The sequence below is a fragment of the Salmo salar genome, chromosome ssa05, assembly GCF_905237065.1.
Source record: "Salmo salar chromosome ssa05, Ssal_v3.1, whole genome shotgun sequence".
NCBI classification, from domain to species: Eukaryota; Metazoa; Chordata; class Actinopteri; order Salmoniformes; family Salmonidae; genus Salmo; species Salmo salar.
Genome location: NC_059446.1, coordinates 31,706,873 through 31,851,051, shown reverse-complemented (window position 1 = coordinate 31,851,051; position 144,179 = coordinate 31,706,873). Strand labels below are relative to the sequence as shown.

Genomic DNA, 144,179 nt, shown 5'->3' with positions numbered 1-144,179 from the left:
TTCCCCGGGAGGAAGAGCAGCTCCGTCTTGCCGAGGTTCAGTTTCAGGTGGTGATCCGTCATCCACACTGATATGTCTGCCAGACATGCAGAGATGCGATTCGCCACCTGGTTATCAGAAGGGGGAAAGGAGAAGATTAATTGTGTGTCGTCTGCATAGCAATGATAGGAGAGACCATGTGAGGATATGACAGAGCCAAGTGACTTGGTGTATAGCGAGAATAGGAGAGGGCCTAGAACTGAGCCCTGGGGGACACCAGTGGTGAGAGCACGTGGTGCGGAGACAGATTCTCGCCACGCCACCTGGTAGGAGCGACCTGTCAGGTAGGACGCAATCCAAGCGTGGGCCGCGCCGGAGATGCCCAACTCGGAGAGGGTGGAGAGGAGGATCTGATGGTTGACCGTATCAAAGGCAGCAGATAGGTCTAGGAGGATGAGAGCAGAGGAGAGAGAGTTAGCTTTAGCAGTGCGGAGAGCCTCCGTGACACAGAGAAGAGCAGTCTCAGTTGAATGACCAGTCTTGAAACCTGACTGATTTGGATCAAGAAAGTCATTCTGAGAGAGATAGCAGGAGAGCTGGCCAAGGACGGCACGTTCAAGAGTTTTGGAGAGAAAAGAAAGAAGGGATACTGGTCTGTAGTTGTTGACTTCGGAGGGATCGAGTGTAGGTTTTTTCAGAAGGGGTGCAACTCTCGCTCTCTTGAAGACGGAAGGGACGTAGCCAGCGGTCAAGGATGAGTTGATGAGCGAGGTTTGGTAAGGGAGAAGGTCTCCGGAAATGGTCTGGAGAAGAGAGGAGGGGATAGGGTCAAGCGGGCAGGTTGTTGGGCGGCCGGCCGTCACAAGACGCGAGATTTCATCTGGAGAGAGAGGGGAGAAAGAGGTCAAAGCACAGGGTAGGGCAGTGTGAGCAGGACCAGCGGTGTCGTTTGACTTAGCAAACGAGGATCGGATGTCGTCAACCTTCTTTTCAAAATGGTTGACGAAGTCATCCGCAGAGACGGAGGAGGGGGGGGGGAGGGGGAGGAGGATTCAGGAGGGAGGAGAAGGTGGCAAAGAGCTTCCTAGGGTTAGAGGCAGATGCTTGGAATTTAGAGTGGTAGAAAGTGGCTTTAGCAGCAGAGACAGAAGAGGAAAAGATAGAGAGGAGGGAGTGAAAGGACGCCAGGTCCGCAGGGAGGCGAGTTTTCCTCCATTTCCGCTCGGCTGCCCGGAGCCCTGTTCTGTGAGCTCGCAGTGAGTCGTCGAGCCACGAAGCAGGAGTGGGAGGACCGAGCCGGCCTGGAGGATAGGGGACATAGAGAATCAAAGGATGCAGAAAGGGAGGAGAGGAGGGTTTAGGAGGCAGAATCAGGGGATAGGTTGGAGAAGGTTTGAGCAGAGGGAAGAGATGATAGGATGGAAGAGGAGAGAGTAGCGGGAGAGAGAGAGCGAAGGTTGGGACGGCGCAATACCATCCGAGTAGGGGCAGAGACGAGAAGTGTTGGATGAGAGCGAGAGGGAAAAGGATACAAGGTAGTGGTCGGAGACTTGGAGGGGAGTTGCAATGAGATTAGTGGACGAACAGCATCTAGTAAAGATGAGGTCAAGCGTATTGCCTGCCTTATGAGTAGGGGGGGAAGGTGAGAGGGTGAGGTCAAAAGAGGAGAGGAGTGGAAAGAAGGAGGCAGAGAGGAATGAGTCAAAGGTAGACGTGGGGAGGTTAAAGTCACCCAGAACTGTGAGAGGTGAGCCATCCTCAGGAAAGGAACTTATCAAGACGTCAAGGCAGCTGGGACCATAGTCACCAAGAAAACAGTTGGTAACACACTACGCCGTGAAGGACTGAAATCCTGTAGCGCCCGCAAGGTCCACCTGCTCAAGAATACATATACATGCCCGTCTGAAGTTTGCCAATGAACATCTGAATGATTCAGAGGACAACTGGTGAAAGTGTTGTGGTCAAATGAGACCAGAATGGAGCTCTTTGGCATCAACTCAACTCACCGTGTTTGGAGGAGGAATGCTGCCTATGACCCCAAGAACACCATCTCCACCGTCAAACGGTGTTTTTCTGCTAAGGGGACAGGACAACTTCACCGCATCATTTGACGGGGCCATGTACTGTCAAATCTTGGGTGAGAACCTCATTCCCTCAACCAGGGCATTGAAAATGGGTCGTGGATGGGTATTCCAGCATGACAATGACCCCAAACACATGACCAAGGCAACAAAGGAGTGACTCAAGAAGAAGCACATTAAGGTCCTGGAGTGGCCTAGCCAGTCTCCAGACCTTAATCCCATAGAAAATCTGTGGAGGGAGCTGAAGGTTCGAGTTGCCAAACGTCAGCCTCGAAACCTTAATGACTTGGAGAAGATCTGCAAAGAGGAGTGGGACAAAATCCCTCCTGAGATGTGTGCAAACCTGGTGGCCAACTACAAGAAACGTCTGACCTCTGTGATTGCCAACAAGGGTTTTGCCACCAAGTACTAAGTCATGTTTTGCAGAGGGGTAAAATACTTATTTCCCCCATTTTAAAATGCAAATCATTTTATAACATTTTTGACATGCGTTTTTCTGGATTTTTTTGTTGTTATTCTGTCTCTCACTGTTCATATAAACCTACCATTAAAATTATAGACTGATCAATTCTTTGTAAGTGGGCAAACGTACAAAATCAGCAGGGGATCAAATACTTTTTTCCCCCACTGTATATATATATATATATATATATATATATATATATATATATATATATATATATATTTCACTTCCACTTTGTAAAGCAACAAAATGGGGTGAATAATTATGATACCCACTGTACACAGACCAATTTAGTCCTTCGAGTTAAAAATAGTTGGGGGGAAATGCCATATAACGAAATCTGGTGTATTTGAATAATGTCTTACAGTACTTAACACAATACTGCTTGTTATCATCAAAAATGACCTGGACCAACATGGGTTGAGTGTTCTTGTATAAAGCTCACAATAGTATGCCACAAACACACTGTGGCATCAACAGCAACAACAGTGTGTTTTGACACACTGAAGCCTGGCAGGAAAACGAAGAGGAATCACAGAGCGGATGTGGCATTCTCAGGGAGTCCAGGTGAAGAGACAGCATGACGGATAGGTCGGTTACAGTTATGAATTCACTGAGGAGTCAACAACAATGGCACGAGGGGAAAAAAGGCAGGATGTAGACGGAGAAGAAGAGCAATGGGACAAATGGAAGTTGATGAGACAAAATGGGCGGGGCCTAAGAATTGTGATGGATGGCGAGGTGTCTTCGCTGTAGGTCATTGCTGTAGGTCATTGCTGTAGCTTACTGAAAAAGTAATCTTGATTGTCAAAAAGTTAAAGATACAGGATTCACACGAGGGTATACATTACTACTAGGACAATAGGACACTCAAACAAGTATACATGAGTGCTAAACTTCTAAAAGGTTGCAGTTTGGCTTTGGTTTTTAAAGCTTGACAAATAATAACCAAAAAAGTAAAACTGCAACAAAACAGAATGCAAAGGAGAAACATGTAGACCGATTACAGAAACATTTGATCAACTACAAGATATTTTGAGTGCACCATACAGCAATGCAGCATTCAACCTCACCATTGTCCATACAGTGCAAAAATATATAGTTCATTTTTTGTTATTTGGAGTTATTAAATACTTTGTGATTTATCTCTTCTTTTATTTTAATATACTAAAATGCTATATACAGCATCCTATGATCATAAGTGGACATTATAAAGGGCCATATCTTTTCAAATAAAACAATGGCCAGTCTGACGTGTGAATTTGTTGTGTTTCTTCAATATGGCCCGTGCGCTGAGTTTGACACCCCTGCTCTATAGTTGACCATGCTTACCCCTTCAAAGTAGGAGGATATGTATGCAAATAAAACATGACTGGTCATTGTTCAGAATAATCAGATCAAATTGTGATGTCGTGATCTGGGCCAAAAACGTCATCCCACCTTAACAGGCTCTTGCACAAAAAGGTAATTATCATAATGATAAATGAAAGCCCTCATCTCTGTGCACTATTTGCATCAGCTGGTATCAAAACCTGGGGGAGTACAGAAATGTTTCTCTGTGTGTTAATGTTAATAAAAAAACGGGGAAATCACGTTTTTGACTGTACTGCCCCTTTATGAGTCCTGATTCAAGATAAACTACCACAATTAAGAGCTCAAACTTGATAATGATCTGGAATTATGTGTTTATTTAAACCAATATTTACTTTTCTTAGAAGTGGACTATATGAAGTGTGGGCACAGACTTTCTTTGGAGCTTTTGAATTTGATTGAGCTTGGGTTTTTGACTATCCCCTTGACAGGGGACTAGACTTGAGAGCATTCATGTGCCATAGCTGTCAACTTTCACACCGTGGCTTTTCGCTTTCACTCTCTGAGATGCTAGGCGACCCAATCAAAGCTACTGTCTGTCTGCGAGTTTGCAAAATCACCATCAAGGTCAGGGAACATAACATAAGAGGCATCCAAGAGAACTGGATGGTATTGTAGTGACATATTAAAATCACTGACTCCTAGATCAACTTTTAGGCTAGAATCTCTGAATTCCGAATCTCTTGGTGGGTTGAAGAGCTTTGGGAATGATGCAACACAGTGTATAATACCACATCATGCTTGTACACAGGACCGTAACTACAAGGACACCGAGGTTCGGACCTTGGTAATGTTTTCTAATTTGAAAATAATAATAAGAATTACAATCAGATATACATTGAGTATACCAAACATTTGGAACACCTTCCTAATATTGAGTTTATCCTTCCCTTTTGCTCTCAGAACAGCATCAATTCGTCAGACCATGATGACTCCAATGCTTACCACAGTTTTGTCAAGTTGGCTGAATCTCCATTGGGTGGTGGACTATTCTTGATACACACGGGAAACTGTTGAGCGTGACAAACCCAGCAGCGTTGTAGTTCTTGGCACAAACCGGTGTGCCTGGCACCTACTACCATACCCAGTTCAAAGGCACTTCAATATTTTGTCTTGTCCATTTACCCTCTGAATGGCACACATACACAATACATGTCTTAATTGTCTCAAGGCTTAAAAATCATTCTTAAACCTGTCTCCTCCCTTTCATCTACACTGATTAAAGTGGATTTAAGAAGTGACATCAATAAGGGATCACAGCTTTCACCAAGATTCACCTGGTCAGTCTATGTCATGGAAAGAGCAGGTGTTCTTAATGTTTTGTTTACTCAGTGTATGTTCTACCTCTGTGCTTATAGGCCTAAATGCAGTATTGTTAACTAATAGGCAAACAAAGGAGAGCTTTGGGATAAAATGCTAGCTTGGCTGATTTCCCGGTTGCTTGGAATCTACAGTACCAGTCAAAAGTTTGGACACACCTACTTATTCAAGGGTATATAGTGAATAACAGCGAAGATATCAAAACTATGAAATAACCCATATGGAATCATGTAGTAACCAAAAAAGTGTTAAACAAAACAAAATATATTTTATATTTGAGATTCTTCAAAGTAGCCACCCTTTGCCTTGATGACAGCTTTGCACACTCTTGGCATTCTCACAACCAGCTTCATGAGGTAGTCACCTGGAATGCATTTCAATTAACAGGTGTGCCTTCTTAAAAGTTAATTTGTGGAATTTCATTCCTTCTTAATGCGTTTGAGCCAATCAGTTGTGTTGTGACAAGGTAGGGGTGGCACACAGAAGATAGCCCTATATGGTAAAAGACCAAGCCCATATTATGGCAAGAACAGCTCAAATAAGCAAAGAGAAACGACAGTCCATCATTACTTTAAAACATGAAGGTCATTCAAAAGTTTCTTCAAGTGCAGTCACAAAAACCAACAAGTGCTATGATGAAACTGTCTCTCATGAGGACTGCCACAGGAAAGGAAGACCCAGAGTTACATCTGCTGCAGAGGATAAGTTCACAAGAGTTAACTCCACCTCAGATTGCAGCCCAAATAAATGCTTCACAGAGTTCAAGTAACTGACACATCTCAACATCAACTGTTCAGAGGAGACTGTGTGAATCAGGCCTCCATGGTCGTAATTGCTGCAAAGAAACCACTACTAAAGGACACCAATAAGAAGAAGAGACTTGCTTGGGCCAAGAAACATAAGCAATGGACATTAGACCTTGGTCTGATGAGTCCAAATTTGAGATTTTTGTGGTTCCCACCATGAAGCATGGAGGAGGTGGTGTGATTGTGTGGAGTGACACTGTCTGTGATTTATTTAGAATTCAAGGCACACTTAACCAGCATGGCTACCACAGCATTCTGCAGCGATACGCCATCCTATTTGCTTTGCGCTTAGCGAGACTATCATTTGTTTTTCAACAGGACTATGACCCAACACACCTCCAGGCTGTATAAGGGCTATTTGACCAAGAAGGAGAGTGATGTAGTGCTGCATCAGATGACCTGGCCTCCACAATCACCGACCTCAACCCAATTGAGATGGTTTGGGATGAGTTGGACCGCAGAGTGAAGGAAAAGCAGCCAACAAGTACTCAGCATATGTGGGAACTCCTACAAGACTGTTTGAAAAGCATTCCAGGTGAAGCTGATTGAGAGAATGCCAAGAGTGTGCAAAGCTGTCATCAAGGTAAAGGGTGGCTACTTTAGAGAATGTAAAATATAAAATATATTATTATTTGTTTAACACTTTTTTGGTTACTACACGATTCCATATGTGTTATTTCTTAGTGTTGATGTCTTCACTATTATTCTACAATGTAGAAAATAGTTAAAATAAAGGAAAGCCCTTGAATGAGTAAGAGTGTCCAAACTTTTGACTGGTACTGTATAAGCAGAGAGTCACTATTTCAACTTGATCTATGGCTCTATTATGTTGTCCTTCCTCATTGCACGGCCCATATTTCTTCATATTGTCTCATTGAGACCCCTTGAGTAATGTGACACCTTGAGACACACACACAACTCTTCCGAACATTAGCTATCGATAATTCACTAAAGTATCTATGAGGGGCAGGAAATGATCTGTTGTGAAAATGGAAGTGTAACCCTCAAGCTTAGCAAATAACGTTATGAAACAAATAGGGAATACTGTATGTCTGTTAATATTCAGCAGTATTCTATTGAGAGCTATTTACACAAAGGTGTCCTCTCATGACTTGGCGCAATCCTCTTCAGAGCCCACTGTTCTGTTCTCTCAGAAAAGCATGACAACCACACCTGAATGGCTTCCTGGAAATATGTGCTTGGATCGTATGCTCACATTCAACCTGCAAAGAATAGTGAATAGAAGTTGAATGGCTTGCATAAGTTTGTTATTCATCAGTGGGATTCATACGAGCACTCAGACCCATTGAAATGTCTTGCATCTGAAAACTGCAAAACATTTACTTATCCCTAATAGAAGTGCTGAACAATGCCAGTCCTCAGTCAAGACCAGACTGGTTGCAAAAGCACTTAGCTAAGCTGGGATTCTTATTATTGTTCCTGCAATAGTAACAAAAGCCAACAACACTGTAGATATTTTCATACTGTACATAGATGCTGTTTACATTTTACTTCTCACATGAAATAAGTGAAATAGATGGTATTCTCGTCACACGTTTTTTTTAAGTTCCAATGCACCGTTTTTTTCACAATATCAAATCATTTCTGGGTAACAATTCAGTACTTACTGTGATTGTTTTCAATTAAAATAGTCAACAAAAAATAAACAAAAATAGCTTCTTAGCAAAGGGCAATTTCTCAAGCATGCATTTTGCTAGGAGTGGTCCGAGTGGGGAGGGGAACTGGAAAGTAGCTGTTATTGGCAGAGAGGTTTGGAATTCTCTTTCTTATTGGTCTATTAACTAATTTACCGCATGGTGATGTCACCATGGAAAGCCAAGGTAGTCTTTTCAAACAGTTCTTACGCTAAAACGGCATTATCATAATTTTCACAATTTCACAGTATTATTCCAACCTCATGGTGTGGAAATATATATAAAACATTTATGGTAAAGCCCTAAGTTCAAAAACAAGGTAAGAAGTTTGCATTTGCTTTATGAGTCACATAGACATGCAACACTTTTATGGAAATATAGTCTTTGTTTTCCTGCAGGACACGAGCCATGACAAAATACAATGAGTGGCATTTCTGCTTTGTCCATGATATTTACTAAGAGCCAGATAAACACTGTGGCATAACCTATCAGACCCCGTTTCAAATAAAAAACAGTTTCAATTGAATTACCACAGAGGGAATAGTGCCATGCTAAAACTCATTTAATTGTGCTCTTTATTTGTTTTCGCTTGCTCACTCGCTTGCCACATTTTCAATGGCTTTGGCAGTTTCACATGGACCGGCTCATGAGAACGACAGGCATGAAATAATGGAAATACCGCAGAACGTTCAAACAGCTGCAGAGCTGCACCTGGGTGTCTCTTGTTATTGGAAATCTTAATTTGAGGTAGAAACCCATGGGTGGAAATACGTCTGGAATACCCTGATCTGGAACATGACTCCTGTCTCTTTTTGCTAGTACAGTTTGTTTTACCCATACATTTTGACGAATCACTGCCTGCAGTAAGCCTTGGCAGTTGTTTGTTTCAGACAAAGACAGATTATTAAGGTCTTGGTAATAATGGCTTTATAAGTCTTAGTTGGTATGTGTGGAAGTCAGAACAACCATGGACGTAGATGTACTGAATCATCAAATGAGAAAGCGGCCATTTTAACTGTTGATATTCAAAGGCAGGAGGATAGGCTAATGGTTAACAGCCCAACTATTTCTCCTCATCAATTTCCTATCCCATGCTACCCGTGGAGATTATAACACATTAAATTGATTTGTTTCTCAGGGCTCTGAAATTGGTTTGAATAACAATGAGGAGAAGACCGTTCAGAAGCACTTGAATTTGACCTTTGTTGATAGATTCATCTTGTCAATACTAAGAGCAGTTTTAAATTCTTCAGGATGGTTGGCCTCAAATTTTCCAAAATGTTTGAAGACTGAGGGAAGTTAAGATTCACAGCATACTGCTCTTATTCACTTTTGGTCAAAGTTTACTCTGTGTGACAAAAATATGTTTATTGGGATGTTCTGGTCTGTAGGAGACTGGAACATGAAAGAGAGCAGGTAATTTGAGGCAACAGCTACATCTGGACTGGAAAGAAACAGTTTCCTCAGGGAAATGTGATGAGTAAATCATTAGGACTGGTGCTGATAAACATCAATAATTCATACTCGTTATGGGTACTGAAACTCTTCACAAGTGGGATCTACATTTCACAAATTTACCCAACAAAATGGTCTTAAATCATTAGTAAACAGATGTATTAATATAAGATGGATAGTTAAACAAGAAACTAAGATTGTGGTTCAGTATTTTCAGAGATTCTAGGCAACTTGTCGATTCAGGGTCAAGGGCTTGAGTATTGTGACACAATAGTGCAAGTCACTTAGAATATGTTACTGAACAAGAACAAGCTAGCAACTTACAATTGTGTTATGAAGTGTAATTGGGTTATTTGTATTTGTATTTGTATATTTATTATGGATCCCAAGGCAGCAGCTACTCTTCCTGGGGTCCAGCAAAATTAAGGCAGTTATACAATTTTAAAAACATTACAATACATTAATTACAGATTTCACAACACACTAAGTGTGTGCCCTCAGGCCACTACTACACTCCCAGATATCTAAAACACAAAATCCCTGTGTATATGTGTGTATAGTGTGTATGTTATCATGTGTGTGTATGCATGTGTCTGTGCCCATTTTTTTTGTTGCTTCACAGTCCCTGCTGTTCCATAAGGTGTATTTTTATCAGTTTTTTTCATCTGATTTACAGCTTGCATCAGTTACCTGATGTGGAATAGAATTCCATGTAGTCATGGGCTCTATATAAACCTGTGTGCCTCCCATAGTCTGTTCTGGACTTGCGGAGTGTGAAGAGACCTCTGGTGGCATGTCTTGTGGGGTGTGCATGGGTGTCTGAGCTGTGTGCTAGTCCTTTAAACAGACAGCACGGTGCTTTCAACATGTCAATACTTCTCACAAATACAAGTAGTGATGAAGTCAATCTCTCCTCCACTTTGAGCCAGGAGAGATTGACATGCATTTTATTAATGTTTGCTCTCTGTGTACATCCTAGGGCCAGCCATGCTGCCCTGTTCTGTGCTAATTGCAATTTTCCTAAGTCCCTCTTTGTGGCACCTGATCACACAACTGAACAGTAGTCCAGGTGCGACAAAACTAGAGCCTGTAGGACCTGCCTTATTGATAGGGCTGTTGAGAAGGTAGAGCATTATTATGGACAGACTTCTCCCCATCTTAGCTACTGTTGTATCAATATGTTTTGACCATAACAGTTTAGTCACCTCAAATTGCTCAATTTACACATTATTTATTACAAGATTTAGTTGAAGTTTTGGTTTAGTGAATGATTTGTCCCAAATACAATGCTTTTAGTTTTGAAATATTAAGGACTAACTTACTCCTTGCCACCCATTCTGAAACTAACTGCAGCTTTTTGTTAAGTATTGCAGTCATTTCAGTCGCTTTAGTAGCTGACGTGTATAGTGTTGAGTCATCTGCATACATAGACACACCGGCTTTACTCAAAGCCAGTGGCATGTCATTAGTAAAGATTGATAAAAGTAAGAGCCCTAGACAGCTGCCCTGGGGAATTCCTGATTCTAGCTGTATTATGTTGGAGAGGCTTCCATTAAAGAACACCCTCTGTGTTCTATTAGACAGGTAAATCTTTATCCACAATATAGGAGTGGATGTAATCCCATAACACATACCTTTTTCCAGCAGCAGACTATAATCGATAATGTCAAAAGCTGCACTGAAGTCTAACAAAACAGCCCCCACAATATTTTGATCATCAATTTTCTCAGCCAATCGTCAGTCATTTGTGTAACTGCTGTGCTTGTTGAATGTCCATCCCTATAAGCGTTCTGAAAGTCTGTTGTCAATTTGTTTACCATAAAATAGCATTGTATCTGGTCAAACACTATTTTTTTTTAAACTTTACTAAGGGTTGGTAACGGGCTGATTGGTCAGCTATTTGAGCCAGTAAAGGGGGCTTTACTATTCTTAGGTAGCGGAATGACTTTTGCTTCTCTCCAGGCCTGAGGGTACACACTTTGTAGTAGGCTTAAATGGAAGATATGGCAAATAGGAGTGGCAATATCATCCTCCATTATGCCTAGTAATTTTCCATCCACATTGTCAGAACCCAGTGGCTTGTACAGTATTTGTTGATAGACAACAATAGTTTCACCTCTTCCACACTCACTTTACGGAAATCTTTTCTTTCATAATTTGTTAAGATATAATTGGATATGTAGTGTCAGCATGTGTTTCTGGCATGTCATACCTAAGTGGCATGTCATACCTAAATACCTAAAAACATTAAAGTAGTTGGCAATATCAGTCAATTTTGTGATGAATGAGCCATCTGATTCAATGAATGATGGAGCTGAGTTTGCCGTTTTCCCAAAAATGTAATTGAAGGTGCTCCAAGCTTTTTACTATCATTATGTAATTAATCTTTGTTTCATAGTATAGTTTCTTCTTCTTTTTATTCAGTTTAGTTACATGATTTCTGAATTTGCAGTAGGTGCAGTCAGACTTATTTGCCATTCCTTTTTCCTCATCCCTCTCAACCATACCATTTTTCAATATCTCATCAATCCACAGGGATTTAACAGTTTTTACTGTCATTGTATTAGTGGGTGCCTACTTATTAGTAACTGGGATAAGCAATTTCATAAATGAGTCAAGTGCAACATCTGTCTTCTGCTTATTACATTTACGTTATTACACACCATGGACTAACAAAAATTATTTACATCAACAACATAGGAATCACTACAAAACGTATTGTATGACCTCTTATACACTAACTTTCTCCATTTATAGACAATTTGTCTTACCGTGGACTGATGAACATCAAGGCTTTTAGAGATACTTTTGTAACCCTTTCCAGCTTTATGCAAGTCAACAATTCTGAGATCTCTTCTGTTCGAGGAATGGTTCACATCATGGAATGCTTCTTGTGAATAGCAAACTCAAATTTTGTGAGTGTTTTTTATAGGGCAGGGCAGCTCTAACCAACTTCTCCAATCTTGTCTCATTGATTGGACTCCAGGTTAGCTGACTCCTGACTCCAATTAGCTTTAGGAAAAGTCATTAAACTAGGGGTTCACATACTTTTTCCAACCTACACTGTGAATGTTTAAATTATGTATGTAGACAAGAAAAATACAATAATTTGTGCGTTATTAGTTTAAGCACACTGTGTTTGTCTATTGTTGTGGCTAAGATTAAGATCAGATTAAATGTTATGACTAATCTATGCAGAAATCAAGGTAATTCCAAGGGTTCACATACTTTTTCTTGCCACTGTATCTGATGTTGTCTGGACAGACATAATCAGATACATGGGCTACATATAGTAAGACAGAGGGGCGCTGTTTTGCTCGCTAGTTTCAGCAGAGAGGAAGAGGCGAAGAAGAGGGCTCACTCTCATCAAAATCTGTTCTGATTCCTCAATAAACCCAATGCGTTTCATTGGCTAGCTAGCTAACAGTACGCTTTAACTTGAAATGAAAATCACTTTCTGACAAAATTAGAAACGTCTAATATCTGAAAATGTGGCAAGCTAGACTATCTTACCCGTATACATGGATGGACGCTTCTCCCTATCTGTCACGGATGCCATGGTTGCCCTTAGTTTGAAGACGTAATCCGGAGACAGGCGTTTTATACAACAGCCTTCTGTGTGTTTTCTTTTCGACTCCCTCTGGATATTTGCAATCAAACGCCAGAATTTTCACCATCTCCTTAGCTATCACATTCTAATTCCACCGGGCATTCCACTGATTTCAAAACTCGGTCCTCCAGAAAGTGAGAGCAACACTTTTGCAATTCTACTATGTGATATCTTTTTTTTAAGCAGCGTTAGAAAGGATTACCTACACCTACTGACCAGCTCATGTTATAGACAGAAGAGTGCTACATGGCAGACCAATCCGAACTCATCTTTCATTATGTCCATGGCTGGCGGGAAGGTTCCTGTCTTTTTTTGAGGCTAAAGTCACTAGGCTAGTAATTTAACAATTGTACTCGTATTTACAGATAGCATACTCTAACGTTCGTCGTGAGGAATGGACCAAGGCGCAGCGGGTTGAGTGCTCATAATGAACTTTTAATGTGAACACTTATTAACAAACAAAAACAACAAAACAATGAACGACAAAAAAAACTGTCTTGAAGGCAACATACAGCAAAACAAGAACAACCTCCCACAAAAACCCCCATGAAAACAAACTCCTAATTATAGGACCTTCAATCAAAAGCAACGATTACCAGCTGCTTCCAATTGAAGGTCCAACCCCAATAAACTAAACATAGAACTACAATAGACTAGACAGAACATAGAACTATACTAACATAGAACAATACAAAAAACCCCGGAATACATTAACCAAACACCCCTCTACATACACATACAACCCGAACCATATAAAACAAATATCCCCTGCCACGTCCTGACCAAACTAGAATAACAAAATAACCCCTATACTGGTCAGGACGTGACACATACAAGTTTGTTATTAAGCCACATGAAAGTTTACATGTTACAGAAGGCATTTCTGCCTGAAAAAAACGCATTTTGATTAAACAAAAGTTTATGTTCAAATGGCTCTCCTGTGAAGTAGTGACCGACGACATATGCCTAGTTTCCACATACAGATCTCTGGTTTCCACATACAGATCTCTGGTTTCCACATACAGATCTCTGGTTTCGGTGGGATGCAAAGCTGACATATGTAATTGTTTTAAGATGGTCATACTATGGATCATTTAGCTATTTGATTTGGAATTTTCCACATACAGATCTCTAGTTTCCACATACAGATCTCTGGTTTTGGTGGGATGCGAAGCTGACATATGTAATTGTTTTATGATGGTCATTTAGCTATTTGATTTAGAATTTTAGGACTGCTTTAGGAATCCAAATCCATATAAAAAAATATTTGATAAAATATTGATTATGGCCTTTACTACTAAAGCCCATAGAAAAGCATTCAATAATTCATTAATAAATGGAAAAAAGGACCGTAAAAAAATGTATAGTAAGAAATAAGGTTTTGAAGTGCATGTCCTAAATCTAGGAGATAATTTGTAGGTCAAACCGTTCGGACTCTACAGACATTTACATCAGAAGACCGATTTTTGTGATGTTTCATGGTATGAAAAACACAGCTCTAGCTCTGCCACCTTTCACTGCAGATGCGGAAGTGCGACACTAGTTTAAACTGATGAATTTTGATGGGGATTTTTTGTTATGTAATTTAGATTCGACTCAAGGGGGTTAATGCATGTGCTACTATCATTTGCCATTCTCATTCTCTGAGTGGAAATGTTGTTTGCAGAGTTCACAACAAGCTTTGGTTTATTTCATGACCACAATTTCGGAGTTTTGTAATTTAGTTAATTGTCTTTTGTTTGGAGTGCTCCATGTGAGCAATGAGCATGTGTGTGGTTTCTCTGTCCTGATAATGTTGAGGTAGCGCGTGCGCCTGAGCACGCCAACCTGCTGAGTTAATACGGTGTTGCACTAGCGATAGCTAGTCAAGACAGACAGAAAAGGAGGCAGACAGGCGGAGTAGAGAAATGAATGTGATTGAAAGAACCTGAATTTTCATCAGGATATGTTCTACTGTTTTTATGTGTCGGCTTTAGGCCTATGTATTTTACTTAGTTGACGATGAAAGTTATTGCTTATTGCTGGATTGGCCTATAGGCTATCTCTGAGTTCCATGAGCTAATTGACTTGGCCGCCAATGGATCATGGCATTAGTTGAATTTAATGCTTTTTGATTTTTTTTATCATTTTAATTGAGATTTTTATGATTAGCCACATGACAATAATTTTGAGAAAGGAAAACCTTTATTATTGAAATGGTGCTCTTCCACGAAAATGTGCATACTGTATATATAAAAAATAATCATAACTGGCACGCAGATCAGAAGAAACGGGAGGATAAAATGTAAGCTTCCCCAAACTTGAAACTCATAAGCTGCCTATAGTCTTTATTATAACACCCATTAACAAAATTCATGGACGGGGGGTTCTGTGAAAAAAATGACCCGCCTGTAGAATGCCAGTCCAACTGATTCGTTCTGACGCCCTGCTACAGGTGAGTCAACGTCTTTCAATGTTTCTATATAAAGCAGCCAGTGAGTGAGCTCTTTAAGAAACCCATCTAGCCAGGAGGTGGTTAAAAAGCCTGCTGAGACCCTTGGTGCACATGTTTGCCATGTGTGTGTGTGCGTGCATGTGTGTGTGTGCGTGCATTCTCTGGATACCCGGGCACTTCATTTCGGCAGGCTGCATGCCATTTCAATCAGACGTGTTAAACCCCACTTTCATCTCCCCACTCTGTGTTGCTACACTTCAATCCGAATAGGCCTCTTTTGTTCTAACTTCAATGTTATACTTGCTCTCTGTGAATGCTGGCTCACTTGTGTGACCTGAGAAAGAATATCCTGTTTGATATTTTAGGAGGGACTCCTCTGACAGCACGGAGGCAGCATACAAATCATCTTTGGGAAAATGGTGGCAATGAATTCTGACTGTCTCAAAGTTTTCCATGTAAGTTCAAAGGTATTTTCTATCCAATCAAATATCCTAACATCATAAAGAATGCACATGCTTGTTATTGTGACACCGATGTGCAAGTAAAAATACCCCACTGGGCACATACTGGTTGAATCAACGTTGTTTCCATGTCAGTTCACCGAAATTATGCTGAACCAACGTTGAATAGACGTTGTACCCAGTGGGACTTCCCAAACTATTGTCTTATGCTGCATCTTTATATTGCATATTTCTACTGCATATTCGTCTGCTATTTGGAGCATTGGTCTGACCACGTTCCCTATATATTTGACACCGTGGTGGATTGGAAGTGAAAGGGCATTTGTTTAGCTTGCAAGATCCTGTCACTGCATGCATAAAGAACATCTCTAATGTGCATGGTTAACTTGACCTTTCCCTGGCTTGACTGATGTGAACAGTGGGTCTGAAATGTGCAGTCCAGCACTACAAACGAGAGCCAGACCAGAATAAAGCGATTCCGTTCTGTCTGTTGCTCAGTCGTCTGGAAAAAAATATGCTAACACAACCGGGAGAGAAAGAGAGGAGCGTCTGAGCATGACAAAGGATTCACAATATTCAGCTCAGCGAGATCTGTTCAATGATATCATCCATTCCAGGGATATAGTGAGAAGGTAATGCTCAACAAAGCAGACAATGGGACATTGTTCATCATTGTATTGTTCAGTCACAGTATGGTATTGAGTCAATGCAAATCAATACTGTAGTGTCATTGTGTTCTTTTTATGAGGGATTTTGGACTTACAGACACATCTTGCTATTTCTATTGCACATCTTGATATTGTTATTCCAATCACTTTTTTACAGATATATTAGAGTTTTTTTTTTTTTACAGTAAACTCATACATAATAATGTATCGACAAACATACACCGTTTAATGCGCCTTTTACATGCATCAGCTCATTGACAGTCCTTTTACATGCATCAGCTCATTGACAGTCCTTTTACATGCATCAGCTCATTGACAGTCCTTTTACATGCATCAGCTCATTGACAGTCCTTTTACATGCATCAGCTCATTGACAGTCCTTTTACATGCATCAGCTCATTGACAGTCCTTTTACATGCATCAGCTCATTGACAGTCCCTTTGTCGTCTTTGGCTTTGTTGGTGTGGTGTTACAGAGGCCATAACAGAGGCGTGACTGAGCACTAAGCGAGGGTCCAATTAACAGACTAGAACAAATCATCTGACCACAGTCCAATGGATCATTACGCCTCTTAGGCCATACCCTACAAAGCTGTTGATAGCAAGAGAGCAGGCATAAATCCCGCTTCACCCACGGTATTCCATGGAAGGGGTTAGCGTGTCAGCATTAGAACACCTATTCTGGCACACTCACCTAATACCAGCAGGCTTTTATCCGCCTGCATCAAGCTGAAGTTGTGTGTGGGCGGAGCTGGATCCTGTATAGAAATATGGCCGGAGGGGCTTTGAGGCACTACTGTAGATCACCTCCAGGATCACCTCCAGGAACACCCATCTCTGCAGGATTTCATCTCTTCCTGGAGAACAGGTATTATCAGTCTCACTGTCTACCTTCCAGTTCCAGGCTAATGTTTGGCCACACGTTACATTCATCCCATTACAATCCCATGATACAACCGTTAAGGTTTAGCGTGTTGAATGGTGACTGGTGAACGGCAATACCACATTGACATGCTATAGCTGCCCTGCGTCTATTTTCTGCTTCCATTATCGAGCTTCACTTCTATACGAGATGATTCATGGACTAGCATATTAACTAACGCTGCAGCCTGACAGGATGCTGTGTCATGTTTTGATGCACAGTCCCGGGGTTCACAGTGTGCTGTCTAGATCGGCAGCACAAAACCAGGGACATCTATCACCTATCATCATCTATGCTGTAGTCTTGACCCCTGCACCTTGTCCTCTCTGCCAAAAGCTTCACTGACAGCCTGTTATTAGCACAGTTGTACCCTCCTTGTGGTGTGCATGGTAATGAATGACCCTAATTGACATTCACAATGTAATATAAATGTAAGACTGCACATTATGCTTTAGGCGTAGGCATCAGGATATTGTTTTGATTTGGCTGGACTTTATAGGGTCTGTTTACAGAGAATACCAGTGGTGTATCCTTAATACCAGCCAGAAAGATATCCTCTTCATTAATGAAACAAAAATACCTTTATGGACAACTGTGTGCACTAATACTCTCTGTGTGCACTAATTGTTCACATTATTTTTTTTATCAATGAATACATTCTGAATGGATCTTGCTTCAAAATAAGAGTTCAATTGGTTGAACTGAATGATTCGTGAAATTGCACCATGTTGCAGGAGCTTAGTACTCAAGGACGGCTCATTTTCTTCCCTTGTTGCCTCTATTGTGCTGTTGAGAGCTTCTATACTCTTCACTGCATTCTGTCTTTGCGAGCAAGGATGCAGTGAAGAACCTTGTCTGATCGCTGGGTCTCCTTCCAACTTGTTTAGTGGGTGCGTGTATCAATTTGCCATACTTTAAACAGTGACTTGTTGAGTGTTGGATTCTTTTTTGATTTAATCATCAAACAATGTTTGTCATAATACTGACAATGAGTCATTTTTGTATTTTTAAATAGGATTTAGATGCAATTCAATTGGTTTAAATCTACACATAGTTTTATCCGGTTTACTCATGTACTGTAATACAATTATCTTACATTCTAAAGGTTCTCTTACATTCTAATGGTTCTCTATCATTCTAAAGGTTCTCTATCATTCTAAAGGTTCTCTATCATTCTAATGGTTCTCTATCATTCTAATGGTTCTCTATCATTCTAAAGGTTCTCTATCATTCTAATGGTTCTCTATCATTCTAATGGTTCTCTATCATTCTAAAGGTTCTCTATCATTCTAATGGTTCTCTCTCATTCTAATGGTTCTCTATCATTCTAATGGTTCTCTGTCATTCTAAAGGTTCTCTATCATTCTAATGGTTCTCTATCATTCTAATGGTTCTCTATCATTCTAGAGGTTCTCTATCATTCTAAAGGTTCTCTATCAATCTAAAGGTTCTCTATCATTCTAATGAATCACATAATTTGGGCTGATGTCAGAATGAAAACTACTGCACTGTAGTTTACTTTCTCATCTTGTCACGTCCTGACCAGTAAAATGGGTTATTTGTTATTGTAGTTTGGTCAGGGCGTGGCAGGGGGTGTTTGTTTTGTGTGTTTCGAGGTTTTTGGTTTATGTTCTAGGTTATCTATTTCTATGTGTTTATCTAGCTTTTCTATTTCTATGTTAGTTTTGTCAATGACCTCCAATTAGAGGCAGCTGGTTGTTGTTGTCTCTAATTGGAGGCCATATTTAGTTGTGTTTGTTTTCACTTGTGTTTGTGGGTGGTTGTTCCTAATATAGTCTGTGCACCTTACGGGACTGTTTTCGTTGTTTGTTTTGTTTAAGTGTCTTCTCTTTAATAAAGTAAAGAAGATGATCAATATACCCACTGCATTTTGGTCCACTCCTTACGACGCCCATGACACATCTAGGCATTTGAATTGGGGGTAGGCCTTGTGGAGTGTCCAGCCTTCATGATATTATCCAGCTTTCATATGTGTAGAAAATTCCAAAAAATTCTTTGTATTACTCTCTCCCTACCCTTTCAGAATGGACCAGGCTCAATCTATGAATTACATCATCCTTTTCTCAAACAACATCTCTTATCTGCTGATGCCTGTAGTGAAAATAATCTCGACTGCAAGCATATTCCTGTTGATGTGGACAGCATCTTATCTGACATGTTATCTGGCATGGGAAGTGATTCATTTCCCTTTCATCTGGGTAGCTTCCATCACATAACCTATCTACTACATGTTACTATAAGCACAACAGGACATTTCCATTTGTTTTTTTCTCCCTCCATTGCTGTATCAGTGCCTCTTAACCATGTCCTCTGTGATTGATCAGCCACTGGGTTGGTATCGATGTGAGAAGATATACACTATATATACAGAAGTATGTGGACACCCCTACAAATTAGTGGATTCAGCTATATCAGTCACACCCGTTGCTGACAGGTGTATAAAATTGAGCACACAACCATGCAATCTCCATAGACAAACACTGGCAGTAGAATGGCCTTACTGACGAGCTCAGTGACGTGGCACCGTCATAGGATGCCACCTTTCTAACAAGTCAGTTCGTCAAATGTATGCCCTGTTAGAGCTGCCCCGGTCAATTGTAAGTGCTGTTATTGTGAAGTGGAAAAGTCTAGGAGCAACAGCTCAGTCACGAAGTGGTAGGCCAACACTCACTACTGAGTTCCAAACTGCCTCTGGAAGCAACATCAGCACAAGAACTGTTCATCGGGAGCTTCATGAAGTGGGTTTCCATGGCCGAGCAGCCGTACGCAAGCCTAAGATCACCATGCACAATACCAAGCGTTGGTTGAAGGGTGCAAAGCCCACCGCCATTGGACTCTGGAGCAGTGGAAACGTGTCCTCTGGATTGATGAATCACGCTTCACCATCTGGCAGTCAGATGGACACATCTGGTTTGGCAGATACCAGGAGAACGCTACCTGCACCAATGCATAATGCCAACTGTAAAGTTTGATGTATGAGGAATAATGGGCTGGGGCTGTTTTTCATGGTTTGGGCTAGATCCCTTCGTTCTAGTGAAGGAAAATCTTAACGCTGCAGCATACAATGACATTCTAGATGATTCTTTGCACTAATTGTTCATCTGTTTATTTTTTGAATTAATGAATCAATTCTGAATGGTTCTTGCTTCAAAATAAGAATTGGCTGAACTTATGCACCATGTTGCAGGAGCTTAGTACTCAAGGACGGCAAATTTTCTTCCCTTGTTGCCTCTATTGTGCTGTTGAGATTTGCTATACTCTTCACTGCATTCTGTATTTGCGAGCAAGGATGCAGTGAAGAACCTTGTCTGATCACTGGGTCTCCTTCCAACTTGTTTAGTGGGTGCGTGTATCAATTTGCCATAATTAAAACAGTGACTTGTTGGGTGTTGGATTATTTTGTGATATAATCATCAAACAATGTATTTCATAATAGTGATGTGCTTCCAACTTTGTGGCAAAAGTTTGGGGAAGGCCCTTTCCTGTTTCAGCATGACAATACCCCGTTAACAAAGCGAGGTCCATATAGAAATGGTTTGTTCGAGATTGGTGTGGAAAAACTTGACTGGCCTGCACAAAGCCCTGACCTCAACCCCATCGAACACCTTTGGGATTAATTGGAACGCAGACTGCGAGCCAAGGCTAATTGCCCAACATCAGTGTCCGACCTCACTAATGCTCTTGTGGCTGAATGGAAGCAAGTCCCCGCAGAAATGTTCCAACATCTAGTGGAAAGCCTTCCCAGAAGAGTGGAGGCTGTTATAGCAGCAAAGTGGGGACCAACACCATATTAATGCCCATGATTTTGGAAGGAGATGTTTGACAAATAGGTGTCCACATACTTTTGGTCATGTAATGTATCGTTTGCAGTTAGCTAGCTGGCTGTCAGGACAGCTGCACGTTCACTACTTGGCAGGACTGCAGAGAAGATATTACGGCCTTGGAATTTGTGAACATTGGGAAAAAATACACCAGTTGTTTTTTTTAGGCGATGACGGACACTTTAAAGACCTTGCTAGCCAACTTGGTTGATGTATGATGTGTCACGCCCTGATCTGTTTCACCTGTCCTTGTGATTGTCTCCACCCCCTCCAGGTGTCGCTAATTTTCCCTAGTGTATTTATCCCTGTGTTTCCTGTCTCTCTGTGCCAGTTCATCTTGTATGTTTCCAAGTCAACTAGCGGTTTTCCCATTCTCCTGCTTTTTGGATTTCTTCTTGTTCTAGATCTCCCGGTTTTTGACCCTTGCCTGTTTCTGGACTTTGTACCTGCCTGCCTGACCATTCTGCCTGCCTGCCACTCTGTACCTGCTGGACTCTGATCTGGTTTTGACCTTTTGCCTGTCCACGGCCATTCTCTTGCCTACTCCTTTGGATTAATAAACATTATAAGACTCCAACCATCTGCCTCCTGTGTCTGCATCTGGGTCTCGCCTTGTGTCATGATATGATGCCATTGCTGCATGTGTAAATACCTTTATACATACAGTGGAGGAAAAAAGTATTTGATCCCCTGCTGATTTTATACGTTTGCCCACTGATAAAGAAAGGATCAGTTTATAATTTTAATGGTAGGTTTATTTGAACAGTGAGACATAATAACGACAAAAATATCCAGAAAAACGCATGTCAAAAATGTTATAAATTGATTTGCATTTTAATGAGGGAAATAAGTATTTGACCCCCTCTCAATCAGAAAGATTTCTGGCTCCCAGGTGTCTTTTCTACAGGTAACGAGCTGAGATTAGGAGCACACTCTTAAAGGGAGTGCGCCTAACCACAGCTTGTTACCTGTAAAAAAGACACATGCCCACAGAAGCAATCAATCAATCAGATTCCAAACTCTCCACCATGGCCAAGACCAAAGAGCTCTCCAAGGATGTCAGGGACAAGATTGTAGACCTACACAAGGCTGGAATGGGCTACAAGACCATCGCCAAGCAGCTTGGTGAGAAAGTGACAACATTTGGTGCGATTATTCGCAAATGGAAGAAACACAAGAGAACTGTCAATATCCCTCGGCCTGGGGCTCCATGCAAGATCTCACCTCGTGGGGTTGCAATGATCATGAGAACGGTGAGGAATCAGCCCAGAACTACACGGGAGGATCTTGTCAATGATCTCAAGGCAGCTGGGACCATTGTCACCAAGAAAACAATTGGTAACACACTACGCCGTGAAGGACTGAAATCCTGCAGCGCCCGCAAGTTCCCCCTGCTCAAGAATACATATACATGCCCGTCTGAAGTTTGCCAATGAACATCTGAATGATTCAGAGGACAACTGGTGAAAGTGTTGTGGTTAGATGAGACCAAAATGGAGCTCTTTGGCATCAACTCAACTCGCCGTGTTTGGAGGAGGAGGAGGAATGCTGCCTATGACCCCAAGAACACCATCTCCACCGTCAAACATGGAGGTGGAAACATTATGCTTTGGGTGTGTTTTTCTGCTAAGGGGACAGGACAACTTCACCGCATCATTTGACGGGGCCATGTACTGTCAAATCTTGGGTGAGAACCTCATTCCCTCAGCTAGGGCATTGAAAATGGGTCGTGGATGGGTATTCCAGCATGACAGTGACCCAAAACACACGGCCAAGGCAACAAAGGAGTAGCTCAAGATGAAGCACATTAAGGTCCTGGAGTGGCCTAGCCAGTCTCCAGACCTTAATCCCATAGAAAATCTGTGGAGGGTGCTGAAGGTTCGAGTTGCCAAACGTCAGCCTCGAAACCTTAATGACTTGGAGAAGATCTGCAAAGAGGAGTGGGACAAAATCCCTCCTGAGATGTGTGCAAACCTGGTGGCCAACTACAAGAAACATCTGACCTCTGTGATTGCCAACAAGGGTTTTGCCACCAAGTACTAAGTCATGTTTTGCAGAGGGGTCAAATACTTATTTCCCTCATTAAAATGCAAATCATTTTATAACATTTTCGACATGCGTTTTTCTGGATTTTTTGTTGTTGTTATTCTGTCTCTCACTGTTCATATAAACCTACCATTAAAATTATAGACTGATCATTTCTTTGTAAGTGGGCAAACGTACAAAATCAGCAGGGGATCAAATACTTTTTTCCCCCACTGTACATATTACATATGTTGATACATACAGCATGACAGTTACATTTATATTATACACATTTACAATATACAGTATGACATCAAGTTTTATAAATACATAAATTGCACATGTACTGATGTAACGTGCTAGCACTGGGTGAACAAATAGTATCGTTTAGTAAATGTTGCTGGATTGCAACAAGTTAAGTAACCAACTGCGATAATTCCTGGTGAAGAAAACAACACAATAAAAGTATGTGCCCATTATTTTACCGTGTTAACAAGACTGACAATTAAACAGCGATGATGGTAAGTGACCTTTCACATCCCACGTGGAGGCCAAGTAATCATAATGATCTCTGGGATGTCCTGTGGTGGACCAATTAACCAAACAGGGAGGTGGAGCTCTCTCAAAATGAAGGTAAACATGTCAGAAAGGGGTTGGGAGCTCTGTGGGACATTGAATGTTGGCTGCTGATTACTTTCTTTTTCCGCACTCAAATCAAAATGTCAGCCAGCATGAAAACAGTGGTCCTGCTATGTTATGTGATAACTACAGTATTTTCCATTCTGATGTGGCTACAAAGGAAAACAAAGCCGAAACCTGTTTTAAAAAAGTTTGACCGAGAGCTTTAAAAGAACAGGTCAAATGATTGTGCTTTAAGGCTTTGGAAGATACTGAATGTTGACAAGCTTTTATTTTTTGGTCCATTAAAAGGAGACTATCTTCTTGACCATGTGTATCTTATCATTTCTTGTCAAGCCAAACATTGTCATCACTTGTTCCCGCTTGCAGAAATGGTTCATTCAAAGAAAAAGGTCGTCCGGCTGTCTCACAGCTGCATGTCAGTTCCAAATGTATTTGATATTGCAAAAAGATATTCCAAGAAGAATATATCCCACCATGCTCTGTGTACATTTGCCCTCACGGCAGCCAAACTCACAACCCAGTCAAACACGGTTTTTAACAGTCATAGGGTAGTGATCTCAACACCTGCAGTTCTCTATGCTATCCATAACGACACTGCATGGAGGAGCCTGTGTAAAGACCAATGCACTCTGCACGGGCAGAGTCAATGGATAGGACACACAACCATAATGGTAGTTAACTCAACAGGAGGCAGAAGTAGGTCAGAGGCATAATTTTCTAGCACAGCATGGATGGAGAGATGAAGCACAGCCATGAATTCTAAAGCAGCCAAAGTTTTCCTCAACCTCAGGAATCCTTGAATATGTTTTACCTTTCTACCAGACTGATGAAGATGGATCTGTTGTTTTAAAGGTGCACTATGCAGAAATCACTCCTCTCATTTCCTTGTTGCTAAAATTGGAATAGTTCGCCTAATTTCAGTTTGTGGCAAAACGAGCAAGTATAGTGTAGAGAATCATTATACCATCTAAACTGCTGTTAAATATATTTTCCATAACCAACAATATTGTATTTTCAGCTGTTTCAAGCCAGTGTACAAAGACGAAAGTAAAAGACTCAAAAATGAAACTTAAGAATGGGAAGCATAGAAATAGCACACATAGAACAGATCTACCGCTTCAAAGACTTGCTTTCAATGAAAATGACAGATCCATAACTCACATTTCTATGTGAATTAAGTCGGTTAGCACAAAAAGTTCCATATTGCAGCTTTAACTAGGTTAGGGAAAATACTTTCCTTCCTGGTTTAATCTTTGTGGTATACTTAGTAAAAGATGCACACATGCATTATTGTGGTTACACTGTAACATTACTGGAGGCTGATGCTCAACAAGTTGTAAAACAAGTCCCACCTGAGTAAAGCGTTAGATTTGGGAGGTTTACCACGGGGGACCAGTACGAAAATGAATGCACTCACTACTGTAAGTCGCTCTGGATAAGAGCATCTGCTAAATGAGTAACATGTAAATGTAAAATGTACATGGTCTCATGGGAACCATGGTGCTTTCTAAACACTGCTGGTTTGTCTACTCTTTCTTTTTTGTAATGAGCTTCCATTACTCGTCCTTGCAGTTGCAGAGGGAAACTTGTTTTTCGACGGACCATTTCCCTTTCGGTGGTGGTGAGTCAAATGGCTCTGATGATTATCACAGAACACAAAGCCTCATTTATCAAATATGTGTTGGGAAAGTTTGGGTGTTATCTGAATGAAAACACTGAGGTAATTCAGAGCACACAATTGCACACAATCTAATTTCCCCAGCCTAAAATAAGCATTATAAACCGATTTTGATTGGCTGAAAGCTGTGGTATATGAGACAATATACCATGGGTATGACGCAAAACTACTTGTTTAGTGTTCTAATTATGTTGTTAACCAGTTTACAATAGCAATAAGGCACCTCGGGGGTTAGTGGTATATAGCTTTATCCAGGCTGTACTCTGCTTTGCGTCGTGCCTAAGAACAGCCCATAGCCGTGGTATATTTGCCATATATCACACCCCATTTGGCCTTGATGAAAGATTGGACAATTTTGGAGAAAAAAATTATATAATGTGTGCTTTTGGCAGTTACTGTACATCACATGCACTTGGCCACACTCATGTGGCAACATAATGATTTCTCATTGGCCAACAGTGTCCACTTTAAGGTTTGAAGCAAAAAAAGAATAATAACATTCTTAAACATGCCACCAGTAGAACCAAATTCATCCTAACGAGAAGCTATACCCAGAAAAAAAAGAAACATCCTCTCACTGTGAACTGTGTTTTTTTTTAAATCAAACTTAACATGTGTAAATATTTGTATGAACATAAGATTCAACAACTGAGACATAAACTGAACAAGTTCCACAGACATGTGACTAACAGAAATGGAATAATGTGTCCCTGAACAAAGGGGGGGTCAAAATCAAAAGTAACAGTCAGTATCTGGTGTGGCCTCCAGCTGCATTAAGTACTGCAGTGCATCTCCTCCTCATGGACTGCACCACATTTGCCAGTTCTTGCTGTGAGATGTTACCCCACTCTTCCACCAAGGCACCTGCAAGTTCCCGGACATTTCTGGGGGGAATGGCCCTAGCCCTCACCCGCTGATCCAACAGGTCCCAGACGTGCTCAATGGGATTGACACCCGGGCTCTTCACTGGCCATGGCAGAACACTGACATTCCTGTCTTGCAGGAAATCACGTACAGAACGAACAGTATGGCTGGTGGCATTGTCATGCTGGAGGGTCATGTCAGGATGAGCCTGCAGGAAGGGTACCACATGAGGGAGGAGGATGTCTTCCCTGTAACGCACAGCGTTGAGATTGCCTGCAATGATAACAAGCTCAGTCCGATGATGCTGTGACACACCGTCCCAGACCATGACGGACCCTCCACCTCCAAATCGATCCCGCTCCAGAGTACAGGCCTCGGTGTAACGCTCATTCCTTTGACAATAAACGCAAATCTGACCATCACCCCTGGTGAGACAAAACTGTGACTCGTCAGTGAAGAGCACTTTTTGCCAGTCCTGCCTGGTCCAGCGACGGTGGGTTTATGCCCATAGGTGACGTTGTTGCCGGGGATGTCTGGTGAGGACCTGCCTTTTAACAGGCCTACAAGCCCTCAGTCCAGCCTCTCTCAGCCTATTGCGGACAGTGTTTTCACTGATGGAGGGATTGTGCGTTCCTGGTGTCTGTCCCGCAGGTGTGATGTTCGGATGTACCGATCCTGTGCAGGTGTTGTTACATGTGGTCTGCAACTGCGAGGACGATCAGCTGTCCGTCCTGTCTCCCTGTAGCACTGTCTTAGGCGTCTCAATTTACTGCCCTGGCCACATCTGCAGTCCTCATGCCTCCTTGCAGCATGCCTAAGGCACGTTCACGCAGATGAGCAGGGACCCTGAGCATCTGACTGTAAGCTGTTAGTGTCTTAACAACCGTTCCACAGGTGGATGTTCATTCATTGTTTATGGTTCATTGAACAAGCATGGGAAACAGTGTTGAAACCCTTTACAATGAAGATCTGTGATGTTATTTGGATTTTTACGAATTATCTTTGAAAAATGGACGTTTCTTTTTTTGCTGAGTTTATTAACATGTGTCACACCCATTATCATTAGGCTTCTTGTCTCTAATTATGTTCTGCCCGGCGACACTACTGGGAAATGCTTCCCCTCTTTTTTCAACACACTCTTCTTTCACAGCCCTTTAATTATTCAGAAAATTTGGTCCGATATGAGACGGAGCGTGTCCATATCATTAGACTAAGGATAAACCTCAACAAGATGGATGAGGTGGAATATAATAGGAACTAGATGATGTTTATGGTAATTACATACCTGCCGATCTCCCTCTGTTTAATCTTTTACCTGTGGGTTCTTGAGAAGAATCATAAGATTTAGCACCATAGTTGGTTCAGAATGTGTACCTTTTCCCCCTTGGTGGCATCATCACCCCAAGTTAGAACTACTGTCAACAGACGATTGATTACATTGCAACAAAATATACAAACCGACTTCTGGACAGATTATTAGATGTCTGCAAAGAAAACATAACCACACTACCGGTCAAAAGTTTTAGAACACCTACTCATTCAAGGGTTTTTCCTTATTTTACTATTTTTCTACATTGTAGAATAATAGTGAAGGCATCAAAACTATGAAATAACACATGGAATCATGTAGTAACCCAAAAAGTGTTAAACAAATCAAGATATATTTTATATTTGAGATTCTTCAAATAGCCACCCTTTGCCTGGATGACAGCTTTGCACACTCTTGACATTTTCTCAACCAGCTTCATGAGGTAGTCACCTGAAATGCATTTCAATTAACAGGTGTGCCTTCTTAAAAGTTAATTTGCGGAATTTCTTTCCTTCTTAATGAATTTGAGCCATTCAGTTGTGTTATGACAAGGTAGGGGGTATACAGAAGATAGCCCTATTTGGTAAAAGACCAAGTCCATATTATGGAAAGAACAGCTCAAATAAGCAAAGAGAAACAACAGTCCATCATTACTTTAAGACATGAAGGTCAGTCAATACGGAAAATTTCAAGAACTTTAAAAGTTTCTTCAAATGCAGTCGCAAAAACCATCAAGCGCTATGGGGAAACTGGCTCTCGTGTGGACCGCCACAGGAAAGGAAGACCCAGAGTTACCTCTGCTGCAGAAGATATGTTCATTAGAGTTACCATCCTCAGAAATTGCAGCCCAAATAAATGCTTCACGGAGTTCAAGTAACAGACATATCTCAACATCAACTGTTCAGATGAGACTGTATGAATCAGGCCTTCTTGGTCAAATTGCTGCAAAGAAACCACTACTAAAGGACACCAATAAGAAGAAGAGACTTGTTTGGGATAAGAAACACAAGCAATGGACGTTAGACCGGTGGAAATTTGTCCTTTGGTCTGGAGTCCAAATTGGAGATTTTTGGTTCCAACCTCCGTGTCTTTGTGAGACGCGGTGTGGGTGAACGGATGATCTCCGCATGTGTGGTTCCCACTGTAAAGCATGGAGGAGAAGGTGTTATGGTGTGGGGGTGCTTTGCTGGTGACACTGTCTGTGATTAATTGAGAATTCAAGGCACACTTAACCAGCAAGGCTACGGCAGCATTCAGCGATACGCCATCCCATCTGGTTTTGCCTTAGTGGGACTATCATTTGTTTTTCAACAGGACACTGACCCAACACACCTCCAGGCTGTGTAAGGGATATTTTACCAAGAAGGAGAGTGATGGAGTGCTGCATCAGATGACCTTGCCTCTACAATCCCCGACCTCAACCAAATTGAGATGGTTTGGGATGAGTCGGACCGCAGAGTTAAGGAAAAGAAGCTAACAAGTGCTCAGCATCTGTGGGAATTCCTTCAAGACTGTTGGAAAAGCATTCCAGGTGAAGCTGGTTGAGAGAATGCCAAGAGTGTGCAAAGCTGTAATCAAGGCAAAGGGTGGCTATTTTAAGAATCTCAAATATAAAACACTTTTTAGCTTACTACATGATTCCATGTGTGTTATTTCATAGTGTTGATGTCTTCACTATTATTCTACAATGTAGAAAATAGTAAAAATGAAGAAAAACCCTTAAATGAGTAGGTGTTCTAAAATCTTTGAACGGTAGTGTACATACCATCCCGCTGAATTTGAATAGCATGCTATCCAAATTAAAGGTGAGTGTAGTTAAGAAGCCAGTGCGCTGCAGGCCAGAGCTGCAGTGAGTCATTTAATTGTGTTAGGTAAAGCTGATCACAGGCACACGGCCGCTGTTCGCCTGACCTCTGCTGACTTACTCCTCATGGGGCGACCCTCTGTGTCACGTAGAGGAAGACTTGGCTAAAGCAGACCTGCAGAAAATAGAAAACAGCAGTACCCAATGGATATTTAATTTAAATGGCCATGGATGTCAGATGCCACAAACCCAAGAGGAATGGGTTATTTTTGTGACTCAAAGAGAGCTCTGAAACTGTCCCTCAGTGTATCATATCACATCCTCACCAGAGAAACAGAAACACCCCTCAACACTAGCAGGCATGCCATCTGGTCCTCTGGACAGTTCCTGCTCTATTTTGAAGGCAACTGTACTGTATCCTGAATATTCTGTTTCCATCCTCTCCCCCCCAAACAATTTGGACGTGAAACCGATTTTTCTCCGCATTATTTTGATGAAGTTTGAGTCTATTTAGCAAGTATTTATTGGTTTTCCGGTGTAAACTCACCGCTTATATGAGAACTGGAACTCTGGGAGCCAAGTCCCGCCGACGCATTGCTCCAAATAGCGCGTTGGATTACCATCGCTCAACCTACCATCTGTAACCCAACACCCACCAACAGCAGTAGCACGCTCACCGGTGGGGGAGGGGGGTTAACTAATGAAGCCCCACACATGGAAATAATGAGCATATGCATTAATCATCTCTTCTTTATTTAATAGTAGCAACACTTCCCCAAAGCCTGGGCGTTATGCAACTCGACAACTATTTTTTTCCCTCTCTTCATCATACTCGTCTCAAGAGAAGTAAACACTGAATAGTCTGATTATCTCTGTGTCCTAATCAAGCAATACAAATGCATACACACGCATACACACAGTTCTGGTTCACCGATTGCAATATGAAGAAGTACAGTACATTAACATTGCCTAGAGAAAACGCAAACATGATATTGATATTGTTAGTACATTATATGTTACCGTGATTTATACAAGTTGGAACCATACACTACTTAATCTTACACTGTATAACCTTGGCAAACATACTGTATATCAATTACAATGTGTGGCACACAGTGGAGGCTGCTGTGGGGAGGACGGCTCATAGAAATGCCTGGAACGGAGTCAATGGAATGGTATCAACCATATGGAAACCACGTTTGATAGCATTCCATTGACTCCATTCCAGCCATTATTATGAGCCGTCCTCCCCTCAGCAGCCTTGGCTGGTGGCACAGTCATGAAGTACTTGTCAATTGGGCTATATGCTTTAAGTCTGAAACAACTTTCACAATAGTGACAGAACTGCAAAAAGAGAGAAAAAAATGCTGCCTCCTCCTAACATCTGCTAGACCAGAAGCCTGGAAGGCCTCCTGCCTCCTAACATCTGCTAGACCAGAAGCCAGGAAGGCCTCCTGCCTCTTGCCTCCTCCTAACATCTGCTAGACCAGAAGCCTGGAAGGCCTCCTGCCCTGTGTAAAGTAGAGAGGGATAAAAGAACAAAAACAGGATCCTACATGTATATGTTATGTAACATTTTCTTATGTCCAGACCTGGTTAAAATACTATTTGAAATCATTCCAAATACTTAATCTGTGCTTGAATGAGCCTGCATGGTATAATGGACCAATACAATTGTCCCAAAACTGCAAACACTGCCCATCCAGCACTTCAGACAGGCTAAATAAAACACTCAAAGTATTTGGAAGATTTCAGATAGTATGTTTGAGCCCAGGTCTGCTAATGACAGTCAGCACAGAGGATAGGAAAGCTTCAATGAAAGACACATTACAGCATGTACGGCCTTACTGTCTACATAGTTATGGAAAGTTACAAGACAGTATAGCAGAAAAGTTAACAATTATGCTAATTAAATCTGACAAACAATTGCTGTGCTTTTCCCTCAGGCTGTGTCCGAAATGGCACTGTAATATCCATTTCAAAATATATACCCTGGTCAACATCATGGTAATCAATATTATCAACTCTCCCGTTGCTGTTCATGATCTTCTCGCACTCCGGAGGATGGCTCCTCGGTTCCAGATGATGGTGGTTCCAGGGTCCTGTCACCTGAGAAGGACGGCTCCTCGGTTCCAGATAATGGTGGTTCCAGGGTCCTGTCACCTGAGAAGGACGGCTCCTCGGTTCCAGATGATGGTGGTTCCAGGGTCCTGTCACCTGAGAAGGACGGCTCCTCGGTTCCAGATGATGGTGGTTCCAGGGTCCTGTCACCTGAGAAGGACGGCTCCTCGGTTCCAGATGATGGTGGTTCCAGGGTCCTGTCACCTGAGAAGGACGGCTCCTCGGTTCCAGATGATGGTGGTTCCAGGGTCCTGTCACCTGAGAAGGACGGCTCCTCGGTTCCAGATGATGGTGGTTCCAGGGTCCTGTCACCTGAGAAGGACGGCTCCTCGGTTCCAGATGATGGTGGTTCCAGGGTCCTGTCACCTGAGAAGGACGGCTCCTCGGTTCCAGATGATGGTGGTTCCAGGGTCCTGTCACCTGAGAAGGACGGCTCCTCGGTTCCAGATGATGGTGGTTCCAGGGTCCTGTCACCTGAGAAGGACGGCTCCTCGGTTCCAGATGATGGTGGTTCCAGGGTCCTGTCACCTGAGAAGGACGGCTCCTCGGTTCCAGATGATGGTGGTTCCAGGGTCCTGTCACCTGAGAAGGACGGCTCCTCGGTTCCAGATGATGGTGGTTCCAGGGTCCTGTCACCTGAGAAGGACGGCTCCTCGGTTCCAGATGATGGTGGTTCCAGGGTCCTGTCACCTGAGAAGGACGGCTCCTCGGTTCTAGATGATGGTGGTTCCAGGGTCCTGTTACCTGAGAAGGACAGGTCTAGAGACACATTCTGGTAATAAGTGTGAGCTAAAGAGTGACTGTTGCAATGTATCATTCTGAGTGTTCTTATTCAACATGTCAATGTTTTTTGGGGAACCACCAAACAATCGACTCAACATTTACCATACATGCGTTAAAGAGGTCAATGGAACGCAGACCGTTGGAGATAAAAGAAACACCGTCATTGGCACCCATTCAAAAAGCGAATCTATTAAAAAAGTGGATATTCATCAAATCCCTCATTTCTATGTTCGAACAGGCCCACAAGGTGCTGCATAATATTTAGGTGTCCTTTTCCTGTTCATATAAGCTGGTAACATAACTAGCATATAGAAATTGGTGGTTGTAGGTGAAGACGTTTTTAATTGTAATACAGTTGATTGGTGACGATGACATGAACATGCATTGGGGTTGACATCTATACAAGCATTATACTCAGATTTTTACCCTAACATAGTGTGAAATACTATGTACAGTGGCTTCGGAAAGTACTCAGACCCCTTGACCTTTTCCATATTTTGTTACGTTACAGCCATATTCTAAAATGTATTAAATAAATACAAATCCTTAGCAATCTACACACAATACCCCATAATGACAAAGTGAAAAAAGGTTTTTATATTCTTCAGCAAATACAAACAGAAATACCTTATTTACATAAGTATTAAGTCCATTTGTTATGAGACTCAATTCAATTGATTGGACATGATTTGGAAAGGCACACAACTGTCTATATAAGGTCCCACAGTTGACAGTGCATGTCAGAGAAAAAACCAAGCCATATAGGTCGAAGGAATTGTTCGTAGAGCTCTGAGACAGGATTGTGTCGAGGCACAGATCTGGAGAAGGGAACCAAAACATTTCTGCAGCATTGAAGGTCCCCAAGAACAAAATGGCCATCATTGTTAAATGGAAGTCTGGAACCACCAGGACTCTTCCTAGAGCTGGCCGCCCGGCCAAACTGAGCAATTGGGGGAGAAGGGCCTTGGTCAGGAAGGTGATAAAGATCCTGATGGTCACTCTAACAGAGCTATAGAGTTCCTCTGTGGAGATGGGAGAACCTTCCAGAAGAACAACCATCTCTGCAGCACTCCACCAATCAGGCATTTATGGTAAAGTGGCCAGACGGAAGCCACTGCTCAGTAAAACGCATGACAGCCCACTTGGAGTTTGCCAAATGGCACCTAAAGACTTTCTGATCTGATGAAAACAAGATTGAGCTCTTTGGCCTGAATGCCAAGAGTCACGTCAGGAGGAAACCTGGCACCATCCCTACGTTGAAGCATGGTGATGGCAGTATCATGCTGTCAGGTTGTTTTTCAGCGGCAGGGAATGGGAGACCAGTCAGGATCAAGGGAAAGATGAACGGACCAAAGTACAGAGAGATCCTTGATGAAAACCTGCTTCAGAGTGCTCAGGATCTCAGACTGGGGCAAAGGTTGACCTTCCAACAGGAGAACAACCCTAAGCACACAGCCAAGACAATGCAGGAGTGGCTTTGGGACAAGTATTTAAATGTCCTTGAGTGGCCCATCCAGAGCCTGGACTTGAACCCAATCGAACATCTCTGGAGAGACCTGAAAATTGCTGTGCAGCAACGCTCCCCATCCAACCTGACAGAGCTTGAGAGGATCTGCAGAGAAGAATGGGAGAAACTCCCCAAATACAGGTGTGCCAAGTTTGTAGCGTCATACCCAAGAAAATTTGAGGCTGTAATCACTGCCAGAGGTGCTTCAACAAAGTACTTAGTAAAGGGTCTGAATGCTTAAGTAAATGTGGTATTTCAGTTTTATATATATATATATATATATATATATATATACACACATTTGAAAAAAAAACATATAAAAAACAGTTTTTGCTTTGTCATTATTGAGTATTGTGTGTAGTTTGATGAGCGAAAAAACAAACATTTTATCCATTTTAGGATAAGGCTGTAACTTAACAAAATGTGAAAAAAGTAATGGGCTCTGAACACTTTCTGAATGCACTGTAAATGTAGGTTAATTTTGATGGGCGGCAATGAGGAGATTCTGGATCTATCCCTCACGCGGATGCGTGGGAGGCGTTTCCATGGCATTTTCACTGTTTTGGTTGAATTCCATTGACCTGTTTACAGCATGTATCCTGCATTGGGTTAAGGAGGAGAATGGAATCTTTCAAATTGAAAAATAATCCTTAGAATGAAACTTTTAGAATAAAAAAGTCTTTACAATGGAATATTTAGAACGGTAAAATGGTCAACAGACACTACAAAACACAACTCTACATATCTCTACACTCCAAATCTCAACAGGGATAGAAATGGTGAGGGGTGCAGAACAACTAACAGTAGGGGTGAATTAGTAGTGTGAAGGTGTCTCTCTCACATGCAAAGGCAATGCTGAGTAGGATAAGGACGGTCAACATCGTCGCCATGGTGACAGTCTCTTGAAAACTAGATTGTAAAAGATTTTAAAAAACACAACTTATCATACAGTGTATACAATAACAGATGTAAAGTAAATATCCAAGACTGACACGTAGGAGAGTGTAGATTACTTTACTAAATCACAGGTAGATTCTGTAGGTAGTGTTCAGTTGTGTTGTCTGAACAGCCTTCCAGGACCATGCTCTAATCCTCCCTATCATATCAGACAGGAAGCACCAAACCACAAAAGCAACAACATTAGTCTCTTACCTTCAATAACAAGATGCTGGAGCCTGACTGTGTGATCAGGAGTCAAGTTACTGTCTTCTCCCCAACAACTCACATTTTTTATACTAGAATTAACACAAGTCATTATGCTTGCGCAACCAAAGGGCATGTCTCTTGAGTGACTTCTTGTAATTCTGGTGAAATTTTGATGAAATTGGTGATCGCTTTCACTAGTTCCAATGCGAGGGGTTGCAGAGTATCATATGGCGTAATATGGTGTTATCAAAAGGAAATGATTTGAACAATTTTAAAAACATTTCTCATGCTGTATGGTTGCAACATGACGATGAGGATGATCATGGTGATGATGATGATGGTGGTGGTGATGATGGTTTATAAACATTCAATGTTGTTTAGACAAAACTTATACACTACAGCCAATCTCTTTCCCCATGTCCACAGTGTGAGTTTTGTGAGCATGATTGACTAAATCGCTTTAATCAAGGGAGCGGCCTTTTTCAAATGTCCAACTTACTGAGTCTTCCTCATTTTCTCTCTCGAACAACTTCCACAACAGCTTCAAGAAAATACTCCAGTAAACAACTAAACAGCCTTTTATTTCAGTCTCCTCTGTCTCTGTTGGTATCAAATTAATTGCACATTTTTAAGAGGCGTATAGCCTCTTAGACAAGTTTACAATATAAATACTGTTGACAATCCTTTCTGTTTTCATCCCACTGCTAGACATTAGCTTTGAATAACGACTCTTTTGCTAAGTGATTGTTGTAGGAAAGAGTAAAAACCATATCAACTCAGCTATTAAACTTCGGAATAAATGATGTGCCAATGTCCATAACAATGCACATTCTTTATCACGCTAAACAGCAGAAATGTGATGCAAATGTGTTATCTGCAGATCAAAAATAAGATAGTAATTTATTCTCCATTTGTCTGAAATACCAACAGTGTATCAGAAACGCACTTAATACATTTGTTTGCTTGCGTCTGTGGAGCATTAGAGCCTCAGGGAACACTCATTAAACGGAGGATTTAGCTGAACATGTATACAATGAGTTGAACTATCCTCTGTGCTGCACTTCCAATGATATTGGCTCTGATGAAAGTATTCGATTTACTCTAATGCTATTTCAACACCAGTGGAATGCAATGAGTATGGAACAGCTTGCTTGCAGCCACTATTAGCAAGCAGCTTTAATTAGAAAGTTTGACAATCTGCAAAGGACATAGCATTATGATTAGCTGTGAATTGAGTAAGATTATCATAATGTTATGACCTTTCACTCAGTAAGCACAGTCTGCATCTCAGTCTGCATCTCAGTCTGCATCTCAATTTAACAATGTTGAAAAGCAAGCCAATGAGATTTGGCAGAGAGAGATGTTATCACCAGCCCAGATCATTAATACATGTAAATCAACACCCGAGGGACTCCTACTTCTTCCAGCAACATGTAATGGGGTGGCTGGGTGCATTTTTTACATGAGAAAGCTATAAACTATGTACTGTATACTTCCAGTAGACTTGCTACGTTCCCTGTCAAAAGGAGAAAACATTAAGAGAATTGTATTATATTCAGTGACCAGTCTGTTATCTTATCACACCCGAGAAAATATATCACATTTTGTTGTAATTGCCTCACAAACCAATGTCTCATCTTTTCTTCCCCATGAAGTACTCTTTTAAAATATGCTAACCCCATAGCATATGAAAACAATAATTTAGCAGGCTAGGTCCCTTAGCGTTTCTCAGGACAGAGGGGAGCTGTCTGCTGACAAATGGGACCTACCTTTTGCCAGTTAGCATTACCTTCAACTTCTACATTCTGTGTTGGTACACATGCCAGGCTGTTTGAACACTCTACATGGGATTCAGTATGTGTAGTTGATGCAGTATCAAAGCTTTTGGAAATATTATTGAAGTTACGCAAAGGTAGTTACTTGTGTCACATGTACCTTTTATTGAGGAAAAAATTATACATTTTATATTGAATAACATGACTCGCCCCGTAGAACTCATGTCGGTAGCCATCAAGTGCTTTGAAAAGCTGGTCATGGCTCACATCAACACCATCATGCCGGAAACCCTAGACCCACTCCAAATCCCATACTGCACCAACAAATCCACAGATGACGCAATCTCACTCGCACTCGACACTGCCCTTTCCCACCTGGACAAAAGGAACACCTATGTGAGAATGCTGTTCATTGACTACAGCTCAGCGTTCAACACCATAGTACCCATAAAGCTCATCACTAAGCTACGGACTCTGGGACTAAACACCTCCCTCTGCAACTGAATCCTGGACTTCCTGACAGACCTCCCCGGGTGGTAAGGGTGGGCAACAACACATCTGCCACACTGATCCTCAACACTGGGTTCCCTCAGGGGTGTGTGCTTAGTCCCCTCCTGTACTCCCTGTTCACCCACGACTGCGTTGCCAAGCACGACTCCAACACCATTAAGTTTGCTGACGAACACAACAGTGGTAGGCGTGATCACCGACAACGATGAGACAGCCTATAGGGACGAGGTCAGAGGACAGCAACCTCTATCTCAATGTGAGCAAGACAACGAACTCTCATGGTGCAAGTACACCAAGACAGTCGTGAAGAGAGCACGACAAAACCTTTTCCCCCTCAAGACACTGAAAAGATTTGGCATGGGTCCCCAGGGCCTCAAAGTTCTACAGCTGCACTATCGAGAGCATCCTGACCGGTTGTATCACCACCTGGTATGGCAACTGCTCTGCCTCTGACCGTAAGGCGCAACAGAAGGTAGTGCGTACAGCCCAGTACATCACTGGGACCAAGCTTCCTGACATCCAGGACCTATATACTAGGCGGTGTCAGCCCATAAAATTGTCAGAGACTCCAGTCACCCAAGTCATACTGTTTGGATTTGTTACTCCACACACATACCTTGCTACCTTACCATATCAGCTAGCTTGCTAGTACAGATGCTAACCAATACTCCATTTTCCAGTAGATAGCACAGCCACACAGTCAAAATTGGCAATATAGTAAAAATTCCTGAAAACAAAAATGTTGGTTCGGCATAAGGTTAGCAGTGGGGTTAAGGTTAGCGTAAAGATTAGGGCTGTTGCAGTGACCCCATTACCACCACACAGGCAGTCATGAGTCAATATGGACTGTGACTGTTGAGTCACGGTAATCTCCTCTTATGCACTCTGAATATGTGTTAGCTGTACCCAACTGGCTAATGATTGTCAAGTTGCTAATGGCCTGGTACTCAGGACTCCACAGTCCCCCTAACCACTCTGACATCAATGTAAATGCAATCGGGAGAAAAAAAATCACATCAAACACTTAAAAACAGTATGTACTTTTAAAACTCACCTCACAGTAATTGATCCATTTCAAGAAAGTTCAACAGGTTGAAACAGTGTAAAATATGGTCATTGTGCATGTTCTTTCGCAGCCTAACAACGAAATGGACAGCGTTTTCTAAGGTGTTGATTCAATTCAAACTACCCATAGGCATACAGTATTAGAGCTGAAACATATGCATAAGCCTATATATGAGCCAATGCCCCCCCCCCAAAAAAAACACTGAATCAAAATAATGATTGCGCCGTTATACAATACATAGCCTACAGCTTATTACACTCGGCAGAATAACTTTTTTTTTTAAATACTGATTTAAGATATCTTTGGTACATAATTGGTCTAGCCTAAATTAAAACAAATTTGGAGTTCGCCTACAATTATAATGAATTTGATTATCATAATTAATAGGCTGACACATTACCTTTATTTACACAATATCTCACCACTGTGCATTCCATCTCCTCCCCATCTCTTCTTCATTCCTTTCTCCAGTGCGCAGAGACAGGGTCTGTCAACAGATTAATGAAATATGTTTCCTTGTGAAAACATGTTACTATCCATGTTCCCGAACAGATTTCCCAAATGAAGCACTGCGTGGCTGTAGCAACAGGGTTGGTGAGTCCATGGCATACAGAGTTTGGGCGGAATATCACCTGTACCGCAGCAAAATAACCCGTATAGCCTACCCAACATGAGTGAAATGAACCAGGGGAAAGTGGCCTCCATTTGCTATTCCAGTGCATACAGATGTCTTTTTTCTCTTGCTCCTGTTCCTGCCCATTTGATAATGTGCCATTCTAAATCTAAAACAAATTTGAGATATTAGTAAAGACAAGATTAAATGAATATTCTCATGGGTGAAAATATGATCACTTGATGAGAGAACAGCGTGTGCAGCCTGAAACAAGGAATAGAGTGCAAGCTTTTTATGCAACTTTCTCAAATCATCATTAGCCTATAGTCACATAATGCAGCCCATATACTGTATCTTTTGATTTCTAAGTCATTCTAATGTTTGTATTATTCGCAACTAAAGTGGCCAAATAACTCTAAATCTAGCAGATAGAACCGGTTTTAAATTATCACTTTACGCGCAACACAGCCCCTTCATATGCGCGCGCTCGCTCTGGAATGGGAAAGATATCCTTTCGATTTTATTCAGCTAAGCTCCAGGGCGCTCAGGACCTCAGACTGGGGTGAAGGTTCACCATCCAACAGGACAATGACCCTAAGCACACAGCCAAGACAGGAGTGGCTTCAGGACAAGTCTCTGAATGTCCTTGCCAAGCTTGGAGCATCATACCCAAGAAGAATCAAGGCTGTAATCACTGCCAAAGGTGCTTTAACAAAGTACTGAGTAAAGGGTCTGAATACTTCATTTTTGCTTTATCATTATGGGGTATTGTGTGTAGATTGATAAGGGGGGAAAAAACGATGTAATCCATTTTATAATAAAGCTGTAACATAACAAAATGTGGAAAAAGTCAAGGGGTCTGAATACTTTTCAAAGTTCCTGTATATTCTTTTTATGATAAAATCATATAATTTAAAATAATGGCATGGAACTTAAGTGCATCTTGTCTGCTAAATGAACAAGCCTACGGCAGGGCGCATAGCCAGGTAACATACAGCAGGCCAACTCATATTCTGCTCTTCTGAAATACATTCTTTTCATATCATAATGTTTCTTTAGACCTGCCTAAAATAAATAAGGGATTCATTGTGATGGTGTATATTCAATTATTAGACTTTTGCAAATGTAGATGTTTCAAAGGCGCACATCAGAGGCTTGTATGCATGAAGGCCTGGAAATGCTAAACGTGTTTATGTTAATTGACGGTCAATTACCGTGAGACCATCAGGCTTTTGCATGACAATAACCGTCTGACAAAATTTTGTGACTGCCACATCCCTAGTTAAGGTTAGGTTAACAATCAGATAAGAAGATAAAATGTAGTACTAGGCAGGGTTTATGTCTTTGTGGCTATGGCAACTAGTGACAACCCAATACACCTTGTCGGCATCTGTGTTTAGGTAGCTAGCTAAATAGGGTGTGATGCGAAACTTGAGGTTGCTGAAGAGCCTTCGTTGCTCGGAGCTGCAGGGCCCGGGCACGCCGCAATGTTTCTCTGTTCGGACGGACACAGGTAAAGAGCTCATTGTTTCAGAATACCGAGTTGGACCCACGAGCTGGCCAGGTACTTTACACATAGCAGTGTTCTTCAATCATGGTCCTGGAGACCCACCGGGTAAAGGTTTTTTGTACCAGCCCATCACTAACACAGTGAATTCAACTATTCTTCTCCCCATCATGTTCAGGTGATGAATGAGGTGTCATTGACAGCTGAGCGCTACCTTCCAGAGGATGGCAGTGGGACAGTTGTTGGTATCCAGGACTTACCAGACCAGGAGTCTGTGTGTGTTGCTACAGCCACTGGTGATGTCATCCTCAACGCTAACCAGGTATCAACATTGTAGAAGTGGTCAGGGATGAGTTGATGAGGGAAGTGAGGAATGGGAGAGGGTCTCCAGAGATGCCCTAGTGAAGGTAGGAGGGAATGGGTCGAGCAGGCAGGTTGTCGGGCGGCTGGACCTCGCTAGTTGCAGGATTTCATCTGAAGAGAGAGGGCATAAAGAGGTAAAGGTATAGGGTAGTTCCGTGTGAGCGGGACCAGTGGACTCAATAGGCTGAACCTGTCATAAAAAAAAAAATCTAAGTGGTTGACAATGTCGCCCGCAGAGAGAGAGGAGGGAGGGTGAAGGGCTGGAGGATTAAGGAGGGAGCAGAAGGTGGAAAATCGTTTCCTGGGGTTAGAGTCAAAAGCTTGACATTTAAAGTGAAAGAAAGTCACTTTAGCAGTGGATACAGAAGATAAGGTAGAGAGGAGGGAGTGGAAGGATGATAACTTCCCGAGGAGCTTTCCTTTATTTTCTGCCCTGTTCTGTAAACTCACAATGAGTCACTTCAGCCACGGAGCAGAGGGGGGAGGGCCAAGCCAGCCGGGAGGAAAGGGGACAGTGCTAGTCATAGGATGTGGACAGGGAGGAGACTAGGGTCGAAGAGGCAGAATCAGGAAACAGGTGGGAGAAGGATTTAGGGAGAGATGATAGGATAGAAGAGGAGAGAGTAGTGGGAGAGAGAGAGAGGGAAGATTGTGACATCGCATGATCATCTGGGTAGTGGAGTGGCCGTGAGATTAGTAGGCAAACAGCCTATAGTAAAGATGAGATCAAGCATATTGCCTGCCTTGTGAGTGGGAGGGGAGTGGGAAAGGGTTAGGTCAAAAGAGGCAAGAAGGGGAAGTTGGAAAGAAGTTAATCGATGGCAGACGTCAGGAGGTTGAAGACGCCAGGTACGAAGAGCAGTGAGCCATCGTCAGGAAATTAGCTAATCAAGGTGTCATGCTCTTTGAGGAACTCTCCAAGGACACCTGGTGGGCGATAGATGATAAAATGTTTACGTTTGAGTGGACAAGTGACAAAGACAGCATGGAATTCAAATGAGGAGATGGACAGGTGAGTGAGGGAGAAGAGAGAAAAACGCCACTTAGGAGAAATTCTCAGCCCTGTGCCACCACCGTGACGACCAGATGCTCTCTGACTATGAGAGAAAACGTAATCAGATGAAGAGGGAGCAGCTGGAGTAGCAGTGTTCTCTGGGGTGAATCCATGTCTCCATCAGGGCCAAAAAGTTTAGGGACTGAAGGACAGCATAGGCTGAGATGAACTCAACGTTCTTGCCCGCAGATCGGAAGTTCCAAACGCTGCCAGAGACCAGGAATTCCACATGGGTTGTCTCGGCAGGGTACACTTGGTTGCAGCCAAGGAGTGGGGAGCGTCTGTAAAGCCTACAGGGAGAGGAGCCAACAGGTATAGAAAACACACACATACAGTGACATCTCTTATTTTTACTCTGTACTCCAGCACTTTGGATTTGAAATGCTTAGTATTTGGTCCCATATTCATAGAACACAATGATTACATCAACAAACGTGTTGGATGCATTTGCCGTTTGTTTTGGCTTTGTTTCAGATTATTCGGTGCCCAATAGAAATGAATGGGAAATAATGTATTGTGTCATTTTGGAGTCACTTTTGTAAATAGAAATAGAATATGTTTCTAAACACTTCCACATGAATGTAGATGCTACCACGATTACAGATAATCCTGAATGAATAGTGATGAGTGAGAAAGCATCATGCCCCCCAAGACATGCTAGCCTCTCACCATTACAATTCATTCAGGATTATCCATATTCAGCTCACCCGACGGTTCACCCAATATGGATGAAAATACCCTCAAATGAAAGCTGACAGTCTGCACTTTAACCTCAGTCATTGTATCATTTCAAATACAAAGTGCTGGAGTACAGACCCAAAACAACAACAAATGTGTTACTGTCCCAATACTTTTGGAGCTCACTGCAGTTGCCAAAGTTACAATAGAGCTAAATGAGATCTGAAAATAACTAGGTAAGATATGAGAGAGCGAGAGAAAGAGAGAGGAGCTTTTCTCTATTTCCTTCCTCGAATAACTCCTCAGAACAACTCGGCAGAAGCGTCTTTTTTTCGGCGACGAGAGTGCCGCTGACAAAACAGGGGAGACTGAAGTACTAACACTAATTGCTAATTGCCTAGGAGAGGAGATACCACTCCCCCTCCAATATAGCAACTGATTACGAAAACAACATTAGTCACAAATTGCCCTGCCCCTTAATCCGGGTTGATGTGTCAACAATTATCTGCAAGTTATGAGCAGTCAGCAGTTCAGACACTAAGTAGGCGACAGGGAAGACAGGTAGCACTTAAAGTAGATGGCTCTAGCTAGCAAAAAGACAGTAATAGAGAACAACAGATTAAAACGAAAATGATACTTGGAGATATCAGGAGTTCTCTCAGGTTTTACATGTGGGAGATTCTGCACTCCACCATCCCGTAAGATGAGCAAACACGTCCAGAAGATTCAGAAAGAGCATAAGAAGGTAGGCAGCAGGTGGGTGTCTTAGCAACCACTGCTGTAAGCAGAGCTTCTTATAGGCTCTTTAAAGCCAATAATTAACCAACAATATGGCTCTGAATAGTGTACTGATTGTGCCAGTAATTTTTTCCCCCAAGGTTTGCACAAAGCAGAATGTTCCCTTCTTGATTAGGTATAGTATAATAACAGGAAAGAATGTAAGGATTCAGACACACAGTAAATTACATGCTGTACGAGAACATCATGTGATCTTAAAGAGCAAAGCTCTTCACATTAAAAGATACATGATATACTCTATCTCAGTTTGAAACTACAGACAAACTGAACAAAGACTTAGCACTTTAATTAAACAAACTCTTTCACCCCAGCCAAGAGGAGAGTGGGAGGAGGAAATAGGAAAAGGTATAAGAACGAGTGGGTTTCCTCCATCCTGTATCACCCAAGACATAAACAGGATATACTGTGTGACTGTTTGACACCAGTCTGTAGATCGTATCCTTGACAACCAACAGGTTAGACGTGGGCAAGACATTTGCCCAATACCAAAATGAACCAAAAACAGCTGAATATCATTTTTTGTTAAGACTGCTGTGTAGTAAATGATATGGAAACTGCTCCCATGGGTCCAATCGTCTCCCGCTGATTATAATGTCAGGGAGTGAGGCGGGGATATAATGTGCCAAATTGTTGCCCAGAATGTCTTCTTCGCTGCACAAACCTTTAGGTAATTTGTAACTTTAGGAACTGGGCCCAAAGGGAGAAAGTAAAGTCTCTTATACCCATGTGATCTGGTGATAGTATACCTAAAGAAACGTATGCCAAAGAGACATTAATGACTCTCACAGTGAAGTTGTATCTAGCTGATTTATTGCCCCGCTTTGATAACACAAAGCCGTGTCAATTCAGACACAAAACGTGAATAATGTGCTCATTTTAATAAACTTAAAACAAATCATGCTTCGGGTTCTTGTATTGCCGTTGCTGGTCATCTGATTAGGTGGTGTCACGTCCTGACCAGTAAAGGGGTCTTTTGTCATTGTAGTATGGTCAGGGCGTGGCAGGGGTTGTTTGTTTTGTGTGTTTTGGGGTTTTTGGTCTAGGGGATTTTGGTTCTAGTTTTCATTTTCTATGTTCCGTTTTCCAGGTTTGGCCGAGTGTGGTTTCCAATCAGAGGCAGGTGTCTTTTGTTGTCTCTGATTGGAAGCCATACTTAGGCAGCCTGTTTTCCTTTGGGTTTTGTGGGTGTTTATTTTCTGTTATAGTCTGTGAACCTTACGGAACTGTTTGCTGTCGTTAGTTTTTTTCTTTGTTTAAGTGGTCTCTGAAAATAAAAAAGTAAGAATGAGCACTATACCCGCTGCGCCTTGGTCTGTCCTGAACGACGCTTATGACAGGTGGAGAGATTATACCTCAGTCTTTCAGATTATCAATATTCATTGTTCAAGATCTGAAGGGAAAGCTACCAACCTTTAAGCTACTTTCAAGGTTGATATCTATGGGTATCCAAACACGTCAAAGTGCATCAACATGCTGCTTCTGTAACGACTGTTGAATGGAGTAGACCAAGGCGCAGCGTGGTTAGTGCTCATCTTTGTAATTTTATGGAAAAATTTAACACTTTACAAATAAACAAAGACAACAGCCAAACAGTTCTGTCAGGTAAGATAACTAAACAGAAATAAACCACCCACAAAACCCAAAGGAAAACAGGCTACCTAAGTATGGCTCCCAATCAGCGACAACGATGTACAGCTGTCCCTGATTGAGAGCCATACCAGGCCAAAACAAAGAAATACAAAAACATAGAAAAAAGGACATAGAATACCCACCCTAGTCACACCCTTGCCTAACCAAAATAGAGAATAAAACCCTCTCTATGGCCAGGGCGTGACAGCTGCTTTGCCTGTAGCTGGGTTAGCTGGGTTAGCTTCTGTCTACTGTACATTTACAGAACCCGTTTGTTTTCCATTCAGCATCCCATCGTGGGAACACCTCGTCTTGTGCCCGTGCTAATGTGAAACCAATGGAGTGTGTCTGCACATTGTTTTGAGCAACAGAGGTCAGACTCATTAGCTAGTGTGAGAAGAGATAATGAGAGGTATGTACCCGTCGGTTTACCACCATGTATAACATTCTCCCTGTGTGTATACCGGTACCCAGGAATGGTATATGTATCGTATCCAGCTGCTCTCTAACCAAAGCAACCAGTCTCTAAAGGTCACATCGAGGCCAGAGCTCGATTGAAATCCTGGGTATTTTCAGACTACCGGGTGACTCTAATACCCATAATCCCCTTTACCTGTGGGGCCTAATTAGTGGCTGGCGACGATAAGGGAAAGACCGACAAAGACAGACCCTGGATGTCTTTATTACACACCACCCGAGAGCCAGACCGATAAGATCATCACCCAGAGTCTGTGCTAATTACAGCGCGGGGACTCCAGGAAATGGGGCTGCAACAGATACTGTACCCCTGTGACAAACAGAGTTCACTTGTATTTATTCATATCATGGTGTCATTAACCCTCCTGATACTTGCTCCTCAGGTCTGGACACAGAGCAGGGGCCACCCAGCTACCAGCTACTGTGTAATATGGGTAGACAGCACACAATCAGAAGGACTGTCATGTCTTCTTTAACTCAGACACCTTTTTTACATTCACTTCTGTGCTGAAGTAATGTTATGTAGACTATGAAAAATACTTAAGTTGATGTGTCTAATTATTGAAATTATAAATGTATAGTATCGGGTGACATATTATGTTTTATGCATAGTGTTTGTTATTTTTCTTTGTCCACAAAGAAATTAACTGTAAATGATTATCCATATGGACTGTTGTGAAGCCTTTCAAACATACGTAGTAGTGATTTGGTATTCTCTAGAAGTAGACTCATTCATCTTTACCTTTGTTTTTACATGTTCTTGATTTGAGCTAAATAACAACAGATGCAAAGCATGCACACAATGTTCTGAAAGACTCAGTAATTACCTATCTGCAAATTCTTAAAAATAACTCCCATGTTATAGAGCACTAAAATGGATCAAGTATTTTGATGTATTTGGCATGACATTCTAAATTATATATATATATATCCTTTTTTTAACTGTAAGATCCGGACTATTTCACTGATTATTTGGGGCATGGAATTGTACCTGCAGGTGTGAATTTAGCATGCATAAGTTTGCATATTTTATGCCTGAATATGTAAATTGAAAACATTTTAATCGCTTTCAATATTTCTATCTCCTTGATGTTGATCTATTGATGTTCAGGACACCACCTCACATGTACCTGTGAGGGAGCGCCATACTAACAATTCACTGGAGAAGTGGAGGAAGACAGTGGAAGATGCTGAAGGACTGAATAACTCAATCACCTTTGACCTTACTTTCCTTAAAGGGATAAAGTGCTTTCGTAAAGTATTCAGACCCCTTCACTTTTTCCACATTTTGTTACATTACAGCCTTATTCTACACACAATGGTTACAGTCTTGAATATTCTTGGGTGTGACGCTACAAGCTTGGCAAACGTGTATTTGGAGAGTTTCTCCCATTCTTTTCTGCAGATCTTCTCAAGCTCTGTCAGGTTGGATGGGGAGTGTCGCTGCACAGCTATTTTCAGGTCTCTCCAGAGATGTTCGATCAGGTTCAAGTCCATGCTCTGGCAGGGACACTCAAGGACATTCAGAGACTTGTCCCAAAACCACTCCTGTGTTGTCTTGGCTGTGTGCTTAGGGTTGTTGTCATGTTGGAAGGTGAAACTTCGCCCCAGTCTGAGGTCCTTAGCGCTCTGGTGCAGGTTTTCATCAAGGATCTCTCTGTACTTCGCTCCATTCATATTTCCCTCAATCCTAACTAGTTTCCCAGTCCCTGCCGCTGAAAAACATCCCCACAGCATGATGCTGCTGCCACCACCATGCTTCACCTTAGGGATGGTATTGGTCAGATGATGAGCGGTGCCTGGTTTCCTCCACATGTGACGCTTGGCATTCAGCCAAGTTCAATCTTGGTTTCATCAGACCAGAGAATCTTGTTTCTCATGGTCTGAGAGTCCTTTAGGTTCCTTTTGGCAAACTCCAAGCGAGCTGTCATGTCTTTTACTGAGGAGTGGCTTCCGTCTGGCCACTCTACCATAAAAGCCTGATTGGTGGAGTCCTGCAAAGATGGTTGTCCTTCTGGCAGGTTCTCCTATCTCCACAGAGGAACTCTAGAGGTCTGTCAGAGTGACCATCGGGTTCTTGGTTACCTCCCTGACCAAGGCCCTTCTTCCCTGATTGCTCAGTTTGGTCAGGCAGCCAGCTCTAGGAAGAGTCTTGGTGGTTGGTTCCAAACTTCTTCCATTTAAGTATGATGGAGGCCACTGTGTTCTTGGGGACCTTCAATGCTGCGCACATTTTTTGGCACCCTTCCCCAGATCTGTGCCTCGACACAATCCTGTCTCAGAGCTCTACGGACAATTCCTTCGACCTCATAGCTTGGTTTTTGCTCTGACATGCACTGTCAACTGTGGGACCTTATATAGACAGGTGTGTGCCTTTCCAAATCATGTCCAATCAATTGAATTTACCACAGGTGGACTCCAATCCAGGTTGTAGAAACATCTCAAGGATGATCAATGGAAACAGGATGCACCTGAGCTCAATTTCAAGTCTCATAGCAAAGGGTCTAAATGCTTATGTGAATAAGGTATTTCAGTTTTGTATTTCTTATACATTAGCAAACATTTCAATGGGATATTGTGGGGTATTGTGTGTATATTGATGTGGAACAAAATGTATTTAATCAATTTCAGAATAAGGCTGTAACTTAACAAAATGTTGGAAAAGTGAAGGGGTCTGAAAACTTTCCGAATGCACTGTACTTCAGTGTTTTGGTTCTTTATCTACTTACCCATAGTCAGATGAACTTATGGATACCCATTTATATTTATCTGCATCCAGTATGAAGGAAGTTAGAGGTAGTTTTGTGAGCCAATGCTAACCAGAAGGAAGTTGCTAGTCAGCAACTTCCTTCAAACTGCATGCAGAAACATAAAAATGGTATCCACGAGTTCATCCCAGTCTTGGGAAGTAGATAAAGGACTTAATTGCCAAAATCCTGAAGTGTCGCTTGAATGACTAATCACATTCCTTACAAATGATCATTTACATATATTAACAACAACTTAATATTTTTTGTAAATAATTGATCGACTGTGTACAGTTGGTGTAGCTTGCAAACTGCAGTGCCTTCGTAGTAACTGAAGTGTCTTCATCTGGACTGGAACATATACCAATTACAATCAGTGTGGTTTAATACGGCACTTGATATTTTCATGAGCAGTCAGGATGAATGAGGAGCCATTGACAGAATAGTGGCTGTCATAAGTGATGCTATTCATCCGTGCCACCCAGGGGGCTGACATCAGGGAAGAGTTCCGCTCTCTAACTCAAATAAGCTTTCATCCCTTCTTCCCAAATACCTCATTAGAAAGCCAGAGAGCCTGCCTTTTCAATACTGTGCTTAATTCAAATTCTAAGATAATGTAATTCTTCTGCTTTCTCACGCTCAGTAACACTTGGGTATATATACCTTATAAACAACATATAAGCACTTTGTGATATCCACATAAGGACCGGTTATTATAAATATACATACTTAATGTTAACAACCACAGAAACTGTATATTACAAGGGATCAGTATCAAAACACTTCAGTCGGGCTGGATATTTATCATGCAAAAAGGTCAAATGAAAAACTCAAGGCAAGGTTTTCTTTGCTTCCATATCAGGCATACTGTACGTGGGCTTTTAATTGGCCACAACGACATAAACTACAGAACAAGCCGAGATCAAGGAAAAGTACGTTGGGGCATGCCGAGATCCCTTCTCATCCGATGCCATCTTGAACCGTAGTTCCAGTCCAAGGTGTTCCATTCAGTTAAGAAGAGTCCAATAAAGGAGAAGCCCAGGTCTTTTGAAGCCATGGGTGGACACTGCACCATGCATCGTCACGGCGATACTCCCTTTGATCCAGCCGGCACAGGTTGATGGGAATCCAAGGACGTATTAGACGACAAAAGGAGCTGAGTGGAGACATGGGCATTAATATTCAGTTCTGAGGAGGCCACAGCTGATGGTACCATCTGGCCGCTAAAGCAGTCTAGGCTGGGGGTCTTCGAAAGCCGCCATGATCCACCATGATCCAATTCTGTGCCAAATGTTTTTGATTCCTGGGCTTGATTGGGTTGGTGGGCTGCTGATGGGCTTACCTGTTGTTGATTATGAAACCAAGATCTTGTTAAAAGCTGGGGGTACAGGACCTTGGACATGAAAAGCTGTGGGTACAGGTGTTGCCTTGTAGGAAGAATAGTGAACATGACATGTTTGTTTTAAATGAAAGCCACACTCTGTAAGATGTGCATGTGATCAAACCACCAACAACCCTAGAAACAATTTAGTAAATGTATCCCATTAAATGTTTTCATGCAAATATATACATATAAATATAGAAATAGCACTTGATGTGTATGATTATAGCACCTGATATAGACATATTTTAAAACGACATCTATATCCTGACTTACTTCAAAGTTAGAGGTTGTTTGCACAGTCATTTCAACTTGCCAAAGGCACTGAGGCGTTTTGCACCAATATTATTAATAATATGCAACAATATGACAGTAATAATTATGTCTCGGTCTCCGGTGGCGTATGTGGACGAAGCAGAGAGGGAGCCTTTTGATGTGGAAAGTTTACTGACAGCCGAGTGAGTGAGGCTTCCACACGTGGGAGTCTGCTGGAGGCGGAGTAATCCAAACACCCCACATGAAAAGGAAGTGCAATTATAAAGCCTCATTCCAGATCAATTGGAGGCTACCGCCATTACCATGTCTCAGAGTGTGTTGTCACGTGTGGGCGGGGGAGTACGGTGTCTGTGTGAAAGGGTAAAGGTGATGAGCTATACTGAAGCTGTGGAATACAAACTAGGTTGTATTCCTCATCTAAAAAAAAGGACAGAAGGCAATGAGTTCTACCGAAAATCACTGGACAATAGTCATTTTTCACAGCTCATTTATCTCCAGCAGTAACCTTTCTCTAAATTTATCTACCCATTTGGGACTTCTGTCTACCAGGTGACGAAAGCATGCATTCTGCCACTCAATCAATATGACATTGCAAGACAGGTTAGTCATTCCACTTGTCAATATTGGACTTATCCTCAGCCCAGTGAACGAAGAGGATTAAGTATGTAAAATAGGTCATCCTAGTGCTGTTCACATGCTGAATGAGAAAGTCCATTTTGAAGATAGGACTCGTAACATTTTGTGCATTTTATAGAAATACGTAAGAAGCCAGTTGGGGCACATGCAATGCATGTGAAGAAATGGAAATCTAAAGATGCCACCCAAAAAAATTGTAGGAGAGGAATTTTACATATTCTCACTTAAATCCATATTTCACTCTCACACCTGCAGTGTAAAAACACCAAAGAAATAATCCACCCACACTCCACTTAGTTAGCTCATGACAAATCATCATGATGTACGGTAAATTCCACCGTCTAACTCCAAGATAGGCTGTGTTATACTGGTTAAGAGTACTACTTCAGCTCTAGCTGAGAAGTGAACCTATAGTTTGCCATAAGACGTTAGCTTTTCCTCTCTCCAATTTGAAATCAGTGATATCCACGTGTGCACACATTATAACTTGGAAGTATGCCTTGGCTGCAGGAGGAGAACCCGCAGATCAAAGCATTAGCATGATGCAGACCGCCTTATATCTCACAGCAAGAACGTATACAGAGGAAATCTGAGAATACATCCAAGTATGGATGCATATGAAGCAACTCTACGGACAGCATTGAAAGCCGCAGCCCTTCCAGTAAAGGTAATGTGTTTCAAGGTAATGGAACCTCCAGAATCACTGAAGGTGGGGTGTGGTTCGTTTGGAATACGAGGCACTGTGATGATCAAACCTGAAGTAGCAAAAGCGGAGTGTTTTTCTTGACACTGATTGGCTATGGAAAGAGGTGATGCAACGTCACCAACTTATTGAAGATACCAGATGCACTAGACTTCAGTAGCCTAACTCCCTTACTCACTTGATATTGTGAGATAATGAATGGTGTTGTTTTTGTACCATGATGGCAAGTATGTGATTCTAACAGGGTGGGATTGGAGTCTTTTCATTTGGAGACTTGGAGCTCTACTCAAATCATTATTTCACTACTTTGATTTTACTACCCTAATACTGTATGTACTTATGAAAATGTTCATGCATTTTGCCATTGTAACTCTGGTTTTGTTTTTGTCCAAATTTGTCTTTCAACAAAAGGTAAAACACCTAGTGTAAAGCAACTATAATGAGCTATTCAACATTTGGTAGAGAAGAAGAAAAAGATAACTGCAAATTCCAATAGTGCTCCGTGCTGATGGCTTTTTCTGCTGAGAAATGATTCAGAGGATGATTTATTAAATAATGACCTTTCTGGAGCTCAATATTCCTCTTCTGTTCAGCTCGCTCTGTGTTAGTTCTTAATGTAAAAGGGTAGTCGTGAAGAAAACCATTAGAAATACCTTAATTCAGCGTTATGTTAGCATATCTTTCTATTTAGGGACTGTACGTTATTTATAATGAGGGATGCCTGGAGAAAACCCTACCTCTCTGAAATGAAAATGGATGGCCTTCCCTTCAGTAAAATATATTTTTACCAGACCCTCCCTGAACGCTTGAAAAAAAATAGTGACCCTCCCCTATACCCAAAATAATATAATACACATGGCTACCGTTTACTCACTCACTTGGACTGACCACAGCCGTAGCTATGCAGTTTTAGAAACTGTTCTTCATTTTGTAAGCATTACATGCCAAAGTAGCCAGAAGTTTGTGGATTCGCAGATCACCATGGACAAGGGTACGGGAGAAAAGATATCCATTATATAAAATCACTGCATGAATCTATCATCTTATTTGCGGTCCGAGAAAAAAAAAAAATGTATAAACGCGTATTTTTTTGCTGAATATTTTTCAATACCACAACAGAGCATGACAACGAATGAGCACTTGCTGTAGCACCGGAGATGTTTTGATTTCTACACAGACTATTATTAAACAAGAGGATTGTATGTTTGGAGCAGTGCTAAACTTATCTATCAACTGCAACAACAAAACTTGCGCAACAGAACCAGTTACAACTGAAGTATCTGATCATCAATGATTTAGAGAAAAATACATTTGTTTTAACACAGCGGCTGAATATCATCATATATGCACTTGTAACTTTTTTTCATTTGGGAAACTATGATTTTCTCATTTATTCTATTTGCCTGTGATTAGAGCATGGGAATATGAGAGGCCAAATTTCTCATTTTCAAACGAGGCATAGCTCACCTCATGATCCTCAAACCATAGACTGGCCAAACTCATGTTTCTAGAAGTGAATTGAAAGGCACTGTCCAGCCAAATAAGACATATTTTATTTTTTAATACAAATTGTATACAGCCTAAATGCGAAATGTATAGTCATGTTGTTGAAGTGCTGTTGTTGATGTGTTGTTGAAATGTACCTGCCTGTAGCGTGTCACAAACACTTTACAATGTATTCCTTAACTGACAGGCTATAGCCTTTAAATAATAGTAATATATCCGAAATAAATAATTTCCGTTCCTTCTTAGCTGGCTTGCTCCTGACTGATTTAGAGTTAGTATGTTGTTTAAAAGCCTGTTGAAATGTTGAACGTCAATTGATAGTGACAGAATACCATATTAGCCTACTTCTCAAGCAAAGTACATTTTTCTCTCCTCAGCTATAGAAGGTTGTAGCTCAGCCTCAATGTCATAGATGCAAACCAAAGATATCCCATATGCATTGGGTTGGCATTGGAGTCACGTCTTTCCCCGGCATTTTACAGCTTGTTTCTAGCATAAATAATCAAAATCTTAAGCTAACAAAGGGTAGCCCTATATTTTTAGACATGTTCTTTAACAAAAGCCACAATACCCGCACATACATCTCAATTCAAGCCCTGGTTTTAACTTCACACTCCAAGCCCTTCACTGACACTGCGATATTTAAGGAGTGCATGGTGACTGAAGGAAATGGCTGACAAATCTATGGATAGTAGACTATCATTTTGTCTGTCAAACATGTAGGCCTGCCTATCTCATATTTCTTGAATAGGAAGAAATAGGCTCCAACACAAAGCCGTCTTGTTGTTAGTAGCCTAAAGTTCAAATGAATGAAGACTGTTCAAATGAATTAGGTCTTCTCGAATTAGTCTACTTTCAGCACCCATGCGCTGTCCATCTTTTTTGGCTGCCGCTTCATAGTAATGTAAGTTATGTAAATTGCTCCAATATGGCTTATTGTGAGGTCACTAACTCTGATAAATAGCTCCATTATGGGCAACGAAACATATTGTTTTTATGTAAATCAATTGTAGCAGTAGCAAGCTTACCTCCGGTCCTCCTTCTCATCTTCGCGCTCTCCCTCTCAAACGGAACACTACATCCGCAGGCCTAGTGCGCGCGCAGAGATATTGCTTCTTTTTTTTTTACTAATAAAAATGCATTTTTGTTAGAAGCCTTTGACTCGCCTCTTGAAGAGCCACTGTGCACAGCACACAACCATTGGTTAGGGAGCAACTCGGGAAGGAAGTACATTTTGTTAGAAATATAACTTTTCCCAAGGCTTCTCCAAGCGTGCTCTTTGTATAGCCTAGGCCTATAGTATAGGCTATGGATCATTTGACTGGGACCACACTGGGCGCACTTGATATTGTGCGCCCAGCAGAGAATCAGGAAACAAAGGCAGCCTTGGGCACACATCGAGATACTATAATAAGCAACTAATTCAAAAACATTTAATCAATTACAAATTACATTACCCTCCCCTGGACTAAATGAAAAAAACTAAACCCTCCCCGTGACTGAAATTGAACGAGCATGACCATCCCCCATCTTCCTCCAGGTAACACTTGTGTACATTTCAACTGTTGCCTTAGAGGAGTTACTACACGCTGTCCATGTACAAGTCACGGGTCAATAAATGTCCTTTTACCAATTTAGTCGATATGCATTCTATAAACAAACATACATCAATTTCAAAGAGTGTCGCTGGTGGTTTTATTTAAATGTAAATGAGCTACATATTGAAATACTTATGAGGTTTGCAAGCACTCCCCTTTCTTTAGGCTGTTGAGAAATCAAAGACTTTAATTTTCCTTCTTTGAAGGGAGGCTAAGTGCATATTTTAATGGTTATTATTATTGAGTTCATCATTTAAATGAACCTATGGGTAAAAAGATGAAGTGACAGTGGCAACAAGTCTGCCTTATAAATCTATTGATAAATGCACATTTTATGGATACTTCTTCCTCTTAAACTCAGTTATTGGAGCACTGATTGTCAACGGATTTACTGGGGCCAGCTTACTGGCTGTTTATCAAACATATTAAGATAATAAATTATGCATAATTTAATTTATATTTAGATGAACACTTTCATTCAAACAAATCCAGTCAATATTTAATTGGACTGTTAATTCATACCATTTCTAGAAAAGAAATGACAAGCGTAAACTCCCTTCCTCACTGTGGAATATTTTCACTGTATGACTATGTTTGTATATTACTGTGTGATGGATACATAGCAGTGATGTGTTCCCAGATGAGAAGATAACATAATTACAGTAATATGTTACACTTACACCTAGTCAGTAAAGCGGATGGCAAGGTGGAACGTGTTCCTATCTGTTCACCAAGTCTATTCTGTCGACTTTGAAACCTGGGGAGCCTGTCTGGCTGCCATCGGACACATGGCATACAAACACAGGCATCAACATTATTATGTTGAAGAACGCTGAAACTTTGATGTTGTTCTGGAGACCCTGTGAGCTGTGCATGTGAGCTGAGCTGGATTTGCACACCAGACAAGCAGCACTTCCAAAGGTGTGTGGATCACACGTAGCCTAATGCTTGTCAGGTTGCTCCACTGTTTTTCTGAGACGGTAAACTTAGTTTCATGTCGACTTGTCTTCACTGTCATGTTGGAAATGGTCTAAATTACGATTCCTCCCACATACAATGCAACTGGTGATTAGAATCTACAGAATCTGCATGCTTGGGTTAGAATATGTCCACATTTCTGTACATTGCATGGCACAGTTTTGTTATACTTAGCCACGGAATAGGGAGAGTTGGCATTAGTTAGTGTTAGCCTTGTGATACCAAGAGGGTAAACAGGTCAACACATTTCCCATGGTTGCTATGCAACTACACTGGCAAGCTAAAAGTACTCTATTCAAACAGATCTTACAGTTCATTTGTCATATGCCTATGCTCTGAAAGCATGTGAATGAAAACACACATAGATTCGAAAAAATCCAGAGTATTTAGGGTATGGTATGCAAGTGCATCACAAAGTTGCTGGGTTTATTGATTCCGTTTAAACTCTCCACCTCAGCAACATGGAACAGCAATGGGCACTCCAAAAGGGCCAGACTCTGGTTCACTGGGAGAAGGAACTAAACGGACTGAGGTGTATGAACCTACAGCAGGAAAGGTTATAATGGCTCGGGTCATTTTTGCTTGTGTTTGCTGTTCTCCAAATAGCATTTGCAGGGCCTGCTTACGGCCCTGCTAAACACCCAAATCAGAAGGTATCGGTTCCCATAGCTATCTGTGAGATATCAACCATCAAAATAAACACTGAATGGCAGCCAATCGCATCTCCCATGGCTGCTGTATGAAACGTCTGCTAATTACCATTTCTGTTGTGTGTGAATGCTGCCCTTTTCCCCTTTGCTGAGTTTATCTAGAGACTGCTTATGAAAGAGCAGCTGCATACCTTCAAAATAATAAACCCCCAGGAGCCCTAGCACAACGAGGCAATGAGGCAAAGATGGGTCTCGCTGTGGAAATGTACCTGAGTGCTCAGGGGTAATCATTGCTTTTAAAAATTCCTTTCGCTTGTGACTTTTTACAACAGTGGTTTATAAGCGTATGTCATTTATTGGGCTAAAGCATGCAGAGGGCTTCCACAATTAGGTCTGACATTTCAGCCAAACTGAAAAATGCCAGTCACCTCGCTCGACTGTGTTTTAACCTGCAGAAGTATTTTCTAATAGAGATATTAAACGGGTGCAACAGATATTAAATGGTGAGCTTGTTCCTCTAAGGACACAAAGATAGCAAGGCAATCTTTGTGTTATTAGAGGAACATTAGCCATGTTGATTAGTGATACCATGAGTGGTCCATTTCCAGTGAAAGGTATACTAGACATGTCTCCATTGACACAGCACGTACATGCAATAATCTGAGGCGTTGAGCCTCATCCTTTTGGGAATTCCCATGGATGGCTGCCTCATTTTGTTACGCACCTGGTTGGATAAATTCTATTACATTCGAGCCTTCGGTTATTTTAATGTGGTGTTGATGCTAACTTCTTTGAAAGCAAATAAATGCTTCTCGTTATAGTCTCTTGTTTATTTAAGAAAGCAAGGCATTCAGTATGATATCACAGCAAGACAAAGATTACCCCCATAGAGGTAGGTACATGTTTTTTGGTTTTCCACAGAACTCCATCTTGGGTTGTTACTACTGCTAACCCCCATACAATAGAGGAGAAAATAGCCTTGATTGCTTTCCAAGAAAACCTTTTGATCAAAATCTTAAATCGATATGCCACCAGCCACAAAGCTCTAAACAGAAAAGAAAAATGGGTCAGCTGAAAGTACCACCTGAGATAATTCTCAAGGATCTTTTCCGCATTATCGTTTTCTCTATCAAAACAGATAGACAATTTAAGGACTATGTCCGGCCTTTTTGCTCTGTCTGCATTAGAGATCGGCGAGTACCAAAGTCTTATTGGAGCGCAGCCAAAAAGTTGGAAATTAAATGAAGGGATGGCTGAAGATATAAGGGGGACTGACATGTAGCACATTGAAGTTAAATATAGGTGGTGTTGCAGTTCTGGATCATAGAGATCACCTCCATCTTAAATAGACATGTAGTCTAACAATAAAACTGGCTAGAGCCCAAAATGATGGTAGGGTTTGATATTCAGTCACAGGGACAATCAGACACATGTCAGCTTGGATCGAATTTACATTGACGGATGTGATTACAGATGCAGAAGAATGACTGTCATCTGTGATATCTGTCAACATTACCATCAAATCTATCTCCATACCGGGAGACACCTCTGGCAGATCATCAACATTACAACAAACATTACATCGTCATCAACACCAAAATACATAGATCCAAATACATAGTTCTGCAACATTTACACTCCTATTACTATCCTTTTCCATTCTTTAGATCAAAGAGATGCTGGCAACTCTCTGATCAAAACTCTACAGTCGGAGGATTTGATGTTGTCTGATGTCATATAAATAGCCTCCATCATGGTTGATGCTCTTTGACATCACTATATAAAGTACACTAAATCCTTGTCGCAGTAGACAAAATTGAGCATTTTATTGTCTGGGTTGGCAGCTTTGGCTTCTCGTGCAATTCGGTCCTGGGCTGTCAAATAAATTGCTTTGGAGCCATCGTCTCTACTGTTGCAGGCAGCAGAAGTAGCCACAGTCTTCTAGAATGGTGCAACAGTGTTAAATTGCTTTAAAACCAAAGTGTGGAAGTACAGGTCAGAAGATAGGGTCACTGACAGGTGGATCGATAAAGAGTTGTTAAGGTCACAGAATCAATAGAAGAAACAAAAAAGCTGATTCATTGCATTGATGTCTTGACACCCAAAAAGGGCTAGCTCTGAGGAAATTATGGAGTTCAAAGGAAATGGCCGACGTTGTTGGTGTGAGATGGAATGGTTCTCCTCCCTTAGGAAAATGAAGCTCATGGATTCAGGCATGCCTAGTGGTTGCTCATTTATCATATACAGCCCATCGTAACTTCAAAACACTAGAACTAAATAATTATAATGCAGATGTTGGTCCACATTATAGTATGATGCTATTTAGTGCTGTGTGGAAGTCATCTGAATAGTTATGTGACTATCTATAATGGCATGAAAGCATGCATCCTATACTCATCTGCTAGAGCTGCTCCGGTCAACTGTAAGTCCTGTTATTGTGAAGTGGAAACGTGTGGTAGGCCACACAAGCTCACAGAAAGTGACCGATGAGTGCTGAAGAGCGTAAAAATTGTCTGTCCTCGGTTGCAACACACACTACAAAGTTTCAAACTGCCTCTGGAAGCAACGTCAGCACAATAACTATTCATCGGGAGCTTCATTAAATGGGTTTCCACGGCTTAGCAGCCACACACGAACCTAAGATCACCATGCGCAATGACCAGCATCGGCTGGAGTGGTGTAAAGCTCGCCGCCATTGGACTCTGCAGCAGTGGAAACGCATTCTCTGGAGTGATCAATCACGCTTCACCATCTGGCAATCCGACGGACAAATCTAGTTCGGGTTAGGCCCCTTAGTTCTAGTGAAGGGAAATCTTAACACTACAGCATACAATTATATTCTAGACAATTCTGTGTTTCCAACTTTGTGGCAACAATTTGGGGAAGGACCTTTCCTGTTTCAGCATGACAATGCCCCTTGCACAAAGCGAGGTCCATACATAAATGTTTTTTTGAGATCGGTGCAGAAGAACTTGACTGGCCTGCACAGAGCCCTGACCTTAACTCCATTGAACACCTTTGGGATGAATTAGAATGCCAATGCGAGCCAGGCCTAATTGCCCAACATCATTGCTTGACTTCACTAATGCTCTTGTGGCTGAATGGATGCAAGTCCCTGCAGCAATATTCCAACATCTAGCGGAAAGCCTTCCTAGAAGAGTGGAGGCTGTTATAGCCGCAAAGTGGGGACCAACTCCATATTAATTCCCATGATTTTTGAATGAGATGATCGATGAGTTGGTGTCCACATATTTTTGTTCAGTATGTAAGCTATAGTTACAGTACATTCGGAAAGTATTCAGACCTCTAGACTTTTTCCACATTTTGTTATTATAAAAAAAAGATAATCCTCATCAATCTACACACAACACCCCATATAGACAAAGCAAAAAACTGTTTTTTAGAAAGGTTAGGACATTTATAAAGTAAAAATAACTGAAATATCACATTTACATAAGTATTCAGACCCTTCACTCAGCACTTTGTTGAAGCACCTTTGGCAGAGATCACAGTCATGAGTCTTCTTGGGTATGACACTACAAGCTTGGCACACCTGTATTTGGGGAGTTTTTCGCATTCTTCTCTGCAGATCCTCTGAAGCTGTCAGGTTGGATGGGGAGCATTGCTGCACAGCTATTTTCAGGTCTCTCCAGAGATGTTCGATCAGGTTCAAGTCCAGGCTCTGGCTGGGCCACTCAAAGGCATTCAGAGACTTGTCATGAAGCCACTCCTGTGTTGTCTTGGCTGTGTGCTTAGGGTCGTTGTCCTGTTGGAAGGTGAACCTTAGCCCCAGTCTGAGGTCTTAAGCGCTCTGGAGCAGGTGTTCATCAAGGATCTTGCTGTACTTTGCTCCATTCATATATCCCTCGACCCTGACTAGTTTCCCAGTTCCTGCCTCTGAAAAATATCCCCACAGTATAATGCTGCCACCACCATGCTTCACCGTAGGGATGGTGCCAGGTTTCCTCCAGACGTGACGCTAGGCATTCAGCCAAAGAGTTCAATCTGGGATTCATCAGACCAGAGAATCTTGTTTCTTATGGTCTGAGAGTCTTTAGGTGCCTTTTTGAAAACTCCAAGCGGGCTGTCATGTGCCTTTTCCTGAGGAGTGGCTTCCGTCTGGCTACTCTACCATAAAGGCCTGTGTCACGTCCTGACCAGTAAAGAGGTTCTTTGTTCTTATTAGTTTGGTCAGGACGTGGCAGGGGGTATTTGTTTTATGTGGTTCAGGGTGTGTTTGAGTATGTGTTCATGTAGAGGGGTATTTGATTTATTAGTCCGGGGTTTTTTGGTTAGTTCTATGTTGTTAGTTCTATACTGTGCTAGGGTATTGTATTTCAATGTTTAGGTATGGGGATTTGGGCCTTCAATTGGAGGCAGCTGTCTATCGTTGCCTCTGATTGAAGGTCCTATATTTAGGAGTGTGTTTGTTTTGGGAATTGTGGGAGATTGTTTCTTGTTTTGCTGTATGCCTGACGAAACTGTCTAGTTCGTTTTGTTTTTTGTATACGTTGTTTGTGTTTTTCCTTCTTCACAAATAAAAAGAAGATGAGTATACATTTTCACGCTGCATTTTGGTCTACACCCTACGACACCCGTGACAGCCTGATTGGGGGAGTGCTGCAGAGATGGTTGTTCTTCTGAAAGTTTCTCCCATCTCCACAGAGGAACTCTGGAGCTCTGTCAGAGTGACCATCGGGTTCTTGGTCACCTCCCTGACCAAGGCCCTTCTCCCCCTATTGCTTAGTTTGGCCGGGTGGCCAGCTCTAGGAAGAGTCTTGTTGGTTCCAAACTTCTTCCATTGAAGAAGGATGGAGGCCACTATGTTCTTGGGGACCTTCAATGCTGCAGAAATGTTTTGGGAACCTTCTCCAAATCTGTGCCTCAACACAACCCTGTCTCCGAGCTCAACGGACAATTCCTTTGACCTCATGGCTTGGTTTTTGCTCTGACATGCAAGTGTCAGCTTTGGGACCTTATATAAACAGGTGTGTGCCTTGCCAAATCATGTCCAATCATCAATTGAATTTACCACAGGTGGACTCCAATCCAAGTGGTAGAAACATCTCAAGGATGATCAATGGAAACAGGATGCACCCAAGCTCAATTTCGAGTCTCATAGCAAAGGGTCTAAATACTTATGTAAATACGTATTTTTATAAATCTTTTATATATAAATTTGCACAAATTTCTAAAAACCTGTTTTCACTTTGTCATTATGGGTAGTGTGTTTAGATTGATGAGGAAAAAATGTATTTAATACATTTTATAATAAGGCAGTAATGTAACAATGTGGAGAAATTCAAGGCATCTGAATACTTTCCAAATGCACTGTATGTGCTTTTAACAGTAATTACAGTAGAGAATTGTGCAGGAGGGGATCGCTGACGTTTTACGGGCTCCTAACCAATTGTGCTATTTTGTGTGTTTTTTCACATTGTTTCTAACTTATTTTGTACATTATACTCTCTTATGAACGAACAGCGATTACTCACCTCGAACTGGACAAAGATTTTGTGTTTAATGATTCTGACGTGAAGGATATAAGTTTGCTCCCGGACAAGGCCCAAATCCCATCATTCGCATGAAGAAAATAAGAAAATACAGGGGGCGCAGATGAGGGTGCCTTGTGAGAATTAGTCGACGAGTGGATAACACACTTCTAACATCCGTTCTATTGGCCTTTAAACAGGTCAACATTCACAAAGTCGTGGGGCCAGATGGATTACCAGGACGTGGACTCAGAGCATGCATGGACATTTTCTACCTCTCCCTGACCGAGTCTGTAATACCTACATGTTTCAATCAGACCACCATAGTCCCTGTGCCCAAGAGAGCGAAGGTAACCTGCCTAAATGACTACCGTCCTGTAGCACTCACGTTGGTAACCATGAAGTGCTTTGATAAGCTGGTCATGGCTCCCATCAACACCATCATCCCGGAAACCCTAGACCCACTCCAATTCGCATAATGACCCAGCAGATCCACAGATGACGGAAGCTCAATTGCACTTCAAACTGCCCTTTCCCACCTGGACAAAAGGAACACCTATGTGAGAATGCTGTTCATTGACTACAGCTCAGCATTCAACACCATAGTGTCCACAAAGCTCATCACTAAGCTAAGGACCCAGGGACTAAACACCTCCCTCTGCAACTGGATCCTATACTTCCTGACGGGCCGCCCCCAGGTGGTAAGGGTAGGTAACAACACTTCTGCCACTCTGATCCTCAACATGGGATCCCCTCAGCGTTGCGTGCTTAGTCCCCTCCTGCACTCCCTGTTCACCCACGACTGCGTGGCCAAGCTCAAATCCAACACCATCATTAAGTTTGCTGACAACACAATGGTGGTAGATCTGATCACTGACAATGATGAGACAGCATATAGGGAGGAGGTCAGAGACCTGGCAGTGTGGTGCAAAGAAAGTGATCGTGGACTACAGGAAAAGGAGGGCCGAACACCCCCATTCACATCGGGGCTGTAGTGGAGCGGATTGAGAGTTTCAAGTTCCTTGGTGTTCATATCACCAACAAACTATCATCATCCAAACACACCAAGAAAGTTTTGAAGAGGGCATGGCAATGCCTTTTCCCCCTCAGGAGACTGAAAAGTTTTGGCATGGGTCCCCAGATCCTCAAAAAGTTCCAGAGCTGCACCATCGAGAGCATCCTGACCGGTTGCATCAGCGCCTGGTATGCCAGCTGCTCAGCATCCGACCGTAAGGAACTACAGAGGGTAGTGCGTACGGCCCAGTACATTACTGCGAAGTACATTACTGTGGCCAAGCTTTTATATTTACATTTTATTTAACCTTTATTTAACTAGGCAAGTCAGTTAAGAACAAATTCTTATATACAATGACGGCCTACCAAAAGGCAAAAGGCCTCCTGCGGGGAAGGGGGCCTGGGATTAAAAATACAAAATAAATACAATATAAATATAGGACAAAACACACATCACAGCAAGAGAGACAACACAAATCTACATAAAGACAGCCCGAAGACAACAACCTATTAAGGCAGCAACACATGACACAGCATGGTAGCAACACAACATGGTAGCAGCACAAAACATGGTACAAACATTATTGGGCACAGACAACAGCACAAAGGGTAAGAAGGTAGAGACAACAATACATCACACAAAGCAGCCACAACTGTCAGTAAGACTGTCCATGATTGAGTCTTTGAATGAAAAGATTGAGATAAAACTGTCCAGTTTGAGTGTTTGTTGCAGCTCGTTCCAATCGCTAGCTGCAGCGAACTGAAAAGAGGAGCGACCCAGGGATGTGTGTGCTTTGGGGACCATTAACACAATGTGACTGGCAGAATGGATGTTATATGTGGAGGATGAGGGCTGCAGTAGATAACTCAGATAGGTGGGAGTGAGGCCTAAGAGGGTTTTAAAAATAAGCATCAACCAGTGGGTCTTGTGATTGGTATACAGAGATGACCAGTTTACAGAGGATTATAGAGTGCAGTGATGTGTCCTATAAGTAGCATTGGTGGCAAATCTGATGGCCGAATGGTAAAGAACATCTTGCCGCTTGAGAGCACCCTTACCTGCCGATCTATAGAATATGTCTCCGTAATCTAGCATGGGTAGGATGGTCATCTGAATCAGGGTTAGTTTGGCAACTGGGGTGAAAGAGGCGCGATTACGATAGAGGAAACCAAGTCTAGATTGAACTTTAGCCTGCAGCTTTGATATGTGCTGAGAGAAGGACAGTGCACCGTCTAGCCATACTCCAAGTACTTGTATGAGGTGACTACCTCAAGCTTTGAACCCTCAGAGGTAGCAATCACACCAATGCGAAGAGAAGCTTCCTGCCATCCAGGATCTATATACTAGGCGGTGACATAGGAAGGAAGGCCCAAATTGTCAAAGACTTCAGTTACCCAAGTCATAGACTGTTCTCTCTGCTACCGCATGGCGGTACCGGAGCACCAAGTCTACGTCCAAAATGCTCCTTAACAGCTTCTACCCCCAAGCAATAAGTCTGCTGAACAATTAATCAAATGTCCACCCTATTTGCATTGACCCCCCCCCCCTTGTTCTTCCACTGCTGCTACTCGCTGTTTATTATCTATGCATAGTCACTTCACCCCTACCTACATGTACAAATTACCTCGACTAGCCTGTACCCCCGCACATTGAGTCGGTACCGGTACCCTCTGTAAATAGCCTCATTTTATTTTTATTTTCTTTATTTTTTTTAAAGTTCGGTTTATTTTGTGAATATTTTCTTAACTCTATTTTCTTAAAACGGCATTGTTGGTTAAGGGCTTATAAGTAAGCATTTCACGGTAAGGTCTACACCCGTTGTTGTATTCAGCGCATGTGACAAATAATATTTGATTTGATTTTGATACAGTAATTGCAGAGAACAGCATGTTAAACATGTAACCCAAGTTACAGTCAACCTCTGTATGTCAAAAGAAACACCTACTGACAGCTTGGAATTCGATTGTATTGGAAATCTGTGAGAGTGGAGACCAGAACCCATCGCCGTAGCCTCAGGTAAGAAACACAGAAATACAGTGATAACCTGCAGCACGAGATGGTCTCGGAGGGAATAGTAGATATGTTTACTAAAATTTATGAGAGGTGTATGAGACTCTGATAAACTGTGTTTCTTCCCGCCAGTCCAGAGGTGTATGAAGTGTCGCTGCCGGTTGGTGTGAGTGTTGACAGCCATTCCTGCAGGGAGACGTACGCCCGGGGCACTGAAGATGATCCACAACTCCCCTTGGTGTTTTTACCCAGAGTTCACCAGGACTGACACTGAACACAGATTTACATCCAGCACATTGTTTTGCACATCTCTTCTGTCACCACCATATAGAACTGAAAGCTTCCTTTACCGATGTGCTATTTTTTATATTGGGTTTGGACATAAGTGTATATATTATACATTGAGTCATACACAATACATTCCATAAGTTGTGAAGAAGGGTATGAGGATAGGCTGATTGAGGAAGTTGCTTATGGCAACCAGTTACTGTTGGTGGTAAACAATTGCATGACCATATGACAGGGCCAACAGAGATGTGAGAATACTAACTGCACACAGATACTGTATTTACGATAGCATTCTAACATGATTGCGCATGAGGCAAGACAGCATCTCCTTCACATAATAACGGTGAAATGGATATTGTGTAAGATATTCGTATACATTTGTTCTGTTCCGTTTAATTATTTTAAAGTAGTCATTAGCAGTCAAGTAAGGAAAAACTCCCCAAAGCATCCCTTACCAACGGGGAAACACATAAGCCATCCTTAGAATACTAACACTTCCATTTGCAATGAAGTGCTTTGTTTTTCTTCAACGGTTCATTAGATCCCAGCGGTTCCAGTATGTTCAGATAAAATGGGCAGATGTGAAATGAGACGGGGCTTAACAATGTTATTGGATCATTAACCAAGTCCACACTGGAAAGACATGTCTGCAGACTTTAGGATTTCCAAGTCTTGGGTGTGAGTGATATGGGTGTCAGCATTTAGTACAGATCTCTAAAACCGTAGTATTGGTATTTGGATGGATGGACATCCCTGTGAGCAATCTCTTAGAGATCAGACAGAGGAAAGACACCACGGCGTTACAGACACTTTTAAAGGCATTTATTGATGAAATACACACTAGTTTTCAACAAAAAGCGTCCTTAATATTGTGTGTAAGAAATTCCAGCCCAGTTCTCTACCCAAAACTCCTTTAATGTAGCAATGGAAACCAGTTTATTACATGTGCAATAAAGAATCATAATTCAAAAAAGAGGACAAGCAAAAAAGACACCTGAATAAGTGCCTGTGTTTAACCCAGAAAAACAACTGTGGAAATTTCTGTCACAGAGACAATGGCAAAACAAGAGAAACAAGACCAAAACTAAATCCAGCCATTTCATATCCGGGTGCATTAGTGTAATCTGAGATTCCTGGTCACCCCCAAGACCAGGAAGGCATTTTTGTGACCTGAGGAATTGACTGGAAAGCAAAACAAAAGAAAGTTAAATTGAGTTTTTACGCTGAAGCCTGGAACCATCTGAGAAACATATATTGCGTATATAACCACATTGCCAGATTTACATTTGTTTTTCTTTTACCAGACCTTGACCCAAAAAGGAGCACAGCTTGTGTTGGTCGTTTACAGAGAGCATTGCACAGAGGTGATCACTTAGAATAATACAAAAGAGGGAGGACAGTTACAAATTCATCATTTAAGCCGTACAATATTATGCATGAGTCTTGTATGTTTTAAACAAACAAAAAGGTAAATCATGAACACGGGGAAGGATATCAAATCTCTTGACATTTTTCAAAAACAAATAAGCTACTGTAAGAGTCATAACTTTACAGTACAAATAAATAATAATAATAATACAAAATTCGGACAGATTTATATCAATGACGACCACATTTATGGCTCATGAGGGCCTGCCACTGTGAAGGTTGGTAACTGTGGGCTAGCTTCCCTACGCGTTGAGGGAAAATATGACTGTAACTAGTTAGTCTATATTGAACCAACATTTATCTGGCTAATTAACTCACTTTGACATCCAGACCACATCCCGTTCCTCTTTCTCAGTCTAGGGTCCTAGTTGCAGGTGATAATTTGACACCTTTGAAATGGACAATTGAAATGGAAATCTCATGTTGAAGTGAAAGCCCATTCCAGACAGTTGCCCCTCAATTGGCACCACCCGTGAGACTGTGATTCACTCCACTTAGGCATAGCACCGTCAAGAGCCAAGCTGCCTTTCTGAGTTAGTGCAGTGGTGCGGTGCCACCCTGGCCAGACAATCTGTATTTTTTGAGTGTTTCATCCAGACTAGCCGTCTGAGTGACCCCGGTCACACGTACGGGTCGCCTGGGTGATTACAGAGCTTTACAGGAGAGCTCAGGGGGCCAGAGTAAAAAAGAGCCATCACACTCAGAGTGAAGACTGTTATTACAGGAACAAACACGGCCATTTTGAGACCACCTGGAATACTTTGACGTCTATCCAGGGTATCCGGTCTAAAATGACTGCCACTTAAAAATAAAAATACATCTTCTGTTAAGACTTAATTGCTCTTTAAAAAACCTAGGTTAAAAGCCTCCTCAAGTAGCATGTCTAGTTCTGGTCTTCTTAAGTGGCATTATGACAACTCAATTCGCTGGTAGTCAAGTTAAGGCAATTAGACTATTTATCAGTTGCTTATAGCTCGCCCCTACCGCAGTGTGGATAACTCGGAGATAACAAGAGGTCAAATTAGAAAACAGGAGTTTATGAGTTGAGGCCGTGGTTTCCACACTGGCAACGGTTCAGTCTGGATGCAAACCCCGGTCTGCAGTGAACACTGTGGGGAAGCCTGTAAGCCTCTTAGCCTGGCTGTCAAGTGAAGCAGCACTGATGTCTCAATGTTGGGCTGATAAAAGCGTGAAGATCGATCCAATCCACTGCTTCGGAGGTGGAACCTGCCCCCACGTTACTCCACACACCTCTCAGGCATACTATTAAGGTCTCCTGGGTATGAGTTAACTTTGGAAACATTCAAACAACAATTCCTCTGCCGACTTTCTTGGCACTGAATGCACCCGACCAATGCCTAAAAACTGCTAGAAGTCATAAAAGTGTAGTGAGTGATAAAGAAAACCAACAGTGGAATGAGCTTTCTGTACCAATTACATAGAGCAGAATGAAGGACTACAACTAGGACTGGGATCCCCATGTTTTTATCTGAGGTTACTGTGGCTCGCATGAAAATACCCCAAAATAAATACACTCTCTCTCTCTCTCTCTCTGAAGCTGAATCATTTGGTTTTATAGCTACCCCAGCTTTTATTTATTTTCAATAACACTCCTTCACGGTCCACAACTTTATTGACCATTCTCTCGGTTCCGTTTCCAGAGCAAGCCTGGACCGTGGGGAAAAGCAAACAAACAAATCAACAAGAAAAAGCCAGCACCTTTTTCCTCTGCACAGAGAGAGCGAGAGAGACAGTTGTGACAAGAAAAGACGGGGCTCCGGCACGTAGGCACTAGGCAGGGCGTCACGAAGCCCGACTAGTGAGTGACTGAACTACTATCAGCACTCGGAATCCACAGCACTCCTTTTAACCCTCTGAAGCTGATCTGCACAAGATTGAGTTAGAGAAAAGTCGTTAGCACCATACTCAGCTCCAAGAAGAGAGAAAAGAAACGCAAGCACCAGCCTTCACGGTGGCAAAGCCCCCAAAACAAGACCCCCTCGCCGCCCCCATTCTGTCCCAGAGATCACATCACAGGGTTCCTGAACAGTACTCACATGCATACAAAACAAGTTGAGAAAAGAAGATCTGAGTCTCATAACAACACCATGTAACATGCCTTTGTTCCAATTATACCCGTTCTTAAAAGGAAATCTCAACCCAAAAACTATGCAAAATGCGTCAAACGGGGATGATTTTTGGGACTATATCAACAATGGACTAATGAAACAAATACCAAACGACAATATTGGGGTGGAATTTTCCTTTAAGAAGCCATAGGTACTGCTGCGAAATAGTTACTACATCATTTTTCTCTGATAGCTTTTTTGCAATACGTAATGATTCCATGGCTATTTTGAGGGCGTACTGGCTTATATGCTGTTCAAACAAAGCTAATGTACATGTATGGGGCCTGTAACACAAAATTCATTTGACATTCACACTAGAGACAAGGGGTCAATAATGACAAATAATACATGATTAATACATGATTTGGCTCTTGAATGGGGTAAGCTAAGGTCAAAGGCAGAAGGTAGTGATAAAAACAACAAAAAATGAGTCAAACAGAACTTAATGCATATTGTGTTGCCATATGCATACCGAAAATATTTCACACCATAAGACATCACAACAAATACCAAGGTGACCTGTGTATAGTCAAAGTATGGAAATGATTTTAAAAAAAACATACTTATATCAATATATTTATGCATTTACTGATGGGGGGACTGTTAACCAAATACAAATACATTTTGGTTAAGCTGGTTTTCGTAGAGACCTGTATGAAAGTATTTTTTTATATAGTATGCACCTGTAGAAACTTATTTGGACTGTGTACAAGACCGACAGCTTTCCTTGCATAAATACAAGGAGGGAAACGAACAATTATTGACAGTGCAGTGAGGTAATGCTATGTGAGGTCTGAAATGTTATTTTAGGGTCCAGTTCAAGGAAAGGATATTTCAGTTGCACTGACGAAAAAGGTGGCCATGACTATGAATTAAGACTGTTCCGGTCCCTCCGTGCCTTTGTTCCCGTAATACAGTTAAGCCATTAAGCTCTGCAGTACTTTCTCCCCCAACTCTCATTAGATACACTCAAATAAGCACTAAAATTAGAGCCACCTCCCAAAGGTCAAAAAGTAGATTTTGATAATATCATATCAAAAAAACTAATTTATTTCATATGCTCAAAAGAGTATTACTCTTCAATATCTGAGTGTGCTTCTTTAACATAATGAAGAAACTCGACGCTCTTGTGATATTAATAACATCTCAATTTTATATTTGAATATCTGTTCCAAACAGCTCTCTATCTCAGGTCACATACTGCTGTGAAATAGATGATATCTCAGCGACTTTCATATAGCTCACCACGTGGAAATACAAGGGGAAGTCAAGGGGTTTTCCAAGCCTTTGGCACTAAAGGTAGCGATGAGATAGGGATAGAAGAAGTGATGCGTTACTGCACTGTACATAAAGATCACCCAGTGGAATACATTCTACTAAGGAGTAGGACGCTAATGCTATCAGAAGCTGGCTGCTTTTGTAGACGTCTCAAATTCATATATTGCTCATACGGCAATGCAACGTCATTTCAGACCCTTTTCTTTTTTTACACGGCAGAAGATTTGATATATTTGTTTTGTTTCTCTCTCAGACAACTATCGGATGCCCTTCTATATACTGACAAGAAGTCTTCTCTGCATTAAAACTCTAACGTATCCTCCAATGCTACATTCGAGTAGCCCAACAATATAGCACTTCTGGAACTCTTCCTAACAGTCTAAAGTCTCTCTCCTACTCCTTTCAATCTCTCTCATAATGACATTTTATGTACAATATTGTTATATAGAACATAAATTACTACACACTTGTTTTTGCCTATTCACAATCAACGTTCAGCAAACCCCGAAGCAAATTAAAAATCAAATTAAAAAAAATCAGAGGACAATTCAACAACTCAATAAACAGCTTAGAAACAGTCTTATCATGTAACTTTATATACTTTCTGTGCTCCCAAGACGCATCTGACTTTAACCTGAAAAAGAAAACGAATGGTTAAAAATCCTCGTCCTCCCCTTTTTATCAGTTAATGAGGGTCCGAGGAGTGAAGTCTGTAGAAAACAAAAAAGACGGTAGAACGATCACCCGACATCTTGGTCATGTGTAAACAGAGCACCAGTAGTGTCTTGGTTCCATGTCTCTCACCTGTACAAAAGTATAAATATATGCTTTTTCTCTCTAATTTTTCACATATCTAGGACGTATAGTGGACAAAAAAAAGGTTGTTTTTGATCCAAACCCGCCAGTGGTGCAGTATCTGTGCTGGGGTTCTTTGTTTGCTGGCTTGTGTGTACTTTTGCTCTGGTGTGTTGGTGTTGGGGTTGATCGTCTCTGCATAAATAGTACGTAGCACAGTCCTGGGCCACTGGGCCAAAACAACCGTTCTGTCCGACTACAGCAAATCCATTTTGGGCCTGTAATGCAGCAGGAGGGGGGATTTCTGGAATACAAACAAAACAAATGACAGATAAAGACTGACTGAAAACCATGCAGCTGGCAAAATGTACTTCTAAACAAATGGATAGGCTACTACTTTGTTTCTATCCTTATCTTAGCCTCTATTATACGTCATCTGGATTTAAAATGACCAGCTTGGATCGTAACATACATTTCCATTTATCTTGGGATTTTATGGCATCATAGCAAATCGTGAGAGAAAGGGTCTCAAAATAGTTTTTGGAGAACAAGCTGTTTTCTTAACTTATATAGTGATGGGTAAAGCGAGGCTTTCTCTGTCTTTGGGGCTTTCACCAAATTGTGCCGGAAAACGGTTAATGACTCGGAGCTATTAACACGATGCACATTAGTGACATCACCTGGTCAGCAATAAAAAGCAGCATGTGACGTTCATATGGAAGTCTTTTCCACAATATCAATCAAATCTCTGTGGTGCAGCGGTTAGTTGTGGGTGTTAATACCCTACACTTTTAGAAAAAACATTTTTTTGATCTTCTGCTGTCCCCATAGGAGAACCCTTTTGGGGTTCTACTGGAAACCAAGAAGGGTTATCCTATGGGGACAGCCGAAGAAGAGAGTGTACAATCAGCTACCATTACAGGTTCGCACCACCCATCATACGTCCCTTTTTTGCTATGAATCCCTTTTTATGCTGTCAAAAATTGTGAATCTATGGCATTATTTCAGATGCTATAGACAGAAGCTTATTTTACACTAAATAAAACAAATTGTTTGAACAACAATGTGCAAAAAGTGTGGTGTCACATAAAAAAATGTCTAAATAATATGTCTTCGTTGGGGTTCGACCCCATTCCCTGTCATCTGTGAGTGTTCTGGTCCCCGAGGCCATGACTCTACATGCTGAGCTAATTTTCAGGTGACACGACAAGAAGAATATCCTAACTACATTGTAGGACTAAGTACGGTGTCCAGTAGAGGTCGTTGTTTTAAAGCAACTTGGAATCGAAGATAGCACTGGAACCACGGCAAAATCTGTGACATTTTGCAACACACGGTTTGAAAAACCACGTGATCAAACGAAGCTTCGGATGCCATTGATCATGTGATAATGTTACTTTGAAACGGGCATCGGTACATTGTGCCGGATCAGTAGTGCTTTGAAAACGGAATCGGAGCACCGGTGCTCCGGTATCAAATGTCCCATCACTACCTGTCTGCACAGCTTTTCAGCATGCATATCTGTGGATGATCTATGCAAGAGTACATACATTCAACAGAACCTGAAAAGTAATATTAAAATGTCAGGAGACTTATTTTACCCCATTCTCTTATATAAGAAAGTATTACCTTAAATCTCCATCTCGTCACGACAACAAATTTCAAAGTGTGGTCCTTCCCCAAGATTTCCTCATTGCATAAAATGTCCAGCTGTGAATGGGAGATATAAGAACGCCACATTTATTACCATTTTACTGGATGGAAATGCAGTGAATAAATACCTCTTAAGCTAGGGGTGTTTAACGCTGTGACAACAACCGCATGACCAGAAACATGCTCTGCTTTGATAACATTTCATATGTTGTCCTTCTGAATCAGGCTTGTGTCTCCCATTGCCGTGGAATTCTAAAATGAACCCTCCAAACACCACAGCTATCCTTTTTCCTCTCACTTTCACTCAGCGTCAAACCATCTCCGTTTCTTGGAGAGGAAAGAAAGATGGCACTGTGTATTTGACGGTGGGACCTTAGCACCTTGCGCATGGAGGGCTTTTGGAAAAGTACAAAAAGCGTATTTGTAGACAACACGAATCAAACGCCGCCTCGCCAATCCACTCCTCCTCCATGGATTAAAGATTGATATTCTGTGAGGCGGCTGGCCGCATCTGCATTCGGCCAATCAATACTCTCCCTAACACAGACGCTGAGGGGCTAAGGGGAAAGGGAGAGAGGAGAGGAAGCCAGTGTGAAGCAGCACTGCCATAGCAGCACCTACTGGTAGCTGGCTGTTCCTTCTTTTTTTCATTTTTTCCCCCTTTTTCTCCCCAATTTCGAGGTATCCAATTGGTAGTTAAAGTCTTGTCTCATCGCTGCAACTCCCGTACGGACTCGGGAAAGGCGAAGGTCGAGAGCCATGCGTCCTCCAAAACACAACCAAACCAAGCCGTACTGCTTCTTGACACAATGCCCATTTAACCTGGAAGCCAGCCACACCAATGTGTCGGAGGAAACACCGAAAACCTGGCAACCATGTCAGCGTGCACTGCGCCCGGCCCGCCACAGGAGTCGCTGGTGTGCGATGGGACAAAGACATCCCTGCCGGCAAAACCCTCCCTAACCCGGATGACGCTGGGCCAATTGTGCACCGCCTCGTGGGTCTCCCGGTCGCGGCCGGCTGCGACAGAGCCTGGGCGGCTGGATGTTCCTTCTAACAGAGAAACAATGTTTTTTCCTTGCTGTTTTTGCCTTGGTGCCAGTTTAAAACAGTCTTGCCACATCAAGACATACAGAAATAATAGACAGCATGTATTCGAGTAGTGATTCAATTATTGATATTATCATAATATGAAAGAATGGACACAATATCTAAAGATGTGTTTGGGGGCTGGGAGACATGGCATGGCAACAAGTTCAAAAATTATAAGACACATGGTGTGAATGACGCAACGCATTCAGCTCATGTGGGCTGCTGAAATATCAAGATGGATGCCACAATTATCTTACAGCTATACCAATATAACCCATGGGAAAGTGATGCGCTGTGCTTTGACACAGCGGGGGCTGTTGACGCACACTTCCGCTGTGTGTTTGCCGTTGAAAATAGATTTTGTATGAACAATGACTCTTAATATTCAATAGACAACAATAGAGCAGCTGACAGCTGTATTGCGCTACGGACGTTGGTGATGGAAGCGTATGCAGTGAAGACCACCCACACACACTCACACACATCTTCATGACAGACAGATACCAGAGAGAAAAGGCTAATTGAACACCCAGGATCTCCCCCATACAGTTATGACAGGCAACTCACAACGACATGACAGAAAGCAAATTATATTACAAGAGCTTATTTTCCCCAGAACATATGGTGGATGGTAAACGCTTTGTGAAAAATAATGACAGCAGAGAGGCTTTGATAGTGTATGTGATGGTGCATACAGATTCACTGCCTTCAGAAGACAAAGAATGCCTTGTTAAAAGTGATCACCTTTCAGTTTAAAGTGCATGGGAAGGGCTTAAAGAGACAGCTAGTCAAAACTACATCTTGGGGCCTCCTTAAAAATAGGTCCTTTATCACTGAACAGGTGTTACAGAGTCCAGATCAGTATCAGCAGGTAAACCAGGAACAATCCCCTCCCCCTTGCTCTAAAGTGTGTTAGACGTACCTCATTAAACGATGTCAGGTTAAGCTTTTTGGCGATGAATTTCTTGAGGTGAAGGACTGTGGCTTGCGCCGAGCAGCGGATCCACTTGCGCTTCAGGTCGCGGAGCTTGCTGCTGTTGCACTCCAAACAGATGCTGACCTGCGGGAGGGAAGACAAACTACAAAATGACTGAGGTGGAACTTGAATTTTCCTTTCAGGCTTCTCAGTACAGTCATGAAGGCAGACCAGATGACTTATCTGAACTATCCTGTGCTGAAAATACAATGCATCAACCACTTTCCATCCTACGTTTAAAATACCATTCCACATGAGACTTGCCATCAAAATGGAATAGGTATCGTTCATGGTGACTCTGTGCCATGTCATTGTCTCAGTACGCCAGGAGATGGAGAGTGGCACACTTTTGGAGCATGGCAAAATGAAGATGAGCCGCAGGTGGCTTGGCAAGGCTGTACCTGAAGGAGTCATGTTGCATTACCAGCAACAGGGCTCTTCCTCAGATTGCCACACAGGCACAGACAAAGTTCCCTGGTAAAGTGGCTTTCTCATGCCATTTTCAGGTGATTTCTTGGGACCCAGGGATGGAGTAATAGAAACAGAGTATTAACGCCACCATCTTTCTCCCTCCTTAAACATCAAGAGATCCAGAAAAAAATAAGGCTCTCCAGAGTTATGCTTTAACATGAAAATCATCTCAACTTGCAAATAAATACTCAGTAGCCATGTAGCGTATCGGAAGCAAAGACTGCTGTAAAGTGTAAAAATCGCTGTAAAGTGTAAATGGCTGGTTTTCAATGGAACAAGCAATGAAGGAAACGTTATAATCCAAATAAAGGCTTCGCATTGAGAGAGTGAGAGACAGAGTTAATGGACGTTCAGCTGCAGTCTTCGGGGCCATTACATTAGTGGAATCATTAGGGAACTGCCAAGCTGGTATGACTCGCAGCAAATTCACAGATATGACTGATGCAATAGCCTAGCGTATTGAGTAAAGGAAGGTCTTTAGAGCAGCAGAGCACACCTTTTCTCTCTTCTTTTGAGCTGTGTAATGAACAGCAGACATCAAATGTTTAAGGAGAAAACATGAAATGACTTGATAGATTCAATGACTAGAGATTGTTAAATATTTTACATTTCAGTCAATAGTTATGTCCATATTCAGCATCCCAAAATCACCATCCTGGAGTTAGATAGCATGGTGTCAGTCATTATGACTTTTCTAAAAAGGATTTTTTGATCACATAACCGATCAGAGTCCTTGTATCTTTTTTTATTGGGAGCTCATTTCACTTGAAAAGAACTGACACCAAATACACTCTCTCCATTGTCTGGAAATCCTGGATGTGCAAATTCAATCTTTTGTGCCTCGGCCGTGAGCAGACATTGCTCTGATTCATTTTTCTTTCGTGGTTCTTCTTCCTTTCAGTTTCAGTATTGTGCTGCTCTCATTAGCCTGCCTTGGCTTCCCTTCGCACCCCAAGGTCAACCTTTAGAAGGTCAGCCAGCAGACATGGCGGGAGAAGTCCAAAACCCAGCCATGCATGGCCCTCTCCTGCTGTTATTACTACTACCAACTAGGGTTGAGTTGCTGTTGTAAAACCTCACTTAAAAGAAAATGTAGTTATCGTCCTCTCAGTCCTCTTTCCTTCTGTTCTCTTTTCTGTTATCAACCCTTTCTGTATGACCTCCCTCCTCTCTGTCCTCTCTTTCACTCTCCATTAACCTAATCTCCTGTCTCTCATTCCTCTCTTCACCTCCTTCCTTCCATCCTCTCTTTTTCGCTCACGCCGTCTTTTTCCTCTCCTCCACAACTTCATAGCAGACTCTCTCATCCACGGTGACTTATAGACCTTCTATCTATCCTCCAAATATTTGTTTTCTTTTATCTCTTTTTCACATCCTCCCCTCAACTGTCTCCATTTCACCCTCTCCATCTCTCCTGTGTCTCACCTGACACTTGACAACAGTTCACCCCTCCCTGTATTCTATCCACAGAGCCTAGCTACAGCTGCCCTATTAGCTATTCTTTCCACACTCCATTCCTCTGCTGAATACCAAAAGAGTGGGACCTTTGACCCCTGGTGCAATCTCCCAGCCAAGCGTAGACGACGTGCCGCTTGGCTGGGTGTGGACGGGCATATTTTCAAAAACTGACATGTTGCTCCTTTCTCTGTAGGGACAATGGCTAAATGGTAAACAGCCAATCTCCTAAAGCTATACAGTCGTGATGAGTGTGCGGCGGCTCCTTTATTGAAATTACTGTTTGTGGATACGACGGCGAAAGCTCTCTCTGCATTACTGATATCATCCACAGGGCTGAGAAGTTACCTGAATACAAATGACATCAAGATGGAATTCATGTAAAACCGTCCCCCATTTTGAATGGGTTAGCTGTATGTGTGTCATGCTGGGTTGTCTACTTGTAGATTTACAACTCAAAACAACCATAGGCCTAGCATGTTGTGAACTGATAATTACAAAACAGGTAACCTATTACCCAGGGGAATGTTGATTAGATTACACTTTACGTTACGAGGCTCGTAATTTCATGCCACCCAGACATAGGAAATGGAAGATGAGCTTGGAGATGACTCCTTCCTGTCCTGCAGGAAATGAAGGGGGCGTGTGGCGGAAGGGCACCTACCTGCTCGTCGCTGCGGTGATAATCGTTATCCTCCTCCGGTTTCTCCTCCGCCGTTTCCTTTTTGTCTGTGTCCTCTGTTTTCACCTCGCCTGTTGTCAACCAATGAGGTAAGTAACAGTTAGTGGTCATAGGGACTATTAAGCCAAAGTTCTTTGGTTTCTACTAAATTCGTAATTTGGATGATTCAACAAATTAACAAATGTAACTTCATAAAGCCATTGCTTTATACAAAATTACCACAGACAATTACGAGTGACCGACACTCAGAATCTGTGTTACCTTTAATCTAGTGGACTGGACATAATTGACTTTCATGCCTGCTCTCTTTGTTGGCTAAACATAAGCAATGCTCATTTGATGCCAGGAAACAGGGCATGCTTCTTTCTAATTAACTAAATGGCCTGTATTCAACTGTAGTCTCCGTTCATGCAGAAGCAGATTTATTAGGCAATTACGTGGCCCAAAGTGTCAAGCAGTTTACTTGACTTGTCCACCGTCGAAGCATATCCCTCCAATACAGGACACCTATTAATCAAGGCAAAACGATTCATTCATTCACTAATTTGCCATTGTGCCAGGGGAGGGGGGCTAACATCAGGCCTTTCTTTGGTTTAAATCAGCCTCAGGGAACCATTTGACCCTCTCCTAAAAAAGATGGAAGGAGATGGAGAGTTGGAGCTGGAGAAAGGTTATTAGAGGGTAAGGGCTGATGGTCACTGGCAAGAGGTGTCACGTCCTGACCAGTAAAGGGGCTGTTTTTTATTGTAGTTTGGTCAGGGTGTGGCAGGGTGTTGTTTGGGTTATGTTCTATGTTAGTGTATTTCTATGTTATTTCTAGTTGGTCTATTTCTATGTGGTGTTTATTGGGTTGACCTTCAATTGGAGGTAGCTGCTTCTTGTTGCCTCTGATTGAAGGTCCTATTTATAAGGGTGTTTGTTCTATGGGGGTTTGTGGGTAGTTATTTCCTGGTTTAGTGTTTGTTGCACCTGACGGGACTGTTTGGAGTCGTTTGTTTTGTATACGTGTTTATTTTGTTTTTCCTTCTTCAAATAAAGAAAGAAGATGAGTATACATTTTCCCGCTGCGTTTTGGTCCACTCCTTATGACAATCGTGACAGAACTACCCACCACAAATGGACCAAGCAGCGGAGGAAGGAGCAGCAGGAGGAATATAAGGATTCATGGACATGGGAGGAGATCCTGGATGGGGCAGGACCATGGCACCAGGCTGGGGAGTACCAGCGCCCTAAGGAGGAGCTGGAGGCAGCCAAGGCGGAAAGGCGCCATTACGAGGCGTTATACGCGCCGATTGGCAAGTGCGAGAGGCAGCCCCAATAAAAAAATTTGGGGGGGGCACACGGGGAGAGTGGCTAGGTCAGGTAATAGACCTAAGCCAACTCCCCGTGCTTATTATGGGGAGCAACGGATCATGAGAGCACTGGTGTATGCGGAAGTGCGCACAATCTCGCCCATGCGCACGATCTCGCCCATGCGCACGCACAGTCCAGTGCGAGCGATCCCAGCCCCTCGCAAGTGCCGTGCTAGAGTGGGCATCCAGCCGGGTAGGAGTATGCCTGCACAGCACATCTGGCCACCAATGCGCCTCCTAGGCCCAGGCTACCCTACGCCTGCTCTACGCACGGCAGCCATCAGGCCTCTGCACAGCCCAGTTCGCCCTGTGCCAGCACTCCGCTTGTGCAGGGCTACTGTTACCATCCAGCCAGGAAGGGTTGTGCAGACGGTGCGCTCCAGACCGCTGGTGCCTACTCATGACCCAGTGTATCCAGTTCCCGCTCCTCGCACTAGCCTTGAGATGCATGTTTCCAGTCTGGTGCCTCCAAAGCCAGCACCACGCACCACGCATCAGGCCTCCAGTGCGTCAGCCCAGTCCAGTACGTCCTGTTCCTGCTCCTCGCACTAGCCTTGGGGTGCGTGTCTCCAGTCTGGTACCTCCAGTATCAGCCCCACGCATCAGGCCTCCAGTGCGTCAGCCCAGTCCAGTTCGTCCTGCTCCTGCTCCTCGCACTAGCCCTGTGGTGCGTGTCCCTAGTCTGGCGCCTCCAAAGCCAGCCCCATGCACCAGGCCTCCAGTGCGTCAGCCCAGTCCAGTTCGTCCTGCTCCTCGCACTAGCCCTGTGGTGCGTGTCCCTAGTCTGGCGCCTCCAAAGCCAGCCCCACGCATCAGGCCTTCAGTGCGCAGTCCCCATCCAGAGCTTCCAGCAACAGTTCCCCGTCCAGAGCTTCCGGCGACAGTTCCCCATCCAGAGCTTCCGGCGACAGTGCCCCGTCCAGAGCTTCCGGCGACAGTGCCCCGTCTAGAGTCGCCCTCCAGTCCGGAGCTCCCAGGGTCGCCCTCCAGTCCGGGGCTCCCCAGGGTCGCCCTCCAGTCCGGGGCTCCCCAGGGTCGCCCTCAGCCCGAGGTCTCAGCCCGAGGTCTTCAGCGATGCGCCTTAGTCCAGAGACTTCGGGAGGGGTAAATAATAATAAGCAGTTAGCGGGGGTGGACAGGTTAGGTTGGGGAGTAAGGCCAGAGCCTGAGCCACCTCCATAGTAGGAGGTTGGGGAGGTGTAGCACAAGAACCGTCGGTGACGGTGGCCACCCTCCCTTCCCTCCCTTTAGTTAGGGGATTATTTTTGTGTTGGGGTTTATTTTTAATTTTTTGTTGTTTAAGGTGCATCCGGGGTCTGCACCTTTTGGGGGGGGGGTACTGTCACGTCCTGACCAGTAAAGGGGCTGTTTTTTATTGTAGTTTGGTCAGGGCGTGGCAGGGGGTGTTTGTTTCGGGGTTGTTTGGGTTATGTTCTATGTTAGTGTATTTCTATGTTATTTCTAGTTGGTCTATTTCTATGTGGTGTTTATTGGGTTGACCTTCAATTGGCGGCAGCTGCTTCTCGTTGCCTCTGAAGGTCCTATTTATAGGGGTGTTTGTTCTATGGGGGTTTGTGGGTAGTTATTTCCTGGTTTAGTGTTTGTTGCACCTGAGGGGACTGTTTGGAGTCGTTTGTTTTGTATACGTGTTTATTTTGTTTTTCCTTCTTCAAATAAAAAAAAGAAGATGAGTATACATTTTCCCGCCGCGTCTTGGTCCACTCCTTACGACAATCGTGACAAGAGGAGGAGAGAAAAGAGTCTTCTCCACACACCGGGGTAGCTAAACTGGGGAACATAGTCTTAGAGCGGTGAGGCCAGCTCTTGTTCAATAAACCATATTATTGTTGGCTCCAGCGATTTGGGTCACTGTGATGGAAAACACCTTGGTAGAAAAGGGCCATGACAATCTCCCAATCGGGGTCAATTGAGTCAATTCCGTGAAGGCAAATCGAGGGACGTTATCTGAGCTCAGTTGTTTGTGGACAGCCATTTTCTCCCTCTCTCTGATTGGCGATGGGACTGGGGACCATCTTCTATTGTTCTCCCTTTGCTCTTCACAGCCCATCCCAAAGGGGATTGGCGGTAAGGCTTGAGATAATCTCAAGTGTAAACAGAGTGATTGCCGTTCAAGTGAGGGAAAATTGGATACGATTCACCTTCAGCCAATCTGAAAATAACTCAATGACACTAAGTATAAGGTGGACATTGTTTCCATTTTGGGAATAATTCTAGGAATAAGGCGATTGGACAGTGCTCTGATTGTAAACACTAATATTATTGAGTTTTAAAGACAAGAAACTAGTGGGCTAATATGAGTACTACATGTGACAGAAACTAGTGGGCTAATCTGAGTACTACATGTCACAGAGAAACTAGTGGGCTAATCTGAGTACGACATGTCACAGAGAAACTAGTGGGCTAATCTGAGTACGACATGTCACAGAGAAACTGGTGGGCTAATATGAGTACTACATGTGACAGAGAAACTGGTGGGCTAATCTGAGTACGACATGTCACAGAGAAACTGGTGGGCTAATCTGAGTACGACATGTCACAGAGAAACTGGTGGGCTAATATGAGTACTACATGTGACAGAGAAACTGGTGGGCTAATCTGAGTACGACATGTCACAGAGAAACTGGTGGGCTAATCTGAGTACTACATGTCACAGAGAAACTGGTGGGCTAATCTGAGTACTACAAGTCACAGAGAAACTGGTGGGCTAATCTGAGTACTACAAGTCATAGAGAAACTAGTGGGCTAATCTGAGTACTAGATGTCACAGAGAAACTGGTGGGCTAATCTGAGTACTACATGTCACAGAGAAACTAGTGGGCTAATCTGAGTACGACATATCACAGAGGAACTGGTGGGCTAATCTGAGTACTACATGTCACAGAGAAACTGGTGGGCTAATCTGAGTACTACATGTCACAGAGAAACTGGTGGGCTAATCTGAGTACTACAAATCACAGAGAAACTAGTGGGCTAATCTGAGTACTACATGTCACAGAGAAACTGGTGGGCTAATCTGAGTACTACATGTCACAGAGAATGTATTTTTCTCAGTGAATTATCTTTTACATAACTTGTTGACCATCTAAAAAACACATTTGTCTTCACGGAGGATATTGTTTCAAAGAGTCGGCATGTAAAAGAGAGAGAGAAAGCGAGAGAGAAAGAAAGAAAGGAAACGAGAGATAACAAGCAAGAGAAAGAGAACACAACAGCGAGAGAAATAGACAGAACATAAATATGACAATGAAAGCCTTTTTGAGCCCTTGAAATGAAGGTGCCATTATAGATGCATCCATTAGCACGCTCATGTCACTCCCCGCTTCGGGGTTTGGCTCTCAGGAAATCTGGGAGCAGGAGCTGCCGCCTGTCATTAGCCCACGAGCTCCGCACTATCTCTGTTTTGCTGGGCAGTGAGTGCAGACAAGGGTTTCATTTCTGCCAGGATTCTGTCAATGTAAGTGTGTTAGCCATGGCTCAGCCCAACCTACAGCGACAGCGGGGGGTAGCACGAGAGCAGTTCAACTTCCATTTGAGCGTTAATTACAAGAAATCAGAAAGGTTATTAAGTAAGTGATTAGGTCTGCTCTGTGACGACCCTCTGGGCACGCGTTTACAAAAACCCTCAGTGTCGGGCTGGGATGGAATGCGGCCGTGCATTACAGCCACCGCCACTTTCTCACACTGATTGGGTTGGGCTGAATCAAGGAACAAGGTGATACTAAGTGGAGGAAAATAGAGGGCGGATATGATGAGATGTGTGTGCCTGGGTTCCGGCAAGGCGAGCTGGGCCGTACCATTGCGTTGAGGATCTAGATGTTTCATGCTGCACAGCTCTCCTTTGATGTCCCCGGGCACTTCCATTCCCAGCTTCTGATAGAAGTCTCTTTGTTTTTTTATCTCCGCTGCAGGAGGGGAGAGTAGGGAATGAAAGAGAGAGACACAAGGGAGAATTAAGGCCTTGGTTTGGCTGAAGGTGCCTGTCACTAGGGATTCTTTAAGTCTGATATGGAGCAGTATTTTTCTCATTACAGTCCCACAGATACATCAATGAAGGCACATGTCAAATCCTTGATAGATATTCCAGGGCTATGTGCTTTGGGATGTTAGTTATTCAGTAACTCCGCCTCAATCTCACTGTACAAACAGATTGTAAGGAAACAGGGTTGAGAGATGTGTATGGGCAGAGAATAATAGTGAAAGTTTAATGTTATTGGTGAAGGGACAAGGAAAAAGATAAACCAATATGAGATAATTACCCTCTTGTAACCCCGGCACCAACTTGTAGACAATGTCTTGCATTGTTCGGTCATGGCTAGAGGAAAAGAGATATGAAATCTAGAAATTAGAAATCTAACAATGTATACTCACAGTTTAAGATATGTTAAACCCTGCTTACTCTGTCTTGTTCGGGAAGCTTTCACTATACTGTAACTGACGTTGACGAGACAGATAAGATCATTTGATTTGTAAAAAGATGATATACATAAATGCTGATCATACACACCTCCTAAATGTCAGCAGCACATGCTTGATGTGTGAACACCCTCTACCATTAAACAGCAAGAGTGACAGCTAAACACAGCGCCTCAACCACTGCCCAGCACAGCAGTGACCATACTCTATTTCAACAGCTGAAAAGCATTGTGACTAGCAGGACCCAGTGGGGTGTGTTGTGATGTCACGAGGACCCTGGAAATATATGTGGTGTTCCTGCCGTCTGGAGTGAAGGTCACTCCATCTATCTGCTGCTCAGGACCACAATTAGCTGATTCTCTCCCCGGGGCCGGCGAGAGCCGACCCCTTACCACGGTGGTAGCCAAACTTTGCCTCGCCCGAACACATCAAGGTGCGACAACTTTTTGACAGAGCCCTTGAATGCACAGGGGCGTGGGGGTGGATGGAGCCTCAATTAGCTTTTGCTTAAATATGCAATGAGCAAGATTTCCTAATGCTCGATGATGACACATACCCCTCATTTTTGGGAGAATATGACTTATCAGGAATGTTATATATATTATTCTACAATGTAGAAAATTGTAAAAATAAGGAAAAACCCTTGAATGAGTAGGTGTGTCCAAACTTTTGACTGTTCAAAAAAAAGAAGTTTGGACACACCTACTCATTCAAGGGGTTTTCCTTATTTTTACTATTTTCTACATTGTAGAATAATAGTGAAGACATCTAAACTATGAAATAACACATATGGAATCATGTAGTAACCAAAAAAGTGTTAAACAAATCAAAATATATTTGAGATTTGAGATTCTTCAAAGTAGCCACCCTTCGCCTTGATGACAGCTTTGCACACTCTTGGCATTCTCTCAACCAGCTTCATGAGGTAGTCACCTGGAATGCATTTCAATTAACAGGTGTGCCTTGTTAAAAGTTAATTTGGGGAATTTCTTTCCTTCTTAATAACCTGTTAGGGCTAGGGGGCAGTATTGACACGGCTGGATAAAAAACATACCCGATTTAATCTGGTTACCACTCCTACCCAGTAACTAGAATATGCATATACTTATTACATATGGATAGAAAACACCCTAAATTTTCTAAAACTGTTTGAATGGTGTCTGTGAGTATAACAGAACTCAAATGGCAGGTCAAAACCTGAGAGATTCCTTTACAGGAAGTGGCCTGTCTGACCATTTATTGAACTTCTTTTCCATCTCTATCATTTACTAAGGATCTCTGCTCTAACGTGACACTTCCCACGTCGTCCATAGGCGCTCAGAGCCCGGGAAAAAACAGAATGTCGTGATTCCAGCCCCAGGCTGAAACACATTATTGCCTTTCTCAAGTGGCCGATCAAGGGACACTGGGCTTATGCTCGTGACCCGACCGCCCCCGCCTTTGGGATTTTTTCCTCTGTTTGCCGAAAAGGAGATTCCCTGTCGGAATATTATCGCTTTTCTACGACAAAAATGTCGTAAAAATAGATTTTAAACAGCGGTTGACATGCTTCGAAGTACGGTAATGGAATATTTAGAATTTTATTGTCACGAATTGCGCCATGCGCGCGACACTTCTTTACTATTTCGGATAGTGTCTGGAACGCACGAACAAAACGCCGCTATTCGGATATAACGATGGATTATTTTGGACCAAACCAACATTTGTTATTGAAGTAGCAGTCCTGGGTGTGCATTCTGACGAAGACAACAAAAGGTAATCAAACTTTTATAATAGTAAATATGATTATGGTGAGTGCTAAACTTGCCGGGTGTCTAAATAAGCGAGCCCGTGATGCCTGGGCTATGTACTTAGAATATTGCAAAATGTGCTTTCACCAAAAAGCTATTTTAAAATCGGACATATCGAGTGCATAGAGGAGGTCTGTATCTATAATTCTTAAAATAATTGTTATGCTTTTTGTGAACGTTTATCGTGAGTAATTTAGTAAAATGTTAGCGAATTCCCCGGAAGTTTGCGGGGGGTATGCTAGTTCTGAACGTCACATGCTAATCTAAAAAGCTGGTTTTTGATATAAATATGAACTTGATTGAACAAAACATGCATGTATTGTATAACATAATGTCCTAGGGTTGTCATCTGATGAAGATCATCAAAGGTGAGTGCTGCATTTAGCTGTCTTCTGGGTTTTGGTGACATTATATGCTGGCTTGAAAAATGGGTGTCTGATTATTTCTGGCTTGGTACTCTGCTGACATAATCTAATGTTTTGCTTTCGTTGTAAAGCCTTTTTGAAATCGGACAGTGTGGTTAGATTAACGAGAGTCTTGTCTTTAAATAGCTGTAAAATAGTCATATGTTTGAGAAATTGAAGTAATAGGATTTTTAACGTTTTGAAAATCGCGCCACAGGCTGCCAGTGGCTGTTACGTAGGTGGGACGAATTCGTCCCGCCTAGCCCAGAGAGGTTAATGCATTTGAGCCAACCAGTTGTGTTGTGACAAGGTAGGGGGAATATACAGAAGATATCCCTATTTGGTAAAAGACCAAGTCCATATTATAGCAAGAACAGCTCAAATATGCAAAGAGAAACAACAGTCCATTATTAATTTAAGACATGAAGGTCAGTGAATGCGGAAAATTACAAGAACTTTAAAAGTTTCTTCAAGTGGAGTTGCAAAAACCATCAGGCTCTATGATGCAACTGGCTCTCATGAGGACCGCCACAGGAAAGGAAGACCCAGAGTTACATCTGCTGCAGAGGATAAGTTCACAAGAGTTAACTCCACCTCAGATTGCAGCCCAAATAAATGCTTCACAGAGTTCAAGTAACAGACACATCTCAACTGTTCAGAGGAGACTTCATGAATCAGGCCTTCATGGTCGAATTGCTGCAAAGAAACCACTACTAAAGGACACAAATAAGAAGAGACTTGCTTGAGCCAAGAAACACGAGCAATGGACATTAGGTTGGTGGAAATCTGTCCTTTGGTCTGATGAGTCCAAATTTGAGATTTCTGGTTCCAACCGCCATGTCTATGTAAGACGCAGAGTAACTGAACGAATGATCTCCGCATGTGTGGTTCCCACCGTGAAGCATGGAAGAGGAGGTGTGATGGTGTGGGGGTGCTTTGCTGGTGACACTGTCAGTGATTTATTTAGAATTGAAGGCACACTTAACCAGCATGGCTACCACAGCATTCTGCAGCGATACACCATCCAATCTGGTTTGCACTTATCATTTATTTTTCAACAGGACAATAACCCAAAACACACCTCCAGGCTGTGTAAGTGCTATTTGACCAAGGAGAGTGATGGAGTGCTGCATCAGATGACCTGGCCTCCACAATCACCCAACCTCAACCCAATTGAGATGGTTTGGGATGAGTTGGACCGCAGAGTGAAGGAAAAGCAGCCAACAAGTGCTCAGCATATGTGGGAACTCCTTCAAGACTGTTGGTAAAGCATTCCGCATGAAGCTGGTTAAGAGCATGCCAAGAGTGTGCAAAGCTGTCATCAAGGCAAAGGGTGGCTACTTTGAAGAATCTTAAATATAAAATATATTTTGATTTGTTTAACCTGTTATGGCTAGGGGGCAGTATTTTCATGGCCGGATAAAAAACATACCCGATTTAATCTGATTATTACTCCTGCCCAGAAACTAGAATATGCATATAATTATTAGCTTTGGATAGAAAACACTCCAAAGTTTCTAAAACTGTTTGAATGGTGTCTGTGAGTATAACAGAACTCATTTGGCAGGCCAAAACCTGAGAAGATTCCATGCAGGAAGGGCCCTGTCTGAGAATTTCTTGGCCTTCTTGATTATCTCTATCCATTACAGGGGATCTCTGCTGTTACGTGACACTTCCTACGGCTCCCATGGGCTCTCAGAAGGTGGCAAAAAGCTGAATCGTGGCTTTGCAGGCTCTGGCTGAAAAAAAGTAGCGCGTTTGGATAGTGGCTGCTCACAGTACTGTGAGACTCAGGCGCGTGCACGAGGGGACTCCATGTTTTATCTTTGAACGAAAACCACCGCTCCCGGTCGGAATATTATCGCTTTTTTACGAGAAAAATGGCATAAAAATTGATTTTAAACAGCGGTTGACATGCTTCGAAGTACGGTAATGGAATATTTAGAATTTTTTTGTCACGAAATGCGTCATGCGCGTGACCCTTATTTACACTTCGGATAGTGTCTTGAACGCACGAACAAAACGCCGCTATTTGGATATAACTATGGATTATTTTGAACCAAACCAACATTTGTTATTGAAGTAGCAGTCCTGGGAGTGCATTCTGACGAAGAACACCAAAGGTAATCAAACTTTTCTAATAGTAAATCTGACTTTGGTGAAGGCTAAACTTGCTTGGTGTCTAAATAGCTAGCCCGTGATGCCGGGCTATGTACTGAGAATATTGCAAAATGTGCTTTCACCGAAAAGCTATTTTAAAATCGGACACCTCGATTGCACAAAGGAGTTCTGTATCTATAATTCTTAAAATAATTGTTATGTTTTTTGTGAACGTTTATCGTGAGTAATTTAATAAATTCACCGGAAGTGTTCGGTGGGAATGCTAGTTCTGAACGTCACATGCTAATGTAAAAAGCTGTTTTTTGATATAAATATGAACTTGATTGAACAAAACATGCATGTATTGTATAACATAATGTCCTAGGGTTGTCATCTGATGAAGATCATCAAAGGTTAGTGCTGCATTTACCTGTGGTTTTGTTTTTTGTGACATTATATGCTAGCTTGAAAAATGGGTGTCTGATTATTTCTGGCTGGGTACTCTGCTGACATAATCTAATGTTTTGCTTTCGCTGTAAAGCCTTTTTGAAATCGGACAGTGTGGTTAGATAAAGGAGAGTCTTGTCTTTAAAATGCTGTAAAATAGTCATATGTTTGAAAAATTGAAGTTTTTGTATTTTTGAGGAATTTGTAATTCGCGCCACGCCTATCATTGGATATTGGAGCAGGTGTTCCGCTAGCGGAACGTCTAGATGTAAGAGGTTAACACTTTTTTGGTTACTACATGATTCTATGTGTGTTATTTCATAGTTTTGATATCTTCACTATTATTCTACAAGGTGTGTCCAAACTATATATATATATATATATATATATATATATATATATATATATATATATATATATATATATATATATATACACACACATATACACACACACACACACACACACACACACACACACACACACACACACACACACACATATATATATATTAGCGTAACTCAACTGTATCAGGGCTCCGGGCAGCCGAGCGGAAATGGAGGAAAACTAGCCTCCCTGCAGACCTGGCATCTTTTCACTCCCTCCTCTCTACATTTTCTTCCTCTGTTTCTGCTGCTAAAGCCACTTTCTACCACTCTAAATTCCAAGCATCTGCTTCTAACTCTAGGAAGCTCTTTGCCACCTTCTCCTCCCTCCTGAATCCTCCTCCCCCTCCCCCCCTCCTCACTCTCTGCGGATGACTTCGTCAACCATTTTGAAAAGAAGGTTGACAACATCCGATCCTCGTTTGTTAAGTCAAACGACACCGCTGGTCCTGCTCACATTGCCCTACCCTATGCTTTGACCTCTTTCTCCCCCTCTCTCCAGATGAAATCTTGTGACTTGTGACGGCCGGCCGCCCAACAACCTGCCCGCTTGACCCTATCCCGTCCTCTCTTCTCCAGACCATTTCTGGAGACCTTCTCCCTTACCTCACCTTCGTCATCAACTCATCCTTGACCGCTGGCTACGTCCCTTCCATCTTCAAGAGAGCGAGAGTTGCACCCCTTCTCAAAAAACCTACACTCGATCCCTCCGATGTCAACAACTACAGACCAGTATCCCTTCTTTCTTTTCTCTCCAAAACTCTTGAGCGTGCCGTCCTTAGCCAGCTCTCTTGCTATCTCTCTCAGAATGACCTTCTTGATCCAAATCAGTCAGGTTTCAAGACTGGTCATTCAACTGAGACTGCTCTTCTCTGTGTCACGGAGGCTCTCCGCACTGCTAAAGCTAACTCTCTCTCCTCTGCTCTCATCCTTCTAGACCTATCTGCTGCGTTTGATACTGTGAACCATCAGATCCTCCTCTCCACCCTCTCCGAGTTGGGCATCTCCGGCGCGGCTCACTCTTGGATTGCGTCCTACCTGACAGGTCGCTCCTACCAGGTGGCGTGGCGAGAATCTGTCTCTGCACCACGTGCTCTCACCACTGGTGTCCTCCAGGGCTCAGTTCTAGGCCCTCTCCTATTCTCACTATACACCAAGTCACTTGGCTCTGTCATATCCTCACATGGTCTCTCCTATCATTGCTACGCAGACGACACACAATTAATCTTCTCCTTTCCCCCTTCTGATAACCAGGTGGCGAATCGCATCTCTGCATGTCTGGCAGACATATCAGTGTGGATGACGGATCACCACCTCAAGCTGAACCTTGGCAAGACGGAGCTGCTCTTCCTCCCGGGGAAGGACTGCCCGTTCCATGATCTCGCCATCACGGTTGACAACTCCATTGTGTCCTCCTCCCAGAGTGCTAAGAGCCTTGGCGTGACCCTGGACAACACCCTGTCGTTCTCCACTAACATCAAGGCGAATGCTCTACAACATTCGCAGAGTACGACCCTGCCTTACACAGGAAGCGACGCAGGTCCTAATCCAGGCACTTGTCATCTCCCGTCTGGATTATTGCAACTCGCTGTTGGCTGGGCTCCCTGCCTGTGCCATTAAACCCCTACAACTCATCCAGAACGCCGCAGCCCGTCTGGTGTTCAACCTTCCCAAGTTCTCTCACGTCACCCCGCTCCTCCGCACACTCCACTGGCTTCCAGTTTAAGCTCGCATCTGCTACAAGACCATGGTGCTTGCCTACGGAGCTGTGAGGGGAACGGCACCTCCGTACCTTCAGGCTCTGATCAGTCCCTACACCCAAACAAGGGCACTGTGTTCATCCACCTCTGGCCTGCTGGCCCCCCTACCTCTGCGGAAGCACAGTTCCCGCTCAGCCCAGTCAAAACAGTTCGCTGCTCTGGCACCCCAATGGTGGAACAAGCTCCCTCACGACGCCAGGACAGCGGAGTCAATCACCACCTTCCGGAGACACCTGAAACCCCACCTCTTTAAGGAATACCTGGGATAGGATAAAGTAATCCTTCTACCCCCCCAACAAATTTTTTTTTTTTTAAAAGGTGTGCTATTGTAAAGTGGTTGTTCCACTGGATATCATAAGGTGAATGCACCAATTTGTAAGTCGCTCTGGATAAGAGCGTCTGCTAAATGACGTAAATGTAAAATGTATCAGTTCATCATAAGCCCAAAAGTATTTGCATGAAATATGGTTAGATTGCTTGTGTTTTCATCCTCTCAGCACCAGTAATAGTAGCAGTTGTTTTGATCTCTGCCTCTCACACCTAGATTGAACCTGTTCCATGATTTGTGTTTAAAAAAAATTATGCACTGCTGTATCTTTCACCTGTTTAAATGTTTGGCATTCATGAACTTTTTATTTTAAACAAACAACTACTCCGAGATGGGCCTTTCCATTAAAATAGGGGCATATGCCTAATGACTAGATAGCAGGTAGACATTTAAGTTGGCGAACATCCCAGTGGCCACAATTCTAATCAGAACCTACTGCCCCAACACTGGACAACAGTCGCTTTAGTGTGTGTGTGTGTGTGTGTGTGTGTGTGTGTGTGTGTGTGTGTGTGTGTGTGTGTGTGTGTGTGTGTGTGTGTGTGTGTGTGTGTGTGTGTGTGTGTGTGTGTGTGTGTGTGTAAATATGCATGTATTCTGTTGTTGTGTGTTCCTCCTCCACTCCCCTCTCCTTTGACACTACATTGTTCATTGGACAGTGCTGCTGCCCCCTAGTGGTGGGTCTCTGTGCCGCACACTGATGAAACCCAACACTGAGCGGGTAAGGGGAAGGTGGTTTAATGTCCAGGCTGCTCACTCACCCGATGTACTGCAGTGGATGGCTCTGGTGAATGACAATCCTGCACGTGGGACAGGTGTTGTTCTCCTCAAGGTACTTCACTAGACAGCTTCTGCAGACTGGAAGACACGCAGAGAGACACGCCCCTTCCATAATCAGCATTATGGGTGTCTCCTATCTTTTTAGGTTCTAAAAAAGTGAAGCTTTTTGGAGAGAGAGCAATGTGAGTCTCGTTGCTGCATGTCTGGGGGGGGTGAGAGAAAGTCATTTTCACCAGAGGATTATGATTAAAGCTATCCACTGTACACTCTACATTGACATTCGGTAAATTAAGACTTTCCACCTGTGGTACAATGGCTCCCTCTAGGGCATGACTGACCTACTACATTACTTGCGTTGCCACTGACATTCATGCAAATACATCTCTATCATTACTACAACTACTTTGTGGGGGAGGTTTGCTTGATTGTTGTGATAATTACACTTTATTGTAACAACGAAAATGTATATTCTTGTATGAAACCTTATGCATGAAGCCCTCATAAAGATACAAGAGCAGTGTTACTATCTGAAGACTGTGTATTTACATTTACGTCATTTAGCAGACGCTCGAGTGCCATCGGCAGGTACTCACAAGTGTGTAAGCACTCCGTGACAGTAGTGGCATCTATCAGGTACCCCTCACACAGGCGACAAGTGATGTGGGCGTTGATGTCCCACAACTTGATCTTCCTGGTTAGCGTCTCAGGGTTCTGGGGAGAAGAAGGACAAAAAAACATGCTGAGTCCAAACGCAAGTTGTTCTGTTTTGTTTATTTTGAACATTCTAAGGGTACCTCCCAATTCAGTTTTGACAAAAGACTAAAAGATAAAGACCTGTCAACTGTCCAACTCATTTGTTTCAAGGTCATGCAGAGTACTGCTTTGTACACAGTGCCTTCAGAAAGTATTCATACCCCTTGACTTAATCCCCATTTTGTGGTGTTACAGACTAAATTGTGTGTTCACACCCATCTACACACAATACCCCATAATGACAAAGTCAAAACATGTTTTCAGAAAGCTTTGCAAATGTATTGAAAACTAAATACAAAAATATCTAATTTACATAAGTATTCACACCCCTGAGTCAATAACATCACCTTTGACAACGATTACAGCTGTGAGTCTTTCTGGGTAAGTCTCTAAGAGCTTTCCACACCAGGATTGTGCAACATTTACACATTATTCTTTTTCTAATTCTTCAAGCTCTGTCAGAATGGTTGTTGATCATTGCCAGACAGCCATTTTCAAGTCTTGCCATAGACTTTCATGCCGATTTAAGTCAAAACTGGAACTAGGCCACTCAGGAACATCAATGTAGTCTTGGTAAGCAACTCCAGTGTATATTTGGCCTTGTGTTTAAGGTTATTGTCCTGTTGAAAGGTGAATTTGTCTCCTAGTGTCTGTTGAAAAGCAGACTTAACCAGGTTTTCCTCTAGGATTTTGCCTGTGCTTAGCTCTATTCGGTTTTCGTTTAATACAAAAAAAAACTCCCTAGTCCTTGCCGATGATAAGCAAACCCATAACATGATGCAGCCACCACCATGCTTTTGCACATCTGTCTTATTGCAAACAGGATGCATGTTTTGGGAATATTTCAATTCTATACAGGCTTCCAACTTTTCACTCTGTCATTTAGCTTAGCATTGTGGAGTAACAACTGAGGTTGGATCAACAACATTGTATTCTCCTATCACAGCCATTAAACTCTAACTGTTTTAAGGTCAACATTGGACTCATGGTGAAATCCCTGAGCGGTTTCCTTCCTCTCCGGCAACTGAGTTAGAAAGTACGGCTGTATCTTTGTTGTAACTGGGTGTATTGATACACCATCCAAAGTGTAATTAATAACTTCACCATGCTCAAAGGGATATTCAATATCTGCTTTTTACATTTTTACCCATATACCAATAGGGGCCCTTCTTTGCGAGACACTGGAAATCCTCCCTGTCCTTTGTGGTTGAATGTGGGTTTGAAATTCAGTGCTCGACTGAGGGACCTTACAGACAACTAACTGTATGTGTGGGGTACAGAGATGAGGTAGTCATTCAAAAATCATGTTAAACACTATTATTGCACACAGAGTGAGTCCATGTAATATTATGTGACTTGTTAAGCACATTTTTACTCCTGAACTTATTTAGACTTGCCATAACAAAGGAGTTGAATACTTATTGACTAAAGACATTTCAGCTTTTCATTTTTTATTTATTTGTAAAAATGTCTAAAAACAAAATTCTACTTTGATATTATGGGTTATTGTTTGTAGGCCAGCGACAGAAAATCTCAATCTATTTTAAATTCAGACTGTAACAACAAAACGTGGAAAAAGTCAAGGGGTGTGAACACTTACTGAAGGCACTGTCGAGACAGACAGACAGACAGACAGACAGACAGACAGACAGACAGACAGACAGACAGACAGACAGACAGACAGACAGACAGACAGACAGACAGACAGACAGACAGACAGACAGACAGACAGACAGACAGACAGACAGACAGACAGACAGACAGACAGGCAGGCAGGCAGGCAGGCAGGCAGGCAGGCAAACAAGCAGTCAGTCAGAGAGACAGCGGCAGAGTGAGGCAGAGACATGAAACTCCATTCATGGTGGGTGATTGTCTTGGCTTACCCCTAATGCCGCCATGTGTTGACTGGGGATGATTTGGCAGCCACGTCTCTTCCTGCAGACACGAGGTGGTGTTAGCTCCGCATCATGGATGCCCTTTCATGTGGCTAGGAGAGAACACAGAAAGACAACAACACGGTTAGAATTCTTTGTGTTCTACAGCAGTGGTGGTTCCCCCAAAGTCCCTTGTACCATGGGATAAAACAGTGTTTCTAGCCCAGGGTCCTCCAACTCCTATCCTGGAGAGCAGTGTTGGAATACCGATGTGTTACCACTGGACTGGAACAAAAGCATGTAGTCACCCAGCAGCTCTCCAGGACAGGAGTTAGAGAGGCTCATTCTAGCCTTATCCCAATCATGAACTAAACTGAGACCAGACAAATATTGGAGTACAGAATTTATCTGCCTGATATCAGGCTTATCTTGAACTGCAACCACTTTAGAGTTGGCTATGACCCACCATTTCTTGGGACACTGCTCTACAGACCTGAAATGAACCTGGGAAAGTGCTCAGACTATTGAAACAACATTTATACAATGAGACCATTGTATGGAGTGGAGACGTCCCTGAATTAATTTAACAAAATAAGAACCATATTTAAAGTAACTTCAGATCCAGTAAAGCCTAAAAATAAATATTGGACCTAATATTTCCAGGAGAAAAAGTGGTGTCCCCACATGACACGAGGACTGACGTATAGCAGTTCTTAGTCACTCTATTAGACAGAGGCCTAGAGATTCACTCCCCATTCTGAGCCAGAACGCCACTCTATTAGACAGAGGCCTAGAGATTCACTCCCCATTCTGAGCCAGAACGCCACTCTATTAGACAGCGGTCTAGAGATTCACTCCTCATTTTGAGCCAGAACGCCACTCTATTAGACAGAGGCCTAGAGATTCACTCCCCATTCTGAGCCAGAACGCCACTCTATTAGACAGAGGCCTAGAGATTCACTCCCCATTCTGAGCCAGAACGCCACTCTATTAGACAGAGGCCTAGAGATTAACTCCCCATTCTGAGCCAGAACGCCACTCTATTAGACAGAGGCCTAGAGATTAACTCCCCATTCTGAGCCAGAACGCCACTCTATTAGACAGAGGCCTAGAGATTCACTCCCCATTCTGAGCCAGAACGCCACTCTATTAGACAGAGGCCTAGAGATTAACTCCCCATTCTGAGCCAGAACGCCACTCTATTAGACAGAGGCCTAGAGATTCACTCCCCATTCTGAGCCAGAACGCTTTGAGTTGTGAGCTCCAAAAACCTCTTTGACTTGGCATGAGATGGACTCCCACAGCTTTTTCTAGCCTATTGATCTTAAATGTGAATTCTCTTTTACTCAGTCTGGGACAATACAAGTCTGCCTGTGTGCTTTTGTCTGCTCACCAGACCATGACATTAGTCCACTTACTCCATTGAGGTGAGTGAAGGAAGGCTGCTGAGCATCTATTAGGGGTTCTCTATCACCTGGGCTGCGTACCAAACCATGTAACACAGTTGCTGTAACAGTTGCCAGACTGTCAGGGTTGAACAAGTGCATTCAGTTGCAGAGCAATTGCAAGTGCGTTGACAGGACGTGTTTACCTCCTGCCGTATCAAAATGACCCAGGACGTGTTTACCTCCTGCCGTATCAAAATGACCCAGGACGTGTTTACCTCCTGCCGTATCAAAATGACCCAGGACGTGTTTACCTCCTGCCGTATCAAAATGACCCAGGACGTGTTTACCTCCTGCCGTATCAAAATGACCCAGGACGTGTTTACCTCCTGCCGTATCAAAATGACCCAGGACGTGTTTACCTCCTGCCGTATCAATATGACCCAGGACGTGTTTACCTCCTGCCGTATCAAAATGACCCAGGACGTGTTTACCTCCTGCCGTATCAAAATGACCCAGGACGTGTTTACCTCCTGCCGTATCAATATGACCCAGGACGTGTTTACCTCCTGCCGTATCAAAATTACCCAGGACGTGTTTACCTCCTGCCGTATCAAAATGACCCAGGACGTGTTTACCTCCTGCCGTATCAAAATGACCCAGGACGTGTTTACCTCCTGCCGTATCAAAATGACCCAGGACGTGTTTACCTCCTGCCGTATCAAAATGACCCAGGACGTGTTTACCTCCTGCCGTATCAAAATGACCCAGGACGTGTTTACCTCCTGCCGTATCAAAATGACCCAGTGTTGTAACCCTGTGTTTTGTTTACTACTGGGTTGTATTTACTACTTGCTTTCAATGACATTTTTCTCAAGACCTGTTCGACTCCGGTCCAAGCCTCTTACAGAGACAACTGAACGAGAGTGCTTCATCAATGAATAAGATGATAAGGGAAATTCCACGGTACCGGAATTACGCTTTGACTCAGACTTTTCACTTTCAAACGTACGCCAAACACAGTTTAACCATTCTATGCACAAGGACTTTCACAAAAACACATTTACTGGAAGAACTGTGCAAATGCAAAGTTTGGTAACAGAATTACTGTAAAATCTCCCTCAGTTTTTTATGTGACCACGTTTTCCAGAAACTCTTAAATATCTGCTCCCAATTAAGATTCAAAAACATCTGCTGAAAGAATGACACCTTGAGTTTGCAAAAAAAAGTAGGTGAAGTGGATTTACACCCGGTAACGGAATTACGGTGACGGTATTACATCACGTCCCTGATCTGTACTGTACACAAATGCATAATTCTGGATATGAATGTCATTCTCTTCATGGTGATGTATCCCGAATAGGTAAACAAACGTAGTAATATGGAATATCCTTATTTTGCATATTTAGATATTATTCTAAACACTGGCATTTATTGTAATGGACTCCGCCCCCAAAAAAGACCACATTTGAAACAATCTGAACCAATCATAGATGTCTACGTTTCACAAGTTTGGACATCACAGTAGAGCACAGCACAGTACAGCACTGGACAACACAGCACAGTAGAGTTCAGTACATTATACTGTACTCTTCTCTAGTGTGCACTACTGTACTGAACTATACAGTACTATAATGTACTCTACTTTCCTGTACTCTATTGTGATCTACTGTAAGTGTAGTGTCCTGTACTGTCCAAACTTGTGAAACATCGACGTCTATGATTGGTCCGGCCTGACCAAATTTCAACTACTTTTCAACATCCACGGATGTCCATTGTCGGTCGGTGCTTAGTGGGTAAGGCTGCTGGTTACAGTAAATGGAAAGAGGGTAGGTGTCAGTAAGAGCTGGCATTAACGAGAGAGAGAGAGAGAGAGAGAGAGAGAGAGAGAGAGAGAGAGAGAGAGAGAGAGAGAGAGAGAGAGAGAGAGAGAGAGAGAGAGAGAGAGAGAGAGAGAGAGAGAGAGAAGTTGTCCAGACAGTTTTCACAGTCTTGCTTTGACCACCAGACAACAGAAAGACAAAGAAAACAGTTATGAGCTGAACATAACAGTATGGCAGTGGAAGGGAGGACAGTACCAGGTGACCCAACAGTGGTTTGTGACTACTATGATTGTAGCCAATTTCTTTGCAGTAATTCGATTCCAGATGTTTCTGTAATTCACTTAATAATTCATAAACAAACTTGATATCTTTAAAAACACAAACTAATTGGTAGGTCTACCTTTACTTGTAACAGAATTACAAGGCAACAATTCTTGAACTTACAGAAGGTAAACAATTTCTCTTTCTTGTTGATATTATTTGACAGGGGTCTTTATTGTCTTTTGATGTATTTCTGATACATTTTAAGACTTATTCTGGTCGACGTTTTCTAAGACTCCTTTTCCATATGTTTGACAAGAAATAAAAGCCTTTGCTTTTTCCTAATGGATGGAAAATGACTGAAAAATGTATATATGCCTTAATTTCTAAAAAAAATATAGACTCTTAGCTTTTATTTGACACCCAAATTGACATGATCCTATGAACTTCCCATGTATAAATGAAGTTGCTGAAGGTTTGGTTGAACCGTAACACCTGCAGGTTCCTGATGGAGGCACAGTCGTTCAACACGACACTGGATGTCAGAGAACATCACATTGACCCACCATTGACAAGTCAATCTAGCCAATCTAGAGTGAATGCTTGTCCAAACTGCTCTGAGTGAACTGGGCCTATAACTAATGTCGTCCTCAATACACAGGCAATGTGATTGATGCTTCAATGGGTCCTCTTTATCCCTTATCCAGAAATGAGTGTGGTAGAGATGACTCATGGCGGATGTGCTATGGTGTTTCAAGCACGCCACTGCTTTTCAATTGCAGATTCAGAAGAAAACACTGCAGGTTGATTCAGAATGTTTACGCTGTATCTAAGGTGCTAATGCATAAAACAAACAAACTCTGTAAGCGGTTCCTCTCAGGAAGTCACGTCATTGGATCTTGAGGCAAAACCGCACGTCTTTAAAACACAGCGTGAACATCCTGAGTGATTCCTTTGTGTTTTTGTCCTTTATCTGCAATGGATTGCGTCAAAGTCTGTTACAACACTATATACCATCTAATAATAGCCATTTAGCAGATGCTTTTATCCAAAGCAACTGTCATGTGTGCATACATTTTCCGTATGGGTGCCCGCAGTGGGAATCGAACCCATGACTCTTGGTGTTGCAAGAGCCATGCTCTAATGACTGAGCCACACAGGACCAACCATCTGGTTGGATAACAGTAAAACGTCAAGATAGTCATAGTAAGATAATGGATTCTTTTGTTTTTTCTCTCCAGATCATGAATCTGAGAACATTAATATTTTATGACAAAACATCACTGTACTTTACACAGACTGTGATAAAAGTCACAGCAGTCTACTTTATTCTGAGACAGGAGTTTAAAGGAGCATTTATATCTTGTTTTGCTTGGCTACAACATGAGGATCTTTGTTTTTGTAGATCTGTGTCTGGTGTCAAAGAGCCTCAAAGGTTCCGCAGCATGAAAGACGGCTGACTTATAGGAATACTAGGATCAGTCGAGTTACAGCATGTCAGATCTGTTATAGTGAGGGAAAGGTATTGCATTGTTGGACATTTAGAATGCACACATTATAGGCCTACTACATTATAGACATTATAGTCACATAAATGTTCCTGATCTATAAGATGAGAACATCCACATATTGCAGTATTGAGTAAAACCATAACTGCACAGTGCACCGCAACTTGTAGCTCGTATCAGCCTTCTATTTACAATAGAATTTTCAAACAGAAGGCTGTTTTGTATCCTCTGAAAATTCAAGTGTGTTGCTAAAGTCAAATGTTGTCTCTTAGAATAAATAAATCAAATAGAAAACTAATTTGAAACTGGGTGAGCGGTTTTACATAGAGTTAGCCTAGCCGTAGAGGACTAGACCACACTGCCTGCTAACAGAAATAGGCTAGCAGTTGTGGATGGAGGGGAAATCCATTTGAAATCAATAACTTTTTGACAGCATCACTTTTGATTTAAACTAAACTTTTCATATACGTTTGCCCATGGAAGAAGTGGTCAGAAAGTGACTTTTTGGACCTGAATGCCAAAACATTCATGAGATAGAGGTGCTCAAGTTGACCCGTTTTGCATACCCCACCCTACCATGAGACATCCATGTCATCACTGGAAAAGATAAACGGATGAGTTTGATATCATTTAGTGTGTGGTCAAACAATTGTATTATTTCTTGAACACTTAAAACATTTTTTATAAATATTGACAGTTTTACATCTTTAATGACAATTATCTAAAAACACGTAAACTGTGCTGTAGCTTAGACCCTATTTCACATCATTTGAGGTTTTTGTGTTGTGCCAACCATCAGTTTAGAGACAACATGTTCTTGAATACAGGTGGGTGTCATGTCAATCATAGAAATAGAATGAATAGAATATACATTTCCCTTCAGACCACTGCAATTTGACTGGTACACCATTGAAATGTAGATTTAATTGAAATGTTACCTTCTAATTACTACCACAAAGATGACCGCCGGTCCACCCCCCATCGAATGTCAACATAAATGGTCATGTCTGCAGTGATGTAAAGTACTTAAGTAAAAATACTTGAAAGTACACCTTAAGTTGTTTTGGGGGGTATCTGTACTTTACTATGTATATTTTTGACAAACTTTTACTTTACTTAACTACATTCCTAAAGAGAATTAAGTACTTTTTACTCCATACATTTTCCCTGACACCAATAAGTACTCATTATATTTTGAATGCTTAGCAGGAGAATAAAATGGTCTAATTCACACACAAAGAACATCCCTGGTCATCCCTACCGTTTTTAGATAATTGATGTTAAAAGGTTAAAAAAAGGATGGATTGTTTTTTATTTTATTTTAAATCCCAGAAATGATACAGTAGTTTGACAACTCTGTCATCTTTCAAATGATACCAATCTCTACCGTTTATCTCTTCCAGTGATGACATGGATGTCTCATGAGAGGGTGGGGTATGCAAAACGGGTCAACTTTGAGCACCTCTATCTCGTGAATGTTTTGTTCTTTCGGGTCCAAAAAATAACTTTCTGACCACTTCTACAATGGACAAATATGTATGGAAGGTTTCGTTTAAAATCAAAAGGGGTGCTGTCAAAAAGTTATTGAATTCTAATGGATTTACCCTAGAGAGAGTTCATTTCAGGGCACAAGAACTTGAAGAGTTCAATCAAAGTGCCCTGACTTGACCCTGTGGAGAGCCGACAGGGTGGATCATGTGTCATATCTAAGTTAATAGGAACCCCATAAAGCCTTGCCTGGTGCAGACCATGCTCATGCGGAATGACACACACACACACACACACACACACACACACACACACACACACACACACACACACACACACACACACACACACACACACACACACACACACACACACAAAATACTAGAGATGTATTTCTCAGAAATAAATAAAAAGCTAAGCCTGTACGTCTACACAAACACACGTGCACACACATCTAGTCATTGATGGGTTGTGTGTCAATGCTGATGATGGCATACACACAGAAACAGACACGCACACACTTTGGCATCACAAAGAGCCCCTGTTGGCAGCCTGTGGGCAGTGGAGTGTTTGGGTCCAATGTAGACTGGGTGCCAGCCTGAGAGTCAGACACTGAGGCCTGTTTCAACAGAGGGAGCCAGGATGCATTGGATTCACTTCAAAAACACACACACCACACACACGTGCATTCGAGCGCGCACACACGCACACACACACTGTTTATTCTACCCTTCTAAATACTCTGAAAGTCCTGACTGACTCGTGAATGAGAGTTGGTGCCAGTAGGGACAGACAGACAATACAAGTGATCAAAAGTGAAGCAAGCTGCACTAATGTGATGGGATGCCAGAAGGCCTTTTATGTAGTGCATTTAGGCCCTAGCTGATTCCCTGGTCAATTTATGTATGGGTTAAGGCAATGGACAGTGATTGCTGTAGTTTGAAAAAATGGACCCCATCTCGGGCAGCGCATAGAACACAGACATAATCAAGGAGATACACAGACATTATCAAGGAGAAGAAACCCTATCATCATCATCATGATGATGGCGCCGACAGAGAGGGTCGCCTTGCTTCACGTTCTTAGGAAACTATGCAGTATTTTGTTTTTTATGTATTATTTCTTACACTGTTACCCCAGGAAATCTTAAGTCTTATTACATACGGCCGTGAGGAACTATTGGATATAAGAGCAACGTCAACTTACCAACATTACGACCAGGAATACGACTTTCCCGAAGCGGATCCTCTGTTTGGTCCACCTCCCAGGACAATGGATCGGATCCCAGGAAGCGACCAAAAACAACAGCGCCGCAGAACGGGCAGACGGAGCGGTCTTCTGGTCAAGCTCCGTAGACGGGCACATCGCTCACCGCTCCCGAGTATACTACTCGCCAATGTCCAGTCTCTTGACAACAAGGTAGACGAAATTCGAGCAAGGGTTGCCTTCCAGAGAGACATCAGAGAATGTAATATTCTCAGTTTCATGGAAATATTGCTCACTCGGGGTACGTTATCAGTCGGTACAGCCACCCGGTTTCTTCACGCATCGCGCCGACAGAAACAAACATCTCTCTGGTAAGAAGGGTGGGGGTGTATGCCTAATGATTAACGAGACGTGGTGTGATCATAACAACATACAGGAACTCGTCCTTTTGTTCACCTGACCTAGAATTCCTTACAATCAAGTGCCGACCGCATTATCTACCAAGAGAATTCTCTTCGATCATAATCACAGCCGTGTATATCCCCCCCAAGCAGACACATCGACGGCCCTGAAAGAACTTCATTGGACTCTATATAAACTGGAAACCACATATCCTGAGGCTGCATTTATTGTAGCTGGGGATTTTAACAAGGCTAATCTGAAAACAAGGCTCCCTAAATTTTATCAGCATATTGAATGCGCGACCCGGGCTAGCAAAATTCTGGATCATTGCTACTCTAACTTCCGCGACACATACAAAGCCCTCCCTCGCCCTTCTTTTGGCAAATCTGACCACGACTTCATTTTGTTGCTCCCAGCCTATAGACAGAAACTAAAACAGGAAACGCCTGTGCTCAGGTCTGTTCAACGCTGGTCCGACCAATCTGATTCCACGCTTCAAGATTGCTTCAATCACGTGGACTGGGATATGTTCCGGATAGCCTCAGACAACAACAGTAATGTATACGCTGATTCGGTGAGCGAGTTTATTAGTAACTACATCTGTGATGTTGTACCTACGGTGACTATTAAAACCTTCCCCAACCAGAAACCGTGGATTGATGGCAGCATTTGCGCAAAACTGAAAGCGCAAACCACCGCTATTAATCATGGCAAGGCGACCGGAAACATGATCGAATACAAACAGTGTAGCTATTCCCTCCGCAAGGCAATCAAACAAGCTAAGCGTCAGTATGGAGACAAAGTAGAGTCGCAATTCAACGACTCAGACACGAGACGTATGTGGCAGGGTCTACAGTCAATCACAGATTACTAAAAGAAAACCAGCTCCGTCGCGGACACTGATGTCTTGCTCCCAGACAAACTAAACAACTTCTTTGCTCACTTTAAATACAATACAGTGCCACTGACACGGCCCACTACCAAAACCTACGGCTCTCCTTCACCGCAGCCGAAGTGAGTAAAACATTTAAACGTGTTAACCCTCACAAGGCTGCCAGCTCAGACAGCTTCCCTAGCCGCGTCCTCAGAGCATGCGCAGACTAGCTGGCTGGTGTGTTTACGGACATATTCAATAAATCCCTATCCCAGTCTGCTGTTCCCACATGCTTCAAGAGGGCCACCATTGTTCCTATTCCAAGAAAGCTAAGGTAACTGAGCTAAATGACTATCGCCACGTAGCACTCACTTCCGTCATCATGAAGTGCTTTGAGAGACTAGTCAATGATCATATCACCTCCACCCTACCTGACACCCTAGACCCACTCCAATTTGCTTACCGCCCCAATAGGTCCACAGACGACGCAATCACAATCACACTGCACACTGCCCTAACCCATCCGGACTAGAGGAATACCTATGTAAGAATGCTGTTCATCGATTACAGCTCAGCATTTAACACCATAGTACCCTCCAAACTCGTCATTAAGCTAAAGACCCTGGGGCTTGACACCACCCTGTGCTACTGGGTCCTGGACTTTCTGACGGCCGCTCCCAGGTGGTGAGGGTAGGAAACAACATCTCCAAACCGCTGCCCCACAAGGGTGCGTTCTCAGCCCTCTCCTGTACTCCCTGTTCACCCATGACTGCGTGGCCATGCACGCCTCCAACTCAATCATCAAGTTTGCAGACGACACTACAGTGGTAGGCTTGATTACCAACAACGGCGAGACGGCCTACAAGGGAGGAGGTGAGGGCCCTCGGAGTGTGGTGTCAGGAAAATAACCTCACACTCAACATCAACAAAACAAAGGAAAGGATCGTGGACTTCAGGAAACAGCAGAGGGAGCACCCCCCTATCCACATCGACGGGACAGTAGTGGAGAAAGTGGAACATTTTAAGTTCCTCGGCGTACACATCACGGACAAACTGAAATGGTCCACCCACACAGACAGCGTGGTGAAGTAGGCGCAACAGCACCTCTTCAACCTCAGGAGGCTGAAGAAATTTGGCTTGTCCCCAAAAACACTCACAAACTTTTACAGATGCAGAATCAAGAGCATCCTGTCAGGCTGTATCACCGCCTGGTACGGCAACTGCTCCGCCCACAACCGTAAGGCTCTCCAGAGGGTTGTGAGCTCTGCACAACGCATCACCGGTGGCAAACTACCGGCCCTCCAGGACACCTACACCACCCAATGTCACAGGAAGGCCAAAAAGATCATCAAGGACAACAACCACCCGAGCCACTGCCTGTTCACCCCGCTATCATCCAGAAGGCGAGGTCAGTACAGGTGCATCAAAGCTGGGACCGAGAGACTGAAAAACAGCTTCTATCTCAAGGCCATCAGACTGTTAAACAGCCATCACTAACATTGAGTGGCTGCTGTCGACATACTGACTCAAATCTCTAGCCACTTTAATAATTAAAAATTGGATGTAATAAATGTATCACTAGTCACTTTAAACAATGCCATTTTATATAATGTTTACATACCCTTCATTACTCATCTCATATGTATATACTGTACTCTATACCATCTACTGCATCTTGCCTATGCCGTTCGGCCATCGCTCATCCATATATTTATATGTATTCTTATTCATTCCTTTACACTTGTGTGTATAAGGTAGTTGTTGTGAAATTGTTAGATTACTTGTTAGATATTACTGCACGGTCGGAACTAGAAGCACAAGCACTTCGCTACACTCGCATTAACATCTGCTAACCATGTGTATGTGACCAATAAAATTTGATTTGATTTGATTTGATCAGACTACTGCAACAGGAGTGAGACGGGGAAGGGATAAGGAACAAACAAGCCATGTTGTTTTCTTTCATTAACTCAGTAGCACAGACCATCAGCTAAAAACTTGGTTTAAGAGAACTTTGGGGGCCTCCCGAGTGGCGCAGAAGTCTAAGGCACTGCATCGCAGTTCTAAAGACGTCACTACAGACCTGGGTTAGATCCCAGGCTGTATCACAACCGGCCGTGATTGGGAGTCCTATAGGGTGGCGCACAATTGGCCCAGCGTCGTCCGGGTTAGGGGAGGGTTTGGCTGGGGGGGGCTTTACTTGGCTCATCGCGCTGTAGCGACACCTGGTGGTGGGCCGAATCACTGCAGGCTGACCTCGGTCGTCAGTTTCCTCCGACACATTGGTGCGGCTGACGGGTTAAGCGGGCAGGTGTTAAGAAGCGAGGTCTGGTGAGTCATGTTTCAGAGGACGTCTTACTCAACCTTCGCCTCCTGAGCCCATAGGGGAGTTGCAGTGATCAGACAAGATTGAAATTGGGGAGAAAAAGGGGGTAAAATACAACAACAAATTATATATATATATATATATATATATATATATATATATATATATATAATTAAAATATACACACACAATGCCTTCGGAAAGTATTCAGACCCCTTGATCTTGGTTTCATCAGACCAGAGAATCTTGTTTCTCATGGTCAAAGAATCTTTTGGTACCTTTTGGCAAACTCCAAACGGGCTGTCATGTGCCTTTTACTGAGGAGTCGCTTCCATCTGGCTACTCTACCATAAAGGCCTGATTGGGGGAGTTCTGCAGAGATGTTTGTCCTTCTGGAAGGTTCTCCCATCTCCACAGAGGAACTCTAGAGCTCTGCCAGAGTGACCATCGGGTTCTTGGTCACCTCCCTGACCAAGGCCCTTCTCCCCCAATTGCTCAGTTTGGCTGGACGGCCAGCTCTAGGAAGAGTCTTGGTTTTTCCAAACTTCTTCCATTTAAGAATGATGGAGGCCACTGTGTTCTTGGAGACCTTCAATGCAGCAGAAATGTTTTGGTACCCTTCCCCAGATCTGTGCCTCAACACAATCCTGTCTTGGAGCTCTATGAACAAATCCTTCAACCTCATGGCTTGGTTTTTGCTCTGACATGCACTGTCAGCTGTGGTACCTTATATAGACAGGTGTGTGCACCTTTCCAAATCATGTCCAATCAATTGAATTTACCACAGGTGGACTCCAATGAAGTTGTAAAAACATCTCAAGGATGATCAATGGAAACAGGATGCACCTGAACTCAATTTCGAGTCTCATAGCAAAGGGTCTGAATACTTAGGTAAATAAGGTATTTCTGTTTTTATTTAATCAATTCTAGAATAAGGCTGTAACGTAACAAAATGTTGAAAAACTCAAGGGGTCTGAATACTTTCTGAAAGCACTGTATATAAATATATAAAAATAAGATAACTTTGGTCTAGTGGTTGGGTTTGCCTTGAATCAAATTGCTAGATAGCCAGGGCCGTCTTCTGAGGTACTAGGGCAGGATTCCCCAACTGACGGCCCGCGGGGGTTTTATTTGGCCTTGTTGGAATTTTCATTGTTGGACATGAAAGACTGTAAAAACACCAGGAATAAAGCTGCAAGTATTCCGACGCATAATGGAGAGACACGTGATTGTACAAAATGTAAGCTAGGTTTGAAATTATTATGTTTTAGTTCAATATTATATATGTTTGGGCTTCTTGTGGTCAATTTGCCTCCACTCAAGAAAAAAAAACATCGGCCTGCAGCTGAATCTAGTTGATGATCCCTGCACTAGGCAATTTTTGTTTAAATGTGTCTTGTAGAGGATGTCGAAGTTGTCAGTATAGTAGAATTTACACCTAGGGCTACATTTTCAGTCTATAACACAGCTCTCTGTTTTCACTTTTGCGTTAATGAGAAAACAATGTCAACCTTTGAGTTTTGACCTGAAGTAAAGTTTGTATTTTTAAACTATATGTGCTGTGGAATCTGCATGTTGAAAACGTGTATGAATGCCCTAGATTCCGTGACACAGTGCATGGCAAAGGGGAGGATGGGGGGGGTATATTTCCACTTATGAAGTCTATCCTAAACCAATTGTTACTTCAAAGATTGGCTGGCATGACACAAACTAAACCATGGCTAGTGTTCCAGTTAAGGCTCTATGTTCAGATACACTTGACGAGGCCAACTGGTGTTATTTACGCTAATGGAAGGCTATGGCCCTTCAGCATTAATGTAGCCTAAATAAATCATTTTCTCGAAACACATGACAAAAACAGGATGAATGATTGTTCATCAGTTCATTTCAAGGTGTGTTGTGTCTTTTGAACTGGCATAGGCTTGATTGTAGGTGGACAGTGCATCAACAATCTCCAATTTGGAGATGCAGCCAAAAATAATTTGATAAAAACAACTTTCACTCGCTTTAAAAAAAAAGTAATTTTTGTGACTTCTAGTATAAAACAGTTGTGTTTCGGGCTGCCATGGCCTTCGTTTTAATTAGTGCCCTCTCTACTGACCCCCAGGTGAATGACACCACTGACCCACTAGTAAAGTAATAACTTGGTATAGAGTCTGGCACCTGAGAGTTCCCTTTAGGTCACTTCACCCTAAATGGGTGAAGTAGTGCAAGGACCAGTGTGATGACACAGGGTGCTTGACTGTGGAGAAAGAGTTTGAAGCAATTAGAACAATGAGCGAGAGAGAGAGAGAGAGAGAGTAGAAAGCAGCCATTTGAAGGTTCTATATATCCTTCTCGAGAGCAGGAAACAAAGAAATGTGTTGTATGTAAACACTAATGACTTTGTGCAGTCCTCTTGCCATTGTTAAAAAAAAACAGAGCTATGTTAAACGTTAGACTTCAACACCTCCACAAAAAGGCTGTTGTAAACTAACACATCTTAAAACGGAACCTTCAATACACACATTACACCATTAGAAATTGGAACTGGCACTATATAAGCAAGTCACAACCTATTCGGTTCATGAACACAGCCGAAACATCCAATTTGAACATTTTAGCCCGTCTGAAAACTAACACACAGTTGAATCGTCATTGAGTCTGTCACGAATGTCGTATGAAGTGGACCAAAATGCAGCGGGAGTCTGTATAGTCATCTTTTTATTTGGCAGAAAGAAAGAAAACAAAACACACGTATACAAAAAACAACGACAACAAACAGTCCTGTAAGGCATACAGCTATACACAAAACAACTACCCACAAAATCCCATAGAAAAAACACCCCTCTTAAATAGGACCTTCAATTAGAAGCAACTAGGAGCAGCTGCTTCCAATTGAAGGTCAACCCAACAAACACCACATAGAAATAGACATACTAGAACTAACATAGAAATAGACTAACAGGAACATAACCCAACAAACCCCGAAACACTCTAAACAAACACCCCTCTTAAATAAGAACATAGCACAACAAACCCCGAAACACTCTAAACAAACACACCCCTGCCACGTCCTGACCAAACTACAATAACAAATAACCCCTTATACTGGTCAGGACGTGACAGAGTCTGTATTTGGTAGACTAGCCGTTGCCCCACACGTTTGTCACAGATGTTTCTCAAATAAATCGTATTTGTCTGTTGCTTTTACTGAAATTAAGGGAGAACTTTACATTGCAACACAGACTAAAGTGGGAATAACATGGCAATAGTGTGGTAACAAGTTAAAGTGACACACTGAACATGTATTCCAGAAGACCACAGGACGTAAGGTCTAGTGGTTGATTTGGGATTGGGTTACTTGAATTGCTTCACACAGACTTCACATTACCCATCTCAAATTGGCTGAATTGACAAATGTATCTGGATTCAGTCCAGTGCCCATCAGTAAGCTAGAATTCAGAGATGTAGCTAAATGCATGAATGATAGTGTTTCCCCAAGCCATGGAATATGGCCTAACAGGCTATAGGCCCCTCTGTCAAACATAGTAACAGCCAGTGGATCTAAAATCAGTAGTTGTTCCTCGAAGGAATTGTCCGTAGAGCTCCAAGACAGGATTGTGTCGAGGCACAGATTTGGGGAAGGGTACCAAAACATTTATACAGCAATGAAGGTCCCCAAGAACACAGTGGCCATCATTCTTAAATGGAAGAAGTTTAGAACCACCAAGACTCTTCCTAGAGCTGGCCGCCAGGCCAAACTGAGCAGTCGGGAAGAAGGGCCTTGGTCAGGGAGGTGACCAAGAACCCAATGGTCACTCTGACAGAGCTCCAGAGTTTCTCTGTGGAGATGGGAGAACATTCCAGAAGGACAACCATCTCTACACCACTCCACCAATCAAGCCTGTTTGGTAGAGTGGCCAGACGGAAGCCACTCCTCAGTAAAAGGCACATGACAGCCCTCTTGGAGTTTTCCGAAAGGCACCTAAATACTCTCAGACCATGAGAAACAAGATTCCCTGGTCTGATGAAACCAAGATTGAACTCTTTGGCCTGAATGCCAAGCGTCACTTCTGGAGGAAACCTGGCACCATCCCTACGGTGAAGCATGTTGGTGGCAGCATCATGCAGTGGGAATGTTTTTCAGCAGCAGGGACTGGTAAACTAGTCAGGATTGAGGCAAAGATGAACGGAGCAAAGTACTGAGAAATCCTTGATGAAAACCTGCTCCAGAGCGCTCAGGACTTCAGACTGGGGAGAAGGTTCACCTTCCAACAGGACAACGATCCTAAGCACACAGCCAAGACAATGCAGGAGTGGTTTTGTGACAAGTCTCTGAATGTCCTTGAGTGGCCCAGCCAGAGCCCAGACTTGAACCCAATCTAACATCTCTGAAGAGACCTGAAAATATCTGTGCAGCAACGCTCCCCATCCAACCTGACAGAGCTTGAGAGGAACTGCAGAGAAGAATGGGAGAAACTCCACAAATACAGGTGTGCCAAGCTTGTAGCGTCATATCCAAGAAGACTCGAGGCTGTAATCGCTGTCAAAGGTGCTTCAACAAAGTACTGAGTAAAGGGTCTGAATGCTGGTATTTCAATTTTTCCCCCAATAAATTAGCAAAAAAAAATTAAATTAAAATGTTTTGCTTTGTCATTATGGGGTATTGTGTGTAGATTGGTGAGCAAAAAAACAATTCAACCAGTTTTCGAATAAGGCTGTAATCTAACAAAATGTGGAAAAAAATCAAGGGGTCTGAATACTTTCCAAAGGCACTGTATGTCAAACCACATGTGTGTCAAACCACTGAATTTACTTACATAACCTGTTGTGTGAACTAGTTTTTTGATATGTTTCTAAGGCTGTGACAATACCAGTATCGCAATATTTTTTCCATTGCAAAATGAAAACGCAAAGCAGACTAAACTCTTCAGTCTTTTAAAAACCTGCTGGATGTAAAATATTGTGTGCTTTAATTTGGAAAATAAATAAATGTGACTCTGGCTGAAAACATAACGATGTTTGTTTCCAACATTAGGGCTGTTTTCATAAAGAAGTTAAATCTGCTTTGTGTTTTGTTTCCTTGCTACGATACTAACAAGTATCGTGATACTGGTATCGTCCGGCCCTAATGTTGACACACAACAGCAACAGTCAGGGAAGTAAACTGTTACAGTTAGGACCTACTTCCCTCTACGGGTGTAATCCTAATCCCCTCTACGGGTGTAATCCTAATCCCCTCACGAGTGTAGAAAAAAAAAGTGACAGGCCAACACAGGTCTGGTTTTATTCCCAAAATGAATACTGTGTGTTACTTTTTTCTTGCTGACATAATTTCAAGAAGGGATGTAGTGAGATATGGTTCAAGGGGGTGATGTCTGGTTTATGGTTCATCTGTCGTTTTGCTCTGCTGGTCACTGATTGGGATTCTCATTAACAGTTAAGACACCTTGACAAACAATGTGGTATGGAATGGAACTTTATGGAACGGACCCTAATCCCAAAATGTTGGTGGATTCCCTAAATTATTTGGAATTTGGCATTTCCGTAAAATGTATTTAGGTGGGAGACCCTTGTATAATGACCAAAACCCCTCAACCTCATTACAATGTAATAACTGCAATGTAACAACGAGGTTGATGTAATAGTAGGCTAATTACAGCGTTACACGGGTATAAGAGCAACTTTACACATGGACTATTCTATACACTGCTGGACATACTAGCCATAGCATCATGGACAGAGAGAACAACACAAAGCTGTAGCCTAATGGCCAGTATTTACACCACCGTCGAGGGGCAATCAACACCTTCATGTGGAATTTTTGTATGGCTACTGTGTTTCTTTGTAAAGTGTGAGTGGATTTGTTAGAAAAGCCTGATCACAACAAAGGCTGTAATGAAGGGAAATACAGCTTTCTTTATTGCTCTAATGATACTGTCTCATTGATTGAGTGGACTAGAGATCCTGATCAACAACACTCAACATACAGTGAGGGAAAAAAGTATTTGATCCCCTGCTGATTTTGTACGTTTGCCCACTGACAAAGAAATGATCAGTCTATAATTGTAATGGTAGGTTAATTTGAACAGTGAGAGACAGAATAACAACAAAATAATCCAGAAAAACGCATGTCAAAAATGTTATAAAATGATTTGCATTTTAATGAGAGAAATAAGTATTTGACCCCTCTGCAAAACATGACTTAGTACTTGGTGGCAAAACCCTTGTTGGCAATCACAGAGGTCAGACGTTTCTTGTAGTTGGCCACCAGATTTGCACACATCTCAGGAGGGATTTTGTCCCACTCCTTTTGCAGATCTTCAAGTCATTAAGGTTTCGAGGCTGACGTTTGGCAACTCGAACCTTCAGCTCCCTCCACAGATTTTCTATGGGATTAAGGTCTGGAGACTGGCTAGGCCACTCCAGGACCTTAATGTTCTTCTTCTTGAGCCACTCCTTTGTTGCCTTGGCTGTGTGTTTTGGGTCATTGTCATGCTGGAATACCCATCCACGACCCATTTTCAATGCCCTGGCTGAGGGAAGGAGGTTCTCACCCAAGATTTGACGGTACATGACCCCGTCCATCGTCCCTTTGATGCGGTGAAGTTGTCCTGTCCCCTTAGCAGAAAAACACCCCCAAAGCATAATGTTTCCACCTCCATGTTTGACGGTGGGGATGGTGTTCTTGGGGTCATAGGCAGCATTCCTCCTCCTCCAAACACGGTGAGTTGAGTTGATGCCAAAGAGCTCCATTTTGGTCTCATCTGACCACAACACTTTCACCAGTTGTCCTCTGAATAATTCAGATGTTCATTGGCAAACTTCAGACGGGCATGTATATGTGCTTTCTTGAGCAGGGGGACCTTGCGGGCGCTGCAGGATTTCAGTCCTTCATGGCGTAGTGTGTTACCAATTGTTTTCTTGGTGACTATGATCCCAGCTGCCTTGAGATCATTGACAAGATCCTCCCGTGTAGTTCTGGGCTGATTCCTCACCATTCTCATGATCATTGCAACTCCACGAGGTGAGATCTTGCATGGAGCCCCAGGCTGAGGGAGATTGACAGTTCTTTTGTTTCTTCCATTTGCGAATAATCGCACCAACTGTTGTCACCTTCTCACCAAGCTGCTTGGCGATGGTCTTGTAGCCCATTCCAGCCTGGTGTAGGTCTACAATCTTGTCCCTGATATCCTTGGAGAGCTCTTTGGTCTTGGCCATGGTGGAGAGTTTGGAATCTGATTGATTGATTGCTTCTGTGGACAGCTGTCTTTTATACAGGTAACGAGCTGATCTCAGCTCGTTACCTGTATAAAAGACACCTGGGAGCCAGAAATCTTTCTGATTGAGAGGGGGTCAAATACTTATTTCCCTCATTAAAATGCAAATAAATTTATAACATTTTTGACATGCGTTTTTCAGGATTTTTGGGTTGTTATTCTGTCTCTCACTGTTCAAATAAACCTACCATTAAAATTATAGACTGATCATTTCTTGGTCAGTGGGCAAACGTACAAAATCAGCAGGGGATCAAATACTTTTTTCCCTCACTGAAGCCAATGAATGGCTCTCTGCAATTCTTCCCTGATTACCACATTTGCATAACCTATGTCAACCAGGAATGAAGAAGCTGTTCATGTTGAGATAGATTTATGATTTACAGGTTAAGTAACATTGAGAATATTGGCTAGTAATATGCTAAGCAGTTAATTATACAATGAAAGTTGAGGATGTTTGTGCCTGCCTGCCTGCCTTTGTGACCTACCTTGTGTTATTATACAACAGTAAAAAAAACATTGAATCCCTATACAGGCTGAAGCCAGGAAAACCCACCTAAGTTTAGCTTGTTATAGACACGGCTATTGTGGCTTGTCCCTCAGAGCAATTGACATATTGCTGTCCGTTATTACAAGACATCAATCTAGCTACCAAAAGAGAGAGAGACTTGTTGGCTCGACCATTCACCAAAATCCCACAATGTCACAGTTCCATACAGTTAGATGGGGGCGAAATAGCCCCTAAAAAACATTAACTCTTTTGTCTAGATTTAATCAGGTGGCTACAACTACACCCTCGTGCATTAACACCGAACTTTCGAAGCCCGAACGGGTTAATGGTGGACCATGGTTTTTCAAGAACATTCCAGGCAATGGGAAAGATTGGTTTGTCGCTCCAAACAACACAAATATTATGGGAGACATGTGAGCGTCTACGAGAGCTCCCGTCGTATTGAACAAAAAGAGTGCTTCACTGCTATCCACACCCTCCCTTCTAATGCACTTTTCCTTGAAAGGGATCCCGGTGTCTAACTGCAGGGCCCGGCGCCGCCATACACTACCACATAGGCACATTAAACAACACGTATAGCATGCCCATACCACCAAGCGGAAAAGACACAGACAAAAATGAATAAGAACAATACAAATCGTAGTCATAAATCACCAATAGATGCATTAATACGCCTAAAATCCTTCAGGTCAAAAGAACTAACCTGTTTAGGAACAGTACAGTCCGCTGGACATTGGGTTGAATCCGATTTAAATCCACTATCAGTAAAACAAAGAGGCGAAAATGTCCGGCCAATCCCGAAACAGGCCGAAACACCTCTTGGAGCTTTGCTGAGCATGCGCTGATTAGTCGAGGGGGAGGAGGGTTAGTCGAGGGGGAGGAGGGTTGAATGAGAGTAGACGAATAGGTAACATTGTATCGAGCTCCCATATCATTTCGAAGAAGCAATTATTGTGATACATTTTGATATATTTTAGAATTCCGCAAAATTCTGAGGGAATCTCTCATAAAAAAAAAATACTCCGATATAATGGTTTATAAAATTGGGGAATCACAATGAAAATCACAATGAAATAAATGTTGGTTTTTGGGCAAGACATGAGGAGAATCTTGTCAGAATAAGTTTCTTTGCTGTAGGCCTAATGTTAGATTTCTGTAATGCCATTACAGTCAACATACATTTGATGCCTGAGATGTAGCACATTGCTTATAGGCTACAGTAGGATCTCAAAAGTCAAAGTGCTTATGTGCTAAAATGTACACTAACGTAGAATGATACTGACAAATAGAGCAATATTTTTGACGTTGGGATTTGTTATTATTACTGTGTAGTAGGGTGCTTATAAATGGCCCTGAGGTCTTTCTTACAAGATCACACTTCCAATATGTTTGAGATGTGTTCAGTGGATTGATTTTCACAAAGCATTTGATCACTCTGTTGTTGCTGTGCAGCAGGAAATGCAGATGAATGTCGTGATTTACACTACATGACCAAAAGTATGTGGACACCTGCTCATCGAATATCTCACTCCAAAATCATGGTCATTAATGTGGAGTTGGTTCCCCTTTGCTGCTATAACAGCCTCCAATGCTTTCCACTAGATGTTGGAACATTTCTGCAGGGGACTTGCTTCCATTCAGCCACAAGAGCATTAGTGATGTCGGGCACTGATGATGGGCAATTAGGCCTGACTCGCAGTCGGCGTTCCAATTCAACCCAAATGTGTTCGATGGAGTTGAGGTCAGGGCTCTGTGCAGGCCAGTCAAGTTCTTCCACACCGATCTCAACAAACAATTTCTGTATGGACCTCGCTTTGTGCATGGGGGCATTGTCATGCTGAAACAGGAAATCAACTTCCCCAAACTGAAATCAACTTCCGCAAACTGCCACAAAGTTGGAAGTACAGAATCATCTAGAATGTAATTGTATGCTGTAGCGTTAAGATTTCCCTTCACTGGAACTAAGGGGCCCAAACCATGAAAAACAGCCCCAGACCATTGTTCCTCCTCCACCAAACATTACAGTTGGCACTATGCATTGGGGAGGTAGCATTCTCCTGCCATGCGCCAAACCCAGATTCGTCTGTCGGACTGCCAGATTATGAAGTGTGATTCATCACCTCAGAGAATGCATTTCCACTGCTCCAGAGTCCAATGGCGGCGAGCTTTAAACCACTCCAACCGATGCTAGGCTTTGAGCATGCTCAGCCATAGCGACCCCTCTCATGAAGCTCCCAACGAACAGTTATTGTGCTGACGTTGCTTTCAGAGGCAATTTGGAACTCGTGAGTGAGTGCTAGTGAGTGTGAGTGTTGCATCCGAGGACAGATAATTTTTAGGTGCTACACGCTAGGTCAACACTCTGCGGTCCCATTCTTTGAGCTTGTGTGGCCTACCACTTTGTGGCTGAGCCGTTGTTGCTCCTAGATGTTTCCACTTCACAATAACAGCACTTAAAGTTGACCGGGGCAGCTCTAGCAGGGCAAAAATGTGATGAACTGACTTGTTGGAAAGGTGGCATTCTATGACGGTGCCACGTTGAAAGTCACTGAGCTCTTTAGTAAGGCCATTCTACTGCCAATGTTTGTCTATGGAGTGGAATAGTATCAAACACATGGTTTCTATATGTTTGATGCCATTGCATTTGCTCTGTTCCAGACATTATAATGAACCGTCCTCCCCTCAGCAGCCTCCACTGACATTGACATACATAATCCATATGTGATCTCATATGCTTTATCTGATGGTAACTCCTCAAATTCAGCATGAACATGAATTGCGTAGTTTATAATAATTTAAGAATTAGGTGTGTTAGTGCTGGGCTAGAACAAAAACTTGCACATCCCCGTATCGCTCCTAAACCGAATGAGCATTGAACTTGTCTAGCACTAGGACTCAATTTGTAGGGCAAGAAAAAGGGAGCGGATTCTTGACTGACTACACAGTCTCTTTATTGTCCTCACCGAAATATGGGGCGGATTTGTTGACTGTCTCAGACCGGCCGGTTGGGTTTCTTTCTCGGAAGGACAAGACAATGTATGTTTGTATATTTTAAATTAACATGACCCTTTAACAATATGATCGTTTGAGATTTCTAACATTTTTTTTTAAAGTCTATTGTACATGGCTGGATAATACTCATGGAAAATGAAGATAATCTCCCGGATGAATTCCGGGTGTGTGTTGTCGTTCCGAGTAAACCCAATCCAATACTCGAAAAACGTATTGTATTCAAAGTATACAAGAGGAGATGGTTCATTTTGTTCGTGCTGTGCTTGCTAAATTGCTCAAACTCTATGGTAAGTAGCCTACTGGCCATTTGCTGTCTCCCATATGAAGTTGGCTGTTATCTGTCAAGTAATGAATTATGTGATTTAAAAAAAACTTTTTGTAGCAATGTAACATCTCTGTAGCTAGGTTTCCATCCAATTGGCAACAGGTTTTCATGCGAATATTCTCAAATCCGCATAAAAAAAATATGCAAATTTCCCCACCATTGTTGTTGCCACCAAACTGACTTGTTGCTGATAAAAAGCAGTCCGTGAGACCAATGCTTTATGTATACACTAGTTGATGGTCAGGAGCGCTGTTTTGAAGCCACCGTGCCCAGCTTGTCACTCCCTCCCAATCGTTAAACATATTTTGGAAGCTATAGAAATGCATTTAATAATGTCTACATTTATTTTGCCACGTTTATTCTATTAGAGACACATTAATACATACTTTTAAATCATATTATGTGAGCTATACATAAAAATAAAATATATTAAAACATCTTCCTTAAAGTATTTATTTTAAAAACTACCTTTGTTACTTTCCCCAATAAAAAATAAATACTTAAATACATATTATTTTGGCATTAAAACTTTTAGTTGAAATACGTTTAATTGAAATACTTTGCTCCACAGAGTTTCTAAACCGAGAGGCGCAACATCGAGAGACTTCCGGGAACGCTTTCGAAACAGACCTGGCCGGGGTTTGGAAAGTTAATGAAAGAAGTCAACAGTTCTTCCTTAGTTGTTAATTTTCTCGAAATCTAAAGGCACAACATAGGTTCTAGACAATGTATTGTGTAGCTGAACATGTTATTACTCCAACCTTGTGAAAGTGACAAACTGACACGTTTTAATTTTTGTCAAAAACAACTTTATATTGAAGGAGTGCCTTTGATTTGACGGCCTGCACATCAAATCTAATTGTATTTGTCACATGTGGTGAATACAACAGGTATTCGAATACCTTGCAGTGAAATGCTTACTTACAAGCCCTTAACCAACAATGTAGTTTTAAGAAAATACCTACAAAAAAGTAAGAGATAAGAAAAACAAATAATTAAGGAGCAGCAGTAAATAATAATTACCGGTTCAGAGTCAATGTCAACAGCTGGAGCGATACAACCGTTACGCCTCAATCACAGCGACAGTGTCATTGCATTTTTGTACACCAGAAGAACATTCATTTCCAATGGAACACTGCATTTACCTAAGGATTATTTTAAGTGCGTTCTGTGTGGTGCATACGTTGGATTTATCAAACTGTGTCAAACTATGTGTAGACGGCTTGAGAGAAATGGTAGCAGAAGGTAAATGTTGAACTTTTGTTGCACACATATCCAGATGATGCTGCATAACATTTTGCCCAATAACTGCAAGGCAAATGAATGTACGTCTGGTGTACCGAAATGCAATGACGCTGTCGCTGTGATCGAGGCATTAGACCCAATGATGTGTTTCTACGCATTAGCTTTGCTGGCCAACGTTGCTATGACAAGGAGCATCAAACTCATCATTGTGCACTTTCACCACCACCCTGTGAAGTTCATCGTAACTTATTTAGCCTAATAAGACTGCATGCTTTCCCAAGTCGTAGTGGGAGGACCGCACATGACATCGCGTGACTCCAATTTTACTTTAATATGATGGTTATTATATCAATATTTGTGCATACATGCGTTTCCACCGCCATTTGTTGCATAATTAATTTTACTGACACAAAAAGTTCCCATTTTGTCTAGGGTATTTTGTTTTGTCGACATTTGAAAGTTTACTCACAAATTTGCTGTTTCCATTAGGCCTGTCGGGACATTATTTTTTATCAGACATGTACTTACCTTGCATGAAAAGGTTGGATGGAAACAAGGTTTGTGCCTCTGATTGCTACAATGTTCCAACAATGTAACAATCTCTATAGCACCTGGAAAAGCACGTGACATGTTGGGTTTCTCAACTGTTGACAGCGAACATGTCCTGAGAAAACTTGGCTAGTGACATGTATTGTAACCTACAGGTTACTTTCTATCGTTTGTGATCCTGATATAATATGGTATATTATGTGATGCCTTACTGCCACTTTTGATATGTGATGCATAGTTATCCCCGAAAGAGTAGCCACATTCTTGCGCCAAACATACTGCTGCAGACACACGCATCCAAAATGTGTGTTCACCTTCACTATGAAATACAATAGCCACAATGAAATACAGTAAACACTATGAAATTTCATGCAACATGAGAACTCCTTCAGCATATCACTCATTGAGTCAAAATGCATTTGGTTCAGACTTCTACAACTCATTGAGTCAAAATGCATTTGGTTCAGACTTCTACAGCTATCTGACATACTGTCTGGTGCACCCTAATATGTCAGAGAATGTAGCTAATGGGGCTATTGATTTAGCCCTGGGGCTATTGATTTAATAGGGGATGTGTGCCTTAGGGCAAGTGTGCCTTAGGGCAAATACCCCCCAAAACCATACACACCATACACCCCCAAATCAACATTCCATCTTATTATCTGTCATGTCAACAGAGTTGTTTCCACACATCATTACAGAACATGTTCCTCATTGGAAGTTAAAATCTAAAATAATCCTTTAACCGTTGTAAGTAATACCCACACTGTAATTACACGATACATGTATGTACTACCATCTGTATACAGTATTTGCATTGAGGACACTTCGAATTCTACATCCATTCATAGAGGTTATATTTAACGACAAAGGTGGAAACCTACAGTGGAATGCTGTGCTCACATATGCAGCAGACAGTGGTGGCATTGTGTGCCCATGCCAGCTGACCTCCTTCATCTCGGCTGTATAAATGAGATTTTCTTGAATGTCAATAAAAAATAGAATTGTACGGAGTCCCTTTGTTGTTGCAGTGTCTGCGAACAGCTCACTTCCATCCAATTGGTTATGCCTCTTGTCAAGGCACTGTGTATTGTGTACTGTCACACAATCACACAATGGGATGCTTTGGTTTGCCCCAGAAAATCTCAATTATTAAAGTTGAAATTCAGGAGAGTTTTATTTGGTCCTTTTTAAAGTAAAAAAGGTTCATCTTTGAAGGAAACTGTATGGTTAACCTGCTGTGGTTGTATAGGCCTTTAACTGTTCATTCGGCTGGGATGGTTGGTCTCACTTCTTAGCATAGGAATTCTCTATGTTCATTTTGACCAGTGAATGCCAATATAAATAGGCCTATGTAAACGCTTCATAGTAGCCTCTGATTTGATTAGATCGGCATAAGCTGGGTCATGTGCTAATGTCTTGTGAGTCATATCTTCTGTTTTCACGTGACTTGGCATTCCACAGGCAAGGTTGTGATTTACTTCCTGCTCAGTGATGTATCTTTTAATCACATGATCACATACAGTGGGGTCCGAAATCATTGACACCCTTGATAAAGATGGATAAAAATGACTGTATAAATAATTAAATATACTGAGCTATATTGTATGCTCCAAAAATGGGGAAATTATTTTATACTATTGGTCAGAGAAAGAGATTTTGTTAAACAAGTAATACTTTTTCTCTCCAATAGGTAGGGATCAAAATTATTGACATACCTCAAGGTGAGATATTGAAAGGTATGTCAATGAAGGGGGGGTGTCAATGTAAATAGGCCGGGTGGCCATTTGATTAATTGTTCAGCAGTCTTTTGGCTTGGGGGTAAAAGGAGCCTTTTGGACCTAGACTTGGTGCTCCGGTACCGCTTGCCGTGCGGTAGCAGAGAGAACAGTCTATGACTTGGGTGACTAGAGTCGGACAATTTTTTGGGGCCTTCCTCTGACACCACCTAGTATATCGGTCCTGGATGGCAGGAAGCTTGGCCCCAGTGACGTACTATCTGCCCAAAGTTACAGTGCGGAGAGCATACTGTCGGGCTGCACCACAACTCCACCGCCGCTGACCGCAAGGCTCTACAGAGGGTTGTACGCTCAGGCGAACGCATCAGTGTGCACCCAATGGTGCTCGGCGAGACAGAAAGGGACAGAGACATAATACTTTGGTACATTTAGAACTACTCTCGCAGTATTCATATGCTTTGCACACGAACCGCTGCCCATTTGGAGTAAGAAATAATGTGTAAATGTCTCCGTTTGCCGTGTATCGATGTCGGAACCAAGCCTTCTTGGAAAGGGTTTGGTTGTGCCTTTCCGTGGCATGCTCGTGGCTCTGATTTGTCCAAAAGGGTCTGGACCCATCTCTTCTACTGTTGTTCACTCTCGACGATGCTCATTTGAAGATAGGCTAGCCTGCCATGTTGATGGTTCTCATTGGGGGATGAGAGTAGCGTGCTACGGTGATTTGAGAACAGTAGTACTGTGGTCCCACTTAAATTCATTTTTCTAGATAGTTTACTTAGGACAGCTGGTCAGCCGTACCAGTGATTGTCCGGGAGGTGAGCTTCTCGTCTCTACCTCGTGTTGAGATTTCAGAGTACAAACCACTTTGGACGTGAGCTGCAGCTACACGCCTCTCTGGTCTGAATGTTAATTTATTTACCAATCCTTTATCCACATATTTCATACACAGCATTAAGGGGGTAGACTTAGTACATATAGTGTATATACTTTTCAAGTTACAGTATTTCCTTTATAAAATGTTTAATGACATCACAAAATAACAACCCATAGGGCATTATTATTCTTTAGATCGCCTCTGACCATTCCTCACATTCTATGTTAGAAATTGTTCCAGTATTCGCTTTAGAACGTGTTAGTTTCGGTGGGAAAACTGTCTGTGTAGACATAGGAACATTCCTGTGTGAATTTGGAGAGGGATGTTCTCTGGATCTCCTCTCCTTTAATTTACAACAGGGCGTGAGGTGTCAAACCCCCCCCACCAGCTCCCTCCTCCCCCCTCTGTGAGTGAGAGAGGGTCTGGTTGAAATTATCCATTGCCGAGCTGACCTATTTGGATCCTCACAGGACAGTCATGACAGCGCCACCCTCTGTAGAGCCTTGCGGTCAGCGGCGATGGATTGCTGTACCAGGCTGTGGTGCAGCACGACAGCATGCTCTCTACTTGTAACTTTGGGCAGATAGTACATTTGAGGAAATGAAGAACAGATATGTGTGTAGAAGTAGCACTAAATAAAGATGTAGATTAGATAATGTAATAACCCATTTATTGTATATAATCAAATGTGTTTGTGCCTGTGCTTGTATCCTCAGTTATGGCTGACCTTTGCTCCAGTGGCGGACCAGTCAGCCCAGTTCATGGGTGTCACCCTGGACCAGATCAACTGGCTGTCCATCATCTATATGGTGGTGGCCATACCTCTCAGCTTTGGGACCACATGGATGCTGGACACCTTAGGGCTCCGAATCACAGTATGTACAGGTCGGTCAAGGTAGACCCCATACAAGTCTCCCTTGTAAAAGAGGTCTCCTGACCGCAATGGGACTTTGTGGATGAATTAAGGTCAAATAAATAAAACAGACCGTTAAACCTGCCTTTGTCTTTGTTTACAAGCCTGTGCACACACGTGTCAGTTTCTGAATACAGAATCTGTCTACTGTGAGAAGTCTATATCCAGTACTTGAAATGAATAATCGTTGCATTCATGATCTCCATGAAAGAGGTGTACGTGGGAAATTCAGTGAAGTGTAAATGTTTGAAAAATCTCAGATAGTAAGAAAGTAAGCATGTGTGCTGTCAGTGATCGAGGAAGCCGCCAATGTGCAGATGGCACTTAGATTTTAAGCGGTTGTACAAGTTTGTACCTGCACAGAGGAGATAAAACATGATAGGAGAACAAACGGTAAAATAAATGTTAAGAGAAATGTATCATAAGATAACGTAAACGAACATCCACACAAGTGTATAGTTTATTTGTGTTTTGTCCTTTCTTCCAATTGAGGAAAAACATATACAAAGTCAACGTGAACTTAAATCATGCATTCTGTTCCCTCCCATGACTGTTTTCCCCTGTAGTTGGTGCTGGGTTCGTGGCTCAACATGTTGGGAGCTGTGCTGCGTTTCGTGGGCGTCCTGGGGAGCCTTGTCAGTGCGGCCAAATTCCCCGTGGTGATGGGGGGCCAGACCCTGTGTGCCCTGGCTCAGCCCCTGGTCATTTTCACCCCCACCAAGCTGGCAGCGCTCTGGTTCCCAGAGCACCAGCGGGCCACTGCCAATATGATAGCCTCCATGTGTGAGTGAGCTATGGTTGCTGTCCTGTACAAGTTACTCTGTTAAAATCACCTGTGTCAAATCAACATTATTGGTTGAGTTACCACTTTCCATGTATGTTTAGTACAGTGGAGGCTGGTGGGAGGAGCTGTAGGAGGATGGGCTCAGTGTAAAGACTGAAATGGAATGGTATCAAACACATCAGACATGGAAACCACATGTATGACTCTGTTCCTTCAATTCCATTCCAGCCATTACAATGAGCAGGTCCTCCTATAGCTTATCCCACCAGCCTCCACTGGTTTAGTATTGTCAGTTGCTCCTCTTGAGTATTTTTTTTTTAGATTTTTCAGTTACAGGAACCAAGATTCCTGAAAGTAGGAAGAGAATATCAGATGTCTGGTAGTGTTAGCTTCAAATACAGGACAATACCATGCCAGCCTATTTTAATATATTCTTCGGTGGCTTTTTTTCATTTTCTCCTTTCAGCAAATCCCCTTGGGATTCTTGTTGCTAGCATCTTGTCCCCTATGATTGTGGGGAAAACCAACAACATCCCTTCATTGGTGAGTTAAGAAAAAGGACAAAGTTTAGCTAGCACCTTATGAAGATAAATTGTCTTTGACTTGAAATTGCCTATAATCTATTACAAACCTTTTCCTCATCCATTGATATCCCAGCTGTTCATATATGCTGTACCAGCAGCCATCATCTGTTTCCTAGCAACAGTTGGGATCCGTGATAGTGCCCCCCCAACGCCCCCCTCAGCCAGTGCAGAAAGCTCCAACTCGGAGCCCTTCCTGGAGGGTATCAAGCTGGTGAATAGTAATCATACACACACAAAATGACAATACTGTACTACTTGATAATATCTTTGGTTACCCCTCAACATTTCAACATTCACTCCTCATTATACATAGATTCAGTTTTAATCATACTTCATCTAAGAGGGGTAGTGGCCTACATCTTGCATTGAATGATCCATGACTGCAATCGTATGAAAGGAGTATCTGAAACCCCCGTTTGCTTCCTGTTCCTTTGTAGTTGCTGAGGAACAAGGCTTACATGATTCTCCTGCTGTGCTTTGGCTCGGGGATCGCTGTATTCACCTGCTTCTCTACACTGTTGGAGCAGATCATGTGTGTCCGAGGGTACCCTAATGTAAGCACCCACTTATGATCCCAATTTACCAACAAGATTTGTTTTTTCATTGCAAAAGAATGAATGAAAGATAATGGCCCATGATTCTGTTTTCTGAACAATATTTTCACCATTTCACCAAAATAAGGAATGAAACAATGTGAAACATAACCTCAATGTGTGTTGTGTTAGGACTTTGCAGGACTGTGTGGGGGTCTCTTCATTGTGTTCGGTATTGTCGGGGCTGGTTTCCTGGGACTGTACGTCGACAAAACCAAGAAGTTTATAGAGGCCACCAAGGTTAACATGAGCCTTTCAGCGCTGGCCTGCATTGCCTTTTCAGTGGTGAGTACAGGTCAAAGGTCAGGGTTCTCAGTCTTGTATTTCATGAAGTGCTGTGATGATGAAACGGTTTTCTTCTAAGGTGGAAGAAAATAGGATATATTTGCAGTTCTGTGTATGCATGGTGTAGACAACACCTTCTCATCCCTGTGTGTTTCCCCCTACCAGGTATCTCAGATGCGGAATCAGAGAATAGCCTTGGCCGCTGTTTGTTCGCTCTTTGGCTTTTTCGGCTTCTCCATTTACCCGGTTGCCATGGAGTTGTCAGTGGAGTGCTCCTACCCGGTTGGAGAGGCCACCTCAGCTGGCCTCATCTTCATATCAGGGTACTGTCTGATACTGGTTCATACAAGGACAACACACACTGAAGATCAAGACAGTAAATACAGGCTTATGTTAATAAGCATGTGCTTGTTTTTTCCCCCAGACAGATCCAGTCAGTTATCTATATACTGCTTCTTCAGGGGTTGACCAAACCAATGGCCGACTCGCCCTTCTCTACCTGTTCTGCAGGAGGAGATGCGGCCTTGAGTTGGAGGGGTAAGTCAAGAACTGCCATGTGTATCAGTGGGATAAATTCATTGTATGCTAATTGAGGTACAATTAGTTGCCCACCATTCAAATTCTGCAGGCAATTACAGCTATTAGTTGTTTTGTTAGCAGTTTAGACTTTGCATTTGTATGCAAATAACACACACGGTGGACCAAAATTGTGGCTGAAACTGAAACTGTGTTCTAAACCACACATGCTTTGCCACAGCTAAAAATGTTAGTAGCAGATGCATCATGCCCATTGAAATTGAGGGGACAGGTGCCCCCACAAGCTAGTTTGTGACATAGAATTTTGCTATTACGTCCCCTCCCAAAAAGAAATGAGGAAGCAGATCCACTTTTTAGACATTAAGGCCAAAACACAGTGACGATGGATGTTACGTTGCTGCTCTCAATTCTATTTATGGCATAATGAAATCCTCCCAGGCCTTGATGTCATTGATATGGGGCTTTCCTGTGGCTCTAGCGGTGTGATTCTCTCTAGAACACACACACTGTGATTAGTTGCTGGTGGCAATGGGCTTAGCGCATCATTGACTCTTTGTGTGTTTCTCTCCACAGTGCCCATGCTGGTGATGGCAGGTCTGTGCAGTGCCTTTACCTGCTGCTTTGTTATCTTCTTCCACACGGAGTACAGGAGACTGGACGCTGAGGCACAGGCTAGTGGAAAAAAGCCAAATCTGACAACCTGTGACAGCATGCCAAACTGTAACAAGCCAAACTCTGACAACCCGCCAGACTCCAACACACAAGACTCTGACCAAAAGGAGGAACAGGCCAGTGGTTAACTGAACTGCTGTTGAGATGACCACCTCACTGGCATCGTTTCGGAAGCACACCAACTCTCACAGGAGGCTAAGAGTATTAACTTACCAATACATTCCTTTATATGTAATAATATAGATAATCTAACTTTATAGTACGTATATAGTATCTAGACAGGCGGGTTGCCTCTCACAATGTATCAATGCTCCAGCTTACACGTCTGAAGAAGTTCTGGCGTCAGCTGGGACAGAGGACAAAATGGAAATGGGACGCACAACACCTAGTGCTCTTGCTCCTAGGTCTGAGTTTCCGAGACTAGTAGAAATACCCTATAAATGTCTGATTACTATTGTAAGGCAATGGTAAGGAAGGCATTTAGAATGTAACAGCAATCATCTGAAGTGAATGATTCCATTTTATGGTGGTGGTGAACTGGGCTTTCCTTTTTAATACAGGTACGCACCGAATAGCACCTTTGTCCTGAGGCAGAGCAGAGTTGAAGTCATTTCTGCTCTGTAAAAGTGGACATATTTCACATGAAAAATAAATCCAAAACCTGAATTGACTAGAATTTCAATGGAATTAAACTGATGTTGGTGGACATGTATGCTTTTGGGGTGTAAACAAAAAGGTACAGACTAGTTCATTAAAAAAATCCAGATACATAAATTGACACGTCTTTTCCACTCTTTTATACATTGTGTTTTAAGTGCCGTTTTAAACTACTGTAAATATACAAAAAAAAATAAGTTATTATATCAACCACTTTATTGAATTCCATGTCAGTCATTGTTTTCCTTCCTTGAAGAGGTGGCTAAGAGGAAAGGGATAAGGGCAGGAAATGTAAACGTTACACAGTGGCCAACAGAAGAGTACAGTTTTAACTGTTTCCCAATTTCCATTCACATAAAATACATTAAAAAAGAGCACTCTGGATTCACGCTCGCCTGCTGCTTTTTGCCCATTTGCAACCTCAGGTTTTTAAAAGATCCACTTTAATAGAGCCCCACAGTGGAGGTGTCATAATACCCATAAAACCTAGCGGTCAAACAGGGAAATGGTTCTAAACGTTTTTCCACCATTCATTTTTCCCATAGGGAATTTTAGAAACACTTAAAATAAAGGCTGTGTTTCATGTAGGCTGACCCTGGCGTGACCTTTTGATAACCATGTACATCTCTCGGACAAGGTGACTTATCAATACATATGGCTCTGTTTACATTCAGATTTGAAAATGCTAACTAGCATCAAAGTAGACAGGTTTTATGGGTATTATGACTCATACTGTGGTACTCTATAAGACTATGACTAATATGTGGTAAACAATGAACAACAAAATGGAGGGGGAAAAAAAGAAAACGAAAGAAGGACCCAAAAGAAAGAACTTAAAAAATATGGTAATTTTACAGTTAATACCTTGAACGGCACTCACCACACAAAGTCGAAATAACAAAAAAGGTCTAACGAGGAAATCTTGATGCAAGAGCTGGCTATGTGTGTAGTATGGTGTGTACGGGCTCAGAGCTGCAGGGCACAGAACTGCTGGTACACAGCTAGGATGTGGTGGTCGAGCTCGGCGGTGAACAGCAGGTTCTCCAGTGTCCCCATGTACTGCTGGATTGTCACATGGTGCTGCAGAAGGGGAAAACAAAGAACTTAATGAACATCAGTTGAACTTGAATTACATGGAAAATAATTGACTGAAGGAGGAGTAGTAGCTACCATGAGGAAGATTTGCTGCAGCCTCTCGATGCAATTCTTGTACCAGGGTGTGCTGAAGTCCACACTGCCTGTCTCGCAGCGCACCAGGTGCTCCGTCAGCATCATGATGAAGCGCTACGGGGACAAGAGAGAGGAAATAGAAGTGAGAGAAAAAATAATGGTAGAACTTAAGGTTGAAATTGGTCTGTAATCATACAGAATGTCATCACTGAAAGGACTGAACAGTTGAAAACAATACAGGCAACCATGTTGCTGACAGTCTATTCAAATTCACAAAGCTTTATTGTCCATCCAGACCAATACCTGGAAGATGACCAGGAAGAGGTTCTTCTGCTCACTCTGGGCCGACTCCACCTTTTCCTGCAGACGCTCGATCTGCTCCTCCAGCTGACCGTCCTCATCCTCACTGTTCTTCTCCATGTCTTCCTCGTCTCCACTGTCCTTCTGCTGAGAGATGGAGAGAGACACGAGAGTCCTATTTGCTTGTTTTTTGTATGTTAGGCTCCTCTAGTTCCTTTAATATGGTAATAATGCTGACATGTACTGATGACTTATCAGGAAACAGACTAAACTGATAAAAATGTTTGAAAAGGGACAGTGTGTCCATTCAAGGCCAAATTCACTTAGTTGGTTTGATAAGATCACGTGTGACACAGGTTTAGACAGCAAAACTAGGGCACCATTAAAAAAGGGTCACTACATAATCAGGAAGGGAACATTCTGCTTTGTGCAAACCTTAGAAAAAATTACTGGCATAATCAGTACACTATTCAGAGCCATATTGTTGGTTAATTATTGGGTTTAAAGAGTCTATAAGAAGCTCTGCTTACAGCAGTGGTTGCTAAGACACCCACCTGCTGCCTACCTTCTTATGCTGTTGTCTCTCCAGCTTATCCTTGGCCTCCTCCAGCTCTTTCTGAATCTTCTGGACGTGTTTGTTCATCTTACGGATGGTGGAGTGCAGAATCTCCCAGACGTAAAACCTGCCCGCCACAAGGCCATGCATGGATTATCCATGAGTTAATTCATTTCAAAACAGTTAAACTGTATTAGGATAACTGAGAAAACTACTTGATCGATATTCACATTATTTAATTTACAGCCAGGGAAGACACAGCAAACGTGTGCGTGTGCACACACAGAGGGTTTAAGGCCCACCTGGTAAACTCATGAGCCATGCTAGGGGAGAAGAGCCAGTTGGCTACGGCTGCACAATCCACAATCTGTGTACGGATCAACTTGTCCACCAGCACAGAAACCATCTGCACAGACAGACAGGTCAACCACACTGAGTTACACCAAAGACTCTCACCTTTCTCCATACAACCTATGGTCAGGGCACAATTCACAACATTATATTAAAGGAGAACTTGTTTTTTTACAACCTAATCTCAATTTTTTATCTAAATGGCATGTTTTGTGACATTAACGTTTGAGACACTTACCCCAAACCAGCAAATGACTCAAGTAAAAGTCACCCAGTAAAATACTATTTGGGTAAAAGTATTTGGTTTTAAATATACTTATGTCAAAAGTTAATATAGCCCCCCCCCTGGACGGTTGAGCTAACGTAAGCTAATGTGATTAGCATGAGGTTATAAGTAACAAACAAAAAATCCCAGGACATAAACATATCTGATATCGGTAGAAAACTTAAATTCTTGTTAATCTAACTGCATTACAGTGAAAGAATACCATGCTATTGTTTGAGGAGAGTGCACAATTATGAACCTGAAAATGTATTAATAAACCATTTGGGCAGTCTTGATACAACATTTGGAACAGATATACAATGGTTAATTGTATTCTAAAACTTTGCACATACACTGCTGCCATCTAGTGGCTAAAATCTAATTTGTGCCTGGGCTGGAATAATACATTATGGCCTTTCTCTTGCATTTCAAAGATGGTACAAAAAAATAACGCATGTTTTTTTCTTTGCATTATCTTTTACCAGATCTAATGTGTTATTCTCCTACATTAATATCACATTTACACAAACTTCAAAGTGTTTCCTTTCAAATGGTATCAAGAACATGCATATCCTTGCTTCAGGTCCTGAGCTACAGGCAGTTAGATTTGGGTACCGTAATTTCCGGACTATAAGTCGCAACTTTTTTCCCACGCTTTGAACCTCGCGGCTTAAACAATGACGCGGCTAATATATGGATTTTTCCCGCTTTCAATTTTTTTTTCTCCAAACAAAAACACATTCTGTGACGTGCTCAGTTTTTTGGCGGCATGAAGCTTTCATTAGACCAATGAAATTGCCGAATGGGTTAAGGTCAAACAACTTTTTTGTTTACTATTTAGATTAAATTGAGCGCTCTCAAACTTCCCATCATTCTGATTACGGTAGTCATTTTGTCACCCTCATCATGGCAAAGACACGGAGAAATGCATATGATGCAGCTTTCAAGTTGAATGTGATTGATCTGGCTGTTGGAAAAGGAAATAGAGCTCCTGCACAGGAGCTTGGTCTTAATGAGTCGATGATAAGACGTTGGAAACAGCAGCGTGAGGAATTGACTCAGTGCAAAAAGACAACTAAAGCTTACTGCTAATTTTTATTTTTTGTTACAAGCCATGTTTCGTTAAAGCCTATTTATTTTTGTTACAAGCCGTGTTTCGTTAAAGCCTATTATTTTTGTTACAAGCCGTGTTTCGTTAAAGCCTATTTATTTTTGTTACAAGCCGTGTTTCGTTAAAGCCTGTGTAAAGTTATTTTGTTTCAATGTACCGGTAGGCACCTTCGGCTTATAGACATGTGCGGCTTATTTATGTTCAAAATAATATTATTTTTGAAATTCAGTGGGTGCGGCTTATATTCAGGTGCGCTCAATAGTCTGGAAATTACGGTATGTCATTTTAGGCGAAAATTGACAAAAAGTGTCCAATCCTTAAGAGGTTTTTAAGCAAACTAGAAGGCAAAAATGTATTGTTTTTTATTTATTTACAGATAGCCAGGGTCACACTCCAAAGTCATTTAAAATACAGCATTTGTGTTTAGTGAGTCCGCCAGATCAGAGGTAGTAGGGATGACCATGGATGTTCTCTTGATAAGTGTGCAAATTGGACAATTTTCTGTCCTGCTAAGCATTCAAAATGTAGCAAGTACTTTTAGGTGTCAGGGAAAATGTATGGAGTAAAAAGTACATCATTTTCTTTAGGCATGTAGTGAAGTAAAAGTTGTCAAACATAAATAGTAAAGTACAGATACACAAAAACACTACTTAATTTTTATTTAATTTACACCACTGCCCCAAACAGCAAATCACTCCCTCGTCCTTGTTGTTTAGTATGGGGGCCCTGAAAACACTTAAACCTCCCCCAAAACACAATTTTAGAAACGGCAAAGCTCTCAGTATAGTGATGCAGGTCTTTAGATGTTGTACACATGAAATTGTGTCATTCTGAACTTAATCCTAAATGTTATATTCCCTTTTACGCTCCTCGAGCCGTCTTGAGCGGTTCCATTTTCCGTGGAGCCTGCTGCAACAGGTAACTGCCAAAATAAAGGAAACACCAACATGGTGTCTTAATCGGAGGGCCTGTTGTCCGGACCTCTGGCAGTCTCTATGGGGGTGCCACAGGGTTCAATTCTCGGGCCGACTCTTTTCTCTGTATATATAAATGACGTTGCTCTTGCTGCGAGTGATTCTTTGATCCACCTCTACGCAGATGACACCTTTCTGTATACATCTGGCCCTTCTTTGGACACTGTTAACAAACCTCCAAACAAGCTTCAATGCCATACAACACTCCTTCCATGGCCTCCAACTGCTCGTAAAACTAAATGCATGCTTTTCAACCGTTCGCTGCCCGCACCAACCCGCCCGACTAGCATCACCACTCTGGACGGTTCTGACTTAGAATATGTGGACAACTATAAATACCTAGGTGTCTGGCTAGACTGTAAACTCTCCTTCCAGACTCACTTTAAGCATCTCCAATCCAAAGTTAAATCTAGAATCGGCTTCCTACTTCGCAACAAAACCTCCTTCAATCATGCTGCCAAACATACCATCCTACCGATCCTTGACTTCGGCGATGTTATTTACAAAATAGCCTCCAACACTCTACTCAGCAAACTGGTGTAGTCTATCACAGTGCCATCCGTTTTGTCACCAAAGCCCCATATAATACCCACCACTGCGACCTGTATGCTGTCGTTGGCTGGCCCTCGCTGCATATTCGTCGCCAAACCCACTGGCTCCAGGTCATCTATAAGTCTTTGCTAGGTAAAGCTCCGCCTTATCTCAGCTCACTGGTCACCATAGCAACACCCACCCCTAGCACGCGCTCCAGCAGGTATATTTCACTAGCCAACACCTCCTTTGGCCGCCTTTCCTTTCAGTTCTGCTGCCTATGACTGGAACAAATTGCAAAAATCACTGAAGTTGGAGACTTATATCTCCCTCACTAACTTTAAGCGTCAGCTGTCAGAACAGCTTACCGATCGCTGCAGCTGTACACAGCCCATCCAACCAACTACCTACCTCATCCACATATTTGTTTTCTGCTCTTTTGCACACAAGTATTTCTACTTGCACATCCTCATCTGCACATATATAACTCCAGTGAAAATTGCAATTACTTCGCCACTATTGGCCTATTTATTGCCTTACCTCCTTACTTCATTTGCACACACTGTATACAGATTTTTCTATTGTGTTATTGACTGTACGTTTGTTTATCCCATGTGTAACTCTGTGTTGTTGTTTTTGTTGCACTGCTTTCTTTATCTTGGTCAGGTCGCAGTTGTAAATGACAACTTATTCTCAACTGGCCTACCTGGTTAAATAAAGGTGCAATAAAAAAATAGGGTGTTGGGCCACCACGAGCCACCAGAACAGCTTCAATGCTCCTTCTACACGTGTTTGGAACTTCCTGTGTGGAAGCACCCCATGCTTTCAATATACTTTGTATCCCTCATTTACTCAAGTGTTTCCTTTATTTTGGCAGTTACCTGTAAAACGGACGGAGAGGTGTTGCTCGAGCCGCAACAAAATGGAATATAGCGTTGCGGATAAAGTTCGGAAGGACATAATTTCATGTGTACAACATCTAAAGACTCGCATCACTATACTGAGAGCTTTGCCGTTTCTAAAATTATGTATTTAATGTGTTTTTGGAGCCTTTGTTCAGGTTTTCTCATGGCCCACATACTACACAACGAGGATGAGGAAGCGATTTGCTGTTTGGGGTAAGTTTCTCTAAAACGTGAAATGACAAATAAGGTGTCTGGACTCTTCAATAACATGCCATTAACATTTTTTTTTGAAATGAGATTTGGTTGTAAAAAATAAACTAATTTCTTCTAACTCTGGGGAAATGAGTGCTCTAGTGTAGGTGAATGGGCCGGTTCTAACCTGTGGGTGGTTCTTCCAGACCTCGTAGACCACCCGGAGGATATGCAGCTTGCCCTCGTCACAGTCCGTCAGGGCCTTCAGGATCTCATGGAACCTGGGTGACAGAAACAGGACACTTTAGGTGTTGTACACACAGACAAAGCACGTGTGTTCATTCAACTGCCTAGTAGCATAGCAATGCTACACTAAGCCTCAAGACTGAACAATGCCACCCTTTTCTGTGGCACACAGCAGAGGAGGGCACAGGAATGGAAAGTGTGGGTTGGAATAACAGGCACACTCACTTGGCCAGGGCACTGAAGGAGTGGCTGAAGGACTTGGCAGCCAGATGGAGGAGGGTCTGCAGGAACACCTCTATCTTCAAGGGGTTGAAGCCCTCGCCCTCATCTGGAAACAGACAAAGGAGGAGTGAGTGAGAATGAGTAGAACATATCCCAATAGGAACATGGAAGATGAGTGGGTTTGGGGGCTAACTGACCGTCGTCATCTTCCTGGTTGGGGTTCGGCACGTCTTTGAGCACGGTGAGGATCTCCTCATTGGAGGCCCGGTTCTTGATGGCATTGCCCACCGCTATGGCCACCGCATAGCCTGGCAGCGCACCTGGACAAAGGCAGAGGTGTAGTCATGCGTCAAAGAGTTCAACAGAAAAGGAAGACAGTGCACACCGTATTTAGTTCACTGGGATAACAACACGAATGTGCAGTGGTACCCCTGTGGCTTCTGAGGTTGACACTCAAAAGGCAACATCTATAATACAACAGAAAACCAAATGGCAGACCAATACTTTTCAATAAACCAGGCTCACAAAGACAAGCACATTAGAGTCATCTTAGTCCCCAGGCTATGCTGAACCAACAGACAGCATCTTACAGAAATTAAACCTTTGGAGAGGCGGTGTACTTACTGTTGGCCTCATCTTGGTATTTGTAAAAGAAGATGGGGTCGGCTGGGATGAGTCCTGAGAAAGTGGGAGGGACGATGTCCACTATCCGCTGATGATAGGAGAGCCTGGAGGTGAAGAGCAGAAGTTCAATGGTCACTTTCTAGAGACAGACTAAGGAGAGCCATCTCTATACATATCCATCACTATATATGATCTAAAACAAGCTGGGTGCAACACAGCAGTAGTGGATCTGAATGAAATACCTCATGCATTTCTCCAGAACCTCCTTGACAAACTTGGGCTTGGGCTTGTCTGCATCCAGGGCCAAACAGTCCACCCTTTGGAGATGAACGTGAACAGATGAGCATTGCCGTAACCATAATAAGGAGTGATTCCAACTACATCAAATAATTCAGTTGAGGAAGACAGCTGATCTTACCAGTCGTCCCAGCTCCATCGGAACTGAAAGTTGCTCAAATGGTGGGAGAACCAGTTGAGTAGTCGGTCTATGCAAATAGTGTTCATGGTGTCCAACCTCACGTACATCATCTCTGTGGCTTGGGCCAACTGGGAGGAGGCTGTTAAGGGGTTAACTATCACTATTTATGTGATGTAAAACAAGTATCCAAGCCTGACAAAAAACAATTAGGAATTATTGGTTTAAAAAAGTAGGATCTCTGAAAAACGTATTTCTGAATTTTCCCCGTGGTATTTTGTGTACCTTAGTTTCCCCGTACTCAATTTTTGGGCAGAGAAGAAAAATGCATTCCTGAAGTAGTCAAATATTGTGTCCCACTAGCGGGGTGAAGGATACAACTTGGGGCAGGGAGCCTGGCTGCAGCTTGCAGAGCTCAATGAGCAGCGTGGTGTACATGACGTCGATGTGGGGGGGACAGGGCAGCTGAAAGAGCTCTCCAAAGATCACCTGGCAGAAGACAGAGGAATGGAAGTGAACTAAGTTCCTGTTCTCCAATTGATAAAACTCCTTGGTATGAAGCAGTAATGGACTTACCTCCACAATGTGATAGTTGAGTGGGATCTTGTTTTTCCCTGGATAGCTCAGCAACTGCGCAGCACTGATACATATATAAAAAAATATATATATATATATATAAAAAAAATGTTCTCTCACATTTCCTCAATCACAAATTACTAACTCGAACAACAAGAGGACACATTAAGAAGTCCATTAGAATGTAAAACAGCTCACCAGGTCTTCCTCTCTTTCCAGTGGGACTTGATGATGTTGTGAAGGTTATCCTCAATAACAAACCTCTCCACAGAGTGGCTGCCTGGCATGACAGGGCCCTGTGGTCAGGGAGAGGAAGAAAGGCTAGTTCAGAGCAACCCAAAAGGCAACCCCATTCCCAAACGTTCCTCTTTCTCTGTACTCTTGACTGGTCTGAGAGAGGGAATGGTACAGGGTACCTCGGGGGCATCGGTGTAGTCGAACATGCGAAAGATAACGCGGGGCATGGGGTACTGGCAGTCGGGCATGTGGGCTGGTGGGGTGAAAGGTGGCAGGTTGTGCTGCAGGGCCTCACACAGCACGCTGTCAAAGGCAATGTACGGCCGCAAGATGTGGCGCTCCTGCCAGCGGTCCTTCTTTAGCTTCTGGATCTGAGCGTACAGGCAGTCCAGGTACTGAGGGAGAGAGAGGTGGTGATGGAATATAACACTTATCAACACTGGTATCTCCTACTTGAAATCAAAGTGTATTTGCCTGCTTGCACAGGATAGAACAGGTGTAAGTGGTACAGCAAAATGCTTACTTAGAAGCTCTTCCTCAACAATGCAGTGTTCAAAGGTAAGAAACAGAAAATCCAGAATAGGATCTTAAAAAAAACACTGAATAAATACTTGGCCAGACAAATAAAAACACAATAAATAAAAACAACTTACCTCCTCTTGTGGGTGTGGCTTCTCTGCCGTCCAAACCTGAAGCATGGGGACATGAGTCTTCAGTCGTCTCCTGAAAAACAGTAGATAGGCGTCACCACGATCGTCTCATCACTATTTAGTGCAGTTGACAAAGGCATCACCCTCAAAATACTCAAGAATTTAAATTGCATTACGTCATGCACAGTTTCTCAACAAAAGAGCCAGAAAGACACTACTGGAAGTCTCTCTAGATAAGAGCATCTGCTAAATGACTCAAATGTAAAGACATGTAAATACCAAACTATAGTGGAAGACAGAAAGAAAGTGTACTTGAGATAACCGTCAATCTGGTTGAGGAGCCGGTCCATCTCTACGTCCTTCTTCTCATCAAGCTCCTTCCCAACCCAGGGGAGACTGGAGAGTACAGCATAGACAAACCAGTCCGAACGCACCTGGGAAGAGAGAAAACAGTTAAAATGCACCAATAGTCAAACTAAACTGTATATACACACCCTCAGTGGCCAGTTTATTAGGTACACCAACACGTTCATGAAATGGTTCGCTCCTACAGACAGCGAGTCATGTGGCCGTGGCTTGCTATATAAAGCAGACAGGCATCCAGTTACTGTTCGATTGAACGTTAGAATGGGCATAACGAGCGTCCCTACAGACCCCTTGACTTTTTCCACATTTTGTTATGTTACAGCCTTATTTTAAAATTGATTAAATTCATGTTTTCCTCATCAATCTGCACCAACACCCTATAATGACAAAGGGAAAACAGGTTCATTTTTATTTATTTTTATAATTTATTAAAAATAAAAAACTGAAAAAGCTTATTTACATAAGTATTCAGACCCTTTGTAATGAGACTCGAAATTGATCTCAGGTGCATCCTGTTTCCATTGATCATCCTTGAGATGTTTCTACAACTTGATTGGAGTCCACCTGTGGTAAATTCAATTGATTGGACATGATTTGGAAAGGCGCGCACACACCTGTCTATATAAGGTACCACAGCTGACAGTGCATGTCAGAGCAAAGACCAAGCCATGAGGTCGAAGGAATTGTTCGTAGAGCTCTGAGACAGGATTGTGTCGAAGCACAGATCTGGGGAAGGGTATCAAAACATTTTTGCAGCATTGAAGGTCCCCAAGAACACAGTGGCCTCCATCATTCTTAAATGGAATAAGTTTGGCATAACCAAGACTCTTCCTAGAGCTGGCGGCCTAGCCAAACTGAGCAATCTAGGGAGAAGGGCCTTGGTCAGGGAGGTGACCAAGAACCCAATGGTCACTCTGACAGAGCTCTAGAGTTCCTCTGTGGTAATGGGAGAACCTTCCAGAACGACAGCCATCTCTGCAGCACTCCACCAATCAGGTCTTTATGGTAGAGTTTGGCAGACAGAAGCGACTCCTCAGTAAAAAGGCACGACAGCCCGCTTGAAGTTTGCCAAAATGCACCTAAAGACTCTCAGACCATGAGAAACAAGATTCTCTGGTCTGATGAAAGCAATACGTTTTTTTATTGGGGCGGCAGGTAGCCTTCTGGGGTGGCAGGTAGCCTAGTGGTTAGAGCGTTGGGCCAGTAACCGAAAGGTTGCTGGATCGAATCCCCTAGCTGACAAGGTAAAAATCTGTCGTTCTGAACAAGGCAGTTAACTCACTGTTAGGTAGGCCATCATTGTAAATAAGAATTTGTTATTAACTGAATTGCCTAGTTAAATAAAAGGTTACACACCTCAGTTCTCTCTCTTCATTCAAAGACTCAATCATGAACACTCTTACTGACAGTTGTGGCTGCTTTGCGTGATGTATTGTTGTCTCTACCTTCTTGCCCTTTCTGCTGTTTTCTGAGCCTGCAGCTGCCATGTTGTGTTGCTACCATGTAGTTGTCATGTTCTGTTGCTACCATGCTGTGTTGTCATGTGTTGCTGCCTTTGGTCTCTCTTTATGTAGAAATTGTGTTGTCTCTTGTGATTTTTTTTATTTTTATCCCAACCCACATCCCCGCAGGAGGCCTTTTGCGTTTTGGTTGGCCGTCATTGTAAATAAGAATGTGTTCTTAACTGACTTGCTTAGTTAAATAAAAGATTGAACTCTTGAGCCTGAATGCCAAGCGTCACGTCTGAAGGAAACCTGGCACCATCCCTACGGTGAAGCATGGTAGTGGCAGCATCATTCAGTGGGGATGTTTTTCAGCGGCAGGGACTGGGAGACTAGTCAGGATCGAGGAAAAGATGAACAGAGCAAGGTATAGAGAGATCCTTGATAAAAACCTGCTCCAGAACGCTCAGGACCTAAGCACACAACGCAGGAGTGGCTTCGCAACAAGTCTCTGAAAGTCCTTGAAGGGCCCAGGCAGATCCCGGACTTGAACCCAATCTAACATCTCTGGAAAGACCTGAAAATAGCTGTGCAGCAATGCTCCCCGTCCAACCTGACAGAGCTTGAGAGGATCTGCAGAAATACAGGTACGCCAAGCTTGTAGCGTTATACCCAAGAAGACACGATGCTGTAATCGCTGACAAAGGTGCTTCAACAAAGTACTGAGTAAAGGGTCTGAATACTTAAAATATATATATATATCACATTTACTTAAGTAGCAAGAATTTCTACAAACTTGTTTTTGCTTTGTCATTATGGGGTATTATGTGTAGATTGAGGGGGGAAAAAAACAATTTAATCAATTTTAGAATAAAGCTGTAACGTAACAAAATGTGAAAAAAGTCAAGGGGTCTGAATACTCGTCGGTACCAGGTGCACCGGTTCCAGTATCTCCAACGGTGCGACAAACAAAAAACATCCAGTCAGCGGCAGTCCTGTGGGCAAAAAAAGCTTGTTGATGAGGTCAAAGAAGAATGGCAAGTATCGTGCACGCTAACAGGTGCAGTAAAACTGTGGTGTTCAGAAAGGCATCTCGGAACGCACAATTTGTGGGCACACAATCACCAACACTGGACAATTGAGCAGTGGAAAGACATTGCCTGGTGCGACGAATCCTGGTTCCTGTTGCGTCATGCTGATGGCAGAGTCAGGATTTGGCGTAATCAGCAGGAGTTCATGGCCCCATCCTGCCTAGTGTCAACGGTACAGGCTGGTGGCGGTGGTGTGGGGAATGTTTTCCTGGCACACGTTAGGTCCCTTGATACCAACTGAGCAACATTTACATGCCCGGGCTGTTGTAGAGGTAAAAGGGGGTACCACCCAGTAGTAGATGACCGTACCAAATAAACTGGCCATTGAGTGAACTTGCATACAATTCATGGCTTTAAAATGTATCAATAACATGTTACCTGCGGAACATCCTCCTCCTGAGTGACGCTAACAAAGTTCTCAAACATGGCCACCATGGATGGGGCAGCGATCACGTGGCAGTTCACCAGGTCACAGAGGAAGCGCACCTGGAGAGAAGAGTGTGTCAAACATTATTGAAATGCATCTGTAATTGTTTTTGAGAGACCCTTGCTAAATTTGCCTGGTGAATCTGTGGACCAATTATTTTATGGCACCAAACACTTACCAGGTAAAGAGCGTCGGTGTACAGGTTGGCCTTCAAGGTCTCTTTAAGTTGTCTGATCATGGCCTCCACAAACTCCCCGCCAAAGTTGTAGTTCCTGGCATTGAGAAGGCCCACTAGTGTTGTGTACACGGTCAGCTTCTCGGGTAGAAGTCGAGCCCTGTCAAAACAAGACACACAATTAGAATGTGGAACCGTTCTGTACTGTACCTATGACTGCACTAAAAGTATTTCAAATGTATTACAATAACTTGGAATAGCTTACACAGCACACAAGATGCGCAGGATTTTGTTTTTGTAATTGGGGAGATCCGCTTCCAATACACCTGCGAGACCTTCCAAGTTGCTTTCCAGGGAAGAGGTACTCTGCAAATGAATTAAGAAATTGGAAAACAGCATATCTGGTGATTTCAGGGGTCAAATCAGACAACAGTATAGTGAGTGACAAAATGCACACATCATCCAGAAAACATACCCACACTTACTGCAAAGCCCTATTACCTTTTCTCCCACTCGACATATCAGTGATTCCAGGCGATCCTCAATCTCAACGGGCTCAGAAGTTCTCCTTCTTTTGTGAGACTGGCCACCTAGAATGAGATGGACACATACATGATGGATGACGGTGAGATGGAACAGGTAGTCTGAGATGGACCCTTCCTTCAATTGAACCTTTTGTGCTAACTCACTGACACGTGAAATTCTTCTCTCTTTAAAACCATTATCTTACAGTAGTGTAACTGGCTACTAGTTAATTTCACAAATCATTATTTTGCAGATCCATTGTGAGGTAAATGGCAGAGGCTACAAGCATGATAGCAAGACAACTTTTTGACATCACTAGTTGCAAGCACACCCAAGGTCTGAAATGTGCCCCAAAAACAACATTTAGTTAGAAGGGGCCATCTGCAGTTGCAACATCCATTTTTGGACGTATAAATTAATGATATGTACCCATTGATTCTTGACTAATATAACATAAATGCCTCATGAGCTTAGTTCAACTGCATACCCCATCAAAACCCAAAATACAAGTTTGTTTTACTCCAATGTTTGTAAACAAACTACATGAAAAACAAATACATGCTGATATCATGGATGGTCCTTGCATCCATCCATAGCTATATCTATGAATTTTAGAGTGGTTACTTTTCTCCAGCCCCATCCCTCAGCTTTGTACCGAAACAGGGGCTGGGAAACCTCTTATTGTTTCAACAGCTGATTATCACTTTATCACAGTGGTTAACAAGACAATATATCAATTATTTGAAGGACAAATCTATAATAAAAAACTAGGCGGGTGCTAACATTTCTCCCATTTCAAATTGAAAATGTTCATATTCCACTCTCCCTGAGACAGCCTCGGCCAGGGATCAACCATTATTGACGGCGACCCTGAAACTATTAGGTGTAAGTGTGTTGCTCAAGGGCACATGTTTCACCTAATCAGCACGGGGATTCGAACCAGAGACCTCTAGGTTATTGGCTTAACCGCTGGTAGGATAGGGCTGCATACGATGGTGGACGACGGGTAGTTAGGTTGCTAACTAGCTCGACAATTTCTAGCTAAACCGGCTAAAAGCAAGGGCTATGTTAACCCATCAGGCTAGCTAATCATGGGGTGTTGGAAAACTGCCAATGTGACTTGCAAAATACTTGGTTTGGTGTTTCACATTGATGTATGAACCGATAGTCAAATAACTTCTCACGTTAGTTAATTGAACTGACTATGGTGATTTAACTAGTACGCAAGGTAGCTAGCTAACTTAGCATGCTGCACATTGACTACAGAGCGAGCAGCATCAACTCACGCTGGCTTCAGCGAACGTTAAGCTAACTAACGTACTCTGGCCTCGAATTAGCTAGCTAACGACCACTTACCATCATCTCCGTCACTGTGCCGTCTTCTTGACATTTTATTATTGACACCGTTGGATTAGTATGCAGCTTCTTATTGATTATGGTAACAGTATTTTTCGAGATAATGAGATTAGTTATCAAGCTTTTGAGTTTTTCAATAGTGGTCAGATTCAAGTGAAGCCCATCCGGAACGGAGGTTGACCGGACGTACTTGGTTGTGTACTTCATTTGTCTTCCGACATTCTTGTGTTTTGTCACTTGTTTCTCATCGCCGGTGTGGCCTAGCTAGCAACTGTTATTTTTCAGCTACATTTTTGTTGGTAAACTGTGTTTCTATGGAAATTTGTTTTGCTTTGTTAAAGGATTTAATTACTGACATAGTTAAAGTAAAATGGGGTAGCTAGCTATCCACTGGTGTAGCTACGTAGGCTGGATAACGTTTCCTAGTAAACCGGGAAAAAATGCAGTCTTGACTTGAGTCTAGAAGTCTAACGTTAGCTGGTTAGGTTCTTGTTTTAGCAAACCATTGACATGACAACCGATGATGTTATGGCTTGCGATAGTTAATTAACATAGATGTTGACACCATTGCACCCCATGGTTTTAAACAAGAGAAACCCCAACTTTCTGCAACTTTACGAAGGTACTACTCATTCTGTAAGAGGAGGGTGAGTGTAACAAACGTAACGTTAGCTATCTTATTAGCTAGCTATGTCCACTCCGTTTATTTTCTTAGTATGCCATAATGAAAACATATCTTATCTTGCAGACATTTGGTACATTCGTGGCATCCAGAATAGCTTCATGTCCTGAGGCAGAATCTCCAACAACAGTTTGGACTTGCTGTGGCCAGACCTTTAAGGAACCTCCTATCCACAAACATGTGGCAAGGACTCATGACACTGACATTCAGAAGCTTACCAAGTCCACATTTGAGATTTTACTGAGCCAGAATGAAAAAGAAGCCGCTTCACAACAACAATCAACAGAGAAAGAGCCAGTTGACATCTTCTCCTGGCTACCTGACAGTCACATCACCGGTGACCAACTACACAAGTAGGGCTTCCTCGTGGGCTCTTTCAGTGTTGAATCATTACAGTGGATCTTATAATGCTCTGAAATACATACATTTTCATGCTCTATTTCTTGTAACCTGTAAAGTGGCCCAGGTGAGGTTATTCTGCTCTACTGCTACTGTCCGCTGGCAGATCCACCGCTCATCTGTGCTTGGCAGAAGGCCCTTTGTGAAAAACTCCAGTTAACTGGCAAGGTAATGGAATGACAAAATCCTGGCATATAAAAATATGATGATTTTCCTTTCCTTATAATTCAGTACTCCATTTAGTACTCCATTTAGTTATATCATTTCTGCAGGTGAGGGTGGCAACAGGGGATAAATGGAACAGCTGGAGGCACAAAAGTGGCGACGGACTTGTACATCAAGGCAATGTGCTCCCATCCCATCTTCAAGATAATGGAAAAAGAAGACTTTAAGGTAAAAACAACTTCAAATAAAATTATTTGTCACATGCACCGAATAAAACATGTGTAGACCTTACCATGCAATGCTTACTTGCGATCCCTTTCCCAACAATGCAGAGTTAAAAAGTAAGAACATTTTACAAAAAAGGAAATAGTAATACAATAACAATAACGAGGCTATATACAAGGAGTACTGGTGCCAAGTCAATGTGCAGCGGTACAAGGTAATAAGTAGGTAGGGGTAAAAGTGACTGCAATCAGGATGGATAATAAACAGGGTAGCAGCAGCATATGTGAAGAGTGTGAAAGTGTGTGTGTGGCGTCAATATGCGTGTGTGTTGGAGTGTCAGTGTAGTATGTTTCGGAAGAGTCCAGTGAGTGTGCATAGAGCCAGTGCAAAAAATAAAAATAAGGGGGTCAATGCTAATAGTCCGGGTAGTCATTTGATTAACTGTTTCGCAGTCTTATGCCTTGGGGGTAGAAGCTGTTCAAGAGCCTTTTGGTCCCAGACTTGGCGCTCCGGTACTGCTTGGCTGGAGTCATTGATAACAGAAAAAGGCTTGGGGTAAGGTTTACAAATGTTTCTCTGTGATCCATTCACAATTGTTTTCAATGTCTCCTTAGACCAGTGATGGGGGCGCAGAGTGTTTCTCTAACCTTCGAGTTGGAGTCTACAAGGAAATAGTGCCAATGGGAGTGGACCCAGATTCCCTCTCCTACAGACTAGCAGGTAGGCCTATAACATGTGTCTCGCGTATGTCTGCGTTGGATATGTTATTTGACGTAATGGAACCAGTAACTGGTAATGGTTGAATATGGCCCTGAGTTAAGCCTCTGTTTTTTCCACTTAGGTGCTCACCTGGAACCTGAAGAATTCCAGAAAGAAGTGGAGGCTCTTTTGTCTAAAGGTGACTCTTGCAATGATGCAATACTGCTGAACTGCCGGAACTTCTATGAGAGTAAAATTGTAAGTATTGGATTTGACCGCATATGTCAACTGTGTTCTGTAGTTATATTTGTATTTATCATATAGAGTAATAATAATGGCAGTTTAATGTACCAAATTTGTTTTTGCTTTCAGGGGCAGTTCAGCCAATGTTTGGCCCCCAACATCTGAAAATTCAGTTACTTCCCCGATTATGTTGACCAGGACCTTGACCTCTTTCGAGACAAGAATGTCCTGATGTACTGTACCGGCGTCATTCGCTGTGAGCGCGGCTCAGCCTATCTCCGCTCAAAAGTAAGCTTACCTTTCAGTGACAGTGTCTCATTGAAACATGACAAACATGCTTCATCCAACCCAAAAGCTCAACCTAAACAAATGTTTAAAAGTATGTTTCTCTCCTACTTCCAGGATGTGTGTAAGGATGTTTATCAACTGAAAGGTGGCGTTCATGAGTATGTGGAACAATTCCCTGAGGGCTTCTATTGCGGCAAACTGTTTGTGTTTGACGGGCGCTATGCCATCTCCTCCAACAGTGACATCATCTCTGGTCTGTATAAACTGTGAATTGCCCTTAGCACTTTCCGATTATCACAGTGCTTTTTTTATGTAAGAAGTAGTCTCGTTTATGAGCTTATGTGCCAACCCAAAGAAAAAGTTCCTTCCTGTTAGAACGAGAGACCTATTCATCAACATTCCTCTCCCCTTCCTCCTCTTTGTCTGCAGAGTGCAGATACTGCGGCTCTCCATGGGACCAGTACCAGCTGTGCTCCACCCACTTCTGCTGGTCCTTTCCTGCTCTGCCTGCAGACAGGGGGGCCACACCGCCTGCTGCCCCACCTGCCAGACCAAGGGCCAGGGAGAAGAGCCCTCTGCCACACCTACACACAGAGAGGAGTGCGAGTGCACAGATGGGTGGCCCAGGATCCCCCAGGATGCATTGTGATGTTTTAAAACGTTCAACAGCGCTAAGCGGCGACCTTACCTGAAACTTTACCCTCATGATTTTGACAATCCTGGTTGAACAGACTCAAATGTGGTTGTGGTGACAAACGGCTAATTACTATTTTAATTAAAGGAATCCTCAACATCGCAGTTATTTTATGAGCTTGCCTTGAATGGGTCTTGAATGGCTGAAGTAAAAAAATGCACTAACATATTACATGTGACATGATAAAAGGCTTCATGCATGTCCCCAATATCATGACCTTGTATATTGTTCAATAAAAACCTATATTTAGAGATTACATATTCAATATTTAGAACATAAAAAATAGGTGCTGATTTAGCTAGAAAGATACTCGTGTTTATTCAACACTGATCCATCTCATCTATGGGTGTGTTTGTAAATTCAACCTGGAGTACCAGAGTGCGCTCTGGGCGTTTGTAAATTCAGAGCGTTTCGCTCTGAGTTTTCAGAGTGTACACTGGATGCTCAGGCCAGGGAGTAGGGTTAATCTGAAAGTCAAGCACCCAAGCTAACAGGCCAATGTTGGCTAGCTTGCTAGCTACTTCCAGACAAATGAGAGAACACCTCACTCTGACCATTTCACTCGCACTAGCAGAGCTGGTTAGACTTTTCATTTTTTCTAGAGCGTTGGTGACTGTAAATGTGCTGCTGGCAACAATTTAAAGGTTTTTTGCCAAGATTTATTGACACCCGTCATATTCAACGGCTGTTGAGCGTTCGTAAATTCATGTTATTCTGCGCTCTGGTACACTCAGCCGAGAGCGCTCTGAAATAGGAGTAGATAGCCAGAGTGAATTTACAAAAGCACCCTATATCTCTTGCACATCTGCCTACTAACAAGGTGGCGCCGTTATGCCAGCTGTAGCTAGTCACAGAAACAGCAGCTTCACACAGGGTGCGTTTGTAAATTCCTTCTGGCTATCTACTCTGATTTCAGTGTTCAAGAGCACAGAATAACTGCTGAATTTATGAACGCGAAACACCTGTTGAATATGACCGGTGTCAGTAAATGTTGGCAAAAATGGTTGCCAGCAGCACAGTTACAGTCACTAACGCTCTATTTAACCTGGGAGTGTGATGCCAGGAAAATATCCTCTCAAAGTCAACAAAACAAAGGCGATGATCGTGGACTTCAGGAAACAGCAGAGGGAGCACCCCCGTATCCACATCGACGGGACCGCAGTGGAGAAGGTAGAAAGCTTCAAGTTCCTCTGCATACACATCACT

At 42.5% G+C, this 144,179-nt stretch overlaps 4 protein-coding genes and 1 pseudogene across 9 annotated transcripts; 2 read left to right on the top strand and 3 right to left on the bottom strand.

The window, feature by feature from the left end:
• Positions 1 to 30,122: 30,122 nt before the first annotated feature.
• Positions 30,123 to 34,993, bottom strand: LOC106604796 (zonadhesin-like). The gene is made up of 3 exons (XM_014199840.2): positions 34,952 to 34,993; positions 34,641 to 34,708; positions 30,123 to 32,268 (listed from the first exon to the last, which is right to left on the bottom strand). Exons 2-3 carry the CDS (start codon positions 34,687 to 34,689, stop codon positions 31,409 to 31,411), a joined length of 909 nt encoding a protein of 302 aa, XP_014055315.2. The 5' UTR covers positions 34,690 to 34,708; positions 34,952 to 34,993; the 3' UTR covers positions 30,123 to 31,408.
• A 30,509-nt stretch (positions 34,994 to 65,502) lies between these two features.
• Positions 65,503 to 117,288, bottom strand: LOC106604628 (polycomb group RING finger protein 3). 2 transcript variants are annotated; one of them, XM_014199454.2, is made up of 10 exons: positions 117,213 to 117,288; positions 93,069 to 93,172; positions 91,026 to 91,143; positions 90,414 to 90,510; positions 82,284 to 82,339; positions 81,822 to 81,929; positions 76,637 to 76,725; positions 73,993 to 74,130; positions 71,955 to 72,035; positions 65,503 to 70,629 (listed from the first exon to the last, which is right to left on the bottom strand). In XM_014199454.2, exons 2-10 carry the CDS (start codon positions 93,081 to 93,083, stop codon positions 70,582 to 70,584), a joined length of 750 nt encoding a protein of 249 aa, XP_014054929.1. In that variant the 5' UTR covers positions 93,084 to 93,172; positions 117,213 to 117,288; the 3' UTR covers positions 65,503 to 70,581. The 2 variants fall into 2 exon arrangements, with proteins under 2 accessions (XP_014054929.1, XP_014054928.1); XM_014199453.2 differs by lacking the exon at positions 117,213 to 117,288 and adding an exon at positions 112,806 to 112,927.
• On the top strand, positions 115,025 to 124,884 carry LOC106604627 (solute carrier family 49 member A3). 3 transcript variants are annotated; one of them, XM_045718049.1, is made up of 10 exons: positions 115,025 to 115,138; positions 120,563 to 120,721; positions 121,326 to 121,542; positions 122,010 to 122,086; positions 122,201 to 122,338; positions 122,565 to 122,681; positions 122,853 to 123,005; positions 123,171 to 123,328; positions 123,430 to 123,542; positions 124,116 to 124,884. In XM_045718049.1, exons 2-10 carry the CDS (start codon positions 120,608 to 120,610, stop codon positions 124,340 to 124,342), a joined length of 1,314 nt encoding a protein of 437 aa, XP_045574005.1. In that variant the 5' UTR covers positions 115,025 to 115,138; positions 120,563 to 120,607; the 3' UTR covers positions 124,343 to 124,884. The 3 variants fall into 3 exon arrangements, 2 of the variants coding, with proteins under 2 accessions (XP_045574005.1, XP_045574004.1); XR_001328707.2 differs by having other exon boundaries at positions 115,051 to 115,401; positions 123,434 to 123,542; positions 124,116 to 124,302; XM_045718048.1 differs by having other exon boundaries at positions 115,052 to 115,401.
• Positions 124,885 to 125,069: 185 nt separating this feature from the next.
• Positions 125,070 to 140,217, bottom strand: nbp1a (Nuclear cap-binding protein subunit 1-A). Of its 3 annotated transcripts, XR_001328705.2 has the most exons (23): positions 139,579 to 140,216; positions 138,199 to 138,287; positions 137,963 to 138,063; positions 137,701 to 137,857; positions 137,474 to 137,581; positions 134,509 to 134,630; positions 134,200 to 134,269; positions 133,726 to 133,941; positions 133,508 to 133,605; positions 133,310 to 133,373; positions 133,112 to 133,222; positions 132,737 to 132,864; positions 132,561 to 132,635; positions 132,319 to 132,422; positions 131,892 to 132,014; positions 131,698 to 131,800; positions 131,414 to 131,507; positions 127,200 to 127,303; positions 126,907 to 127,024; positions 126,345 to 126,488; positions 126,042 to 126,155; positions 125,752 to 125,951; positions 125,070 to 125,133 (listed from the first exon to the last, which is right to left on the bottom strand). XR_001328705.2 is itself a non-coding variant. In XM_014199423.2 (22 exons), exons 1-22 carry the CDS (start codon positions 139,610 to 139,612, stop codon positions 125,838 to 125,840), a joined length of 2,388 nt encoding a protein of 795 aa, XP_014054898.1. In that variant the 5' UTR covers positions 139,613 to 140,217; the 3' UTR covers positions 125,070 to 125,837. The 3 variants fall into 3 exon arrangements, 2 of the variants coding, with proteins under 2 accessions (XP_014054898.1, NP_001158814.1); XM_014199423.2 differs by having other exon boundaries at positions 125,070 to 125,951; positions 126,345 to 126,485; positions 139,579 to 140,217; NM_001165342.1 differs by having other exon boundaries at positions 125,070 to 125,951; positions 139,579 to 139,755.
• On the top strand, positions 139,682 to 143,077 carry LOC106604603 (thiosulfate sulfurtransferase/rhodanese-like domain-containing protein 2; annotated as a pseudogene).
• The last annotated feature ends 1,102 nt before the right edge of the window (positions 143,078 to 144,179 follow it).

Bases quoted from the DNA above. Each gene is read 5' to 3' on its own strand.
- nbp1a (NM_001165342.1), bottom strand. From the start codon at position 139,612: ATGTCAAGAAGACGGCACAGTGACGGAGATGATG. The intron at 133,606-133,725 runs GTACCCTGTACC...CCCTGACCACAG, and splicing joins ACTACACCGATGCCCCCGAG to GGCCCTGTCATGCCAGGCAG. The intron at 133,223-133,309 runs GTAAGTCCATTA...GTCTTCTGCCAG, and splicing joins TCAACTATCACATTGTGGAG to GTGATCTTTGGAGAGCTCTT.
- LOC106604796 (XM_014199840.2), bottom strand. From the start codon at position 34,689: ATGGCGACGATGTTGACCGTCCTTATCCTACTCAGCATTGCCTTTGCA. The intron at 32,269-34,640 runs GTGAGAGAGACA...ATGTGTCTCTAG, and splicing joins ACTCAGCATTGCCTTTGCAT to ACCTGTCCTTCTCAGGTAAC.
- LOC106604627 (XM_045718048.1), top strand. From the start codon at position 115,243: ATGGAAAATGAAGATAATCTCCCGGATGAATTCCGGGTGTGTGTTGTC. The intron at 120,722-121,325 runs GTATGTACAGGT...TTTCCCCTGTAG, and splicing joins CCTTAGGGCTCCGAATCACA to TTGGTGCTGGGTTCGTGGCT. The intron at 123,329-123,429 runs GTACTGTCTGAT...TTTTTCCCCCAG, and splicing joins GGCCTCATCTTCATATCAGG to ACAGATCCAGTCAGTTATCT.
- LOC106604628 (XM_014199454.2), bottom strand. The intron at 74,131-76,636 runs GTAGGTGCCCTT...TCCCTCCCGCAG, and splicing joins ATCACCGCAGCGACGAGCAG to GTCAGCATCTGTTTGGAGTG. The intron at 72,036-73,992 runs GTACGTCTAACA...TCCCATTCACAG, and splicing joins ACCTGACATCGTTTAATGAG to CTGGACATTTTATGCAATGA.